The 116,630-nt window shown below is 41.9% G+C and overlaps 4 protein-coding genes and 1 long non-coding RNA gene across 6 annotated transcripts; 3 read left to right on the top strand and 2 right to left on the bottom strand.

The window, feature by feature from the left end:
• The first annotated feature begins 14,336 nt into the window (after nt 1-14,336).
• Nucleotides 14,337-26,353, top strand: slc19a2 (solute carrier family 19 member 2). 2 transcript variants are annotated; one of them, XM_047355722.1, is made up of 6 exons: nt 14,337-14,542; nt 18,979-19,515; nt 19,606-19,852; nt 21,955-22,147; nt 22,501-22,642; nt 22,725-26,353. In XM_047355722.1, exons 1-6 carry the CDS (start codon nt 14,417-14,419, stop codon nt 22,878-22,880), a joined length of 1,401 nt encoding a protein of 466 aa, XP_047211678.1. In that variant the 5' UTR covers nt 14,337-14,416; the 3' UTR covers nt 22,881-26,353. The 2 variants fall into 2 exon arrangements, with proteins under 2 accessions (XP_047211678.1, XP_047211677.1); XM_047355721.1 differs by having other exon boundaries at nt 22,501-26,353.
• On the bottom strand, nt 20,589-22,507 carry LOC124861788. The gene is made up of 2 exons (XR_007036750.1): nt 22,267-22,507; nt 20,589-22,158 (listed from the first exon to the last, which is right to left on the bottom strand). It is a non-coding gene; the product is annotated as an uncharacterized LOC124861788 (long non-coding RNA).
• Nucleotides 26,354-29,605: 3,252 nt separating the features above from the next.
• On the bottom strand, nt 29,606-31,419 carry arl6ip6 (ADP-ribosylation factor-like 6 interacting protein 6). The gene is made up of 4 exons (XM_047355724.1): nt 31,090-31,419; nt 30,940-30,993; nt 29,886-30,018; nt 29,606-29,811 (listed from the first exon to the last, which is right to left on the bottom strand). Exons 1-4 carry the CDS (start codon nt 31,235-31,237, stop codon nt 29,718-29,720), a joined length of 429 nt encoding a protein of 142 aa, XP_047211680.1. The 5' UTR covers nt 31,238-31,419; the 3' UTR covers nt 29,606-29,717.
• A 1,096-nt stretch (nt 31,420-32,515) lies between these two features.
• arhgap1 (Rho GTPase activating protein 1) lies at nt 32,516-58,654 on the top strand. Its single transcript, XM_047355723.1, has 13 exons — nt 32,516-32,635; nt 45,601-45,780; nt 46,825-46,923; nt 47,009-47,096; nt 47,782-47,913; nt 50,984-51,070; nt 53,081-53,179; nt 53,339-53,446; nt 53,531-53,607; nt 53,711-53,788; nt 54,151-54,279; nt 54,635-54,738; nt 54,808-58,654. Exons 2-13 carry the CDS (start codon nt 45,657-45,659, stop codon nt 54,973-54,975), a joined length of 1,293 nt encoding a protein of 430 aa, XP_047211679.1. The 5' UTR covers nt 32,516-32,635; nt 45,601-45,656; the 3' UTR covers nt 54,976-58,654.
• Nucleotides 58,655-79,170: 20,516 nt separating this feature from the next.
• On the top strand, nt 79,171-85,962 carry atp1b1b (ATPase Na+/K+ transporting subunit beta 1b). Its single transcript, XM_047355877.1, has 6 exons — nt 79,171-79,343; nt 81,066-81,194; nt 82,000-82,152; nt 82,272-82,456; nt 84,346-84,429; nt 84,517-85,962. The coding sequence occupies exons 1-6, from the start codon at nt 79,253-79,255 to the stop codon at nt 84,772-84,774; spliced, it is 900 nt and encodes a 299-aa protein (XP_047211833.1). The 5' UTR covers nt 79,171-79,252; the 3' UTR covers nt 84,775-85,962.
• Nucleotides 85,963-116,630: the final 30,668 nt, after the last annotated feature.

Below are 116,630 nucleotides of genomic sequence, written 5' to 3'. Positions count from 1 at the left end.
TATTAAATACAAAAAAAAAAAAAATAAGGATAAAACTACCCTCCTGTGTGTTTTTTCTCATTATTTAACAAGTAATCGGCAGAGTGAGCATAAGGCAGAGATGGCAGGAAGACGGCTGATGAAGAAAGTATATTATAGCCCTTCAAATCCGGGAAGTTTTGGGGGTGTAGATAGGCTGAGGAGGGTTATGCAAGATGAAACGGGAAAGAAGGTTGCGGTTGAAAAAGTTAAAGATTTTTTATCAGGAGAAGATACCTATACTCTACATAAACCTGCAAGAATAAAGTTCCCGAGAAACAGAGTTTTTGTCACCAGACCATTGAGGCAGTTCCAGGCTGATCTCTGTGACATGCAAGCTCTGGCCATGGAAAATGATGGTTATAATTATTTATTAACAGTCATTGACATCTTTTCAAAAAGGGCGTATGTACGAGTTTTGAAGAGGAAAACAGCGGCTGAGGTGGTAAAGGCATTTGAATCAGTTTTTAAAGAAAGTCAGATCCCCAAAAAACTTCAGACTGATGCCGGTAAAGAATTTTTTAACAAGAAATTTAAGGTTTTAATGGAGAAACACGGTATTGAACATTTTGCCACAGCGAGTGAAGCAAAAGCTTCAGTGGTCGAGAGATTTAACCGCACATTAAAAACAAGGATGTGGAGATATTTTACAGCTAACAATACCCGGCGGTACGCCGATGTACTGCAAAACCTAGCTAGAAGCTACAACCATTCCTACCACTCCAGCATTAAAATGAGCCCTATGGAAGTGACCCCAGAAAATGCCTTTCAAGTGTTTCAGAATCTGTATGATGTCAAGTCCAACAGATATTGCAAGGACTCAGTGACAACGTTTAAACAAGGGGATCTTGTCAGAATATCCAAGGTCCGTGGAGTGTTTGACAAAAAATACGAACAGAGTTTTACGGATGAAGTGTTTACAGTGTATGACCGGATACCCCGTTCTCCTCCTGTATACAAACTCAAAGATTTGGATGGAGAACCTATCGAGGGTTCCTTTTACGCTGAGGAACTTCAAAAAGTAAAAATATTTAACGACAAGATGTATCAAGTGGAAAAAATATTAAAATGACGTACAGTCAAGGGAGTCAAACAGGTTTTTGTAAGCTGGAAAAACTGGCCTGAGAAATTCAACAGTTGGATCAAGTTTGATGAACTTCGAAACGTATAAAAAAGGTTTGCACTAAACCTCACAGTTGACACAGCATCATGAACCGTCAGGTAGAGGATGATGGCTTTTACGTTACTCTTCCATCTAATGCTAGCATGGAAGTGTTTAAAAATAATACCAATTCAAGTTTCCGTGTAAATTTTGCTCAACATATTGATTTAGAAGGCCAATGGATGGTTGCATTAGCAGAGATTTCATACCCTCATACATGGCATAATTTACCGGATTATGATGCCTACTTTGAATGGAGGAAGGTTGGTGATGTGGAGATCAATACGCAAAGGATCAGAAGTGGCTACTATAACAGCGTTATTCAACTCGAGACAGAGATGGAACTCTTTTTCAAAAAAATGAACTCGGGTATCCGCATTAAATTCAGCAAAATTCAAAAGAGATTTGCATTTCAAGCAAGCGGTCCGTATGAAATACGCTTCTTCAGCACTCTAGCTTATATGATGGGCGTGAAACCAGGGGAATGGATTCATGTTTCTGAACCAAAACTGGCTCCTTTTCCGGCGGATATAAAGGCTGGTTTCTATCACCTATACTGTTACAGCGACGTGGTCAGCCCTCAAATAGTAGGCGACACTTTTGCACCTTTACTGCGGACCGTCAAAGTACAAGGCACATTCAGTGATATGATTACTCAGACGTTTAATCCCGCCCACTACCTTCCAGTCTCCAGAAGACATATTGAAAATATCAATATAGAAATTAAATCGGACCAAAACGTTCCTGTAAATTTCGTCTATGGAAAGACCGTCATAAGACTACACTTCAGACCGGTGATATCACAACGTAGCCTGAGATAAATTTTATTTGTATAAACTATTCCAGAGATATGTATATAACCTCTAAGATTGATTGGTTATCATTCATATTATGCTGGTCCTTACACACTGCATCAAGCAGGCAAGAGAGAACATGGCACAGCTAAGTCTGAGACGTGATCCAAATCGCTTTGTAAATTACTATGTAAGTCAATCAGGCGGTAATCTGCCAGGGTTTTATGGGGCCCCGGTCATGTACAGACGCGGAATTGGATCATTATTTTCAAAATGATTCCGCTTCGTATCCCCTCTGGTTAAAAAAGGATTTGCAATTGCAAAACCCCATCTTAAAACGGCTGCATCAAATATCGCTTCGGATGTCATAGGTATGGCCGTGAGTAAAATGAGTGGTTCTACACACACCGATGGTCAAGAAGGTTCAGGAATTATGGTTTTATCCAAAAGACCCAGAACAAGACCCCCTGGTGATCGTTTAAGGACGGTTAAAAAACAACGACAAACGCGAAAAAGGAGATCAGTCGCAGCTGACAAACGAAGAGGAAGGAAGTAATCCGCAAGTTTTGATATATTTAAATAATGGCTCTTTTACATAACAAATCATCAGAGTGCACGCTGGCAGAGTTGGACTTATTTTCTGCCCCGATGACGCAGCTATCGATCGAAGATAAAATTTACACCGAGATCCAGCCTTTATCAGCAATCACTGATGGAGGGCCGATCGCGTTTTTCATTCCGGGAGATGGAGAAAATTATCTAGATCTCAACGATACGCTGTTGCATCTCAGAGTGAAAATTACTAACGAGGATGGAACAAACCTGCCGGATGATGCACCTGTAGGGCTCATCAACTACCCGTTAAACACCATCTTCAGTCAGTGTGATGTCACTCTCGGAGATCGAATGATTTCACAATCCAGCGCTACACATCCATATAGAGCCATGATTGAGACATTGTTAAACTTTTCGGAGGATTCTTTAAAAAGCCAGTTTAGCTCTGGTCTTTTTTATAAAGACACTGCAGGTGCTCTGAACTCTATTGTTACAACTAACGGCCCTAACCAAGGTCTTAACAGCAGAGCAGGTTTTACGGCAAATTCCAGGGAGGTACATCTCCTAGGCCCCCTGCATGCAGACATAGTTTTCTGTGAGAGACTTCTTTTAAACTCTGTTGACCTTAAAATTAAACTTACAAGAGCCAACGATGCCTTTTGTCTCATGGCAGCAAGAGACTCCACTTACAAACTCAGGATATTAGGAGCATCTCTTTTCATCAAAAAAGTTACTGTCTCTCCAGCTGTACGACTGGGGCACGCTTCAGCTTTAATGAAGGCAAATGCTCTGTATCCACTTTCACGTGTGAATGTAAAAACATATTCCATCCCTGAAAATTCAAGGGTATGCAACCAAGAGAATCTTTTCTTAGGCGTCTTTCCCAAGTATGTGGTGATTGCATTACTGGATCATGACGCTTTTACAGGAACACGCAATCTCAATCCGTTTAACTTTAATCATTTTGATATGGAATATTTAGCTTTGTGTAAGGATGGCAGACAAATTCCTGCTAAAGCCTTCCAGCCCAATTTTAACCAAGGTCATTCAGTGAGAGAATATTACAACTTGTTTACGGCTACAGGACGACATCTAAAAGATCTTCCACTGAGTATAACACGTCAGGAATTTAATCAAGGATACTCTCTATTCACATTTAATCTTAACCCGGGCGAGGACACAGATGCTCTATCTCCAGTTTCCAGTGGGAATTTAAGATTGGAAATGCGCTTCAGAAACCCGTTGCCTCATACCACCACGCTGATCATCTACGCTTGTTATGACTCTATTTTAGAGATTGATTCAAAGAGGCGTGTGCTGGTGGATTATTATTAATCTAATCAGGCATGAATAATCATGAAATTGAGAGCCTGATGCGTCATCTGCTGGGAGATTTGTTTTGTGGTGTATGGCCGTGCGACCAGCTGCCGCTGCTAGCTGACAAATTCCCAGGGCCAGCCTACTTTATTGTGAACACACATCCTTTACACATGCCGGGAGAACACTGGCTAGCTCTGACATTGGATGAGAATGGTCAATCCAGCTTTTTTGACTCTTATGGATTCTCTCAGGATTTCGAGTTCTACCCATCAAGCATCGTAACATTTTTAGAAGACAGATCCTCAAAAATATTGTATCATAATAATCAGCTTCAAAACACTCTGTCCACTGTGTGCGGTCACCATTGCATTTTTTTTCTATGTCATAGAGCGTGCGGATTATCACTGCAGCAAGTGTTGTCGAAATACACCAGAGATGTGATTAAGAATGATTTAATGGTATCTAACTTTGTGAAAAAATATCAGAAATGTGTCATTAATCAAAGTTGTACATTTTATACTCACGGAACATGCTCTTTGGAGATATTTATGGATTGTTATGGAATTTAAATTGTCTTATTTTTTTTTCATTGTTTTTTTTTTTTCTTCTTATGATTTAATATTTGTGTAATGATATCATATGTTAGTGTGTGAAGTAGAGAATGAAGCTAGACTTGAAAATATAATCAATAAATATTTTATTGAATAAAAGAAATAGACTACATGTTTCATTTTCTTATAACGGTTTATGGTGAAAATGTAATCCATCGGGGTGGTAGTTTCGTCTTACGAAGAGACCTTTTTGATCTCCCATCAGCATTTTTTGGATCTTCCAGCTCAGATCTCGACCAGTAGGGAGAATGAGTTATCTGCCTTCTTCTTCTTTTTCTTCTCTGCTTAACGCTGGGGGGTGTACCCCCATTTTCAATCGATGTACCCTCTGTTTTGAAACGTCTATAATCTTCACGAGCATAAGGGTTAATGACTGAAGATATAGGTATGTTTACTTTTGACATGGAGTGGAGAAAATCAGACCATCCTCGGGTTTGTGATGCTACAGATTTTTTAAACGGAAGCATGAGATTTTTCAACAAATCAATCAGGTGGGACCCCTTTATAACATTTCCTTTAAATACAAATTCACCTCGCGAAGTCCAACTCTCACTTCTTTCAGATAATTTCTTCAAAATGTACTCGGCATTTTTACGATTGTGTTTAGGAAGGCTTTTCAGTACTTCCGTAAGAACCTGATCCTTAGGGGCCTCGTCCTGCCCTGGGCCTTGTTTTTCTTGGGACCGCTCATGTTCAGGAACCTCTGTGTCACGCTGCAGCGTTAAACTGACCCGCTGTTTTTCTTCTTTGACACCTTGCTTAAGTAAAGTCAGATACCTCTGGAGAAGAGCATCGTATCTCTTGATTTTTTCATAAGAAGTCAAACCCGGCTCGTTTAATATCGCTCTCATTTCAGCATCCAAATTCTCCTCCGCCGTCTGTCTGATGGACGTGTCTGACTGGGTCAGACGCTTGAATTGATGAGGGGAAATGAGAAACATCTTCTGCGATGTTCTGAGAGACATTATCTCCTGATGATTCCACCCACTAGATCACCGATCAAGGGTGCAAGAGCCGTTAAGATGGGCAGAATAAAACCACCTCGTTGCTTTTTGAGAGCCAACTGTTTAGTTTTTATCCCGGTTCTTTTATCACCCAACAATCTGATGATATTTCTTTGTTTCTTCAATTGTCGGTGTTGAGAGGGTGATAGTTTAATGTTACCTTTTAGGATATTCAGTGCAATCTCGCACAGAGCCTGAATAAAGTCGGGAGAGCAGTGTGCGAGAATATCTTTACGTTTCTGTGGACAGGCCTGGTACAAAGCTCTGAATAATGGTAAATTCCTTTTTATACGCGCAGACATGATGACTTACTTTGTTCTGGGTACGTACACAGCAGGCCACTGCTGAGGAAGTATCCCCGTTCTCAGTCTGAAATGTTCTGGGCAGGTAGGCGTAAAATCGATGATTAAATATCCATGAGCTTCTCTCGTTGCGTCTTCAAAACTCTCCAAGAAGAGACCCTTTTGAGATGGAAACATTTGGCGGGCTAGTATATTCAGCTGGAGTTTATCTCTCGGGTTCTTAAACAACACCATATAATTACAGTTCAAACTAATAGTGCGACTGAACTTTCCCTGATGAAATACATTCTGAGTCAACATCATAACACTCATATTACGATGGTGACGAAACTGGGTAAAGACCTTCATCACGTTTTCATCATCTGAGGCTTGAGCGATAACATCGTCTAGAATAATCAGATGATTCTGATCAGGAGGAAACAGGTTTTCATCTTCAAAAGAATGAGGCAATCCTTCCACAAAGGTAATATTTTTATTCATCTTCTGCAATTCAGCATAGATGGGTTGAAAAGATGTGTAAATCCATACAATATTTTCTGGAACAATATCCATGACATGATTACAGTTTTGTAAAATACTTTTTACAAAGAAAGTTTTCCCGCAGCCGCTGGGTCCAACTATCATACATGAGAAAGGGGCTCTAAATCTAGGATCAAAATCAATCTCCTGTAAATCCATGTGACTTTTTATTTTATTTCTTCTTCAACTCTAATAACCGAAAGGCAGAGTTGTCCCGTCAGAAAAAAGACGTCTCTTATCATACACCAGTCGAAACTTTTTAAGAAATGTCGCGTTTGTCAAACAGAATCTCTTTTTATCCCTCCTGATCGTGTGCTGAGGGATTTCAATGACACCCTCACTTGACCCCTGTAAGTAGCCCTCGACCAGCCCTTTGATGCTGTCAAAATTGACCCTCTCGCTGCATTCATGCGTCTGAGTGATGCCTTTAGCACGTATCATTACATTTTTACGGTTTTTGGTCTGGTATGCATAACTCTTGGGTCCTGTCGATGCAAACTCCGAAATGCTGTCACCATCTAACTCGTCAGTAAGATCACCCAGATAATTCCCCAATTCCAGAGGAGTTTCACCACTTTTTGTCACATAAATCAAACTGTCCGTGTCAATATAAATCAATCTGTCCTGCAATTGCTCCATGCTGCTGAGAAGTTTTAAACGTGCATAAGCGGTGGTGAATGCTGCTATAAACACATTATTTGTCTTACTTGGTGGATATATGACACGTTTGCTGTAGTTCCACTGCACTACACACATTTCAGGGTTGAAAAAATGAAAATAGTTAACCCTGTATTTACTCGAGAACATGAAGCTGAAAAAGTCTTCAGGGTTAGTGATGACTGTGGTCTGAGACAGATCACTTCTTTGCGCAAATTTCCCCCAAAAACTGTTTAAACACAATTTTGCAACCTGCCTTTTGGCAGGATTCATCTCGATTTTCTCAGGGTCTAATTGGATGCCCTGATGCAGTTTGTAGTCGCTTATATACTTTGACTTACTCTCCTGATCCACTGCTTCAGACGGATAGCCTGAAGCCTCCTGCTTACCATTTAAAAAGCAATGAATGTAACCTTTAAAGATTGTATCACTTCTCTTTTCAAAATGCCACACCTCTGTGATTTTAGCAAGACGATAACTACACTCCAAAGCTTTAGAGAATTCTACACTCGCCCAAACTCCCATCAAAGCTCTTTCTTGATCATTATGCATGCAGGGACCTGACTGGTTATTTAATTCAGCGCATGAGCGGCAGAGAGTGAACACAAGTTTACCTTGGGATGTTCTGTAAGGTAAAACAGGTAACAACAGGTTACGTGGTGGGTAGACCACAGCTTTGATTATACCGAAGTAGCTGCTGGGGTCATCAAAATCTTTGTAAATGATGGTGGGGTGTCCGAGGGGAAAAACGCAGTTGGCGTTTACATAAGGGTACAGAGATGTGTAATCCACATAGTGTACAGTTTCATCCGGTTCCGCTGTGTACCTCAACTTCATAGGACAGGTGCGTCCACCATACAGCGCATCCCGGGGGGATAGCGGTTCGGGTGCATTAACTTTCTCAAGAAAACTGATCACCCCTGGGTCTGATTTTTTCATTTCAATCCACTCATGCTCCCATATGACTTCGAGACGAAGGCCGTACACAGTTTGTAACACCTTGCTTCTCTCAACAGTGGCTGCGTAAAACTGTTCAAATGCGACCCCTCTCAACGGACACTTGTCATGAGGCATGTAACACTTTTTACAGCCGTGGAAAAAACAGCCATAAAATTCAAACGCAACTTTGACACCGTTAATCTCTGCAAACCCATCCACTGAATATGGCCCGATTTTCTTTTCACCCCTATTTAATGCATGCTCGATAAATATGGCTCTGCTGTCTGCAATCCAGCCGAGCCATTGAATGGAGCGCTGGAGAACGTTTTACTGCTACGTCTGTAGTCCAGAGGTGATGGAATGGCTAAGGTTTGAGGAGGAAGGAAATTGGTTACAAAAACCTTCATGCAGGCTGATGCTATTGTGATACTTTTAAACGGATCCACACTTGTCTCCTTAAAGAACTCGTCTCTGAATTTTAAGCATCCTTGAAAAAGAATTTCAACGTCATTTTTACAATAACGAATAGCTTCTTTCTTAAAGTCAAAGACCTCTTTGCTCGCTTCTCTGTACCAGCTGCTAAACACCTGTTGTTCTTGAAGACTCATGCGTTCTACAGCGTAGCAGGATGGAGGAGGAAAAGCCCCTACATACTGGAGATGTTGTTCAGAGGAAAATAGGTGGGGGAAAAAACCCTTGCTTTGATCGGTAAAGCCTAACGCTTTCGGCATGGCACTAAGCTTCATGCACATGAAGGACAGGCTATCAATGTATTTTAACCTGTAATCAGGGTCGGTTAAACAGAGAACTTTACTCCCTACCATGACGATATGTGGTTTAATGCCTAACTGCAGCATTGCTGTGAGAATCAGGTAACCATCGTACCCCCGCGCATTGTGCGCTATTAAGGTGTAACCTTTGTACATTGGCCTCCTGAAATGCAGGAGAAATTTTTGGGTGCAATTCAGTCCATAAGCGTACCATTCATCACCTTTCAACGTTTTAGCACAGACCAGAAAGGGGGTATGCACGCCGCTCTCATTGACGAGGCATTCGAAATCATAAAAAATCAGTTTATCATCAAGCTGATTAATTGCACTGCAAGGCAGAATGTAACACTTATGATCATCGCATGTAACGTCTAGGCTGGGGGGTACATTTTCACCGCAAATACTGCATTTTACATTACACACGTGTGGTTTATTCGGTTTACTGATTGGAATAACGTATATCCGTTTGCATACTTTACACAGTTTTACCAACTCACAGTCACTGATAGGCCTTTCAGCACTATTTCTGATGCGCGGTTCCCTGTGTCTGCTGAAACATGAAGAATTACGACAGATTCTTTGACAGCCTGCACAGCTTACAGGATTGCTAATCTCTAGCATACATTTATATGTTCGACACACTGGACAATAACCTTCACAATGGTGTGTATTGGCATTCTGATAGCTGGCGTAACAGTAATTACAAATATATCTGCACCCCATAAAACCTTTGAGATTTTTTATCCCATAGTAATGACCTTGAAATAACAGCAAAAACAGAGGGTTTGAACGATCGGGGAAACTGGTCTCAAATTTACACAGAGCAGTAGAGCCCGTGGTTCTGTGAAACACTACAATTTTTCTCTTCAGAATGGTTTCAAATTTACCAATATCACTAAAAGTAACTGCTGTTTGCTCGTCAAGGCCTGCCTGATGGTGCCATCTCCTCCCCAGTTCTACAGCACGGTGATCCGTGAGCTCAGGATCAGAGACGTGTGCGAGGCTGATTGCAAAACATAACTGATTACCGGTATTGTTTATAATATACAAATGACGCATTTTCTTATTAAACAGTTCACAGTCTAACGTTCCTGCAGCTTTACGCTTAGAACCTCCTGCTGGGTCATTAACAACCTGAAGAACAAATTCCATGTTATTATCTACAGGTATATTTGCATTCGATTGTACTAAATCGTCGAGGAAGTTTTCGAAAGCAGGCAGGATCATATTTCCATCATCTGTAACAGTAAATGTGATGTGACGATTGAGATTTTCACCCACTAATTCCAGCTGCACAACGTCGTTACGTCTGGTTAACGATCTCGCAGCGTCGGCTAATTCAATTATAATACGCATGATGTCTGTATAGAATGCTGCTAAATCTGGAACGTCACTTGGACAGGGCGGCGGTATGGTAAAAGGTCTCCTTATTTCATGGTTATTAAAATGTTCACGTTCAACCACAGCTGGAGGATCTCGCTCTATTTGATTAGAACTAACCGCTACTCCCGTATTGAAATTACCCCCGTGATGATCTGCGGAGTGTGACGTAGAGGGGTTATGATGAGTGTCAGGTGGATCATTTTCCTCAATGCTGCTGCTGTGTGGAGACGGTTCGCTGTTCAAATCGGAAAGAGCCTGATTGATTACGTTTAAAACGTCACCGTGCCGATCTGCGGCGTGTGCAGGTGAATCATTTTCCTCAATGCTGCTGTGTGGAGACGGTTCGCTGTTCAAATCGGAAAGAGCCTGATTGATTACGTTTAAAACGTCACCGTGCTGATGTTCATTTATTAAATTTTCACTGTTAGCAGGAGATGCATTAACGGGGATTTCGTTAAGTTCATTAACTAAATTTCTTATTTCATCCAGGGCAAGTCTGATTACTTGATCAGAACTAACCGCTACTCCCGTATTGAAATGACCCCCGTGATGATCTGCGGAGTGTGTCGTAGAGGGGTTATGATGAGTGTCAGGTGGATCATTTTGCTCAATGCTGTGTGGAGACGGTGTGCTATTTTCTTCTGCATTAATGGGAATTTCGTTAAGTTCATTAACTAAATTTCTTATTTCATCCAGGGCAAGTCTGATTCGGTTATCCATTTTCTATGAACATAAGAAACGAAAAAAAAAAAAAAACTAACCTACAGAAAAAAAAAAAAAAAAAAAAAAAAAAAAAAACACAGTGATCAGTTCAGTTTAAAATCACCTTGATGTCACCAAAATGCTTCTTTAACAGAATCTGACATGCAGCCAGAAGCGTTAACGATGAGGTCTTATTACGAAGATTCCGTGAGGCTGTAGAGACTGTCTTCCTGCGCTGTCCAGGTCTCGATGAAATCTGCTCCACCATCAACGTTGCCTCTGGAAAGATAAAGAAAAAAAATAAAAATAAAAAGATAATAAATATATATATATATATATATATATATATATATATATATATATTGAAATAATCACATTAAAGCTGAAAAAAAAAAAAAAAAGGGGAATTAAAATTAATTCAGTATGTATGTATGAATTAAAACGTACCGTTCATTAAACCACTCACTAGCGTTGCTCGGGTTTGTAGCGCAAAGAGTCGCTGTCTTTTGGCCGGGGTTAAATATTCTGTAAAAACAGAAGACAATAAAAGTTATCTTACGCTGCGCAGCACAGCGTTCATAAATAAAACGAAAAAATAGTTTTTAAAATACACAAGGTTTTTTTTTAATCTTACTCCGATTCTTTGCGGTAAAACCTCCAGATTTCACTTCTTGTTGGACTGAAACTGTGCCGTTCTGCTGAAAGCTGTCTTGATCTTTGAAAAGCGACCTTCTGGTGGGCGGATTTAATGTGGCATCTTTGGATGTATCTGTAAACAGGTTTATATGACATTTTTATTGAACTATGCTTAAAATACATATATATATATATATATATATTGTTTTTATTTAATTTTTATTTCCTTACCTTGCTCCTGCTCGACAACTATGTCTTCCACAGAGCTCTCAGTCGAATCTGTAAAAAGTTTTATCTGAGGTTTAAAACAAAAGTCTCTAATAACACATAAATAAAATACATTCACTCTCAAAGAAAAACAGTTAGTTCTTAGGACTTACTTTCTGGAGGTGCCGGTAACTTATCCGGTGTGTCTTCAGGGGAAATGATGATAATTGGCGGAGGAGTATTCAAAGAATCTGTCGTAATTTCTGTGTTAGAAGAAAGTTCAGATGTAGTTGGGAGTTTTTCTTGTTTGGAGATAATTCGCCTCCTTAATTTAGAGTGTCTATTCCAGCCGCTAAATCCTCCAACTTGATCATTCGGGTTTACCTCTCTCATCAAATCTATAAATTGAAACATTGTCAAGGGTTAACTATAATATATATATATATATATATATATATTTTATTGCATTTAACATTTACTTACCATAATCTGATTGTGTCAAGATGAAATCATCAAGGTCATCAGCGGTGGGTTCTATGACAAAGAAACAAAAATATATATATATATATATATATATATATATATATATATATATATATAAACAATATATATAAACAAAAATTTGAGAACATTCACATGCATTTAATGATACTTACTTACTTACTTACGTTTTAAGATGTCATTGTGCTTTTGTGAATTATCAGAAGAAGAAGCCACAATTTCCGGGTTTCCTGAAATATTTACCGACATTTTTTCTTGTCAGTACTGGTATTTTTCAATGTAACAAGTGTTATGGTTCAATGACATTCAGCATTTGAAGACCCTGACACTGAGGTTAACCAATGAAACAGAGCCCCAACATTTACACACAGTATTTATACCAGAACATGACAGTGTTATCTCAACTGCAAAGACTATGTTTTTAAGACCAAAACCCTTCTTGAGTTCAAAGGTGATATGTTATCTAAGAAACAGACGTAACTGCCCCTTCCTGACATCGCCCCTAACAGTTGGGATATAGAATAACTGTAACCCTGTAACTCTAAGATGAAAAAGTAAAATGTTTTTAGAAAAGCTACAGGTAACTAAAATTATCATTCCTTTTTCCTAAAATGGAGTCTCTCATGATTCAAAAACAAACACATCATTGCTAGTCAATTTGTAACTTGGAAACAGTATACTGATGTTCTTTTTTTTTCTGTTAATCTGATATTCGTCTTACCTATTTTCAGCTGCTTTTCCAGTATGTTGACGCAGAAGCTGAAGGTTTTTCTCGTTCCATCGATGTAGTGAAGCACAATTTTTTTTTATTTACTTTTTTAGGTCTTTTCTATTTTGAACGGATTTAGACTGGCTCATATATTCAACAAATAGGTCCTGCTGTAAAGCAAAAATTAACTTACAATTCTGTCAGGTTACACAGTTCCTTTATTAGGATTTCATGTGATAGGTCAACATTAAGTTGATTATACCTTTAAAAATATAAAAGGATGCATGTCTTTTTTTTGTTGTTTTGTTTTTTAGATGTATTAACGCCTGAAAAAAACATACAGATTATTAATAACACCCTTAAACACACCCCTGTGTGTTTTAATTGGCTCATTTAAGGCCTTCCCCGTAACACCCTTAAACACACCCCTGTGTTTTAATTGACTCATTTAAGGTATCGCCCCTAATGACGACAACCAATCAACATCCACTGTTACGCCCCTTGGATACCCCCCCCCCCCCCTGCCCACATGGCAACCACATGGCACCCATATGCCCCCCACCGGAAGTCCCGCCCACCTGTCAAAATGTTTGATGGAAGGGTGCACTTAAATTCTCTGATGTATGGTTTAAAATACTTACAATAATAATAATACAGTAAGATGCATAAATTCAGAAAATGCACCAAAATTGAAATGGATAGCATATGATAGCAATTTTAAACCTGCTTTGTATGACCAGAACAGGTATTGGACTTTTAATGGAATGACGGTACAGTACAAGTACAGACATTTCATTTGGGAAAACATGATTTTCACAGCACTGTAAGTTTCCTGTGTTTAGCTTCCTCCTGGACGTTCTGCCAGCCTGCGTAAGAACATTTGAGTACTTGGATAAATGTTCCGTCAGTATTTACTCCAAACTAAATCAAGGGCAAAAACGTTGGCAGTGAAACAAAGCTAGTTTGCCTCCTTTTTTGATTCAGTTTTGTACTTTCTCACAAGATTACTTGAAATATTGCGGCTCAAAGAGTTTTCTCTGCTGTCATGTCAATTCAAGTGGACGTCCATGTCTTGGTAGGTCTGCAATTAGTTCATCCTCTTTCCTTGTTCAGATGATAGATTGAACCTAACCCTGCTTTAAACGTCTCCACAGCCTTCTCCCTAACCTGTCTGCTGGGTTCATTGGTCTTCATGATGCTGTTTGTTATTTAAGGTTCTCTACCAACCTCTGAGACCAAAACCAGAACAGCTGTAGTTATACTGTAATCAAATATACATGTATCAGATGATTGAAGATGAATATATAACCAAGCCACATTTTTGGATTGATTTCTGAAAACATTTTCAATTACATTAAAAATAAATGGACATGTAAAGGTGCTGTTTTTAAATAGGAACCCCTTTGAAACTGATGCATTCATTTTTATTCTTGACTGAAGGCAGAAATCTGAACACACCACTGCTTTTGGACTCGGCTGTTTCTCATATAGCCGGAGCTCCTCCTCTGAAGCTTGTTTTTCCTCCTCAGGCCCGCTGGGGGCGGTAGTGCACCTCAAACTGGATGATATGAAGCGTCCGGTGAAACCATAGAAGCAGAACTCTGTGGAGGTCGCATCAAACTGTTCCATGATGTCTGCAATATATCCCACTGTTTTGCTCTGCGTGTACGGCTTCTTCTCCAGCCTGCGGCCGTCGGAACCTTTCCTCACTCCCTACCTGATGGGACCGGACAAGAACCTTACGGAGACCCAGGTGAGGTACAGTTGCTGTGGGTCACAGTCCTGCTTGCATCACTCTCCACCTTGACTCCCAACACGTGTGTGTAGCTGTCTGTTTCTGGACCATCTGAATAAAAGATGGTCCAGCGTGACCTGCGTGTTCGTGGCTCCCAGCAGCCTCTCTGTGTTCATCGTTATTGTTTTAACAAAAACTTCCAGTTTTTACGTATAAAGACTGAAGTAATTATTGGGATTCATAAATAAAATGGGGAAAATGATGATACATAATAATTCTGTAGAATGTATATTTAATCAATGTCCTTCCATGGATTGAGTGGTGATTTATCACAGTTCATTTATGCTTTATGGGTACATCTCTAGTGTTGCATCACCACATAACCTGGCAAAGAAATACTTTTACATTGGATCTTCAGACATGTTTTACCAGTAGTTTATTAAAAGTTACAAATATGAAGTTACCTCAATGAAAAATCCCCAAATTGACCCAGTTTATTGAAACAGAACTGTCTTTTAGCCCTTCAAGGTTCTGTGTCAGGTCTGTGTTGGACTTTAGTGCATTCGAGGAAATGACCTTCAGATACTGTTGTTTTTTCTGTCTTATTTTGTCCTCCACTTTCCAAGTTTCCTTGAAATATAAGGATACACCTGACACCACCCTGCTGCAGCTTAGAGAAATCTAATGAAATACTAGGCTTCTCCGGACTTTAGAGTTTCATTTCTCTGCACCCGCAAAGAGCTTAAAAAAGACGTATCATTTTTACAGCAGTACTGTAACTCACAATAGTTATATAAATTGTGTTTGTTACATGTGGGCGTTGAATTTCACTGCAGTAACTTAGCAGTTAAAAAGGTTATGCTGGTGCACCTGTCTGTCACACTACGCAGGGCAAATTCACACTGATGGTCCAGTCCAGGGATCGGTAAAGGTGAGAAAAGTTACACCTTAGGTTGGCCCGGTTTGCTTTCACACAGAGATTATTTCGACTGGACCAAACAACATCATGCAGTTGCAATGGATTGTGTCAGGGGCAGTGTCACTACTTTCGTGTTCACGTGTAGTTGTGCACTTGCACCTCTTCACTACTTCATATAGCCCCATGAGACATTTCCAGACTCTTTTGTCTTCGGATTCGCACTCTTACTATGTTTTTCTTCTACTCAAATGAGCTGCTCTTTTGTCACATTATATGATACAATGGAAACAGCATGCATTCACACTATATGGTATATGGTACTACATGGTATCAGTACAACCCCTCCTTCATTTGGCTCAGACACTTGATATGTTGAAAGTAAATGGGGTAGTTTAGATGGTGAACGGGTAAAACAAACGGGTCCATTACGAGTGGGTTCCCTCAGCACTGCTCCATTATAATAGGACTGTTTGCAGCATTAGGCTCAGACACACTCAGATTGGGATAATCTGTCTAAAAATGTCAGCCTCCTGGTTAATCCTTTAAATAATTAGTTCGTAACATGGACCAGGAAAAATCTGTCAACACTCAAAGCAGCTATGAAAGGGGTTCTACATTTGATCACACGCTAAAGTTGTTTACCCCATTCTCTCTGTATCAGGTCAGGCTAAATCACTCTTATAATACAATGCCGGTGAAGTACGGGGGTTGTACAATGAAACTGAAACACCTGGTTTTAGACCACAATAATTTATTAGTATGGTGTAGGGCCTTATTTTGCGGCCAATACAGCGTCAATTCGTCTTGGGAATGACATATACAAGTCCTGCACAGTGGTCAGAGGGATTTTAAGCCATTCTTCTTGCAGGATAGTGGCCAGGTCACTACGTGATACTGGTGGAGGAAAACGTTTCCTGACTCGCTCCTCCAAAACACCCCAAAGTGGCTCAATAATATTTAGATCTGGTGACTGTGCAGGCCATGGGAGATGTTCAACTTCACTTTCATGTTCATCAAACCAATCTTTCACCAGTCTTGCTGTGTGTATTGGTGCATTGTCATCCTGATACACGGCACCACCTTCAGGATACAATGTTTGAACCATTGGATGCACATGGTCCTCAAGAATGGTTTGGTAGTCCTTGGCAGTGATGCGCCCATCTAGCACAAGAATTGGGCCAAGGGAATGCCATGATATGGCAGCCCAAACCATCACTGATCCAACCCCATGCTTCACTCTGGGCATGCAACAGTCTGGTTCGGAGATTGCCGCTGCGACAGGGACCGCAGACCTTACGGGCAGCAGCATCGACAATAGATGTGGAGAACATGGTCCATTCGGACTCTATGTCTCCAACATCCACCTGGATCTGGTCGAAGCTCTCCTGGAGGTGGGAGTTGAATACATCCCTGGCCGAGGGCTCCGCCAGGCGTTCCCAGCAGACCCTCACTATGCGGTTGGGCCTGCCAAGTCTGTCCGGCTTTCTCCTCCAGCGGATCCAACTCACCACCAGGTGGTGATCAGTGGACAGCACAGCCCCTCTCTTCACCCGAGTGTCCAAAACATGCGGCCGAAGGTCTGATGATACGACAACAAAGTCGATAATCGACCTCCTGCCTAGGGTGTCCTGGTGCCAAGTGACTAGCACAGAAGTCCAATAACAAAACACCGCTTGGATTCAGATCAGGAGGCCATTCCTCCCGATCACGCCTCTCCAGGTGTCACTGTCGTTCCCCACGTGGGCGTTGAAGTCCCCCAGCAGAATAATGGAGTCCCCGGGAGGGGCACTATCCAGCACCCCCGACAGGGACGCCAAGAAGGCCGGGTACTCCGCACTACCACTCGGCCCGTAGGCTGAAATGATAGTCAGAGACCTCTCCCCAACCCGAAGGCGCAGGGATACAACCCTCTCATCCAATGGGGTAAACCCCAACACGAGACGGCTGAGCTGGGGGGCAACAAGCAAACCCACACCAGCCCGCCGCCTCTCCCCGCGGGCCACTCCAGAGTAGAAGAGAGTCCAACCCCTCTCAAGGAGATGGATTCCAGAGCCCACACTGTGCGTGGAGGCGAGCCCGACTATTTCTAGTCGATATCTCTCGACCTCCCGCACAAGCTCAGGCTCCTTCCCCACCAGCGAGGTGACATTCCACGTCCCTAGAGCCAGCATAAGCATCCGGGGATCGGGCCGCTGAGGTCTCCACCTTTGTCCGCCACCCAATCCTCTTTGCACCGGTCCCTCACGGTTCACCCTGCAGGTGGTGGGCCCACTGGGGGATGGCCTCGCGTCTCTCGTTCGGGCTTGGCCCGGCCGGTTCCCGCAAGGAGCAACCCGGCCACCAGCCGCTCTCCGACGAGTCCCGACCCCAGGCCTGGCTCCAGGGTGGGACCCCGGCTCTGCCGTACCGGGCGACGTCACGTGCCTCGATATTTTTGTCCTCATGAGGGATTCTTGAACCACTCTTTGTCTGACCCGTCACCTAGAGCCTGTTTGCCATGGGAGACCCTACCAGGGGCATTTAAGCCCCAGACAACATAGCCTCTAGGATCATTCGAGCACTCAAACCCCTCCACCACGTTAAGGTGGCGTTTCAACTCATACTCTCAAAATAAGAACACGGTGACTCTCTGAAAAGAATATGAAGTTCAAGGGAGATAAAACCTGTAATAAATACCTTGACAGACATGTTTGTCATTTTATATTTATATATATATTTATATATAAATTATATTGATTGGCCGATTTCTACGCTGCAGCTGTTGCATGTTATGCCACAGTGAACAAGCTGTGTGCGCTTCTGCTGCAGACGATCAGTTTTTGGCAGACCATCACTTTATGGCACAACGCTGTCATCTCCCAGAGAAGTTTTTCTGGTGTGCCGTCCCAAGTGTGGAATGCTGTGTCACGCAGGATGGGCAAGTATATCCAGTTCCCACGCACTGTGCATGTGGGAAAGATTAATGCAGTTGGACTGCAGACTCGGGCCAATCTGACTCCGAGACGTTTCTCAGAAGTCATTTGAGGTATGCATTCTGTTTAATCTATTTATGCAATTAAACTAAAGCGAAAAACACCATGTATGAACTTAAATATTGTGGCATGTTTTGAACCAAAACTGAACTTTAACTTCAACCAGAAACCAGAAAATCAAAGACAAGAATTCTAAAAAATAATAGTGCGTTTTGGTATTAAAAACTTATTACAAGTTATTATTAACGCTTGGTGGCAGCTGTTGTTCCCAAGGGTGGAACAACCACTTATTAGGTTTAGGGGAAATTACTTTTCCACTCAGGGTCAGGTTGGTTTGGATAACTTTTGCTCTTTTGAAGTCAATGGTTAAGAACTGCTTGTTGGGTTTACTCAAGATTATTCTTATTTGATTAAAAACCTTAGGACAAAAAAGGAACAGCTCTGTTAATCTGGACAGTTTTCTGTTGGTTCTTTTTCCTTTGTGGTTGTTTTGTTTTTAATGGTAAAAGTAACAATTTCATATTCTTGTTTCCCTAAAAATATATTTCTTGTATTATCGGCAGGTTACCAATACAATCTATCCCGTATGGACATATTCCTACCTCGCCCTCCTGTTCCCGGTCTTCCTGGCTACAGACTACCTCTGCTACAAGCCCGTGTTGGTACTGCAGGCCTGCAGCCTGGTGCTGACCTACATCATGCTTTGGAAGTCCCAGGGCATACTGGCTATGCAGCTGCTGGAGTTTTTCTTTGGACTGGCCACGGCGTCGGAAGTGGCCTATTACTCCTACATCTACAGCGTGGTGGAGCCAGAGCTCTACCAGAGAGTCACCAGTTACTGCCGCAGTGTCACTCTGTTTGGCTCAGCTGCCGGGTCACTCATGGGTCAGCTCTTGCTTTCGTTGGCCAAAGTGGAGCTGGTCCACCTTGTCATCATTACGCTGGCATCAGCCGTCGTGTCCTCTGTCGCCCCCTGGTTCCTCCCTATGCCCAAGAGAAGTTTGTTTTTCCACAGGAGTCCAGGAGCAGCAGAGGAACCTAAAGCTACCATCAGTTCCAACACAGAAAATGGGGAGAATTCAGAAAGTAGAGCGTTTATGGTGAGAAAGCAACAGCTTCCTCCAGGTCACATCAACTTGTTAAACATGAGTTTGTGTGTTGTCTAAAGAAGTTCACTCATCGTCTTTCAGATGTCCAGGTCATCTGAAGCAGCAGGTGGCAGCAGTGGTCTTATCCAGGTGTTGCGGATGCTTTTTGATGATTTTGTGCAATGCTACAGGTGTCGCCCTCTGCTGGCGTGGTCAGTGTGGTGGGCCCTGGCCACATGTGGCTACTTCCACATCATCAACTACGCTCAAGTACTGTGGGAGGACATCCATTTATCCAAGGACAATGAAATCTACAACGGTTATGTAGAAACTTTGTCCACGCTGCTCGGTAAGGCTTCTGGTTTTACTCATGAGTTTCTTGACCGCCATTTCTCAAATTCTGGCCTCGACGAGTCAATCCAGACCCAGCTCGCACCTATTTAAGTGGAAAATCTTATTGGAATCTCAGAACTGTCGATTAATAGAAACTGTTACAAGGGCCACTCAATAACACTTTAATGTTGTCATTTTGTGTAGGCAGTAGAAGAAAGGGACAAGATACGATTACTAAACACCGTGACAAGCTAGCAGCTAACCGCTACAACCTCTAATTCATTCAAGCCACGCCTTGATGACTCTGCACTGGACAGAGGTTCTTTGGAACACTTTAAGATTCTTAAAACTTTGTTCTATTTGTGAAAGAACAAAATGGCAACATTTTCAGTGCTTTGCATGTTACAGACAAACGAAATGGTCAGGCATGAACTAAATAGCATGACATTGATTACAGGTCCTTTAAAATATAGTCTGTAATCAAAGAAACGTTTTAATTGTGAAAATAACAAAACTGGACTCTTAGTTTTCCTCAAAAATGGATTACATCTGGTCTCATTGTCATGAACAAAAGGTGACGTCTCACTTGCTCTCATAAGCTGCAAGTATAATCAGCCTTACTAGTTGGATGGAATAAAACAGAAGCTTCGGATAATGCATATAGTATAGGACAGAATTTAGAGCTAGTTCTTGTTATACATGAACTGATACAACACTGCTTAAACAAACATAGTGACATGATTTGTTTGTAATGCTCAGTGGTTTTATTTCACTCGTTTAGAAAAATTTGTCATTAAGACTTCAATGTACATCAATTTATGTCCAGTTTTTTATCCTGAATTACAGTTTTAACTGATTGGTAGCAGTAAAATATTTTTAATGCTTGGGTAAGTAAACCACAAACAATATTCCTCAACTTTTACCTTCAAAGCTATGAATGACAAAGAATAATGTTTCTTTCTTACTTTGCTTCATGCAAACAGAAAACAGAACAACAAAGCAGGAGAATTCTGTGCCAGGTCCAGACCATCTGACTCTGATCTTCTGTCTGTATCTGGCGTTGTCTCAAATGACTAAACATTAATGTCATCTGTGGGTGACGGAAAATCACTGGTTGAATTTAATGTCAGCCTAAATAAACAATCAGAAAGATTGAATATTGTGTCACAGCCTTTTCAGCAGATATGAAATTATTTCATAAAATCCAAACACATGTCAGCAATAAGATGTCATTTAAAAACAGTGGTTGATTAAAAAAAATGTCATCGTCGATAACTGATATTTCCTAATATAATATATATGGCCCTACCTTTTTACTACTGAGATTATCTCCCTGATTCAGTTAAACATCCCACAATCCTGCACTGCATCACTGTCACATGACCAAACAAATACCACATGGCCAGCCCCTCCCCCTCAACTCCAAAACCTTGTTTTTTTTCCAATCCATTTTCTGGTGGACTTCCTGGTGTGCTTCAGATCTTTGTTCTGCTGTGTTGACCAAGTGTGGTCAGTAACTGATGATTGGACATTTTCCTTCTGGCTTTTGACTAAGCAAATGATGATATTTTTCTGAAATGCTGTTAGATTTATCCCAGATGCAACGTGATACCCACAGCTTCCAAAATAGTCCACTTTTGTCTTGTCACTCCATTGAATACGTTACCAAAAGTCTTGGAGATCATAAAGGTGTGTTGGTAAATGTGAAATGGGCCTTTGTGTTTTTTGGGTCAGCAGTGGTTTCTCCCATTGAGGCAATTTTTGCCCCGTTTCTTGCTTATAGTTCAATCATGACCTCTGACCTTAAGTGAGGCAGCAAGACTTGCAGAGCTTTAGCAGCTGATATGGCCTACTTCATGATATCAGAAAGGTTCTATTTAAGTGATTCTTTGCTTCTCCAGGTCTGAGAGCAACCAAGCCAGGATAGCTGATCCCCTTAATGAAATGATCATGTGAAAACAGCTTTTTTGTAGTTGATATGAACATATTTAAGCTAAAAAGAATTTATCCATCCCTAGTTGTTCTGGACCTTTGACTTGGCACCGACATCAGGTTTAGTCCCTTGAACATGAAGAGACTTTCTCCTACTGAAGCTAAACCTGATCTGCTGGTCTGCAGGCGCTCTGGCTGTTCTGCTGGTGGGCTGCCTCCCTGTGTCCTGGGCTCGCTGGGGAGAACTGGTTCTGTGGATCCTGTCCCTGCTCATGGCTGTGTGCGTGTTCATCATGACCCTGCAGAAGAACATCTGGATGTGCTACAGCTCCTACGTCGTCTTCAGAGCCGTTTACATGCTTCTCATCACCGTGGCAACGTGAGTCTCTTCTGTTGTAGAAAGTTGCAGAGACAAGGATACATCAGAATCAGATGTTGAACTATTTCAATTTTCTCTGAGAACTTTGGAAAGAAAAACAGGAAGAGAGAAAGCAGAACCTTAGCTAAGTAGGTCCAGATTACAGCAAGCTGCTGTTGCCCCATCTGAGGCTTCCTGCTCCGTTTCAACATGAAGCACATCCACCTGCAACTTCCTGAGAACATAGATAAGCAGGAGGTTACCAGATGAAGCCTGATCCATCTTCTCACTGGGCCAATGCTGCTTCACATTTCTTTGTTCCTACCAGAGAGGAACATGATGCATAAATGAAAGTGTTGCTTCCTGACCCTCAGGTACCAGATAGCAGCCAACCTCAGCATGCAGAGATATGCTCTGGTGTTTGGAGTCAACACGTTTGGGGCTCTTCTGCTGTGGACTCTGATCACTGTGGTTGTGGTGGACTCATCTGGACTGGGTCTCAACGTTTTCACTCAGGTAAAATGTCATTATGTGGAGAAAGCTTTTCAATATCTGGGTTGTGTGTTTGATGGCGGCCTGCATTGTCTTCCTCCCTTAGTTTCGCATCTATGGATACTACTTCGCAGTCATATCTGTGATCTTCCTCCTGGCTGGGCTCTACAGAGTGTTCTCCAGGCGCACCAATGAGGAAGTTCTGACTCAGGTCCACCGAGAGTCCAGCACTTTTTCAAACGGTGACTGCATAGGAGGGTGATTCATGTTAATGCTTTTATCAGAAGTTGCACTCAGCTATAACTCTCCTAGTTTGCCCGATTGATTCTTCAGAAATGTGACCGGTTAGGATCCCTGATCAAACCGAAATAGCTCTGCGCTACCTTCTGCTGCTAGATATTTATTGTAGGCGTAGAATCACGTTGAAACTGTTCCAGCTCCTGCCTCTCTAGGGAACAGGACAGTTTAGTCAGTGAAATTATCGGTATTCAAACTAGGTACAACAGGGGGAACATAAACGTGCAAACAGAATGCTCCATTTATCCTCTCAGATCTGATGAAATCTGGGCTTAATGCAAATGTTTTACCAGCGTCTTCAAACAGACCATGTCCAGTGACCTGGTGATTTTATTCAAATTAAACCTGCTCAGTGGTAGAACAGGGCCTGTATGAGATTACAATAAATCAATCTATATTTATTGTAATCCATCTTCAATCTCTGTACCTCTTATTTTTATGTATTAATCTGTCTGAATATTTGTATCTTGTTTGTTTTATGGGACTACAGATGCAAATTAGCATCGTGCTAAATCCAGTATATTTACGACAACATTGAATGTTCATTAATATCCATTGTCTGGTAAAGAATTGAATCAAAAATCTATACCACCATGTCAGAGTATTTAAAGACAGATTATAACAAGTATAAGATGAGTAAATGTTCCTTCTTGAAAGAAGAACAATGTACCACCCTTCTTCCAGCCCACTGACAAGCAGTGCACAGTAACAGGAGGGAGAGGCGCAGCGCCGCATAACTTTGACCTTTATACCACCTAACTGGTTCATGCCTCCTGAGGGCATCTGAAAGGGCTTTGAAGGTCCATCATAACAGTGGAGGAGAAACTGATTGAGTTAGTTCAGCTGGATGGTGTATATGATGACATCATGAAAAGCAACCATTGTAACTTGGTGAGCTGCTGCAGCTCTATGCAGTGTTTATGACAACTCTGTGGGCAGAAAACCACTTTAACTTAAAATGAGAATTTTTAATCCTTCACAATGTCATTTCTGTTTGATTCTAGTTATTTAATTATATTTATCTTTTTTTTAATCACATTTAACCTTTTGTCCTGTTGATGACATGCATGGTGGAAGAAGAGAAATGCACTATTTTAGGCGGTATTTGAGATTGGTCCAGTATTTGGAACACATTTTATTTAACTGTTTACATTTTGTCTCCAAGCAGGCAATGTACCCTAGTGTCTGTGTTACTGATTAATGACTAATATTTCATGGGGAGCCCAGGAGATGCCCTCCAGTTCTGATGTTACACAACGCACAGAATCCTGGACGTGCCCCCAAAAAATGACCAGCAAAGAAGAAACTGTTTAACACTAAACAGGCATAAGTTTATTAAGTGAAAGCAGTCAGTTTGACAGTCTATTCCTCAGATAAAGAGTAGGCAACAATTTAAAAATTGTTGCCGTTTCTTTTCAAACAAGAACTGTTAAAATGAGCCGTATTACAGTATGGTGTAGAGACCCATCATCGGAACCTTATTTTATGCATTATGATGCAGTCATTGGGATTTAAGTGTACATAAAATAAACTGAATATATTATAGTTGTGGAAAGATTAGATTTAATATGAACAATAACAACTTTATTAAATCTGCTTACTGCTGATAATGATTGGTACAAATGGACAAAAGTTCTGTTCTACCTGGATCATTTGTCAACAGCCAAAATGACTTAATATATCAGTAACCATCTTTGTTTCTCCTACTGTAAAACTGTTTTGCACTAACAAAGATTTAGATTTGTTGGAAGTATTTGTACTGAGAAGTAAAACTGATGTAATAGTGTGCACCTTTGTATTTAGGCTGCTGATTGGTCCATTTGTGGTGTGTTTAGGTGCCTAAAATAATAACTGGAGCTGCTTTCGGTGCCGGTCTTTTTTTCATTTTACTTGATGAATTGCACAAAAAAAGTGTCAAGCCTTTAAGAATCCTTTCAAAAAGATATAAGAAAAGGCAAAAACTCAAGACAGTCTAATCTGTGCAGAAAGTCAGTATAAAATCTAAAGAAGGAACGTTCTGCAAGAAGCTTTTGTGAAGCACAAGTGTAGAAGGATGGTTTAAAATATATCAAGCCTTAATGAAGATACATGTGCTAATAATATTTAGATTTCTGCTTTGCTGTTTTTGGCAAAGTAACTCAAACATATGTTAACATCACACAGAGATAATCGGAGTAAATCAGCTTTCAAATGATTTCATTTCAGGGAAAAATTTTCCAAACCAACTTGACCTTATGTGAAAAGTAATCAACCCCCTTGTTAAATCATGAATTATTCATGAAGGAAGCAGAGCTAACTTCAGCCAGGCCTGATTAACATGTAGAATCAAGAAAGAACTTATATAGAACCTTTCTGACAGCATGAAGTAGACTAAAAGATCTTTTAAAAGCAACACCCTGATCTAAAGAAAATCAGCAACAGATGAGAAATGTGCAGCAGAACAATGATCTCAAGCACACCACCACATCCTCCTTTAATTGGGTTAAAACTAAAAGTAATGAGGGTTTTGGAGCTAGTCCAAGTCTGGATTTATCTCAGATTAACCTTTCAGACGGTTCATGCTCAAAGGGTCCTAAATGCAACTAAATTAAAGCAGATTGGGCCAAAATTCCTCCAGTGATGTAAAAGACTGATTACCAGTTATACCAAGGGCTTTGTTGCTGCAAACGGTGGAACAACCAGTTCGTAGGATTAGGGATGATAACTTTTTCCCATAGACCCAAGTTGGTTTGACTCATTTTTCCTTTTAATAAATGAAATTGTCATTTAAAAAAGTGCTTTGCTTTTCCTCTGATTATCCTTGGTCTTAAAATTAGTTTTGTCTGAGACATTTAATTCTGACAAAATGGATCAAAAAGGCTTTTTCCAGGTGTGGAACGTCTGACTTTTAGTTTCACTGTTTTTGTTTGTTTCCAGTGCTATAAAACATCCAGATGAGCACATAATGAATTAAAATAATTCATTTTGATATAATCATAAAAGACTGGATTTTTAGTTCATGTAGGCAGCTTAATGCACTTTGTCACATTCTCGTTTCTGTTTGCTCATCTGACTTGGATGAACAAGACCCACATACCCTTCTATCCCTAGTCTCTACACCTTTACACATGTCTAATTGAGCTGTCTTGTGCTCTGTGTATTTCCAAGAAGATCAAATGTGACACTAAGGCTTGACCTTTGATTTCTTTAGAAAAACCTTGTTTATTTTTCTTCTGTGATCTTTGGATTGTTGGAAGGAAATCTTGCAGAATGTGTGTGAATGTGTTCAGTTTGAAGAATTTGCGCTGTTACAACCTGATAGAGTTGTGTTTTCTGTATCCTGTGAGCCATTTTTTTCCATCTATGCAAAAGATGAGAGCTAGCCAAATGTATTTTATACCATGTGGAAATTTTTTTTTAATAATAATAAACCATGTATATGGAATAAATTCTTTTAAATAGGTGGTATTTATTTTTTTTTTCCTTTGTAATCTGAACAGCCATGGAAACATGGTTCTAATAATCGTGTCTAACATTAGTATTCTAATACATGCTAAGCTGTGTTCTATAGTACATATACAGTAAAAACCAGATATTTACATACACTTTGAAAAGTGGCATTAAATCAAACTGTTTCCTTATTCTGGACTGTTAGAATTAGCTAAATTATTTTATTTAGATGCCAGAATAATCAGATTGATTTTGTAGATTTTATAACTTTCTTAAAATTTTGAATTTTAAACACTAAGATTTTTATCCCTTAATAAACAATTTCTAAAAACCTAGATGACATGGGTTTGTACGCTCCTAATTCCCAACATCGGAGTTAACTGGAGACCAACCTGAGGATCTATTTTAAGGCAACACCTCAAACACTCTTGCTTCCTTGTGTGACATCATAGGGAAGTCTAAAGTAAGAACTGTGGACCTCCACGAGTCTGATTCATACTTTAATCCAATCTCCAGATTCCTGAAGGTTCCACATGAATCTGTTCATTTACATGCAAGTATAAACAGCATAGGAATGTCCAGCCATCATACTGTTCAGGAAGGAGACTGGTTCTGGTGGGAAATGTGTGAATCAACCCCAGAACAAAAGCTAAAGGTCTTGTGAAGATGCTGAAGCTGGTAGAAGAGAATCATCCACAGTGAGACCAGTCCTGTAGCAACATGGGCTGAAAGGCCACTCAGGGACGATGAAGCCATTAGTCCAACAGTGACATAAAAACCCAGATTATAGTTTCTAAAAAATATACTCTGGGACAAAGACCTTAAATGTTGGAGACATGTCCTGTGAAAGCAAAACACTAGTGTTTGGACATAAGGACCATTGTTATATTTGGAGAAAAATGGGGAAGTACAGAGGTGGCAGCATCATGTTGTGGGTTTATACGCTGTAGCAGGGACTTGTGTGTTTGGACCTGTGGAAATCCACCACCAGCTCCATAGTACTCCTCCCATTAATCTAGAGGCAGTTCCAGTGGCACCAGTCCACAAAGTCCTTTTGTCTACAGTTTATATTGTGTGTTCAACCTCTAAATGGTGAGGCATTTAGAAATGTTTGGATATGGCCATGTGTGAGGCAGAAGTTCTTCAAACCTGTTAAGGAACTGATTCAGATCAGTCACCCACTTCTGATCTCCTATAGCCTGGGGATGTTGGTTCTTTGTGTCCTGAAAGGGGTTTCAGGCTCTTGGTGCAGCTGATCCTCCATCTTCATTCTGTAGATGTTGTCAGTATCCCTCCACTTTGCTTTGTTCAGCTTACCGTCACCCTCAATCTAGTTGTGTGGGCGAAACATGTCTCCACAGCAAGCATGATCCTGCCAGTTCCACACCTCAACACTGCGATGGGATTAGGTAGGGGGACGAGGAGTTACTGGGTTTCTCTTTGAAGCTAAACATTTCCAGTTTGGTTTCCTCGGACAAGAAAATCGTGTTTTCCACCACACAAGAACATGTGGTGCTCTAGTGGAAACCAGCCTCCTAAAGGAACCTTTGTCCACAGATGCAGAATCTCTCTTGCATTTCTAATAATTATAGAATTAGTGGTCTTGTAGAGATGCTTCACAGTCTTTGCTCCTTTACATTAGTTAAATGATTTAGGGGGAATCCAAGGCTATAGAAGTGTTTAAATCATCTGTGTTGAAGCAATATTTCTGAACCAATCAGAACAGGGAATTCAGTTTTAGAATTTAAAGGACTAAAACACAGACAAAATGAAAACTCAGCTGCAGGTCCCTTGATAAAGATAGTAGCTGAATCAAGGTTGTCCACATTTCTTCTCTTTTAACTATTGATGGCTTTTTATAGAATGACTCAAAGTACAGAGCATATATATTGTCACACATTATCATTAAAAAGATTTCATTAAAGATTAGCTGAGTAAGTCCCTAATGCAGTTTTAACCTGTTAAATCATGTTTTAACTGGGATTAACCACATTGTTTGGTTTTTACTTTCAATAGCCACGCCCACACCTGATTACTGCCTAACCTGTAGAATCAAGAAATGACTAAAATAGAACCTGCCTGACAGATTGAAGTAGGGTAAAGGATCTCAAAAAGCAACTAATTATGCCCTGATCCAAAGAAAATCAACAACAGATGAGAAACCAAGTCATTGACATCTATCAGTCTGGAAAGGGTTACAAAAGCATGTCTAAGGCTTTGGGACTCGAGAAAAGCACATATAGAACCATTATCCACAAATAGAGGAAACGTGGAACAGTAGAGAACCTTCCCAGGATTGGCCGACCTACCAAAGGTCACAGAAGAACATCTGAAGCTCTGCAGGCCTCACTGCCTTAGTTAAGGTCAGATGTCATAATTCAATATTATATTCAACAATAAGAAATAGATACTGGGCAAAAATGGCCTCCATGGAAGAGTTCCAAGATCAGAACCACTGTTGACCAAAAAGAACAAAGCCCATCTCACGTTTACCAAAAAACAGCTTGATGATCTCAAAGGCTTCTGGGAAAATATTCTGTGGACTGAAGAGACTAAAGTGGACCTTTCTGGAAGGTGCGCCTCATGTTACATCTGCTGTAAAACTAACGGCATTTCAGAAAAAGATTATCATACCAGCAGTCAAACATGGTGGTGGTAGTGTGATAATCTGGGACTGCTTTGCTGCTTCAGGACGTGGAAGACTTGATGTAATGGATAGAATCACGAATTCTGTTCTCTGCCGGGATATCCCAAGTTTGCTTGAGTGGGTCACAAACCGATAGGTCATCGGTTTGTGACCCACTCAAGCAAACTTGGGATATGCTGCAGGACAATGATCCAGAGCACACTTGCAAGCCCACTTCTGAATGGCTAAAAACACAAGAATAGAGTGAAGGTTTTGGAGTGGCCTAGCCAAAGTCTGACTGAAATGTGGCATAATGCTTAAACACTCCTTTCATACTCAGAAATCATCAAATGTGACTACATTTCAAAAGTTCCTCCAAAATGATGCAAAAGCCCCCTTTGTATTTACTCAGAATGTGACAATAAAGGAAAAGCAGAAGGAGTCTACAAGGGAACAAATACTTTTTTCTAGCACTCTACTGGCTGTTGGATGATGTGTTTAGGGTGGGAATTCTTAGTTTTGTTGCATTTAATTAATGGGAAAAATAACTATTTACCCACTGATCAGCAACAATATCAACCGCCGAACTTTGAATAATTGATTAGTGAAACTCCAAAACCAAAAGACAAACAAAATGATCTGAACATTTCTTTATACCAGCACAAAGCAATCATTTTCCTTTTTCATCCTAGAGAACTGAATATAAATACAGCAATGAATGGTTAAAAAAGCCTGAGAAGAAAAACCTCAGCAGAGGCTGTAGACGACAGTGAGCATAACCATTATGCCGTTCAGAACTGCAAGCCCATAGCTCATGTTGAATCCATGGCTGGAAGCGTCTCTGCAGAAAAGAAACACAATGCACGTCATCCAATATGCAATGCTAAACCCACTGCCAGCTTTATTCTGCTGTACCTGAAATCAGGCAGCGACAGGAGGCTTGGGAACGCCATGCCATGCTGGTACGAGTCAAGGTAAGTGAGGACCCATGAGAAGATCCAAGAGATGCATCCTGCAAGAACTGAGATCACCAGAATACTCCAGAGACCTGAGAAACACACAGGATTATTGGGTTGTAGTTTGTTTTATTAAGAACTGCATGCTGGGAAGGTTTTGCTTTTAAGGATGTTGTTGTATCCATTTCTGATAAATTGACCAAAAACCTTCTGATGCAACTAAACCTGCAATCTGTTCACTTCTCAGGTAGGAAGTAAACACAGGGATGATTTGGATAATGTTGTGGTCAGAAGTTTACATACACTTATCGAGGTCATGGTATACATTTGTAGCTCAATATATGTGAGTATCATCCAAGGTTAATTTACATCAGTAATTCAATTCAGAAAGAAAACCTCATATAGATTCATTACACTGGCTGATTTATGGCTTTCAGCTAATAAAACCCTGAAGTTAACTTCAGTTTAGAACACGATTAAAGACAAATCGCAAAATACGAAAACTTTATGTTATGGACATTGACATCAATGACCAAGAAGGGTAAGTCATTGCTAAAGAAGGTGGCTGTTCACCTGGAAAATTGGGAGGAAGGAAAAACTGGCAGAAAACTTGCTAGCTGGAGGGAAGATGACAGACTAATGAATTAAGATCTTTTGAATAGATTCTGATGTGAAACATATTTTTTCAGTAACCCTGTGCACAGATGGTTCCTTACTGGAGCTTTGGGAAAAGTTGAAAAAAGTCTTTCAGAGTTTTTATGCTGATTGTTTATGCATGTTGCTAACATCCCATTGGACTATAGGAACAGATGAAAACACCAGGACTCCTACATAGTGGTGAAAAGTCTGGAATTGTTCAGAATCTGGACTGTGTGATATAAAGTTCTCTGATTCTATAATAAACTTTAGTACTTTGTATTTGAATATGAATGTAAAGGACAGAGAACTGGAAGGTTGAGTTTGAATGATCTCTAATATGAAGAATGTGTAGAAAGGAACCCAGGAATACTCACCAAGCATCCTTTTTTCACTCCCATTCTCTCCTGGCAGCCTCTCGGCTCGCAGCTCTGAAACATTCAGCAGAGGTCAGTTTGAGAACATCTCCACACATTGCGGGGAGATCTTTAGAGAAGAGATCAGAGCCATCAGATGGACGTCTCTACCTCTTAGTATGGGGTAGATGATTGCGCAGAAGGAACCCACAGCAGCCACCGCTGCAGCTGAACCCAGAGCCGATAAAATGACTGTGAGCCACAGTGTGAGTCCGCTGCTCCGCGGCCTCCCACTCCCACGGAGCCCGTGTTCAGACATGATCCTTCCCGCCCGAAGAGCCCTGGGTGGATTCTGATCACTTTGAAAATCAGACCGGGCTAAGGAGCGCACCAGTCGGCATGTCAGAGGGCTCCTGGTTCTGGACGGGTTTTCTGTGAATGAACGCTGCACCGCATCACATCCAGGAACTACTGTCTGAGCACTTCCGCCTAGATGATTGTCCTGTAGGAGCTTCCGGAATTGACATATTTCAAAACTTGTACATACTTGTGTGTCATATTTATCGACCAAATCGTCACACAGAGAGCTACTTTAGAGTTTATTGTATATTTTTATGTACTATTGATAACAGTTAGAGTGACGTGGAAAATGTTTCATACCCCAGCTTTACCATATTTGGTCACGCTACAACCACAAACTCCATGGAGTTTATGTCATAAACCGAAACATTAGGAAATAAAAAAACAAAACAAATAGAGATCTGTGCATTTGGGTTTACCACCTTTAACCTGATAGTGGTAGAAGGTAATTTGGTTAGATCAGAACCACATTCAACTTTTTGGGTTATATACAACAATATTGGTGCTGGCAAACTAGCAATGCACATTACCTTCACCCATGGTAATATATAGTGGTGGCATCATGCCATGGGGATGCGGGAACAGAGAAGCGAGCTGGAGTTAGTGGGAAGTTTCATACCAGACAATCCTGGAAGAAACCCTTTCAGCAGGACAGCGTAAACACATAAACGACATAAAAGACCCAGAGATACAATGCCTTTGGGTGACATTATCAAAGCAAAGCTAGGTTTAGATCAAAGTATACCCATGTGTTAGAATAGCCTAGTCAAAGTTCAGAGCTAAATCCAAATGAGAATCTATGGCAAGAGTTGAAAATTGATGTTTACAGCCGCTCTGTATCCAATCTGACTGAGCCTGAGCTCTTTTATAAGGAAGAATTGTCAAAACATTCAGTCTGTAGATGTTCAAGGCTGGTAGAGACATCCCCCAAAACACACAGGGGTGCTGACTAAAAACTTTCTGATTTTTATTAGTAAAAAATGTTAACATACATGTAATTTCCCTTCCACGTCACAGTTCGCTCTACTTTTTTGTTGGTCTGTCTCATACAATCCCAGTAAAACACATTAAAGTTTGTTGTGACGCGACAAACTGTTTACATGTCCAAGGGTTGAGTACATTTGAAGGCTATGATAATTCCACCAACAAACACTAGAGTGCGCACTTATCCTCTGATTTGGAAGGGGATGTTCCCGGTGGTTTTATTTTGACAGGCACTGTCTGCGGGAAAATAGAACGCCCTGCTTTTATTTTGAAACAAACCGGATAAGCAGTCTACGCAGGGTCGTTGCTGTGACAGAAACGACGGCAGGCGGCTCTCACCGTGTCGGCTGAATCCTGAGCGAGTGATAGAACGGTAACTAAACATTTGTTTCTTCTGTGTGGCTAGAAGCTGCTTAAGGAAACTGAATGAATGTAAAGCAGAAATTGACCATCAGTCTGCGCTGCTGCTGCTGCTTCCTGGATCTGTCTGCAGGCTCCCTTTTCTCTCAGTGTTGGTTTGTTGTGATGAGGTTTAGCCAGCCTGGACGTATTTACATGTTTTCTCTTGACTTCAGCCTTGAGACGCTTCCACTGTGTGAAAACAGGCCATGAAAAGCGTCTCTATTCGGGGACTCTTAGCTGGATTCTCCCCAGCAGCTTCGCAGGCGCTTTTAGCTTCGCAGCTAATGTGGCTAACATAGCTTCTCTACATCCCAGCTGCTTCTCAGGCTGGACATGTAGGAACTGACATGTCTGATTGAATGTTCAGCCTCTCTTCATCATGACGTTGTTGGTTAGTTTAAAGTTAGATACAAACAGATTATCATGAGTGTAATGACCTCTGTGAAAGATGGAGTTTTGCTATTTAGGTGCACTAAAACGACAGGAGTGTGCTTGCACAATGCCAGGGTGGAAAGGCATCAGCAATGGCATTTATGAAGTAATCGGTGGTCCTAGAAAGGCACCGAGCAGAGAGACTGATACTGATTGCTGCTTTTCTTTGAGGTCTAACATACCGATTCAGATATTTTTGGCAGTTTTTTCTCTAAGGAATATAACTCAAAAGGAAAAATGTGCTGCAGGTGTTTATTGATAGAGGGGGTAGTTTTTTTTTCAAATTCATCATGAAAAACGTAAAAGCTCATCTCTGTTTGTGAATTAAAACATATATCCATAACTTTTATCATATTTTTAATTAACTCTGCATCAAAAAACTTGCTCTGATGCGTTTGTGGACTATTAGGGGTTGGCACGATGCTAAAATCTGTAACTTGATCCCAAGACAAAGACTCAGTACTAATTCTGATTCTGTGGCAGGGAAATAAAGTCCGAGAGGGTTCTTTTAAGAAACATTAACGCAGCATAATCAAGAACAATGTGACGATATTCTCTAATTAGTGGAAACAGATGAAGTCAGCAGCCATGTAGGTAGAAACACAGACTGACCTACAGGGGTTGGACAATGAAACTGAAACACCTGTCATTTTAGTGTGGGAGGTTTCATGGCTAAATTGGACCAGCCTGGTAGCCAGTCTTCATTGATTGCACATTGCACCAGTAAGAGCAGAGTGTGAAGGTTCAATTAGCAGGGTAAGAGCACAGTTTTGCTCAAAATATTGAAATGCACACAACATTATGGGTGACATACCAGAGTTCAAAAGAGGACAAATTGTTGGTGCACGTCTTGCTGGCGCATCTGTGACCAAGACAGCAAGTCTTTGTGATGTATCAAGAGCCACGGTATCCAGGGTAATGTCAGCATACCACCAAGAAGGACGAACCACATCCAACAGGATTAACTGTGGACGCAAGAGGAAGCTGTCTGAAAGGGATGTTCTGGTGCTAACCCGGATTGTATCCAAAAAACATAAAACCACGGCTGCCCAAATCACGGCAGAATTAAATGTGCACCTCAACTCTCCTGTTTCTACCAGAACTGTCCGTCAGGAGCTCCACAGGGTCAATATACACGGCCGTGCTGCTATAGCCAAACCTTTGGTCACTCATGCCAATGCCAAACGTTGGTTTCAATGGTGCAAGGAGCGCACATCTTGGGCTGTGGACAATGTGAAACATGTATTGTTCTCTGATGAGTCCACCTTTACTGTTTTCCCCACATCCGGGAGAATTACGGTGTGGAGAAGCCCCAAAGAAGCGTACCACCCAGACTGTTGCATGCTCAGAGTGAAGCATGGGGGTGGATCATTGATGGTTTGGGCTGCCATATCATGGCATTCCCTTGGCCCAATACTTGTGCTAGATGGGTACCAAACCATTCTAGAGGACTATGTGCATCCAATGGTTCAAACATTGTATCCTGAAGGCGGTGCCGTGTATCAGGATGACAATGCACCAATACACACAGCAAGACTGGTGAAAGATTGGTTTGATGAACATGAAAGTGAAGTTGAACATCTCCCATGGCCTGCACAGTCACCAGATCTAAATATTATTGAGCCACTTTGGGGTGTTTTGGAGGAGCGAGTCAGGAAACGTTTTCCTCCACCAGTATCACATAGTGACCTGGCCACTATCCTGCAAGAAGAATGGCTTAAAATCCCTCTGACCACTGTGCAGGACTTGTATATGTCATTCCCAAGACGAATTGATGCTGTATTGGCCGCAAAAGGAGACCCTACACCATACTAATAAATTATTGTGGTCTAAAACCAGGTGTTTCAGTTTCATTGTCCTACCCCTGTATATAGGTAAACATGGATCTGGTCCATGTCAACGTATTCATTGTTTCATTGGTAAAGTAGGTTGCCATGGTTTCTGGCTAGCTCTAGCCAACGTTTTTCAGCTGCTGACTGGATCTTCAAGGAACAGTTTGAAGGAAAAAAAAAATTCCAACTTGTTGTGGATTATTCTGTTCTGTGGACAAGTTTGGAGAGGTTTCTGGCCATGGGTCCAAAATGTTATATTTCACATCTTTGAACTGCTTTGTCATGACTTTGCCCTGCTCATGTTGGAAAATGTAGAGATCATCACCAAATTGTTACTGGAGGACATTGCTCTCAGACAACATTTCGATCCAACATTTGATTAATCGCAGTGTTCTTGAACAGAACTAGGGGCAAGGGCTCCCCCTTTGGAGGGGAAGCAACCCCACACATGGATTGGACCAGGATGTTTCACTGTTGCTACCACACAGGACTCATGGTACCTCTCACCTTTTCTTTTTTGGATGTCCAAAACAATCAGAAGCAGGACTCAACAGAGAAAATGATTTAGCACTTCTTCTGCTGTCCATCTTCTTTCTTCCTGCAGACTATCTGTTTGTCCCTGATGTTTTCTGCCCTTCACAATGTGCAGTCAGATGTAATCACATACACCTGCTGCTAATGCTGATCAAGCTCTGCACTGGTGGCAACATAGTTTTGAAGGACTCTCCCATCCTTGGATGCTCATCAGAAAAAAACACCTTAGTCCCAAACGTTTTCTCTTCAATTTTGAGCAGAGATGTGAAAAAAGGCCACATCTATAAATATATGCCGGAGGTAACAATAACAATTAGGGCTGCTAGTAACGATTACTTTGCTAATCAATTATTCTGTCAACTATTTTTTTGATAACCGATTAATAATTGGATAGCAAAGGTGCTTAATAGGAGTTTTTTTTTACAGAATTTGAACAAGATGAAGCTAAAGCTATGCCAATTGAGGAGTTCTGGATAGAGCATATTAACAGACAAAGAAGGTCTTTCATCTTTAATGCAAAATGGAGATATTTTTTTGTACAGTTTTGGTCTAATTACTGCTTTGAGTGGGTCGTTCTTTTAGCTAATGGCATGTTTTAGAGTCTGTATACTCCAGTTAACAATTATTTGATTACTAAATTAGTTGACGATTATTTCAATAATCGATTAATCCGATTATTTGTTTCAGCCTTAATAACAGTAGTGATGATGTCCATATACTGACACGATGTCAGCTCATCATATTATACAAGACAAAAACCTCCAATAAGGAACAGTCATTTAAAAACAATGTCAACTAGCAGCACAAAAACTCTAGCCTCAAAGTAAGATGTATGGCAAGTTTGGAAGGGTTACTCCATATCAGCACTTACCCCAACTGTAAAGGATGGTGGTAGAGGGCTGATGATGTGGGCTTCCTTTGCAACCAAAATGGCCGTGGCACCCTTTTTCATGCCAAAGTATCCTAGAGCTCAAACTGGGTCAACAGCAGGATGGGGATCCAAACACAGCAGCTAATCAACATGGCGGCTGCATTAAGGAAGTTTCAAGGTGTTGCAATGGTCCAGTCAAAGTCCAGATTCTCAGTCAGATTAAGATGCAGTAATAAGGAATCAATGAGAGACACTAATAAAGGCGAATCCACTAGTTGTTGCCTTTATCTAACTTTACTGTGACTGAAAGGCATCTAAACCCAGATGCACACGCTGCTTCTGCATTTTGAAGGAGTTCCTGTAAAATAATGACCTAGTGTTATGTGTCATGTTTTTTATCTACCTTAATGGCGGAATGTAGGCAGTGGTGCAGGTAGGAAGAGGTGTGCTGATCCAGTGCTGGAAGCTCAGGCCATAGAATGCATTCACCTTCATTTAAAGAAACACCAGTAAGAAACAGAGCTGCAGCAGCAGGAACCTGCAGCCTCATGGAGGTGGAGAACAGGTGCAACGAGACTCACTTCATCTTGCTGAGTTTTCTGAAATGGCTACATTAGTACACTTGAGCATGTGTAATCTTTTAATAAATTTGATTAGGCCACTCCGAAACTTTCATTTTGTTTTTTAGCCATTCAGAGGTGGACTTGCTTGTGTTCTTTGGATTATTGTTCTGTTTTATATCCAAAGTGAGTTTGCGGAATGTAGTTAGTCATCCAGGTCCTGAAGCAGCAAAGCAGTCCCAGACCATCACACCACCACCACCATGTTTTACTGTATATTTGCATAGAAATCCATGCACCATGGTCTGGCAATGATAAAGAATGCTTCAAAAAAATCCTTGATCCAGATGGTGCTCTGCATCACCACCAAAATCTGATCATCTGGTTCTACAGGTCCTTCTCAAAATATTAGCATATTGTGATAAAGTTCATTATTTTCCATAATGTCATGATGAAAATGTAACATTCATATATTTTAGATTCATTGCACACTAACTGAAATATTTCAGGTCTTTTATTGTCTTAATACGGATGATTTTGGCATACAGCTCATGAAAACCCAAAATTCCTATCTCACAAAATTAGCATATCATTAAAAGGGTCTCTAAACGAGCTATGAACCTAATCATCTGAATCAACGAGTTAACTCTAAACACCTGCAAAAGATTCCTGAGGCCTTTAAAACTCCCAGCCTGGTTCATCACTCAAAACCCCAATCATGGGTAAGACTGCCGACCTGACTGCTGTCCAGAAGGCCACTATTGACACCCTCAAGCAAGAGGGTAAGACACAGAAAGACATTTCTGAACAAATAGGCTGTTCCCAGAGTGCTGTATCAAGGCACCTCAGTGGGAAGTCTGTGGGAAGGAAAAAGTGTGGCAGAAAACGCTGCACAACGAGAAGAGGTGACCGGACCCTGAGGAAGATTGTGGAGAAGGGCCAATTCCAGACCTTGGGGGACCTGCGGAAGCAGTGGACTGAGTCTGGAGTAGAAACATCCAGAGCCACCGTGCACAGGCGTGTGCAGGAAATGGGCTACAGGTGCCGCATTCCCCAGGTCAAGCCACTTTTGAACCAGAAACAGCAGCAGAAGCACCTGACCTGGGCTACAGAGAAGCAGCACTGGACTGTTGCTCAGTGGTCCAAAGTACTTTTTTCGGATGAAAGCAAATTCTGCATGTCATTCGGAAATCAAGGTGCCAGAGTCTGGAGGAAGACTGGGGAGAAGGAAATGCCAAAATGCCAGAAGTCCAGTGTCAAGTACCCACAGTGAGTGATGGTCTGGGGTGCCGTGTCAGCTGCTGGTGTTGGTCCACTGTGTTTTATCAAGGACAGGGTCAATGCAGCTAGCTATCAGGAGATTTTGGAGCACTTCATGCTTCCATCTGCTGAAAAGCTTTATGGAGATGAAGATTTCATTTTTCAGCATGACCTGGCACCTGCTCACAGTGCCAAAACCACTGGTAAATGGTTTACTGACCATGGTATCACTGTGCTCAATTGGCCTGCCAACTCTCCTGACCTGAACCCCATAGAGAATCTGTGGGATATTGTGAAGAGAATGTTGAGAGACTCAAGACCCAACACTCTGGATGAGCTAAAGGCCGCTATCGAAGCATCCTGGGCCTCCATAAGACCTCAGCAGTGCCACAGGCTGATTGCCTCCATGCCACGCCGCATTGAAGCAGTCATTTCTGCAAAAGGATTCCTGACCAAGTATTGAGTGCATAACTGTACATGATTATTTGAAGGTTGACGTTTTTTGTATTAAAAACCCTTTTCTTTTATTGGTCGGATGAAATATGCTAATTTTGTGAGATAGGAATTTTGGGTTTTCATGAGCTGTATGCCAAAATCATCCGTATTAAGACAATAAAAGACCTGAAATATTTCAGTTAGTGTGCAATGAATCTAAAATATATGAATGTTAAATTTTCATCATGACATTATGGAAAATAATGAACTTTATCACAATATGCTAATATTTTGAGAAGGACCTGTATGTCCACCTTGTCTGAACATTTCTTCCAAATCCACTCATAACCTTTTGAGATATTTTGCAATCAGACGAACGGACAAACCAAAGGCGACAGAAACATAATCTCCACGGCAGAGGTAAAAAACAGACACGTATGTGAAGAGTGACATCAGACAAACGCTGTACCAGGCCTGTTGTAGCTAACGTTAGCTCTGGTGTCTGCACGCAGCAGCATGTTTTTCCTACGAGGTGATTCTATTGGCTGGAAGTTCTGCAGTGCTCAGTGAATCTTCTTCATAGCTGGTGAATCAACTGGAGGGGGCATCGCTGCCACCAGCGTGGTTACAGTGGGTGCATCAGTGTTGCAGGGAACTGAGAAAGACCATTGAATGAGTTATTAAAAAAGTCATAGACCAAGTCCAACTTTTTCCATTAATGGATTAAATCGTCATTTGAAAACAGAGAAAATCTATAGGAGCCAAATATTTTTTGTCATGTGGTAATATTTTCAGAACCTCCATCTCTCTGTGGGTCCTGAAAATATTACTGGAAGGCTGCTGTTACAGATACATGCATAAAATGAGCTACTCGGGTGTAACACAAGGAGCACTTAGAAATGACCAGCTGTTACGACAAAGCCTTTCCATGGGTGTCTTTACTTCTGCAAAGCAGTTTTCATGGGAACCCCCTACCAACCTGGTTGTGGCAGCTGTCAGAGAGGAAGCAGGATGCTGAGACTGCTGCATCCATTTTATCCTGTTCACATGGAGCTCCAGCTGTAGCCAGCAGATGAGCATCAGCTTACTGTTTGCCAAATGATTATGACCGAGGTGTTAGCTGATTTGAAGTTTAGTTTAGGCTGAAGGCCGCATGATATTAGAAAATCAACTGTGAATATCAGTTGCTATAAATCCTGTTTCCTCACTCCTCTCCTATTCAGCTGTGACCTTTAGCATTTTTGGGTGTGGGCATTTACCACAAGGATATTCCATCCATCAGCCTAAATATGTCATTGGTATGTCCAAAGTTCATGAGTATCACATACAGGATCGGGGACAAGGGCACAACCAGGATCATGTTCGACTTTGCCATGAGGACTGCAGACAAAGTTCTGGTTTTGGATATTTAAGGAAGACCAACATGACTGCCTTGCTGTGTGTGTTGGTATGCCTTTTAAACCAATCATAACTCCCAACACCCTAATCAGAAACACTGACCCGTTTTCAACAGCATATCGTACAGAATGTTTTTCCCCTTTTTGCTCTTCTGCTTCTCGTATTGTAACACAAGCTGATATCTGCTGGTTAATTAGTTCCCACACCATGACTGTCTGTAGGAGTCTTCCTTCAGCCAGCTGACTTCCAGTGGTTGAGGTGCGTTTTTCTACGCTATACCCTTTGAAGCTATAACTTTTTGAAACATTGGTCTGCCTTGATGCCATTTATGGGCCACACCTTGTTTTAGTTCTAAAACAGCATTAGCACTGTCTATGGACCAGTTCTGTCTGGTTCCATTGTGATAAGACCTAAGTCTGGTTAAAAAGACGTAGACCAACTCAGCACCCTCTCTTCATTGGGCTGAAGAAAACAGGAAAGTTTGAATAAAATGTTTCATGGGAAGAATGCAAATTTAGTGAAATAACCCTGGAATTTACAGAGCATAAAGTTTGCTTCGTCAAACAACTGGAATGTTCTTCAGACCATTTTAAGCATCGATGTACAGAAAAACATTTTGCAGGAGGCAGAAGAGCCAGCTTCATGTTTCACAAGGTGGCTAGAATCAGGATGAGGTAACTCCCTACATGGTCAATGAAATAATGCTAGCTATAGCATACATTTAATTGACTTATCAGCTAGCTGCCAACTGTATGAAAGTATTTTCATGTGATATTTACAAGTTGTACATTATTAGCATACATCAAATATATATATATTAAAATCTTTCTTCACTGGACGCTGTGTCGGTTTAATACTCTTAGGTTCTGGGCCCCCAGTAGTCCAGGTTACTAGAAATCACCTGCTTATAAACTCTGTGTGACACAGTTATAAACACAGCAGCTGGTGTTTATAAATCCTGCTTCAGAACAGAGAGTGAAACCCCTGGTAGCAGCCCGGTGATGTCATGGCTTTTAGTTTTTGTGTCTCTTTTCTATCTGAAGACACAAATGTTTAGCTTGGAGGAATGGGCAGATCTTTACGTTGGATGTTAAAATGCCTTAAATCAAATGATTGGCAGCGTGTCCCTGTTAACAAGGACTTGGAAATGCAAAGTTTAATGCCAGTGGTAAGGAGTTCATTAAGCAGGTCAACCTTTCCAAATATGACTTCAGAAGAATAAAATAACGAGCAGTATCCTGAAAGCGGTCCCAACGCACCTGCAGCTGGACCTCACCTGTTTCACCTCTGAGCACAAACTGCACATATGAGTCATGTAGAGATGAGCCTGCAGACACCCGGCCCTCTGCTTTGACCTACAGTGGCAGGCTGTGTGAGCGCGTTGGGGTGGATTTGCAGAGCGAAAAGAGGAACCTGCTGCAGCCTGCATCACTCAACATCTTAGCCTTCGTCAGCCTTTATGGTTTCTCCGTTCTTCACGCACACAGTCAGACTGTGTGCTAACAGCTGCATTTTACTGTGAGTGTGGGTGGGTGTGTTTGGTCAGCAGCAATCAGCTGACTGACTCTTGGTTTCTAGCAATGTTTATTTAAAGCAACATGCTGTCAGCCAGCATAACATCACATAGCAGTATGTGTGTTTGTTTGTGTGTGTGTAATAGTGCGGCATGGGGAACAGAGTTAATTTGGGGCAATAAGGCAGGAGATGCAGATCCAGTATGCAGCTGTTTCAGGTTCACTGACTGTTACATTCTGTGGCTGGAGCTGCTCAAGGGTCTTATCTCAGTTCATACTGTAGTCATCAGAGAGGAGGAAGCAGAACAGGGTTCAGATGAGCAAGCACAGTTCAGCCATGTTCCAACTGCAGGTTGTGTGCTCATGGTGGCAGCCTGAACACTCCTGGCCCAGTGGTAGGAACTCTGCCAGTCCTGGTGTTTTCAGGCCTTCACATACAGTGGGGAGAACAAGTATTTCATACACTGTCGATTTTGCTGGTTTTCCCTCTTGCAAAGCATGTAGACGTCTGTAATTTTTATCGTAGGTACTCTTCAACTGTGAGTGACGGAACCTAAAACAAAAATCCAGAAAATCACAATAATAATTTTTTTTTTATTTATAATTAGCATTTTATTGTATAAGTATTTGATTACCTAACAACCAGAGTAAGAATTCTGGCTCTCACAGGCCTGTTACTTCTTTAAAAAGACCTCCTGTTTTCCACTCATTACCTGTATTAACTGCACCTGTTTGAACTCCTTATCTGTATAAAAGACACCTGTCCACACACTCAGTCAAATAAACTCCAACCTCTCCACAAAGGCCAAGACCAGAGAGCTGTAAGGACATCAGGGATAATATAGTAGATCTGCACAAGGCTAGGATGGGCTACGGGGAATAGCCAAGCAGCTCGGTGAGAAATAATAATTGTTGGAGCAATTATAAGAAAATGTAAGAAGTTCAAGATGATGCTCAATCTCCCTCAGTCTGGGGCTCCATGCAAGATCTCACCTGTAGGAGCATCAATGATCACGAGGAAGGTTAGGGATCAGCCCAGAACTGCACGGCAGGACCTAGTCAATGACATGAAGAGAGCTGGGACCACAGTCTCAAAGAAGACCATTAGTAACACACTACGCCGCCATGGATTAAAATCCTGCAGCGCACGCAAGGTCCCTTTGCTCAGCCCAGCGCATGTCCAGTTCCATCTGAAGTTTGCCAATGACCATCTGGATGGGAGAAGGTCAAGTGGTCTGATAAGACAAAAATAGAGCTTTTTGTCTAAACTCCACTCGCTGTGTTTGGAGGAAGAAGAAGGATGAGTAGAACCCCAGGGACACCATCCCTACTGTGTAGCATGGAGGTGGAAGCATCGTTCTTTGGGGATGTTTTTCTGCAAAGGGGACAGGACAATTGCACCGTATTGAAGGGGGGATGGATGGAGCCATGTACCAGGAGATTTAAGCCAACAACCTCCTTCCCTCAGTAAGGGCATTGAAGATGGGTTGTGGCTGGGTCTTCCAGCATGGCAACGACCCAAAGCACACAGCCAGGGCTACTAAGGAGTGGCTCCGTAAGAAGCCTCTCAAGGTTCTGAAGTGGCCTAGCTAGTCTCCAGACCTGAAACCAATCAAAAATCTTTGAAGGAGCTGAAGGTCCGTATTGCCCAGCGACAGCCCTGAAACCTGAAGGATCTGGAGAAGATCTTTATGGAGGAGTGGTCCAAAATCTCAAGAACTACAGGAAAGGTTTCTGTACTAAATATTAAGTTTTGTTTTTCTGATGTATCAAATACTGATGCCATGCAATAAAATGCAACTAATTAATAAAAAATCCCACTGTGAGTTTCTGGATTTTTGTTTTAGATACCGCCACTCACAGTTGAAGAGTACCTATGGTAAAAATGAAAGACTTCTACATGATTTGCAAGTAGGAAGACCTGCATGCTTTTCATGCTTGTCATCATACCAGGCAGTGTATAAAATACTTGTTCTCCCCACTGTACATGTATTGCAACAGAACATCAAGTACATTTTTAATTAAGGGTGCACCGATTCAGATTTTATTTGTCATAACTCGCACTTTCAGGTGTTATACGGACACAATACACTTAGAACTGATTAACCTGAAAAGAACTCTAGAATGAGGTTTTCTAGCAGTATATCTGATGGTTTTAGTTACAAGATCTGAAATTCAAGATTTTAAAGCTTTTGAAACACGAAGTTTCAGTATTTTAGGTCTTTACCGGTCTGTGAAAAGGTATTTACCTCCTTACAAATTTATTGTGTTTTTGCTTTCTTGTCAAACTCCAAAACTTTATTTTTAAGCCATTGGACTTGGACTTGCTGGTGTTCTTTGAATCAATGTTCTGCTTTCTAACCAAAGTGAGCTTGAGCTGCTAGTGAAGCATCCTCGAGCCATCCATGCTGCACAGCTGGTTTAAGGTTCTTTTCCTAGAATGGTTTAGTTGGTTTATGCCAAAAATCCCCTCTGTTCTGGTGTCCAGATAATTCTGTTTTAGTTTTCAGTTTCATCCGTTCAAAGAACATTATTTCAGAAGTTCTGGTCTTTGTCTACCTTCTCTCTGTTAAACTCTGTTTTTCTCCTGCTTCACCTTCCATAAAAATTAAACCTGTTCAGTCTCTTTCTGAATGGACAGGCATGTGTTTTCATATCAGCAGTAGCAAGATCCTGCTTGAGGTCCTTGATGATATTTTAGGGTTTTTTGGAGTCTTCTTTTAGCGTCTTGCGGCCTGTTCTCAGGGTGAACTTGCTTGGACAGCCAGACCCGGACATATTTACAGTCCCTGTTCAACCCTCTAACAATACTTTAAATTCTGGATTTATTCTCTTTTGTTCAAAACTAGTTAATTCACATAAATTGGGAAGTTTCTAACCTTAAAAATTCCTGGAATTTTCCAAAAGGTATCAGCCAAACTATGGGAATGTCTTCCCTTGTGTTGGCTGACCTGAACCCCAGCTCTGAGATGGCAGCTCTGGTGTTTCTGCATTACCTTTTCTGGTGGCTCCGCCGTATCTTCAGCCAGTTCCAACAACTGAAGATGGACTTGCTGCCAGACATGATAAAGTGCCTTAATGACTTAATTCCACACCTAATCTCTGTTTGTATCCAGGCCTGAATGGGTGCCACACCCTGAAGACAGGGGACCATTAGAATGTTAGAACATCCTGCTCAGTCTTTGCAGATCTGCATCTCCATGTTTCATCTTGTTTCTGAGACATTGAACATTGAATCGAGTGCTCAGTTCTTTGGCCACCGTATGTTCTGGAGCCGTTCTCTGTGATTATAAATAATACAGTTGATATGCAATGCTCAGCTGTATCCATCCGCCATTAGCCATTACTCAGTCCCACTCATTCTTTCCAAACTTTCCCTCATGTTGGGGTGAAAAGACCCTTTCTGAAACATAGTAGGGTAAACAGCAGGACTTGCAGCGTTAATGTCGTCCTGTCAGATTGTTTCTCAGTAACTACACTGAAGGAACTCTGTGGACAGAAGATCAGCAGATTTTGTGTAAACGCAGCTGAAACTCACTTCCTTCCCCCCACTGTGGGTTCTCTGCTCAGACTGCGGACTCCTCCTCAAACACACTGTAAAGAATTCATTGCTTTTAGCTTTAATAGCCTAAAAACTTTACAACAAAAACAAATGTTACTTTATTTTCTGCATAAAATGGTCATTTCCTTGAAGCTCTAAACCTTCCACTGCTCTGCAGCTTCTCTGTTGTGACCCAGAAATACTAAGAATTAAAGCTACATGATGTTGTAAGAACATGCCCATACTTTAGACAAATGTTGTGATGATATTGGTTACATTTAACCTACATTTTCCACATTCTTCTCTTTTCTCCCATTTTCAGGATATGGCATCACTTCCAGCGAGCTTTACCATCTGAGTATCTAAAATCTTAAGCTAGAAAATAAATATGTGTTTTTTACAGTGTAAATATCAGCTGTAGGAGCTGTTGATTGGACAGGCTTTCTTCTCAGGTTTAAACATTAGTCTCTGATAGGACATGATGCAGCTGATTCAACAAAACCAGCTATTATGGATGGAGAGCAATGTTGTTGATGTGAGGTATCTCTGTCTCTTCCAGGCTCCAGCTTCGTGTGTGAAGGTTTCCCAGACATCACTGTCTCATTTGTGTGTGGGATGTCTTCTGAGCTGCTGGTAGATCTGGGTGACGACCCTGCAACTGCACAGTTAGGGCAGCTGAAGCTGTCCACCTTAGAAGACCAGCAGTGGCCTCCTGATGAGTCAACACTCAGCAAGTCAGGTGAGACAGATGACCTGTCTTTTCCCCTCAGCACATCCCATTTTATATTTAAAGTGGTGATTATTTTAAGCAGGCAGCTCTGTAGTTATCCCCATAAACTCCTTCTCATTCAGTCATCAATTTCTGTAGAAAGATCAAAAATCAGTCGGGACATCATGCTTCAGTTAGCTGCCAGGGAGCAGTAAGACCACATTTAGAGCTGTGACCACCTTCAATGTATTTTGAAATTCTGCTACAGTTCCGTGCTAGTGGAACCTCTCCAGAAACCCTTCAACTCGAGACGTCCTGATCAAATGCTTCAGCTGCTTCATGTGGAGGAGCAGCAGTTCCTATCGAGCTTCCACCTGTTCCTACTGTCTCAAGCTGTTGAAAACCATGGCCTTTGACCTATTACCCATTTTTCTTTGTTAGCTAGCTCATGCTCAGTCAGATGGGGTCGAGAGCGTCTGGAAACAATTATTTATAAGCTTTACCACAGTTCTGGACTTTGACTACACCATTCTAACATGAGTATACTTCGATCTAAACCATTTTATTATAGCTCTGGTTGTATGTATGTTGTCCTGCTGGAAGATGAACCTCCGCTGCAGTCTCAAGTCTTCTGCAGCTTCTAACTGATTTTCTTCCTGGAATGAAAAGCATCCCCACAGCATGATGCTGCCACCACCACCATGTTTCAACATAGGGATGGTGTCTTGAGGGTGGTGTGCAGTGTTTTGCATGTAAGCCAGAAAGTTCCATTTTGGCCTCATCTGAGCAACGCGCCTTCTTTCACGTGTTTGCTGGGTCTCCTGCGATGCTCCTGACTGCAAACAGGACTTTTTATGGCTTTCTTTTCAAAACTTGCTTTGTTTGTTCAGTTGTTCTGTAAAGGTAAGTTTTATGGAGTGCATAACTTATAGCTGATATCTGGACAAAGTGAGCAGTGGATCTCTGCAGCTCCTCCAGGGTTACCATGACCCTCTTGGCTGCCTCTCGGATGTGGTATTACTGGGTGCTACTTTATCGCTCAGCTGTTTTACCACATTGCTGTGTGTGTTTCAGAAACGGACGTTTCCCAGGGCTTCGATCTTGGATCTCCCCACCTGCCCTGGGACCACCCGTTTTATGACATAGCCAGGCATCAGATCATTGAGGTTGCAGGTGGGCTCTTCAGTATTAAGCCTCTCATTGTTTCTGCTAAAGTAAGGCATGTTTAGTATTAATGATGTTTCATTTGTGTGTGTAGGTGATGATAACTTTGGCAGGAAGGTGATAGTGTTCAGTGCCTGCAGGTTGCCCCCGCAGCATGAGCTCGACCATCAGAAGCTCCTGATGTAAGTAATCCTGCACATCAAGGCTGCTGCGTTCTGTTCCTCTCTGGTTCCAAACGTCCAAGTTTCTAGTTGGGAACTTCACAGAATGGTCCCTAGAAGTTGGAATTCCATATGGGTTAGGGTGAGGTGGCTATTCACCTCAAAATCCAACATGGCTGCCTTTCATATAAACTTAGGTGAGAGTCATAATAAAACACTGTTTATTTATAGAGTAGAGATGCACCAGTCAATCTGCCTATTTGTCCACGCATCCATCCATAGCTGTATGGATTTCCATATTAAAAAATATTTCTTTAAAACGCTGGAATTTTCTCATTCACATGTAGCAATCCTGGATAAAGTTAAGGGACAGATGTTTTGATGCATAAATGGGATCATCTTTTTTTAATTTGCTGTTTGATTCCAAACCAATACGGCTGTAAAATAACCTATTGTGCATTATTTTCTCCTCTCAGTGTGGTGCTTAAAAGAAATAAATCATAATCATTCAATATTGGCACTAGCCTGCGAGTTCTTAAAGAGTTACAATGGCCAGGAAAGGTCTGATTGGCTTTTTTTCTGGATTTCTGAATTTAGAAATATGGCTTATCTGAATCGGAGCCATTAATCACAGGAAGCTTAATAGACTGAACTGGAACTTGTATTATTGCCTTTAAATGATGCTGAAATAACTTTTCTCTTGCAGGTATCTTAAAGCAACTCTGGATCAGTATGTAGAAAGTGACTACACTCTGATCTACTTCCATCATGGGCTGACCAGTGAAAACAAACCTTCACTCAGCTGGCTTCGAGATGCATACAGGGAGTTTGACCGAAAGTAAGTTAACTAACTTAAAGTAATTCCTGGAGAGGTTTCACATAGAGCTCATACACACCATCACATTACTATCATCTAAAGACTTCTAGTCAGGCTTCCTACACAGTCTGGAAAAATCTGGAATTTGATTTTAGTCCAGGTCTTTCTAAGAATGGAAAACTAAAGAAGATGAAAGAATATTTGTATTTCCAGATGTTGTTTCCTATCCCTACTTTTCTTTCTTCCTTGTGCCCTACTTCTTTTTTCCTTTTGTCCTTTTCTATGCTGTTTCCTTGTCTCTTTTCTTCCTTCCTGATTTGACTCCTCTTACCTTCTTGCCATCTGTCCTTCCTTCCTCCTTTCCTAGCTGTCTTCCTTCCTTCCATCCTTTCTACTGCCCTCGTTCGTTCGTCGTCTTCCGCTTATCCAGGACCGGGTCGCGGGGGCAGCAGACTCAGCAGAGACGCCCAGACGTCCCTCTCTCCAGACACCTCCTCCAGTTCTTCCAGGGGGAGCCCAAGGCGTTCCCAGGCCAGCCGAGAGACATAGTCCCTCCAGCGTGTCCTGGGCCGTCCCCTGGGCCTCCTCCCGGTGGGACGTGCCTGGAACACCTCCCGAGGAAGGCATCCAGGAGGCATCCGGTATAGATGCCCGAGCCACCTCAACTGTCTCCTCTCGATGTGGAGGAGCAGCGGCTCTACTCCGAGCTCCTCCCGGATGGCCGAGCTCCTCACCCTATCTCTAAGGGAGTGCCCGGCCACCCTACGGAGGAAGCTCATTTCAGCCGCTTGTATCCGGGATCTCGTTCTTTCGGTCATGACCCAAAGTTCATGGTCATAGGTGAGGGTAGGAACGTAGACTGACCGGTAAATTGAGAGCTTTGCTTTTCGGCTCAGCTCTCTCTTCACCACAATGGACTGGCACAGCGCCCCCATTACTGTGGCAGCCGCACCGATCCGTCTGTCGATCTCCCGCTCCATTCTTCCCTCACTCGTGAACAAGACCCCGAGATACTTAAATTCCTCCACTTGAGGCAGGAACTCCCCTCCAACCTGAAGAGGACAAGCCACCCTTTTCCGGTCGAGTACCATGGCCTCGGACTTGGAGGAGCTGATCCTCATCCCAGCCGCTTCACACTCGGCTGCGAACCGCCACAGCGCATGCTGTAGGTCTTGGCTAGAGGGGGCCAGCAGAACCACGTCATCTGCAAAAAGAAGAGACGAAATCCACTGGTCCCCAAACCAGACCCCCTCCGGCCCTTGGCTGCGTCTAGAAATCCTGTCCATAAAAGTAATGAACAAGACCGGTGACAAAGGGCAGCCCTGCCGGAGTCCAACATGCACCGGGAACAGGTCCGACTTAGTGCCGGCAATGTGGACCAAACTCATGCTCCGCTCGTACAGAGACCGGATGGCCCCTAGTAAAGGGCCCCCGATTCCATACTCCTGGAGCACCCCCCACAGGGCATCACGAGGGACACAGTCGAATGCCTTCTCCAGGTCCACAAAACACATGTGGACCGGTTGGGCAAACTCCCATGAACCCTCGAGTACCCTGTAGAGGGTATAGAGCTGGTCCGGTGTTCCACGGCTGGGACAAAAACCACACTGCTCCTCCTATCGGCCGGACTCTCCTCTCCAATACCCTGGCGTAGGCCTTACCAGGGAGGCTGAGGAGTGTGATCCCCCTGTAGTTGGAACACACCCTCCGGTCCCCCGTCTTATGAAGGGGGACCACCACCCCAGTCTGCCAGTCCAGAGGCACTGTCCTCGACCGCCACGCAATGTTGAAGAGGCGTGTCAACCATGACAGCCCTACAACATCCAGAGACTTGAGGTACTCAGGGCGGATCTCATCCACCCCCGAAGCCCTGCCACCGCGGAGCTTTTTAACCACCTCGGTGACTTCAGCCTGGGTGATGAAAGAGTCCAACCCCGAGTCCCCAGCCTCTGTTTCCACCACGGAATGCGTGATGGCAGGATTGAGGAGATCCTCGAAGTACTCCTTCCACCGCCCGATAATGTCCTCAGTCGAGGTCAGCAGTCTCCCGCCCCCACTATAAACAGTGTTGGCGAAGCACTGCTTCCCCCTCCTGAGGCGCCGGACGGTTTGCCAGAAACGCTTCGAGGCCAACCGGTAGTCCTTCTCCATGGCCTCACCGAACTCTTCCCACCTCCGGGAGAGCTTCGACCAGATCCCGGGGGATGTTGGAGACAGAGTCCGAGTGGACCATGTTCTCCGCATCTATTGTCGATGCTGCTGCCCATAGCTGCGGCCGTAAGGTCTGCGGTGCCTGTCGTGGCGGCAATCCCAGAACCCGGTGGTGGACACTGGCAGTAAGGGATGCTGTTAAGCTGAAGAAGGAGTCCTATCGGCTGTGGTTGGCTTGTGGGACTCCTGAGGCGGCTGATGGGTACCGTGAGGCCAAGCGTGCTGCGGCCCGGGCTGTGGCAGAGGCAAAAACTCGGGCCTGGGAAGAGAGTTCTACTGCCCTTATTCTTTCAATTCAATTAAATTCAGTTTATTTATATAGCGCCAATTCACAACACATGTTGTCTCAAGGCTCTTCACACAAGTCAGCTTCATACATTCCAATTAATCCTAACAATTGAACAGTTCAGTCAGATTCAGTTATTTATTCCTCCCTTTCTTTCTGCCCTTCTTTCCTTCCTTCCTTCTTCTTTCCTTTCGTCCTTTCTATCTGCCCTATCTTCCTTCCTTCCTTCTTTCCTCCCTCCCTATCTGCCAATAATTCATGGTGAACGTAAGTGTTTTCTCTATTAAAATGGATCTAAAGTACTGAGAACTCTGTAAAGTTGAGTCTGGAACCTTAAAAAACCTGAAGGTACCCTCTCTAGCTTGGCTAGCTCTTAAATATACACAATAAAAGCTCAACACAAAGTGAAGAAACCCTTTGGTTTGTCTCGGCTAACCCAGGTGCACATTGTTAAAAATTGAATCATTTTCTGACTGCATGTGTAAGAAAGATGTACCTCAGGTAGAACAAGAAACACTTGGTGATGAATAAAGAGCCACACAGGTACATCTGCCGATCTAGAGGTCAGAGTCTGGAATGACATTCTGTTTTCAGGTATAAGAAGAACATCAAGGCGCTGTACATCGTCCATCCAACCATGTTCATCAAGACTCTGCTGATCCTCTTCAAACCAATTATCAGGTTGGCTTTTTACTTTTAGTTCATATAGTGTACACGCTTAAAAATACATTTCCAACCTTATTTTTTATATAGATTGCAACTAAAGTGGTGAGACAGAACTTTTAGAAAGGTGTAAAATTATATCACCCTCTTTGTCTCTTAGACTTGCTGAGATTAAATGAAAGCAAAACTGAAATATTCATTCATTCATCTGCTATACGGCTTATTCCATAGTGGGTCATGGGGAAGCTGCTGCCTATCTCCAGCAGTCTTCGGGCGAGAGGCGGGGTAGACCCTGGACAGGTCGGCAGACCATCGCAGGGCAACTCAGAGACATACAGGACAAACAACCACGCACACACTCATTCACACCTAAGGGGAATTTAGAATGAACAATTAACCTAACAGTCATGTTTTTGGATTGTGGGAGGAAGCCGGAGTACCTGGTGAGAACCCACGCATACATGTGGAGGACATGCAAAGTCCATGCAGAAAGACCCCATCCGGGAGTCGAACCCAGGACCTTCTTGCTGCACGGCAACAGTAGTTGTTTAAATATAATTTATGCCAGAAGGCATAAATATATAACAAAATAAAATAACTTGAGAAAATTGTATTTAAAAGCATTTCTCTTAAGTTGCTGTTTCATCAACAATAAACAATGTTCTACAGCACATTATACAGCGTTACCCAGTCATTCTCTCTACTCACATACAGACAAACCCCTAAACCACAGTCATTCAACACTGACCAACAGGTTTTCATCATAAACACAGCTATCTGTTCCACTTATGAGAAAAGAAAGATAAAGATAAAAATGAGGCAGCATTTTGGAGAAAGGTTGTTGGTTCTGCGCTCTGCTGGTGAGAACCTTTGTTGCATTCATTGGATGCTTGCTTCACGCCTTTTTTTTCCAGCTTTTGAATTGTGTCCCTTTAGCTGAGATCTAACTGTTAATATTAATACATATTATGAAAAATAGCGTCTGTTTGTGAAATGTTTAAATGTAGATTCAAGATTGGAATACAGTCCTTAAGGCTCAGTCCAGAACTACACCTCTGTTTCTGGTCTGTTCTATACTTTTTAGTGCTGCTGAGTGCTGATCTCAAATCATGTTGTTTGGTGCCAAAAACAATGACTTTAAGCTGCTGGGACCAACAGGAATATTAATATTATGGAAATTCATAGCTTAGGTTTTGCAAAACAACAGGCTACTAGCGTTTTGTCATCAGTGTATTTATGACAAGAGATGTTGTAATACTGAGTAATTAGAGCTCAGGTAGATATTAGCTACATACGTGTGTTTCAAGCATAGAGCCCTGAGGAACCCCACATGTGAACTCTGTTCTCTAAAATTAGAACTGTCAAACATAAAGTAGCTGTGGAATACTCAACAGGGAGATATTAAATGGTTAGCTTTTGAATACAGTGGATATAAAAAGTTTATACATGGCTGGTTTTTATGGTGTAAAGAAGTGGGAACAAGATGAATCTTTTTAAAATGTTTTTCACCTTTTAATATGACACATTTCTTCTCCAATTCAACACACAGTAGACTCCAATGACTGAAAACGTTCGCTTTATTAGATTTTATATTTGCCTCTAATGTCTTATCCAAATTTACAGGATAAATATCACATTAAAACGAGTCTTCCTAAAAACGTGGCACTTTAGCAGGGGTGTGTAGACCCCTCTGTGTTTGCCTACTGCTAGGTGCAAACTTACATTGGGCTTTTCAGATTCTATTGCTATTATTCTAGAATGTGCAGAGGTCCTGATTTTCATTTTAGTTAGGTATGTCTCTGAAGTTTTAAATCATTCCCAACTTCTTTCCCCAGCAAATCTTTAAAAAACATGACTTGCTGTATTTCAGGGGCCCTTTATATAATTCACTTCAATTTATTGACCAATCGGTGACGTCTTTGGTTATTACAAGCCGGAGCAGGCATGAAAACTTGTATAAATTGCGTTAATTGTTCGGCTGACTGCAGCAGAATGCTTTGATGGTGTCTCTGTCTGTCTGGCTCGTAGTTTTAAGTTCGGCAGGAAGATCAACTACGTGAGCTACCTGAGTGAGCTGGAGGACGTGGTCAAGTGTGAGCAGCTGGTCATCCCAACTCGTGTCAGAGAGTAAGAGCTGATTGTTCTCCGAAACATTTTGACAGATGTTTTTGTGTGTTTTCTACTGGTGTCCATTGCTAACACTCTGCAGAGGTTCTCATCTGTTTCTTAATCTCAACCTGAGATTTCTAAATGAACTTCTGTTGTGATCCATCTTTCCTGTATCAGGTATGACAACAAACTGATAGCATCTCTGAAACCCAGCGCCCAGCCCCCCATGTCTCCTCCTCGCAGCCCCCCACTTCCAGAACAGGTGTTTGGGGTGTCCCTCACGGCGTAAGTTCCATATATAGAACCTCCGCTTTTCTGCTTGCAGGTGAAAGCTTTTAGTCACGGCCGCATCTGTGTTCTTTGTTCAAGGCTGAGGCAGAGGGATCCAGATGGTGATCCAGTTCCTGTAGTGATGAGAGACACCGTTGGCTTCCTTTCAGAGCAAGGTAACGCAGACATAAAGGCACAGCTGAGCTGTGTCTACAGAGAACAGCAGCTGTGAAACATGCTGACACTGAGAACCTCTCCTTCATGTTCTCTGCTGTGCAGGTTTGGAGATTGAGGGGATCTTCAGACGGTCCGCAAATGTAACTCTGGTGAAGGAAGTCCAACTCAAGTACAACTCTGGTACGACTGGTGGTCCTGGAGTCCAGCTTTAAGTCTTTCCGTTCCCTTCCTTCAGTCATGTGTCGTTTAACGCTTAGATGCACTGAGAAGTCTGCTGGTGACCGGAATCAGCTGATTTTTCAGATCTCCTCTTTTATCAAGCCAGAATCTAGTCAGAGCCAGTCATCTGCAGCTATGGTTATAATGTGGTAGAACATTTATTGTTAGTGATGCCCAGTGAGGTTTGATCAGAATCTGATTCAACTCAGCTCTTCCTGTTCGTGTTTTATCACCAAACTGCAGCATAAATCATAAGCTTTTCGTTAGTAAATTAAAGGCATTAACAATGAGATTTCATTTGTCTACTTCCATCTGTTATTTAGGCACCGCTGTAAATTTTCGAGACATGGAGGACGTTCATCTGGCTGCCGTCATACTAAAAACCTTTCTTAGAGAGCTTCCTGAGCCTCTGCTGACGTACCAGCTCTACAATGACATCGTCAACTTCACATGTAAGTTCAAGAGCTTCAAGAAGCTTATATTTGCTTTAAAAGACAAAGCTTGTGGTTTTCAGGACAGTAGAACTCTGCTATAGAACATTTGTTCGTGTTTTTGTGGAAACAGCTGAAAATCATGCTTGATGCCTAATAATCTGTTGGTATTTGCTTTATTAAAGCTATGGAAGATATAATTTAGAAAGGATGAAACCTTTTGGGATTGTTCCCTTTATGATCTGAAACATTTAAGTGGGACAAAAGAATCATAAACAGAAGAGGTCTGCATACGTTGATAGTTGTTCATGGTTCTGTAGATGTTGGTGGAATTCTGAACTACATCTAATCTCCTGTGGGGTTTGGCTTTCTTCAGCTGTATCCAGTGACAATCAGGCAGAAGTAATGAAAACATTGGTGGAGTCCCTTCCAGAGGAAAACTATGCCTCACTGCGGTACCTCATCACATTCCTGGCACAGGTACAACCCACAGAGAACATTCCCATCTCACTCAGCCATCTCCTACCAACATGTGTCTGTGTGTTTTAGGTATCTGCCAACAGTGACGTGAATAAGATGACCAACAGTAACCTGGCTGTGGTGTTTGGCCCAAATCTGCTCTGGGGGCGGGACAATGCCATGTCGCTCAGCGCGATTGGGCCAATCAACAACTTCACCAGAACCCTGCTGGACCAGCAGCATCTGGTTTTTACCTAATCATCCCCTCCTCCTCCTCCTCCTCCTCCTCCTCCTCCCCCTCTTCCTCCTCCTCTTCCTGAGGTCTTTTGTGCAGCCTGTGAGACCTGCCTCTTCTGCAGCATTTAAACATGAGCTCGCCTCAGATCACCAACAATTAGGAAGGTACTCCTGTACCGACAGCAGCCTTTCAAGTAGAACACCACAAACTGTGGACCAATCGCATGTTACTTCGTCTGTCGTTAGCATTTTCTTGTTGATTCCTGCCTGTGGGCTGCATTCCTGTGTTCATGTGAGCATGGCATGAATGGAAGAAGAAGGTTGTGAAACTTTGATTAGATTGCAAAGAATTCTTTTGTTAAACAAAGCATGTTTTTTTTTTTTTTTTTGTGAATGGAAACCAGTTCAATATCTATTCAGTAACAGCTGTAGTTTAAAAAGCGTTAATTCCCATCTGTACCTAAGGTGGCTCTGAACTGAAGGTCATAGGACCAATGCCCTTTCCTGATTGGTGCCAAAAAAACCGCCTCACAGACATGACCAAACATCCTCTAGGAGAGGGAATTCTAAGCTGGAGTCGTGAGGGACAAGGAGAGCAGAGGTTGGAGTTTGTCTCTCCGTGACGGACTCAGGTTTACCTAAATAATAGTGAACCTTGGTACTGAAATTGTGTCGACAATCTTTGGAGTGCTGTAGTTAAAAGAAGCCGTTGAGTAGCATCTTTGTGATTCTTTGTGCAGATAGCTAACCCAGCTGTTGTGAGTGAGCACTGGACCTGGTTGTGTTCTGTTCTGGACCAGTTTGTCTGTATCATTCATCCCAGCTACATTTAACCTATACATTGGAATAATACCTGTCTTGGATTTCTGGATCTTCTTGCTGTTCCCACACCATGTTGTATTGTGGTTCATTGATAGTTTCACTCAGCACTATTAGGTGGTGGAGAAGGTGGATGCTGATGATGTTAATGTGTGTTTTTAAAGGATCTTTGGACTAGATCTTTGTTTAGATTACTTCCTTTTTTTCCCAGTTTCTTTGTGTACCATTGCCCTGTAAATGTTGTGTTTCAGTTTCCATGGTGATACACCGATTAGTGAAACATTCCTGACGTATTTCATTAACCATCTGTTATTGCTGACTTTAATGATCCTATTCCTCCTTCCAGGCGTTATTGTTGATCCAATATAGTCTTCCAGTGCTGAGTTGACCAACTTTAAGTTCTATGTGAGTAGCAATGTACTGTTCACCCCACCATTCCTAAAGACCAGAAACTATTGCACAGTGTAAAGCTTTCTTCTGTATTTTACTTTTTCTGGTTCTTGCTAACAGAAGCCAGAAAGCGTAGTTCATTCCAGCTGCCCCAGGATCACCTCTATGAGTACTTTGGTCTTACTGTAAGCAACACTCAGTCATTTGTCTTCATCCTACATGTAGCACATGTTAGAACATCTGATGCTGTTGTTGGTGTTTTTATTTATGTGTCTTTTTTGCCTTACTATTAGTGTCATGCTGTGCCACTAATGGAGCTCGTCCAAGTTGTTCTGTATCAGCTCTATGGCTATATTGTAACTAAGTGCGTATAGCAGGAAACCTCCATGCCTTAGTGGATTGCCCCACTCCTACTGGACTATGGGTCCGTGCCTGCAGTTAAGTCTTATGGTTGTATTTAAAAATCTAGATCCAAATTCTTTGCCAACCATATTTGACCTTTTTAAAGAAGCCATTCTCTCCATAACTTTGATACAGATGCTGAGCCTGTAGGATCTCATGTTGTGGCTACACACAGCAACGTAAGCTAGCAGGAGGTTTTAACCCCACCCGGTGGGCTTAAACACGTGATCTAAAGGCATCTGTCCACAACCAAGTTATTAGCTTTGCAAACTCATGCATCGCGTTGAGACTGATTTGGACTATTGTGGTAAATTCTAAACATGACGTGTGATTTAAATGTTGCGGGACGGATCAGGGCCGTTAAAGACTCGTCCTTTCTTAACACTAAAGCTGCGTGAAGCAGAGGCTTCTGGAAGATCTGCCAACATGTTGCTCTGATTTGTCTTGTAATGTGTCATTATTAGTGATAAGCTGAGAGTTTTTATCGTTTTATAGCTTGTTGGACTTTGAAGCTCTCATCCGTCCTCCTGCAGCTCATCCAGAGTAATGCCCTCGGTGTCAAAGTGACATATTTCTACATTCTAACCAGAAGCGTTTGAGGAGCTGTGATCTGGTATACAGAACTGATAGCACATAGTCACCAAAATATCAGACATTTTTCAATATTTGTGATGTGATGTTACCTAAAATGTCTGAAAACTCCTAAATATGAGAGCTTTTGGCTCCACTTGAGCTAAATGCTAAAACACAAAGCAGCAGTTGTTACACCAGTGCCATGGTGATGTGTGTGTGTGTGTGTGTGTATTTAGATCAGGTTGTGTTTTGTAAAGATGCCGTGGAAGTCATTAAATTCAGTGGATTTGTTAGCTGTGTGTGTTGTAACTCCTGCATGGTGATTTTTAGAACCGTTCTTATTTGATCTAACTGCGATGTGGAACGTCTCTTTAAAGGAGGCCGTTTTGGAAAATGCTGTTTTTAAGGAAAGTCCTCACACCCAGTCTATAACTCCATGTTTTTACAAACATGTTCCAGCTTTTATGCAATTTATTGTGTAGAATTCAGCAGGAAAACAAACCTGTTGGAGAGAAAATAAGTTAAAGGGTTTCCACACTTAGTCATCTTTTTTAGGTTCTGGATTTCCCTCCTGGCAGATTTGTTTATACAGGATTAATATCATTAAAGGTAGAGAAAGTTTGGAGATGATTTATCCTGGTCTCATTTTTTTAAGCCTAGAGTTTAACTGGGGTATGTAGACATTTAAGAACCAGTAAAAATAAATCTTACTACAAAGCAGAAAAGGCAACAAAGTGAAAATCAGTTTGTTTTTTAGAGTTTAATAAGAAAATCTGCCAGATTCTGTGTTTGTTGGTGTGCTTGTGCCTTATTTGTGTTCCCCAAGTGATTTTCTCTCTAGCCGTCTAAGTGCCAGTCTGGCCATAGATTAAAATGACGTGAGCTGTGTTCAACAGAGCCTGTGGTTTCCATGGAGATGTTAGCCAGTTGGAGGAGTGATGAGCAGGAAAAAAAACCCATAAGTCCCGTTTGTTGAACACAGCTTAATGGATGATTGCAGAATTCATTTTTATACGTACAGAAACTGCAGCTACTGAGAAAAAAAAAGCACTACACATTGATGAAACCTGTACCATTTCAAAATTTAACGCTATAATGTTTATGATTTCTATAATAAACATTAAGAGAATAATTTTTTGTTCATCAGCTGTTTGAAATGTCTGAAAACAGGGATAGTTCTGGGAATTTCATGAAAGTAGCTTTTGTGTGCATGGATTCTCTGTACCGCTCTTCCTCCTCCATTCTGTGATCAGTTGTAGACCCAATAATCTATGGATCTTTGTACTGTAATAGTTAAGGTGACAGTAAACGTACAACCATGGGAGGAGATTTAGGTTTTGAACTTTGACCTCCATGCTGTCTTGTTGATACTCAGTGATTTTAATTTCTTAACTGTGGTTTTCCATTCTTAATTTTGATATATCGTACTGTGGATCTTGGCCCTGTACATGTAAAATATGATAGCAAGACGCTGTGTTATCCATATAAACAACCAATAAACAAATGGTGAAATAAACTTTGGATTTTTATTTTGTTCAAGGATTCCTATACTCTGTATAAAGTATGGAATTTTATCAAATATTTGTTCTTCCAGACTTTATGCCCTATCCCAATGTTTAAATTATGTCCTTCATTGTGTAATTCCTTCCTTCTTTCCCTCATGCTTCACTACCTTCCTTCCTGGCTTGTGTCCTATTTGTTTGTGTCCTTGTTTCTTTCTTGCCTCCTTTCTTTCATTCTTCCTTCCTTCTTTCCTTCCTTTGGTACTTTTCCTTCATGAGTCCTTTCATTTATTCAGTTCTTTTGTTCCATGTGTCCTACCGTTCATCCTTGTACTCTAACTCCCTTCTCTCTTTGCTTCCTTCCTTCTTAAATTTAAAGCATACCCATAAAGTCCAAGTGATTTTTTTTCATTTTAGTATTTTAAAGTAGGCTTAAGTGGAATTGACTCAGAGTTGTTTAAGCAGCTCCGAGTCAATTCACCCTCTGTGCTAATTCATACTCACACATTGCTATAACCCAGTCTCTAGATTAGAACCTGTGTGCTGGTTGGTATTTATTATTTTCATTTCACCCAATCTTCTTACAGTAGACTATAAAAACCGCTCTAAGTCATTATTTGGCAAGGTGGTACAAACTTGTTGGGTATGAAAATAAAGGGGACCAAACAGCAGGTGATGCTGAAGAGCTGAGTTTCACAATCTGGGTGACCAGAGGTCACCAACTTTCTGCAGAGACAACAGGTACAGACCTCCAAACTTCACATGGCCTCAGAACAGAGAGCTTCATGGACTGGGTTCCCATGGCTGAGTAGCTGCATCCATGCCTTACGTGACCTAGCACCATGCAGACGGTTGGATGCAGTGGTGTAACACATGCCGCCACTGGACTGTAGAACAGTGGAGATGTGTTTTTACCACGCAAGCCCCTTTGTTGAGCTTGGCCGCTGCTAGGACAACAGCACTATTTAGTCAAGTGTAAAGTTAGGTTGAGGGGGGATCATGCTGTGGGGCTGTTTGTCAGGATTTGAGAGGAAATTCTAATGCTTCAACGTACCAAGAAATAGGCAGTTATATCCTCCCAACTTTATAGAACCAATGTGACGAGCAGTACCTCTGGCCTTGGAACTCTCCCATGGAGGCAATTTTTGTCCAGCCTCTGTTTCTGATGGTTTAATCATGACCTCTGGCCTTAACTGACGCAGTGAGGTCTGCAGAGCTTTAGATGTTGGTCAGGCCACAGATTATACTGGTGGTCATAATGATGTGGCTGGTACCAGCCAGGAAAGATGAAGTGCAGTTTTCAATCACTAGATGGCAGGCTTGCTGTGCTGTGGACTTAATAAAGTGGTCAGCAGAGCGCTGTTTTATGACCCGACTGCATCATCGGTGGTTCTGCAGGGACGTCACTACATTTATATGACAAAGGAAGAAGCACATAAAGCTCCAGACAAACCAGGAGACCATCTTATGTCCCTCACGAATTGGGACATCCAATAAAAAGACCTTTAATGGAAGTTCTTCTTGACTCTGTTAACTTTTACAATGACAAGCAATGACCTTTACCTTCTTAATTCAATCCCAGAATCCCTTTAAATCCCAATCATTGACTTGAAAATGTTAGTTGAATACTCTTTGCATTCTCAGGTTTTCTAGAACTCCTCCCTCGGCCTCCCTTGTACTGCGTGGACTCAAACTATCCTGACGCAAATCAGGTGCTTATGTGCGAGAGACAACGGAGTGCATCCTGAAACATCATCTCTAAATTTAGCGCAGTGAACTCATTCCCTGTTCACACAGCAGCTGCTGAAGGAACACCGCAGTCAGCATTTATTCCTCATCTTTTTTTAAGAACAAAAAGTGAAGCGAGCAGACCGACGACAGGGGGGTTAATCATTGAATCCCTTCTCCTGCAGAACCATGCAAAGCTCTGCTGGGTGTGACGGTACTTTTCCGTCACCGGTGACATCTGGAGGGCACGGAGCATCCACTGCAATTTGATTCTTTGCCTCCCTCTCTTTCTCTTTGCGTGTGTGTAGGTACACAGTGTCTGGTACATGGAAATGTTCTGTTGTTACTAACAACATGGTTTGTGCTGGTAAAGAGACCTTCAGCACATGAGATTTCTGCTAACCCCACTGTTTAATGGTACTGTTAAGGGTTGGTGCCTCTGCAGATAATTCATCTTTTTTATCAAAACAAAACATGATCCCCACATTAATCCATCCGACTGATGCCTTGTGGTTTTGCAAACAACCATTTGTCTGCACGCCTGACAGAGCTCTGGAGTAGAAGGTGAACCATTGAAGGACGCTGCAGTCCTGACTTCCGGGTTCACTGCTCAGGTGATCGGAGGTGGTGGAGGGGGAAACTACAATGGACATTTACTCACTGGGCGTCCACGCGCTAGTGGGGATTTGGTCCAGCTTGGAAATAGCTGAGCAAGGTGTAGCTACCCGTGCAGATCTAAGCAGGAAGTGGGAGTAAAACAGAGGGCTGGACAGGAACAGAAGGAATGTTCTGCAGGGGCAAGGTGACTCTTCTGCAGGATGGGGCTGAACTAAGTCTCCACTCCCTTTACAGAGGGTAGGTTTAGCACAGAACAGCTGATTAAATCAGTTAATGGGTTCCTAGTAACATTAAAATACTCCAAACCTCTTTGTGTTTTTGTCTGTTTGACATTCTTTTAGCCACCGTGCTGAAGACAGGACTCAGTCATCGATAGCAGTCATGGTTGTCTTCTTGACTTTTCTCTCTCATATCTATCAAGTCATACATCGTCAGCAGGGAGGCTGTTTTCAGAAGCGAAGGAGATAAGGTGCTTTATTGGAACATATAAATATTCCTCTGTGCTCTGAATGAGGCTCAGATAAGTCACAGCCTAACCGACAATAAAAACTAAAGATGCATGACTCTGAAGCACAGCAAGACCTTACATGCTCCTTGATGCTGGACAGTATCCCACTGCTGGAAGACATTTTAGGACAGTGTTTTTAATCTATGCAACTTAAATCCTGACCCTGTGTTGAATTCCACAGATCAGGAAAGGTAGCATTTGCCCAGGGGAACTCCTCGTTCTTTTTGGACATTCAGCATGACCTTCAAAGTATTTCTGCAGGAGGTGTGGTTTGTGTGTCCTCTATATTGTGTATAGTGCTGAGAAAGACAGGACTTGACAGCATGTAATCAAGGGTGAGAATGTTGTCAGGTGTTATTGGAGGTGGTTCATCATGAGGTGGGGTTCTTAGGAGTTGATTACACTACTGATCAGGACAGTTGTGGCTCAATAGGACCAGATCAGAATCAGAAAGTTATAGGTTGCCCAGCTTCCTCCACTGACATGCTGATGTGCCCCTAGGCAGGCACCTCAACCCCATGTTGCTAATTGATCTGTGAATCAGGTGAATGAGTGCTCCATCAGGTGTTCATGCTGCTGGATCAGAACCAGGTTATAACTACAGCTTCAAAGACACGAAACGGTACCAAGAGACAATAAAGCCAAGGTGGACATTGATTTATTGATGACGTCCTTTTAGCTCAAACAGCTGATAAAAAGGTTTGAGACCATCGCCATGAAAACACCAAGACCAGAAGACCAGAATAAAAAGGGTATTCAAGGATTCAGTGGGTGGTACCCTCAAATCTTCATTAGGCCTTCTTGTTGTGGGTTTGGCCAGCAGGCCCACATTGCTGTGCAGTCAGTGCAGAGAAGGATCCTGGACCCCTCGTCCCCAGCTACTGAAGCAGTTTCTAATTAAAAGTGAAGTAAAACTTCCCAGCTCGCCCATCCTTAAAACATTCATTGGTCGTGGAGCAGAACCAGATCTAGTGAACGTATGTAGAGAATCTTACTGTGGGTAAGAGTTGGTGCTTAGTGACAGAAGGAAACGCAATTAGTGTAGTTGTAGTGTGGACTGAAGACCACAGTGCAAGAAAAACAGAGCAACATGAAATCATCAGGATCTTCTGACAGCCCATATCTCTATTGTAGCAAATATGTGAAAGTCCTAGAAAGTAGCTTTGGACTACTACTTTGGAAGCTCAATCAAACAAAGCCTTCAAGGTTATTTCATCTCGTCTCTTGGTGCTGTGTGAACTCAAAATATGTGATTGAAAAACCCCAAAAGGCTCATAACTGTACCTTAGCAGCTGCAGCAGGATGCTAGCTAACAGCAGATAAACTGGAGGCTTGGGCTCCATGGTTTTTACATCCCCTCATGGGTAAAAGAGGGCTTAACCCTCAGTGAAACATGTTCTTCATTTGAGTCTTTTTTTCTCAGCACACCTTTAAAAGATCAAACCTTCAGAACTTTAATAAGTCGTACCTTTAACGAAGATGATGGCGATCTGCAGCTCCTTCTATGAGATTCTTGTCTATGAGGCACAAACTGCTCGCTGACCAAGATGAGGGTTAATCCAAGGAGCTTTAAATGGGTCAAACTTTATTTAATACCACTCATGCTATCATAATTGTATCATACAAAAACATTTACAGTTGAAACCAGATATTTACAAAAACACCATCTATCCATCTATTGTCTGTACTCATCCATGAGGCGGGGGGAGCTGGTTCATGTCTCCAGTTCCAGTCATTGGACAAGAGGTGAGGTCCACCCCAGATAGGTCAGCGGTCCATCACACTCAGGACAAACAACCATGCACACACACACTTATACCTAATGGAAATTTAAGACAGACTTAATAACCCAGCAGTCTTGTTTTGGGACTGTGGGAGGGTAAACCTGTACACTCGAAGCAAAAAGAGCTTCTGCCTGGATTCGAACCAGGAACTATCTTGTTTTAAGGTAACGGTGCTAACTTCTTCTCACCGTGCAGTGATTTCTGCTTCCCCTGGGCAAGCTATCCCAAGCTAACAACTGATCTGAGTGTGATTTACTGAATGTGGCTGCAGCGTGAAATGTTGTGAGTGATTCATATGACTAGAAAAATCTCTAAATAAATTCAGCCCATTTTACATAGATTTCCTCCGTATTTGGTGAATTTGCCTTTTAAACTGTATGATTTGAGTCAAACATTTTGGAAATCCTCTCTCAGGCCTCTGCCAAGCTTTAACTTCCTGGTTGATGTCTTGAGGATGTTTCTCTAATAATTTTACATGATGATACCATTTATCTTGTGGCATGAATCCCTGTACTTCACAGTTGGGATGGTCTCCGTTTTGAAAGTTTTAGCCTTTTTCCTTCAAATGACCAAATGCTTCAATTTTAGTTTCATCATGCAGTATCTCCAGAAATTAAGCTCCCTGTCCTTGAGGACATTTGCAAACTGTAATCTGGCTTTTTATGCTGTTTTTGGAGTATTGGCTTGTTCTTCTCTGAGTGGGCTGGCCTCACTGTAGATAAACGATTCTCTCTTAACAGCTTCAAGGTCTTTAGCTTTTTGTTCAGGGGTTGATTCTCAGATTTTACACCAAAACCTGTTCATCTCTAGGACACAGAACCCTTGTAACTATTTGATTATAATGTATTTTCTTAGAAATGATGTAATCAGACACACAAACCATAAAATATTGTGAAAACTATGGTATTATATAATCAAATAAAAGATGTAAAGACAACTACCATTGTTACAAAATAACACATTAAGGAACAAGAAACAAATTAAATTGTGCTTGTTGTGAACTGACTAGAGGTGGGCAGAGTAGTGTCAGTTTAAATAGTACTACTGAAGTACAAGTAAAAAATATGGTGCAGTAAAACTACATTTAGAAGAACTTGTTACACAAATGAATGTCGGTCATTACTACCCACAAGTGGAGAAAATTCATGCGAACATAGGGAGATCTTTCTGACTCTAAAAAGAGAATCTGAAATCAACAAGGTTCTAAGGCGATGCCACCAGAACCTTGGTACTGGCCATTTGAAACCCAAGAATTCAATTTATAGTACATTTCTTTAAAACAAACTGTTTAGATGTTGTTCTGGGCTATTCTGTGACCTCTACAATGAGTCAATGATAAGCTTTTGGAGTAATTTTGGAAGGTCGCTGCTTCATCTATAGGTCTGTTGCTGCTGAAACATACTGTACATAACCTCAGAGTGTCCAAATTGGGATAAAACGTGATTTTAAACTCCTACCCAGACATCTTGGTCATTAATTATTCTGAATCAAAATATTTAAAGAACTTTTTACTGAATGAAAGAATTGTTGGTTCTGGACAGAAAGCTGTAGGTCAGTGCTGTTGGACGTGGAGACCGTAGCAGTAGGACTGCTGTCTGATTTACTGCCTTACATAAGAGTCTGTTAATGTTTGGTGAGTGCAGGTCAGAGTGGCTGGGCTAAGGTGTAGTGTTGCTTTCACCTTGCACTTAGAGGACATCTTGGCTCAACACAGACTCACAGTGTTTCTTTTGTGTCTCAGCCTCGGATCCGTTCCCTGTTTTGCCTTTCAGCAGGCAGTAAGTAATACCAGGCCACACCAATCCTGTACTGGACCTGGTCTGCCTCAGAGCTCTGGGTTCACTCTGCTTTAGCTGTAAGACACAGAGTCCCAGCACGCTCCTAACAATGTGAGAAAGTCAAGGTTGGGGCATCAGCCACCTCAGCCGGAACCAGAAAACTGGTGATTCTTTTTTATTGACAACCTACTGGACCATGCAAAAGTCTACAGATCTAAAGTTACAACCACTAGCTGCAATGTATGTTATTGGGAATTTATGTGACAGAACAACATAAGCTCAGAGGAACACTAGTCTATGCATTTCTTACATCTTGGCAGGATGGCTGTATTTTTTAGTGTGATGATGTTAAGACATTCTTTAAAAAGTCTCCATTTATTCTAAATCCTGCTGCCAGAGTTATGATGAAAATGGAAAGGAGAGATCATCCTCCAGTTTTAGCTTCCCTTGTTAAATTCAAAATCAAATCTAAAATTCATGTTCTTACATACAAAACTCTGAATGACCAAACCTTTCTTTACCCTAAAGAACTAATAACGACTGTTTTTCCACTGAAGGTACACCTGGGCCTATGCTTCTTTATGTATTTATCTCTTCTTTGTCCTCTCAACAACCAAGCAGATTGTGACCCATATTGACTGGTTCTGCTGGAGGTTTGTTCCTGTAAAAACAGTGTGGTTCCACTCAGCTGCTCAGAATGAGGGATTATGCTGTTAGAAGTTACTCAGTCTGACTGCGCTGAGGTGTAAATATGCTGAACCAATTAACCAAACATTCATGTTTTTGACCTGTATGAGGAAGCCAGAGTACCTGGAGAGAACCCATGCATGCATAGGGAGAACATGCAATCTCCATGCAGACCCCTGGCAGGGAGATGAACCCAGGGCCTTCTTGCTGCAGGGCAACGGTGCTACCATCTGCTCAACCATGCAGCCCCTTGCGTGGATTATTTCAAAGCTGGTTTTCTAAATTACTAAGGCTGGATCCCCCATTTTTCAATAAGTTTCACATACAGTATTAACAAAAATTCACACAAACTGATGTTCTGAGTATTACACTTTTTAGTCATAAAAACATTCATATTTTGATGATCATGGGGTGCCATCACCGTAGAGTAAGAGGTTGTAATGACCAGACCTATGGCCTGGCAAGGATGTTTGTAAGAGACTTGATGAAAAGCAGATTTTGTATGCGAAGGGTCAAATGTGAGATGTCGTGAGCACTGCACCTAGATGTTACTGAACAACAGAAGTGTCAGTATTAGTGACAGTGTCACAGTTTGGGTAATATGGCAAATGTTCATTTGCAAAAATCTGAAGGAGCTGAAGGAATCTTTCTCTTTTTAAGCAAACTATGAATGAGCTTTCATAATGTTTAGGTGGGACCATTTAAAAATAAATTATTCTGAGTTCAAGGAGTCTAAATCTGGATGCCAAGTTATCCATCTAGCTCAAATATTAACCGTTGCGTAAATTACTGGGAAAAATATCTGGTAAACTGTGCACTATCGTAAGCAGTAGCAACCTTTGAGTAGGGTGTGGATTAATTTCTAACCAGAGCATAACTTTGCAAGACTGCTCCTTAAAGGACCAGGATACTGAGCAGTCAGGCTGTCAGGTGGTGTCGGTCCAGATCTCTGTGACAGACAACGCCGCAAGGAAAAACAATGAAAGTCTAATAGTGAGAGCATTTGTTACACAGAGGACACAAGCTACTAACAATACTCCATCTGCCCTGCTCCAGTCTAGTTTAAGCTGCCAAAATGTTAGCATGCCATGAAAAGCTTAAAACTACCTGATCAGGCTAAGTGACTTAAAGCTTTTCTATCATTTAATTGACCAGAATTTCTTTATTCCAGTCACCCCACTTCTCTTGCAAATATAACATTAATGGAGTGCAGGAAGTGAAAGGTTAGCCTCCATATCTAGTTCCCAACTTCACTGCATTGTGACATCATGTTCTGCTACACGGGATTGGATATCAGAGTTTTACCAGGTGAAATATTCATGTACCAGCAGCTGAGCGAGAGCAATCCACAAAACCCTCACATTCAATCTGTTTACAAACTTACTTCACAATCTCTTCATTGCTCATAGAGGGCTGGAAAGTTGAGTAGAAGGAAAAAGTGTGGTAGAAAACACTCCACAAGGAACCTGGGCTTCTTAACATTTCAGCAGTGGCCCAGGCTGATAAACTCCATGGCTTGCGACAGACATTAATGCTCTAATTTAAATAATAATAGATAACACCAAATAGAAAATTTGGTCTAATGTAATATTCAAATTTTCTGAGAAACTGAAATTTGGGTTTATATTTATTAGCATTGTGAGAAAATGTAGAACCCTTCGTCTGACAGTCAGCTTTGATTAACAGGAGAAATGGCAGTTTGCTGCTCCGGAGCATTCAGAAGAGTTTTAACACAGTCGAGACATCAGCAATCCCTCAGTAAAGCAGTTGTTGCTTTCAGGATAACCTAGTTTTTGGCACATCCGACCAAATATATACCATATTACAAACATCAGTATTTGGTGAAAACCAAACATAGCATATTAGCAGAAACATTTATACTAATTCTCAAGCATGGTGGTGGAAGGTTCGTGATGTGGGCTTGTTTTGCAGCTGCAAGGCCTAGGGACCTTGTAGTCAAGTCAAGTCAAGTTTATTTATTTAGCGCTTTTCAGCAAGAAGGCATTCAAGGTGCTGTACATAAGGAAAAACATTATAATGATATAGAAAATCAAACAACAGATGTAATTAAAAAAAATAAAGAGAATAGAATGATGGATAAGGAAATGAAAGGAAAATTGAACTGAAAACTTGTCTAAACACCCCTCCTTGAACCGCCACCTTAACATGGTGGAGGGGTTTGAGTGCTCGAATGATCCTAGAGGCTATGTTGTCTGGGGCTTAAATGCCCCTGGTAGGGTCTCCAATAGCAAACAGGCTCTAGGTAACGGGTCAGACAAAGAGCGGGTGACGTCGCCCGGTACGGCGGAGCCGGGGTCCCACCCTGGAGCCAGGCCTGGGGTTGGGACTCGTCGGAGAGCGCCTGGCGGCTGGGTTGCTCCTCGCGGGACCCGGCCGGGCCAAGCCCGAACGAGAGACGCGAGACCATCCCCCAGTGGGCCCACCACCTGCAGGGGGAACCGTGAGGGACCGGTGCAAAGAGGATTGGGCGGCGGACAAAGGTGGAGACCTCGGCGGCCCGATCCCCAGATGCTTAGGCTGGCTCTAGGGACATGGAATTTCAATACAAGCGGCTGAAATGAGCTTCCTCCGTAGGGTGGCCGGGCACTCCCTTAGAGATAGGGTGAGGAGCTCGGCCATCCGGGAGGGGCTCGGAGTAGAGCCGCTGCTCCTCCACATCGAGAGGAGCCAGTTGAGGTGGCTCGGGCATCTATACCGGATGCCTCCTGGACGCCTTCCTCGGGAGGTGTTCCAGGCACGTCCCACCGGGAGGAGGCCCAGGACACGGCCCAGGACACGCTGGAGGGACTAGGTCTCTCGGCTGGCCTGGGAACGCCTTGGGCTCCCCTCGGAGGAGCTGGAGGAGGTGTCTGGGGAGAGGGACGTCTGGGCGTCTCTGCTGAGTCTGCTGCCCCTGCAACCCGGTCCCGGATAAAGCGGAAGATGATGAGTACTTATCTAAACATTATTAGATAACAGTCAAAGGCCACTCTAAACAAATAAGTTTCTAATCTTGATTTAAACCAACTTAGGGTTTGGGCGCTTTTACAGTTTTCTGGGGGTTTATTCTAGATTAGTGGAGCATAAGAACTAAAAGCTGCTTCTCCATATTTGTACTGGTTGTTAGGATTATAATTATTGATTAATTCATATTTATCAAAAATTATAATTTAAAATCATAATTTGAGAAAATTAATGTCTTAAAGAAAAATCCTTATTTATGAATCGAAGCCAGAGATGTCCTCTGGTGTTGTAATTGTATCCTAAAGCCCTTGATAATTACAACCGTTAAATACTCAGTAATAATTGATAACTATTACTAGATGTCAATATTTAATCAACCGTTTCTGCCGAAACGTGGGAACTTTGATCTTATTTTGACTGACAAATCGCTCTTGCACAAAATAAACACAAACGACTTCTCTTTATCTATTTGAATATTTATTAAATCAACAGCCCGATAGACCTCGCTATTCTGATTAAATAATCTTCACCTAATCAAACATGCAAAGTTCTACACAGAAAGGTAAAATATCTAAGTAAACAAAATAAAACAAAACAGCAGTGGGTGTGTATGGAATCAACCAGCAGTTATGGCAAAAGTGATAATCTGACAAAGGAATATGGTGTTGAACGGAGTTTTGGGAGCGTAGCCAGAAGGTGTAGCTTAGTTACAGTGAGTCATAAAACTTCCCCCACCGCTGTGGATGTTCGAGAACACAAAGGGTTGTAAAACTTTTGGCGGCAAGCTAGTAAAGCACGAAGTTTAGGACAAAGAAAATGGTGAATTTCACCATGAGGTTATTAAAGCAGTCAGTCTTACGGTGCACCTACGCTCAGGTGTTCGCATGGTAAAAACACAACTTGAGAAGTGCGGCAGATTCAGAGTCCAACAGCAAGTTTCAAAAACAATGGCATGCACATACAAATCAGAACACATTAGACTCTGAGTGGCGAATCTAATTGTACTAAACCCTACTCTACCCTGCCCAAGCTATTCCTAATAAAGAAATAAAAAATAAAAGGTGGATTTTACTTGTCGTTGTCTCCTCTGAGCAGAGGGAGAGGGGGGGGGGGGGGGAGGAGGGGTGAAGAGTTCCACGCGTCCACGGACACTCAGCAAAGCAGTCCATTTTCTTCCTTGGTGGCCTCTGTGGCAGAGAGGTAGAAAACTTGTGACAGACTGTCACTAGATGACAGGTACAAAACAAGGGGGGAAAATTGCGTCTCCTTGAAAAACTCCGTGGTTTATTCTTCTGTTACGTGTTAAACTCACGTCTTCGATCGGCAAAGTGAAATGTCTGGCCTTCCTATTCCAGAAACGTCAATGGGGCCAATGGGGAGAATAAATGAAAGTCCACTTGGGATTTTCTTCTCCAGAGGGATGCTTCAGTTGCGTGGTAACCGTGTCGAGGTCCCAAGCTGAAAAGCGTCTTCTTAAAGAGGCCACCTTCCTATTTAGTGTCTTTTGACATCAGACTTGTGACGCCCCGTCATATCAGCCACAGTGACTGCTGGGATTCGTAGTAGCGGACTATCCTAGGATACAAAATGGCCGATGACGCCAAAAGGCCTGGTAGCGTCCAGCAACGTGCAAATGGTCCAATATTCAGCACAACATGTGGTCCAACATGGTTCTGGGTATGCAGAGTAGGTTTGAGCCAGAAGAGCTGAAAGGTCTGGGTGGTTGATACACTGACAACAAGTCTGTAATGTATTTTGGTGCTAAGCCATTCAGTGATTTATAGACTAACAGAAGTATTTTAAACTCTATTCTCTGAGCTACAGGGAGCCAGTGTAGGGACTTTAGAACCGGGGTGATGTGCTCCACTTTCATAGTCCTAGTGAGGACGCGGGCAGCAGCGTTGTGGATCAGCTGCAGCTGTCTGGTTGACTTTTGTGGCAGACCTGCGAAGACACCATTGCAGTAATCAATCGTAGTCTTTGAGTGGATGATGAACTCAAACACTAACCTAAAGATGTTGTCTGGGAATATTGTCTCGATAATATCCCCAGATATTTTGCCATTTCTAAAGAACCTGCAACCTCAAGGAAATTGTAGCATCGGTTTAAATGTTGATAAAAGAAAGTTCTCATGCAACATTGTGAATTTTTTCAGGTTGGAGTCAAGACGGTAGGAATTCGCTGTGGTTTGGCCACATTCGGACTTGCCATTATCTCAACTAGGGTATGGTCTGTATTTCTTAGTTCTTATCCAAGCTGAAGTTGTAACTGTTCCTCTGTGTATCTGGGCCTATTGTTAGATGTTTGTACTTTATTTATGAAGTGGTTAGGATTTATACGGGATGAACTTGGGAAATGTAAATACAGATGCTACTGCAAGTTTCACAAAACATTAACTTAGCGTTTTGAGAAATAAGATGTTAACTTTTCATAAAGATTCTTTTAGTGTGCTCTTTGAAATTCTAACATTCTGTGGAACAGTTATACCAGTTGCTACATTAATACTGTTACTCCACGCATGATAAAGACTGTGCTACTTTAATGTGATCAATACACAGCAAATATATGAAAGTACTGTGGTAAGGCTTTAACTTTTTCTTAGCTAATTATATTTAAAAAGAAATCTGGAATAGTAGCACACAAGATAGCAGCAACTGTTACATTCCTTGAGATTTACAGTTGTTAATTTCTTTCTCTTTATTTGATTGACAGTTTTTGACAAGTTTTTCCTTGTTTTTTATGCTGTGCGGCTGGAAGAATTGTTGCTGTTACTTGTTTACTATTGGACTATGTACTTTATAAAGCATAACCATAGCAGTAAGGCTTTATTTTACATTAAGGTGCAGCTGTTTAACATCTCAAAAGCTCAAATAATACCTAAAATTTATAGAGCCGACATCATGGATACAGAGCAGGAGTAAAGAGACAAGAGAGGAAGAGGAAGTCCAAACCATCTCTTCCATTTCTCAGAATGGGAAATGTTAGATCTTTGGCAAAAAAACTGGATGAACTTCAAGTGCTAACAAGAACTCTTTACCTGGAATGCAGTATTGTGAATTTAACTGAGCCCCTGTTTACACCACAATGTTTCTGTTAACACATATACAGTACATGACAACGTTTTAATTACAATCTCCGTTCACTCGGCAACAGTAGAGATGTGAAAATGGTGTAGTTCCCTTACCACGCCACTAGTTCGCGATATGTTTTTTGAAACTCAACATGTGCAAACACTTCCTGCTTAAAAAACGGGAAAAAATTAGAACGTCTTGGAGAAACTTTGTTAGATTTAAAAGAGTCAGCAACTTGAGCACAGGAACATGGAAAGCATGTTCCTGTGCAACATGTGTGCAAGAGCATGCAAAGGTCTTCAACAGAGTAAAACCTCAATTAGGAATAGAGTGGAAAAAAATTCCAATCTCCTGCTTCCTCTGCATCAAAGCATCTAAAATATGTAAATAAATCCCAGTATCCTCTAGGGCGATTTAGAAAACACTGGCAATATAAACAAGTAAAGCTATGAAACTTTATCAGGAGAACCAAGGCAGAGAGATCAGCTGTCAACTCTACTACTCTCCTCTCATATCCTGCGAGAAAAAAATATTATGATATTCATCTGAGTGTTTCATCTGTAAACAGCTGCACAGCACATATTCAGGTTCATCAGTGAACAGTCAAGGTTAGGTGCTTTGACGGGGTTCAGGTACTCATAACCACATAGTCACACTGACCATCTTTCTACAAACTCTGGATTTAGAAACCAATTACTGATTTTTTTCACATCTTGAAATTCTAATGGAAATTAACACCAAATCATGCAGAAAATTGTTCATAGGTTTGTTGCAAATATCCGAAGCTGCGGCTTAGTATTTAGTGTATTTTCTTTATAATCTCAGCCATTCATTCTCGGTCCTGGGCGTTCTACAGCCCATCCCAGCTATCAACATTCATGTGTGGGGAAAACCATGGACAAGCTGTCGCTTCATTAAACTGCTAACACTGAACTGAGTTGGAGTGTGATATCACTAAAGGTAGATATTTCCTGTACAAAAATTTTAAAACCCTGGAATCCTTTTCCTTTCACTGAACAATTTGTAATGGTTTGTCACATCGAGTCCTCATCAAATATATATATGTCTGTGGGACAAAATGTAAAACAGTTCAAGAAGCATGAAGATTTTTCCAAGGTAATGTATAATTTCAAGGCTTACTCATATTCTTACTCGTCATCTCCTTTATCCGGAATCAGGTCGCAGGGGCGGCAGACTTAGTAACGACTCCCAGTCCCTCCAGTGTGTCCTGGGCCATCCTCTGGGCCTCCTCCCGGTGGGACATGCCTAGAATACCTCCTGGGCACCTCACTTGTCTTCTTTCGATGTGGAGGAGCAGCGGCTCTACTCCGAGCCCCTCCTGGATGGCTGAGGTCCTCACTCTATCTCTAAGGGAGTGCCCGGCCACCCTACGAAGGAAGCTCATTTCAGCCGCTTGTTTCCGGGATCTCGTTCTTTCGGTCATGACCCAAAATATATGCCAATGGGTAAGTGTAGTAAAGTAGATAGACCAGTAAATCGAGAGCTTCGCTTTTCGGCTCAGCTCTCTCTTCACCACAACGGACAGGCACAGCGTCCCCATTACTGGGGCAGCCACATTGATCCGTTTGTTGATCTCCCGCTCCTTTCTCCCCTCAAGACCTCGAGATACTTCTCACTCCTGCAGTTGAGGCAAGAGCGCCCCTCTAACCTGAAGAGGACAAGCCACGCTTTTTCGGTTAAGAACCATGGCCTCGGACTTGGAGGATCTGATCCTCATCCCAGCTGCTTCTCACTTGGCTGTGAACCACCCTAGTGCATGCTGTAGGTTTTGGTGAGAGGGGGCCAGCAGGAACACGTCATCTGTAAATAGAAGAGACAAAATCCACTTGTCCCCAAACCATACCCCCTCCGGCCCTTGGCTATGCCTAGTAATCCTGTTCATGAAAATTATGAACAGGACCAGTGACAAAAGGCAGTCCTGCTGAAATCCAACATGCACCAGGAACAGGTCAAACATAGTGCCGGCAATGCGGACCACTCTCCTGTTCTTCTGGTACAGACACCAAATGGCTCCTAATAAAGGGCTCCTGACTCCATACTCCTGAAGTGCCCTACACAGGTTTTGCGGACCTTCTCCAATTCCACAAAACACATGTGGACCTCAGGAGTTCAACAACCCAACAACAGCCAATAGGACTCCTTCTTTAACTTGAAGTTCAACATGCTTGTTGAACATGAACATGTTCATTATGGGCAATCTGTGACCAGCACAGAAGTCCAATAATTAAACACCACTCGGGTTCAGATCAGGGAGACCAATCCTCCGAATCACACCCCTCCAGGTGTAATTGTCCTTTCCCACATGAGCGTTGAATACCCCCAGTAGAATCTCCGACAAGCAAACCTACCCCAGCCCACCACTTATCCCCATAGGATAGCCTATTTCTAGCCGGTATCTCTTTAACCTCCCGCACAAGCTCAGGTTCTTTCCCCCGCAGCAAGGTGACATTTCATGTCCCTACAACCAGTTTGAGCATCCGGAGATTGGGTCGTCGAGGCCTCTACCTACGACCTCTACCTACGTCGTCGAGGCCTCTACGACCGGTGCAATGATCCTCTTTGCACCGGTCCCTCATGCTTCCCCTTGCAGGTGCTGGGCCCACTGAGGGATGGCCTCCACTCTCTCGTCTGGGCATCACCCAGAGCCTGTTTGCCATGGGGACCCTACCAGGGGCATTTAAGCCCCAGGCAACATAGCTTCTAGGATCATTCGAGCACTCAAACCCGTCCACCACCTTAAGGTGGTGGTTCAAGGAGGGAAACTTCAAGGCTTGTTAACGTGAATCTCCTGTTGATATGTAAGCAGCACAGACCCATAACATTCTGCCTAACATTTTAAAATGGCTCCTTGAGGAGGTTTTAGGGTATAATTGAAATTCAACAAATGAAAATATAGTTTATCCCTGCCAAAAGGAAATGTATTCTTCCTAATATTTTGACTGATTTGTTTAGATTCTTTTATAATGTCACACAAGCTAGGTGTTTAAAGTCTTTCCTGAAAATACATCCATGGGGTCTCCTCCATTTATCTAAAATGTTGGGAATTATCAATATCTTATAAAGCCAAGAGATCATCTGGGCTTTCCCTAACATTTGAAGGCATGAAATTCTTACTGTATTTCAACCTTTGAATTTAAAGAAAGTAACAAAATATTTTCCCCTCTTTCTTCTATTTATCAAATAGAAATCATTATGTTGATCCTAACCTAAAACAGGAAAGGTTATGTGTCTTTTTATACTGTAAATGTCTGGTTTCACCCTGTCATGGACTGGCGACCTCACCAAATGACTGCTGGAGGTAGGCACCAGCCCCCGCCCTATCCCCTTTGTAAATACTGTCCTATTTAATCACATTGTATTGTATGAAACTGATTCGACTTCTTATTGGATTGGACTGAACAAAAATTGTGGTACTGAAATGACACTGCACCAAAACAAATCAAGTCCAATAAAATGTGCTGGTGGACAGTTTTCATCAACTTAAATCTGAAATTGTTACCTTTAATTCAAAGTGAGTTCATATAACCAGTTTTAAGTTGCTTCCAGGAAAAGAAAAACACACCAAGTTCAGGCAGGATGTTGAATGGATAAACCGTGTTTCATCAGTGCTACACCTCCACATCAGAAAAACAGGGCTTTTTTGCTAAATGGGACTGGTGCAGGCCCAAAACAGGATGAGTCCCTTTCACCTTGATTCTGCTCCTCCCCTCATTACACACCACACATGTTTCTAGTGTAAACAAGCTGACAAGAATCGGCAGTACTGACTGGGCGTGGTACCTGTCAGACGCCGGGCCATATCATTAAAAGAACCTCACCAGACTGCATGCGTGGTCGCAGCCTGAAAGTAACTGTCATGTGAAAACCTATTATACACACACAGGAAATGAGGATTATACCTGTGCGAATTACGACCCAGTTTGGATCAGGTTGAGTATCCCATAACAGCATGGTTCCCAGCAAGAGCTTGTCTCGTCGTGTCGAGAACGACAACCGCTGGGAGGAAGTAACACTTTAGCCATTAGAAAATAAAAACACTTTAGTTCATTATAGATGTATTTACCTTTGTATTAGGAGCAGTTTAACCTAATTAATAAAACTGGATTGTGTAAATGCAAAATAATTTCCTACATGCTACTCCTGGGAGTCACAACTAATCTGCAAATGCTATAGCAAAAATCAGTTTGGAAAACCAACCCTAACCCAGAAAAACCTTCCATTTATATTGAGCTAAATATCGTTTCATCTTAGTCCATTTTGAATCCAAACCAGACGACTCTAGTACAGCAACATTTAGAAGAAATAACAGAACTTTATAGGAGGACATCTCCAGCAGAGCCAGACTCAGAATGCAGCTATCTGCCTCAACATGTTGGGCAGTGAAACTACACACAAAGAAACTACAACCTCCTGCTGTGGGAAAGAGGAAAGACTAAACACAAAGTTAATGACAGTAATAATGGCCTATTGCTACATAAATATTATAGAGGAAAGATCTTCATCCTATCATGGAAAATCTTCCAAGTACAGTTTAACCAGATATTTCCATACACTATGTAAGTCAGTAGTTCACATACGCCAAGATTCTGGTGGGTTTAAACAACTTGTGAGAGAAATGTCTGGTTCTTACTTGGAATACCTAAGGGTTAAATGTTCATCTGTCACAACAATTATCTGTGAGTATAAACAGCATGGGAATGTCCTACCATTGTTAATGTTTAGGAAGCAGACAGGTTCTATGTTCCAGAGATTGATGGGTTTTGGTGTGAAGTGTGAGAATGTGAGAATCAACACCAGAACAAAAGCTAAAGACCTTGTGAAGATGCTGCTGAAGTTGCAAAGAGAGAGCCGTTATCCAGAATCATTAAAACAGTCCTGTCCCAACATGGGCTGAAAGGCCCCTTTAGGAAGGAAGAAGCCATTACTCCAAAAGCACCAAGAAAACCTAGATAACAGTTTGCAAATTTCCTCAGAGATCTTAATTGTTAGAGACATGTACTGTGGTCTGGTGAAACTAAGTGTATTTGGCCATAATGACCATTGTTACATTTAGAGGATAAAATGGGTAGTTTGGAAGCTTGAGAACACCATCTTAATTGTGAAACATATTGGTGGAAGCATCATGATTTGTGGGTATTTTACTGGCACACTTCATAACTCAGATGGTATCTTGAGTAAAGAACATGTTGAAATATTAAGGATCTTGTGTCATCTTGTGTCATTAGCCAGGAGGTTAAAGCTTGGTCACAAATTAATCTTCCAAATGGACAATGTCCTTCAGCATACACAAAATTAGTTACACAGGAAATCACTAGATGGACAAGCCGAAAAAGGTTTGTATGAGCAAGGAGGCATGCAAACCTGTCCCAATTCCACCGGTTCTGTTAGGCGAAAATCAATGGGCCAAAATTCCAGCAAACTAAACCTGTTAAAGGAAAAAACATCACAGGCCCAAGTCATTCCGATTAGGTTCAGGGGTTTCTACAGTGGATTCAAAATAAAAGCCTTCAAGATTTAACACCTGAAGTTCAGCTTTGAAATAAGTGGGAAATTAAGAGGGAGCTTGTTTCATTAAGTTTTTCTATCTAAGGAAACCCAGCAGATTGCATCCAGTCAGTGACTTGCAGCATTCACTCCTCCTAGATGAGCATGTAGAGACAGTGGACAGTCACTGGGGTTGACTTTGCAGCAATCCCTCATACTGAGCATGCATGTAGCGACAGTGGAGAGGAAAAACTCCCTTTTAACAGGAAGAAACCTCCAGCAGAACCAGAACCAGGATCAGTGTGAGCGGCCATCTGCCATGATTGACTTTTAGGTAATCCTAACTGACCTAAAACAGGAAAAGATTAGCCTGATTTAATGTTTAGACAATAAGTAAAAAAGGTCATGTGTCTTTTTTCTGCAGTGTATGCGCATATGTGCTTTCTACTGGTAACCATACAGAATCACAGAATATGGGTTTGGGTTGACTTCTGGAAGCTTGTCAAAACACCTAGGAAGTGCTGACAGCTGATCAGTCACAGATAAGGACAACTTGAGTGGCCAACCTAACCTCCATGTTTTTTACCTGTATTAGCAAGCTAAAGTACCTGGTGCAGCCTGCTATATATGCAAATGGCTTACAAAGATCTTTGTAGTAAGAACTGATACGGAAATACATATGTGACACTGCTTATCAGTCTCCTCATCAGACTTGAAAAGTGAAGCTGTGGCGGTTGATCTATTAAATAATGAGTCTTCTAACTACAACTAAACCATCTTATAAACATGTTTAAAAAGTCACAATCTTGATTTACTCTCAAGACTTTTTTCAAACTTTCTTTTATAAAGTAATACCTTTTTCGATTGATCAAAAGTTTCTTAAAATACAAATTTAGTAAGTGATTTTCATAACAACAAAATGGAATAAAGTGGGTTAGATCTTGGAAAGCCACAATGTTAGAAAGGACTACATTAGAGATTTGACTTTCCTTGTCCTTGATATTATGTTTAAAGGTAAAACCACCATGTGTGAATTCCATTCACTCTTACACACACATGTTTACATCAAAACAAACGCATACAGCGTAAAACACCCACATGGCCGCTGCTGAGCATTTGCCTGGATAACCCAGGCAATAGTGCTAAACTGACAGATTTACCCAGGCATGTGTCATCTGCATTGTGTGTGTGTTTGTAAATGAGTAGAGGGCACGTGATGGCGGGGTTCCTGAACCATGCTCTCAGATTTAACTCAGAGTGTATGTAGTGCATTTGAAGCGTTGTCTAATGATGACAATACTTTGGAGTTAGAGCAAATTATGCCTGTGGTTAGAAGGCGGTAGAGTGTATCTGATTAGAAGGGGTGCACTGCAGCTTCCCTGCCTACAGGAACGGCTAAGGACACCGACCTTACACAAGCACAAGGTGAAAGAACTGCATTTAGCTTCATTGTTTGCTCAGTAATTATTGTTTTAGAGGAACCACCATCACACACAATTGTAGGTTTGAGGACTGTAATCTGGCTTTGTGTGCCACAACTTGAACCAGATCTTTAGGACCAGAGCATAACTGATAAAAAAGTGGTTTAAAAATGGGAGCTGGCATGGAGGGGCTTTCATTGAACACATTATATATTTATTTATAGTTTAACAAACGAGGCCTCCACTTGGTGCCACCAATGAACTGCGTCTATATTCTTTTTTTGTTTTATTATTAATGTATACTCCTATAAGTTTTTTTCTCCATGCCCCTCACGTCAGAGCTACGCACTGCGTCTCTGCTCCGTAATTGGCCCCCACCACTCGATGAGCACCACTAGGTAAGTTGTTCGGAGTTTTCGGGCGGAGTCAAGAAGCGGCGGGTTATAAATGGAAGCCCCGCGGTACTTTAGTACCTCTCCAAAGATTCTGAGGCTGGGTTTCAGACGGAGGGAGTCCGCCAGAGACAGAAGGGAAGAAAATCAAGAAAAATGTCCTCCAATAAAGATGATGCCGGCTGGAAGAAGTTCGTGTGGAATTCAGAGAAGGGGGAGCTGCTGGGTCGGACCGGGGGAAGTTGGTGTGAGTATATGTGCTGAATGGCCGTTTTTCTTTTTCGTCATCATCAGGCGGAATGTGAGCGCGCGCTGCGGGTTGTGGGAGCGCGCGCCGCCACCTGTTTGAGTTGACAGAACAAACAGCTGATGGGAAGTTGACGACGTTCCTCTGTTCTTTTCTATATGGCCGAGCCCTGAAATTAGCTTTATATCCAACGATTTAGATTTTTATTCTAATTATTTATTGGTTAAAGCGAGCTAGGGCTGTTTGTTCCTCCTTATTGTACATGCAGGGAGCGCTGAGGAACAGAGCACGGTGGTTGTCAGGGAAACGTCAACAACGTGTCTCCTTTTTAACACTCCCTGGAATGACCAATCAAAGGGTTAAAACTGCATCAGAATCCAAGGTTGATCAAGGTGACTGGGTCGGCCCGTAAGCAGAGCGAGAGGCCGGCCTAGGGTTCTGTGTCGGTATCGTTCCCTGATCAGGTGTCACCGGGATACGAAGAACAATACTACTGATTACCTCCCAGTGACCTTTCTGCTCAACTTTCCTGAGCGAGGCCACTGCGCATGCGTGCGAGACGCACCATAATGTCACACCGCGGGTGACTTGCGTCCAAGCGGACGGGGAGACCTGCTTAAATATCTGGGAGAGAGAGGGGTGGGGGTCTTCAGATGCATGGTATCCACGGCCCCTGGGTTCGCATCATTTTCATCCCGCTTCCATCCTCTCAGAGGGGGTCCTGGTCCTTCTGAGGTCACCTGAAAGTACTGATGCAAATGGGAAACCTGACATGCGCAGTGCTGTGCATTGAAGGTTGTCATGGAAAGACATCAAGCTTTTAACTTTTGGCGTCCCTTAATTTTGTGACTCACTAAAAAAGTACACTATAAAGAGAGCAATAGAAATGTCATGTATCAAGAGATTTTTTTCCCCATTTATATCATCAACTCGGTCTTCGCCCTGCACAGCATTTTGTCTGTTATGAAAGAATTGGAAGGAAAAGAAAACAAAGAAAATCCACAATTTCCCCCAAAAAGTACGCAAGAAACAGCCCAAAAATATCAAGGCACCCAGGATTGTTGATCTGTTTGTTGCCCAATTGGTTCTGGTTCATCTGCTGCTTGAAATATGTTGGAGATCAGTAGATGATGAAGATGAGTACAGGTCACTGTAAAAAGTAACGCTGATCTGATCAGACTCATGTGACACTGATGACCTTGTCATGCAGTAAGAAGAGGTGGAGACTGGTGACTGGTCCCCCATTGCTCTGTGATTTCAATAAATGATGGAGGTCGTTGGTGGACTGGCTATCACAGCTTCCCATCTTGTAGGAGTTCTCCTACTGGAAAGTTTGTGCCCTTTTAAAATACTGCAGTGATGACATTCTGCATGCTTTTCTCTCTGCATGATTGTTCCAGCTAGCTTCCACGGGGAGTTTGATCACTTAATGAAAGTTTATCCGAAATCTGTTAACTGTTTCCATGGCGTCGCATGTGCCTTTCTTTTTTTTTTCAGTTCCTTACGTTCTCACGTGCAGTGGCACATTTTACCGCTGATGCATAGAATAAAGGACATTCAAAAGTGCTTAGTCAGATTGCTTTCCTCAGCAGAACAGATCTGTTGGTAAACTTCTTGTTCCTCATAAATACAAGGATCCTAATCTAGGAATCATTAGCTTTTATGTGCTGTTGCTCAGTGAAAGATTAATTCCAAGCATCTTTATTTCTCTCTCTCCTGCAGTCAAAATTACTCTCTTCTACGTCATTTTCTACGGCTGCCTGGCAGGGGTCTTCATTGGCACCATCCAGGCCATGCTGCAGACCCTGAGTCTGTACAAGCCCACCTGGCAGGACAGAGTTGCACCCCCTGGTAAGAGCCACCCACCCACTTCCTGTCTTGTACGTCTGCTGCAGTCTATACATTCTGAGAAAGCAAATAAAGTCTGGAATGTTGCTGAGTAATGTGTCAAATTTTAGCCTTATAGAAGGATCGAATGGCTCCATTTCCGGCTGAGTTCTTGTAATCTTATATGCATGTGGAGCTTACTCAGTTTATTAATGTTGCTGACATAAAAAGCTTTGGGAAAATAATGCATGCAGAAAGTGATCTTTGGAGGAAAATGGCATAATGTACGGAAATAGACTGGGTAACCCAAGAATTGTGATCTTATTGAAGCCCATGTGCAGAGGGGTCGAACAGAACCTGTGTTCTGTATTTTCAGCTGATCAGGTGACATGATGAAGACTACTGGCAGTCAACTAATAGTTGCAGCCACTTCATTTGTTTCGACAGACTGCCACCTACAGACCAGCCAGTGTAAATTCAAAAAGTTCGTATTCATTTTTCTACAGTTATGCAGATTCTCAAGGTCTTCTTCCAGCTGAACATCTTCAGCACCGAACCCTGTTGACAATTCGATCTCGTAGCTCACATTTATGGTGTGTTTTCTAATCTGATAAAGATCAGACTTTTTTTATTTTTTTTTAAGTTTCCAATAGGCTGAAGGTTCAGGTCACCAGCTGGTTTCTTTGTTGTAGGTGTACCTCAGGAAGTCTTTCATTGTGTGTGTGATTCTGCACATTAACTGCAGAATTGTGGCATGTAAACAGGAGATTAGTGTTTGTCAAGTATAGCAGGAATGCTAACAATCCTGCTTTGGCGGTGTTCCCTGCAGGCCTTACACACACCCCACATGACAAAGCTGAGGTGTTCTTCAACATGAAGGAGATGGAGACATACCTCCCTTACGTCAAGGTTCTGAGGGACTTCCTGAGCCAATATGATGATGAGAAACAGATTGACAACATGCAGTTTGAGGATTGTGGAGGTAGGATTCCTTTTATTTTTCTGGCTGCTTCATCAGCTGTCCTTCAGAGAAAAAACCTGCAGCTTCCAGGTCCAACATTCCTTGCCACTCCTGACCTCCCCTTCCGCTCACCCTTTCAGATCAACCTGGAGAGTACAAGAACCGAGGCGACCTGGAGAGTGACATGGGTGTCAGGAAGGCTTGCCGGTTCTCCAAGACCCTGCTGGGTCCCTGCTCCGGCCTTGAAGACCCAGATTACGGCTTCAAGCAGGGCAAGCCATGTCTGATTGTGAAGCTTAACAGGATTGTCAACTTCCGTCCCAAGGTACTTCTGTTCCCACTACAGGGTTCCCACACACACTAAAATCTGGAATTTAATTTCAGTGTTTCCAGATCTGGATAAGTTTATAAAAAGAATTCCCTATCCAGTCTTCTATATACAGGTCCTTCTCAAAATATTAGCATATTGTGATAAAGTTCATTATTTTCCATAATGTTATGATGAAAATTTAACATTCATATATTTTAGATTCATTGCACACTAACTGAAATATTTCAGGTCTTTTATTGTCTTAATACGGATGATTTTGGCATACAGCTCATGAAAACCCAAAATTCCTCTCACAAAATTAGCATATTTCATCCGACCAATTAAAGAAAAGTGTTTTTAACACAAAAAACGTCAACCTTCAAATAATCATGTACAGTTATGCACTCAATACTTGGTCGGGAATCCTTTTGCAGAAATGACTGCTTCAATGCGGCGTGGCATGGAGGCAATCAGCCTGTGGCACTGCTGAGGTCTTATGGAGGCCCAGGATGCTTCGATAGCGGCCTTTAGCTCATCCAGAGTGTTGGGTCTTGAGTCTCTCAACGTTCTCTTCACAATATCCCACAGATTCTCTATGGGGTTCAGGTCAGGAGAGTTGGCAGGCCAATTGAGCACAGTGATACCATGGTCAGTAAACCATTTACCAGTGGTTTTGGCACTGTGAGCAGGTACCAGGTCGTGCTGAAAAATGAAATCTTCATCTCCATAAAGCTTTTCAGCAGATGGAAGCATGAAGTGCTCCAAAATCTCCTGATAGCTAGCTGCATTGACCCTGCCCTTGATAAAACACAGTGGACCAACACCAGCAGCTGACACGGCACCCCAGACCATCACTGACTGTGGGTACTTGACACTGGACTTCTGGCACTTTGGCATTTCCTTCTCCCCAGTCTTCCTCCAGACTCTGGCACCTTGATTTCCGAATGACATGCAGAATTTGCTTTCATCCGAAAAAAGTACTTTGGACCACTGAGCAACAGTCCAGTGCTGCTTCTCTGTAGCCCAGGACTGGGGAATGCGGCACCTGTAGCCCATTTCCTGCACACGCCTGTGCACGGTGGCTCTGGATGTTTCTACTCCAGACTCAGTCCACTGCTTCCGCAGGTCCCCCAAGGTCTGGGATCGGCCCTTCTCCACAATCTTCCTCAGGGTCCGGTCACCTCTTCTCGTTGTGCAGCGTTTTCTGCCACACTTTTTCCTTCCCACAGACTTCCCACTGAGGTGCCTTGATACAGCACTCTGGGAACAGCCTATTCGTTCAGAAATTTCTTTCTGTGTCTTACCCTCTTGCTTGAGGGTGTCAATAGTGGCCTTCTGGACAGCAGTCAGGTCGGCAGTCTTACCCATGATTGGGGTTTTGAGTGATGAACCAGGCTGGGAGTTTTAAAGGCCTCAGGAATCTTTTGCAGGTGTTTAGAGTTAACTCGTTGATTCAGATGATTAGGTTCATAGCTCGTTTAGAGACCCTTTTAATGATATGCTAATTTTGTGAGATAGGAATTTTGGGTTTTCATGAGCTGTATGCCAAAATCATCCGTATTAAGACAATAAAAGACCTGAAATATTTCAGTTAGTGTGCAATGAATCTAAAATATATGAATGTTACATTTTCATCATGACATTATGGAAAATAATGAACTTTATCACAATATGCTAATATTTTGAGAAGGACCTGTATTATGTCCTTCTTCCATATTTCCCTCAACATCCTCCTGTTTTGCTTCTTCATTTGTCCCTTAGAACTTATTCTTCCTCATTTCTTACCTCTTTTCTTTCTTTTATCCTTGTCACCTGTCTTCTGTCCTTCCTTTCATCTTTTTTTGTCCTTTCTTCTGTGCTTGTATCTTCACTATAAGGCATATTTTGATTGGTCTGTTTTTTAGCCTCCTTACTCCAATGACAGCATTCCTGAAGAAGCTCAGCACAAAGTCCAGGCCAATGTAATCCCTCTCTATTGCACTAACAAGGTAAAATTCCTTTTTATTTTCTTAGTTTTTTATAAAAAATGTTTCCTCTTTTTCTCATAGTCAATGTTTTCTTTTTCCACCATCTAGAAAGAGGAAGATGCTGGTAAAATCGGAGAGATCAAGTACTACGGAATAGGCGAGGGGTTCCCTCTGCAGTATTATCCCTACTACGGCAAGCGGCTGCACCCCCACTACCTGCAGCCGCTTGTGGCGCTGCAGTTCACCAACTTGACCATGAACACTGAACTGCGCATCGAGTGCAAGGTGTTTGGAGAAAACATCTACTACAACGAGAAGGACCGCTATCAGGGACGCTTTGATATCAAGATCCAGGTTAACTCGTGACCATCAGGACTATAGCATCCCCCCACCCCCTCCCCCTGCCCCTAAATGGTAACGCACACATGAAGGGATGGGTTGAGACAATCATGACTAGTCTTAAACCAATGAAAGGAAATGCTTGTTGGGGATATTGTGTAATCAGCCTTCATCACCAGCTTCTGCTCCTCTTTCTAGCCTTAGACTTAAATTTAGAGAAAGATTTAGCAATAGGGCCAATAAAGATGCAGTTATTAGAATGTAAATGTGTTTTCCACAAGGCATGGGACTTCACTCATTACTGACTGTAGAGTGTAATTCCATCTGTCTGTCCCCTCCAAATACGATTGCCTTGTGGTGGTTTTGGAGTGAGCAGGACTTGCAGAATCTGGTCCCTCTAAAATGTACCTTCTTCCTCCTTTCTTCCATGCCTCTGCAAGCTTTAGCAGTTCTTGGTGTGTCTGAAACCAAAGCACACTTCCATTAACTCGATGATTGAAATGGTTGGTTCACTCTTCTGATCTATGTAAGGAAAGCTGCACTCCAGGGAGCTTCTTTCTTCTTTGTGTCTTTTACTGCCGATCATGCCATTGTGTTGAATTTCTTAACTTGTGACTGGGTTTTACTGCTGGGTTTCATACCTTTTTACTCTTGTTTTTTTTGCCTTGAATGTAGACTTGTGTACAGCCTGTTAGACACTTTAGCCTGCTGCTGGGGCAATGGTGCTGACTTTGTTTTTAACACTTCCTCTCGTTTGTGTTCTGCTGGTTTTTAACCACAGCATTGTGGTGTAGCTGAATGTGTGAGCTATTTAAACAAGGTGGAAGAATTTTATATTTATTTTGTTTCTTTGCAGAATATTTTAAATGTATAAAGGCAATACAAAGTGAGTTGAAGAAGCAAGGAAGTACTGATTTCTAGAAGGTCATCATGTTAAGTACTAAAGTCCATCTCTTGCCTTGCAGCCTTTTAGTGGTTCACTTCTGATACGTCGAATAGCCATGGATGTAGTTGGAAGTAGACTGAACTAGCTGCAGGCAGGTAGAACTCAATCCGTTTCAGATAAGCTAACTCTGCCTAATGCTGGTACCCTAAATATTCCACAGGATCTCATGTTGATGTAAAAATGCTTAACCTGATGTTTAGCAAGCCATTTATCAGTTCACCCACCTTTATTTCATCAGAGATGAAGACAAATAAAGTATATTGAACCTTCCTCTTGTGTTTTATTTTATATGGTTGTCCAAGTCTTCCATGTGTTAATGGAGCCTTACTGCTCCCTAAACTGAACTGCTGTTAAACAGCTGTTTTCTGAGATATGTGTAGGTGTTGATTGATGTGAGTCACAGTCACTGTACTTGACTCGATTCACTGCCACCTACTGACCAGCCAGTGTAAATTCACAAAATTCAATTCCGTTTTTCTAAACAGGTATAATGCCAATTCACAACAAGGTCTCAAGACACTTTAAAAAACAAATCTTATATACAGAAATGTATAGTCAGTCAATGAAAGTTCTAAAACGATGCTGTTAAATTCCATTTGTTTCCTCTGGTAAAACAACCCAGCCAGTTGCATCAAGACACAGAGTTTGCAGCAATCTTTCTTACTAAGCATAAATGTGGTGACAGTGGAAAACAGTAGTCTTCTTTTATCAGGAAGAAACCGCCAGGAGAACCTGGTTCGGTGTGATCGACTAGGAGGTAGAGAACACAGAGCAGATGCACAAAAAACACAGAAGCACTAATGGAGTACTTTCTATGTTAAAGAAAAATTAAAAAGGTGATAGCAATGGCTTCATCTAGGTAACACAAACAGCTAAACATACAAGCTCTGTGCCTGGAGAACAACCGGAGAACATGTTGGTCACATAGATATAGTAGCTCCTTCAGTTGTGTTGTCTAGGAAAGAGATGGGGCCAAGTGTGTAACTTGCAGATGTGTAACTGGAGAGTAGTAGGAGAATGAAGCAGAGAGGAAAAGTAGTATTAAGCCCATAACATAACTACAGAGATAGCTCAGGATAACCTAAGCCACTCTAACTATAAGCTTTATCAAAAAGGAAAGTTTTAAGCCTAGCCTTAAAAGTAGACAGGGTGTCTGCCTCACGGACTAAAACTGGGAGCTGGTTCCACAGGAGAGGAGCCTGATAACTAAAGGATCTGCCTCCCATTCTACTTCTAGAGACTCTAGGAACCACCAGTAAACCTGCAGTCTGAGAGCAAAGGGTTATTTTGAGAATCCGATCTCTTATGTATGATGGAGCTTCATTATTAAAGGCTATTCTGGATTTAAGAGGGAGCCAATGAGGGGAAGCAAAAATTGGAGAAATATGATCTTAGTTTAATTCCCAAAAATGTATTTTTTTTTCTGGACTTCCTGATAGTAAACAATTATTGTAGTCCACCCGTGAAGTAACAATGCACGGACTAGTTTTACTCTGGGACAGGATATTTCTAATTTTGGTAATGTTCTTAAGGCGAAAGAAGGAAGTCTTAGAAGCCTGTTTAAATCAGATTTAAATGGCTTGTCCTGGTCAAAGATGACACCAAGGTTCTTTACTTTATTACCCAGGAAAAATGAATAATTAGGCAGTTTGTTTTTCAGAAGCTCTGATCTAAAGACAATTACATTAACTATCAACAAGATGAAGCATATATATATATATATATATATATATACACTGGTCAAAAAAATAAAACGAACACTTAAACAACACAATATAACTCCAAGTAAATCAAACTTGTGTGAAATCCAACTGTCCACTTAGGAAACAACACTGATTGACAATTAATTTCACATCATGTTGTTCAAATGGAAAAGACAACAGGAGGAAATCTTTGGCGATTAGCAAGACACTCAATAAAGAAGTGGTTCTGCAGGTGGGGACCACAGACCACTTCTCAGTACCGATGCTTTCTGGCTGATGTTTTGGTCACTTTTGAATGTTGGTGGTGCTTTCACACTCATGGTAGCATGAGACGGACTCTACAACCCACACAAGTGGCTCAGGTAGTGCAGCACATCCAGGATGGCACATCAATGCCAGCTGTGGCAAGAAGGTTTGCTGTGTCTGTCAGCGTAGTGTCCAGAGCCTGGAGGCGCTACCAGGAGACAGGCCAGTACACCAGGAGACGTGGAGGAGGACGTAGGAGGACAACAACCCAGCAGCAGGACCGCTACCTCCACCTTTGTGCAAGGAGGAACAGGAGGAGCACTGCCAGAGCCCTGCAAAATGACCTCCAGCAGGCCACAAATGTACATGTGTCTGCACAAACGGTTAGAAACCGACTCCATGAGGATGGTATGAGGGCCCGACGTCCACAAATGGGGGTTGAGCTCACAGCCCAACACCGTGCAGGACGCTTGGTATTTGCCAGAGAACACCAGGATTGGTAAATTTATCACTGGCGCCCTGTGTTCTTCACAGATGAAAGCAGGTTCACACTGAGAACATGTGACAGACATGATGGAGTCTGGAGACACCGTGGAGAGAGATCTGCTGCCTGCAACATCCTTCAGCATGACTGGTTTGGCAGTGGGTCAGTAATGGTGTGGGGTGGCATTTCTTTGGTGGATGCTTTAGTCCAGGTCTGGGAGGAGATCCTTCAGGAGACCATCCACCGTCTCATCAGGAGCATGTCCAGGCGTTGTAGGGAGGTCATACAGACACGTGGAGGTCACACACAATACTGAGCCTCATTTTGACTTGTTTTAAGGACATTACATCAAAGTTGGATCAGCCTCTAGTGTGTTTTTACACGTTCATTTTGTGTGTGACTCCAAATCCAGGCCTCCATTGGTTAATAAATTTGATTTCCATTGATGATTTTTGTGTGATTTTGTTGTCAGAACATTCAACTTTGTACAGAACAAAGTATTCAATGAGAATATTTCATTCATTCAGACCTAGGATGTTATTTGAGTGTTCCCTTTATTTTTTTGAACAGTGTATATAGATATATCTATAGATATACCTATATATATATATATATATATTATATTTACATTAGAATTGTTCCAAGCACTGAACCCTGTGGTACTCCAAAAGTACTCCTGCAGTGTGAAGATTTATTGCTCCAGCTTCTTTAATGATCATAAATCTTTGTCTGTCGGATTCCAATTTGTTCATGTAAAGAAGCTGAAGCAAGAGACAATAGAGTAGGCAACTCGTAAAAAACATTTAAACTTAAACAGGCTGTTCATCAGCTGGTCAAAACTTTAAAACTATGAGTAGCCAAAACATTCTTGAAAAAAGTTGTGTGAATATTTCCAGTAAGCTGGTGGGAGCGTGGCTCCCTGTAATGGAGGGATTTAGATCAGGGGGACATGCAGGAGGGTTCAAAGCTGAAGTAATGTCCTGTGGAAAGACCCACTCATCACTGCACAGATATGAGCTGTCCTGATTAAACATCTTCCCAGCAGAGAATAAAAGTTTCTTCTATTTTTGTTCCATGCTTGGTGCTCCCTTACAAAGTCAAAACTGGCAAGTCTGTGGCATGAGAGTAGATTTGTCCTTTAAAGACTTATTCGTTCTCACAGCTAAGGATGCTGAAGTTACTGAGGATTTGCCTCTAATTTCAAAATTGTTTACTGCTGGGACTGATTCATTTGTTTTTATTTGAATCTCTCTGAAGGGTTGAGAGCCAAGAGTTCAGTGAGGGATGAATGAGACAGGAGCATGCAGAGGGCAAACCTTTTTATATTACCCTGAACATCATTATTAGCAAAAAAAAAACGATAAAATATGCAGTTACTTTTACAGGAATATAACTGAATGTAGTATAAATGAACACTGAGTATTATAGCAGTAAAAGCTCCATCATGTCTTGCATTTACCCCACAGAGAACGTTTTCCTGGGACAAAGAGTCATTGTTATTGAAAAAGGTTAGGAAGGACTTCCTGTTCTTGGAAAGGCTTAACAAGTTTCTTTTAAAGGAATCAAGCATTTGACCTGTATGCAGGGAGGTTGTGCAGGCTTGTCCGCTATATTGAACAGCACCCAAGGGGATTCTTTTTAAAGGGCCAGCTTTCCAGTTTGCTCAAGTTCTTTTCAATGATGCTGCTGTTCTGTGGCTGCAAAGCTCATTCCAGGAAACTTCAAATTTTAATGAACAGCTACCAAACCTGGAGAAACGTTTTGTTCTGTTTGATCCCGTTTCAAACGGGAGACAAAGCAAGCTTTGAGACACCTGAAGGTCACCTGCAAGGAATCCCTGGGTAATTTACAGTTCAAAACAGATATTTATGTATTTGTTTAGATTTGTTTGACAGTGTTGCGTAATCATTTCACACATCAGGTAAAGTTTAAGATGTGAATATAAAACATGTATCTGACATGTCTTTGGAGTGTTTTCTGCTGCTGTTTGAGGAGTTTTTAAGCAGATGCACAGCTAAAAGCGCCATCTGCAAACTTTCTGCAGCTAAATCATTCACTGATATCAAGTAAATGTACATACTAAAGGGTAAAGGTCCTAAAGGAGAGCCTTGTGAGATTCCTATTTTGGGAGTTTGGATGCATTTCTGAGTACTTTATAAAAAATATATACATTTCTCACAATGCCTGTCATTAAAACAGACTACATCTACCCATGTTTTATGTCAGTTAGGATTACCAAAAGTAACTTCACTGAAATTTTGAAGTTTTGATACATATCCTCAGTATTCCATTCCTTCTCCTTTTACCTTCCCATTTCCTTTTTGAGAATCAAAGGTTTTGGGTTTCCTTCCATAAGTTTCTCATGAAAGTTTGCTGGAATTTTGGCCCATTCCTCCTGACAGTACTGGTAGAAATGTGTCAGGTTTGCACACACACCTCTCCAGCTCCGCCCACTAATGTTCTCTGGGACTTTGTGATGGTCACTCCAAAACATTGACTTTGTTGTCTGTCAGCCACTTTGGAATTAATATTAGAGTAAGGGACATTGTCCATTTGGAAGACCAATTTATGTCCAAACTTTAAATTACATCCACAGTTGAGCCCGAATTTCACTCAGATGTTGTAAATTGACCAATAGAAGCTTACAAACCCATGACAACAGCTTCTTTTCATCCCAAATCGTTTAAAGCTATAACAATGTCAGTGTAATTACACTTTTGAATTTGAATAGGTAAGAAGCAAAGAGAAATAATTTAGGTGCCTCAAAACAGGAAACGTTTGGTCTGATTTAATGACACAGTGGGAGGGAGAAGTTGGGATTTGTTTTCTCCCTCTGCAGAGGTTTTGATCTTTCTCCTCTTGTCCAACCTCAGAGATGAATGAAAGAACTGTATAAGACTGAGAAGGTGGGGGGATAGAGTGACTCAACACTTTCTGTGACTGTGAAGCAGGCACACGTGGGATTGTAACACCAGGGATGTGGTTTCAGGGTTTCACCTTACCCTGAAGCATAAGCCTGAGCAGAGCCAGCAGCTGCTTAATAAATTACATTCTTTAAGGTACCCCCACCAGGCAGCCGTAGGGGTCACCCTCCACTGCTCTTAGGTCAATGGTCTTCCACTGTTAAGACAGACTCCTTGGTCTGCAGCACCACACAAAGAGCTTTCTTCCCTGATAAATCACAAATAAAGGTGCTTACAACAAGGAATTACCTTAGACTTTTGCTTTTGAGCGATTAAAATACGCCTCACAGTGTTAAAGTTGTTATCTGAGACCACAACAGTGTCCTGAGCTGTGGGAGTCAACACACATTTCTAATTTCCATCGCAAACCAAGGTAGCATGGTGATCCTGCAGCAGCAGGAAGCAGACTTCAGCAGAAGCTGCTTTCGGTTTCTTAGTATAAGGAACACACTGCAGCACGGTGGTGTTCTGACCTTCACCGCTGCCTCACAGCACGAAGGTCAAACCAACTGGTTCTTGCTGTACCTGCAGGAATTTCCTGGGATTTCATTATGAGTTCATGCAGAAGTATTAAATGACTAAATGGGCCAAGACAGCTGTACTTCACTAAAATATTCCTGCTCACATTTTTTATGATAAAAACACAGTTTTAACGGCTTTTACTGGGATTTTTTGTAACAGACCAACACAAAGCAGTGCATAACTGTGAATGAAAATTCAAAGTGTTTACAAAATAAAACCATGAAAACTGTCCCATGCATGTATTCAGCCCCCTTAATTCTGATACGCATAAATAAAATTAGAAGAAGAAGAATAGAACAGTAGAACTTTATTAATCATTTACAGGAAATTGCTTTGTTACAGCAGCGCTTATGTAACTCCCGAAAAAGAAAAAAATAAACTTGATCATTATGAAGACTAAGACGGACTTCTTGCTGAACTTAGTCCTGCACTGAGGTGGTATCAGTCTGTGACTGAAGGTGCTCTCTCTAAACACCTCCAAGTCATGCAGTGGGTGTGAGTCATTCCTCAGAATACAGACCAGTTTCCTGAGCATCCTCACCCAATCCACCTGCTGAACTTGGTATGGTGGAACTCGCCCTCTTTATTAGTTTAGTTTGTTCTTGTCCAAATAGTGAGATCTATGGGGTAAGAACGTTGTCAAAAACAATGTGTATGTAAAGACAGAAATGTGTGCATATTAGTCAATAGTTGTGCATAAGTAAAATCCAAAAGAGGTATTGTATATTTTCTCTATTAGAATACAAAATAAAATGTTAAAGCTTCAAGAAATTACAAACACAAAGTTCAAGTTTACAGTTGTGGTTTATTCTTTATGAATACAATATGCTATAACAGTTTGTGAATACGATTTCTTTTCTTTGAGAATATGAATTTACATCAGCGACTTGGTGTCACGTGATCTCAGGCTCATAATATAGTGGGTGGAGTTATACAATGATGTACAGTAGGTGGCAGTATTCACCTCTGAATTTGTTGCGAACCGCCAGCAGAAGAAGAGAAGAAGAAGCAGCAGCACTAGCGCCAATATGACGGACCAAGAACATATATTAACAACATTAAGACTTATATAAACTTTTTAACATTACCTGGCTTTGTACCGTAGTTTCTTGGTCCGTTCTTTTGGCGCTAGTGCTGCTGCTTCTTCTTCTCTTCTTCTGCTGGCGGTTCGCAACAAATTCAGAGGTGCATAGCGCCACCTACTGTACATCATTGTATAACTCCACCCACTATATTATGAGCCTGAGATCACGTGACACCAAGTCACTGATGTAAATTCATATTCTCAAAGAAAAGAAATCGTATTCACAAACTGTTATAGCATATTGTATTCATAAAGAATAAACCACAACTGTAAACTTGAACTTTGTGTTTGTAATTTCTTGAAGCTCTAACATTTTATTTTGTATTCTAATAGAGAAAATATACAATACCTCTTTTGGATTTTACTTATGCACAACTATTGACTAATATGCACACATTTCTGTCTTTACATACACATTGTTTTTGACAGCGTACTTACCCCACAGAGATCCCTCTCCCCAACACACCACACAAAACAGTGCACTGGCCACCATAGTTTGGTAAACGGTGAGCAGAAGGGGTCTACTGATGGATTTATTGATCCATATATTATTGATTCATATTTTTATATATTTTGTTTTGCAGCATTAGTGGCCTTTATTTTTGGGTTTCTGGAGGTAGATAGAAAATGGGGTGGAAAGAGGATGAAGACATGCGGGAAACATCCCCCAGGCCGGGACTTGAACATGGGTCAGCCACGTCAAGGGCTAAGGCCTCCATTTTATCTTCATTCTCTGGACCATGTGCTGGCATATGGCATTGAGTGTAAAGAAATAATATTTCTGTCTGAGCATTTTTTAAATAATTATTATTGAGTTTAATTTAACCGAGTACTCCACACCTCAAAATTTCCTTATAGTAGATCATTATCAGACAATGCTGTGACAATCTGTTCTATTTTTAATTTCTTCATTATCACAGAAAAACACAGTGGAGGGCAATAATTTTATTTCTGCCCCTTCACAAATTGATTCTGTTGTTCATAGTGTTTCTTCATCATTGCGTGATGCATTAGACAATGTACCCCCACTTGAAAAAGAAGGTAATCATTAATAGGAGGCTAGCTCCCTGGTTTAATTCAGAGCTGCGTACTTTAAAGCACAATGTTAGAAAATTGGAGAGAAAATGGCGCGCTACACACCTAGAGGATTCCTACTTAATCTGGAAAAATAGCCTACTGTTGTATAAAAAGACACTTCACCAAGCTAGAACAGCTTATTTCTCATCATTAATAGAAGAGAACAAGAATAATCCTAGGTTTCTCTTTAGTACAGTTGCTAAACTTACACAGAGTCATAGCTCTGTTGAGCCATCCATTCCCTTAGCTCTTACCAGCCATGACTTTATGGGATTCTTCTTAAATAAAATTGATTCTATTAAAAATAAAATCTTTGACATACTCCTGAAGATGATTACTTCATCCTCAGCAAGTGAGACAACATTGGAAATAACTGTAGAACCTGATCTGTGTTTGGACTGTTTTGATCCTGTGGAGCTTCCTGAGTTATCAGAAATATTAGCTTCATCTAAACCTTCAACTTGTATGTTAGACCCAATCCTAACCAAATTATTTAAGAAATGTTCCCTCTGATTACCAGCCCCATTTTAGATATGATTAATCTATCTTTAGTAAATGGATCAGAACCACAGGCTTTTAAGTTAGCTGTAATTAAACCTTTACTTGAGAAATCTTCGCTTGATCAAGATGATTTTAAAAATTACAGACCTATATCCAATCTTCCATTCTTATCTAAAATTCTTGAGAAAATAGTTGCTAATCAAATGTGTGAACATTTATACAGTAATGACCTGTTTGAAGAGTTTCAGTCAGGTTTCAGAGCTCATCATAGCATTGAAACAGCTCTGCTGAAAGTCACTAATTATATTCTTATGGCCTCAGATAATGGACTTGTGTCTGTTCTGGTTCTGTTAGATCTCAGTGCTGCATTTGATCCAGTCGACCATAATATTCTCTTAGAAAGGCTGGAATATGCTGTAGGGATCAGGAGAACAGGGTTAGGTTGGTTTAAATCTTATCTGTCTGACAGATTCCAGTTTGTTCATGTAAATGATAAATCATCTTTAAACTCCAGGGTTAATTGTGGAGTACCACAGGGTTCAGTACTTGGGCCAATTCTCTTTACTATATATATGCTTCCAATAGGTCAAATTATTAGGCAGCATGGGATACATTTTTACTGTTACGCTGATGATACTCAGCTTTAAATCCTGATGAGCCCAACCAGTTAGATAGACTACAAGCATGTCTTGAAGACATTAAACTTGGATGACTTTAGATTTTCTGCTTCTAAATTCAGACAAGACAGAAGTTGTCGTCTTTGGACCAGAATCTTTGAGAGAGAAACTGCTTAGTCAGTTAATTAATGTGGATGGTATTAAATTGACCTCTGGTAATAAAGCAAAAAACCTTAGTGTTAATTTTGACTAGGACATTAAAATCCTATATTAAACAGGTTTCTAGGATTTCCTTCTTTCATCTCTGGAACATTGCCAGAATTAGAAATATCCTGTCCAGGAGTGATGCTGAAAAACTAGTCCATGCATTTGTTACTTCAAGGCTGGACTATTGTAATTTTTTACTATCAGGATGTCCACAAAATGCAGTTAAAAGCCTTCAGCTGATTCAAAATGCTGCAGCAAGAGTTCTGATGAAAATTAAAAAGAGAGATCATATTTCTCCTATTTTAGCTTCCCTTCATTGGCTCCCTGTTAAATCCAGAATAGAATTTAAAATTCTCCTCCTCACATATAAAGCCCTTAATGATCTAGCTCCATCATACATCAGAGATCTGATTGGTCCATATGTTCCTAACAGAGCACTTTGTTCTCAGACTGCAGGTTTACTGGTGGTTCCTAGAGTCTCTAGAAGTAGAATGGGAGGCAGATCCTTTAGTTATCAGGCTCCTCTCCTGTGGAACCAGCTCCCAGTTTTAGTCCGTGAGGCAGACACCCTGTCTACTTTTAAGGCTAGGCTTAAAACTTTCCTTTTTGATAAAGCTTATAGTTAGAGTGGCTTAGGTTATCCTGAGCTATCTCTGTAGCTATGCTGCTATAGGCTTAGGCTGTTGGAGGACATAATGACCACTTTCACCCTCTTCGCTACATTCTCACACTACTCTCCAATTTTGCATTATTTGCTGTTATTTCAGCTTTTAACTTTATGTTCTCTCTCTTTTCTCCTCCTAGAAGCTACACCTGGCCTGACTTTGTGTCTACCTCTGACACCTTTCTGGAGAGGGGAATCGTCCAAGCTTTTGCTGGCAACAACTTAATGCTCACCTTCCATCAAAGATCCACTTGGCCCTGTCTTTCAATGTTTAACCCTATTTCTTCTAGACATAGCTACTGGCTGAGCTTCTACTGTAACTAACTGAATGTGCTCTCTCTGGCTCACACTGATTGATTCAAAGTCAATGCCAACAGCTGTCCACTGTCTCTACATGCTCATCCAGGAGGAGTGAATGCTACAAGTCTCTGACTCGATGCAATCTGCTGGGTTTCCTTAGATAAAAATTTTTTTTTAACCAATTTGAATAATAAACTCAATCCGACTGCACTGTTTGTTAGGATTTATATGTACCTGTATTGAAATCTGTATGATTCCATGGAATTGACTTTGTAAAGTGCCTTGAGATGACATGCGTTGTGAATTGGCGCTATATAAATCAAACTGAATTGAACTGAAACTGAATACATGGTTTGCGTGCTCCACTTGCCGTGCCCCATGTTGAAGAACCTTCTCTAAAGGTACAATCTGCTCTGACCCTTCCTTCATACTATCTTTGTGTCTGGACCTGTCCAGCTTTTCATTCAGCTGCACACCCAAGTACTTGTAGCTGGGCACAACCTCCACCTCCATGCCTTGAATGGAAACTGGAACAGAGTGCACGTCTTCTTCCTGAAATTAATCACTATCTCCCTTGCTTTTACTGATGTTAAGCTGAAGTTGGTTGAGGATTCTGTTGATCTCAGTATACCTCAAGCTGTTCTGTAAAACAGCACCATAAATACCAAGGAACACAGCAGAGAAAACATTAAAAAACAATGAATTATTTAACTTCAGTTATGCTTCTGATCTCAGTCTAGCTTCCACTACGTTTTCCCATAACTTTACTGTATGACTCATCAACTTTATTCCTCTTTTGTTGGCACAACTCTGCACACATTCTTTGTTCTTGAACATTGGCATCAGTACATTCCTCCTCCATTCCTCAGTTTGTCCACAACACAAATAATTTACATACATTATAAATATAAATAAATAATCCTTATGTAATAGTCAATGTAATGTAATATACTGAAAAATGTACTATTCAATATATATTTTAAAAGACAGGAATATCAGTTTTACATATTGACACAAAATAAATATGGAAATATTTTTGTTGCATAAGGAATGGTATAAATGTCAAATATTTTCCTCCCACCATAATGCTAAAATGACTTTATCAAAGCAACATTCTTTTGTGATATACTGTGTATTTTTATTTATAAGATGTGTAACTGCAACAAATACAGTGAACTGACTGCTTATGTTAGCATGGTAAGTGAATTACCGCTTCAGTAAAGCTATTGCAATATATATTTGATCAATATATAGCCATATATGATTCCACTTCCTTCCTTCCTTCCTTCTTTCCTCCCAACGCACAAGCAATTATTCATCTAAGCACTCTTCAAGAGTTTTTAAAGAAAAATACTCATTTTAGCAGCCTTTCCCTGTGCTTTCATAGAACGTCTGGATAGAATGTTAGAATGAGACCGATGGGACAAAGAATAATTTTTTTGTCACTAGGATGAAAATGACATGTTTTTTACTTTTATTTTCTTTTTAATTTTGACTGAATGTTCCATTTAGGGAAATGTTTTAATTATCTTGTATCTATGTAAAAGTAAGATATTTGTCTTGTTTTTTTTGTTGTTTGTTTTTTATAGATACTGATAATTATATAAAATATCATTCATGAAAAGAAGATCATATTTTGTAAATAAGTATTTCTAAAACTTAAAAAGCTAAATTTTTCTAATTTTCATGTAGATTTAGCTGCTTTTGTCAAATTTTCTTTTGTAGGAGAAGAGGTTCAGAACGACCCTTTGGATTATAAATGTTTCTGAGCCCTGATCTGAACCATCCATTGTACCTCTAACTAAATGTTCAGGGTTGTTGTTCAGCTGGAAGGGGAATCTCCTCTAGTTTCAAACCTTCTGCAACCTCTAAGAGGTTTTCATCCAAGAATGAAAAGCATCTCTACAGCATGATGCTGCCACCTCAGGGTGCTGCATTCTGGGTGATTGTTTTCCATCACATATAGCATTTTGTGTGTTGTCCGAAAAGTCCAGTTTCAGTCTCATCTGAACAGAGAACCTTCTGTCCCATGCTTGCTGTGTTCCCTACATGACTTGCGGCAAACTGCAGAGAGGAATGTTTTTGGCTTTTTATTAAATAAACAATCCTATCCCTGTGTCAGATAACTGATATCTGATAAGTTGTTGATAGTTTTATTAAAAGTATGAAGTAACTAACAGGCCAGCTTCATTATGTTAACTTTTTAAAAACTGAACAGGCTTGGATCAGTATAGAGGAAATGGGCTGGTTTTAGTTGGTGCCTGTAGAAGGCTACTGCAAAGCCGGAATCTTGGGGGTTTTAGAGTCACGTGACAGAGAAAGGTCCTGCTTTATAATTGTACTTAATCCAGGTAAGCTCACATAATATTTCTCTATTTTCTGAAACAGCTGTAATCAGTTAATCACCTTTAATGTGTCTTAGCACAGCCTATATGAAGTTGACTCTTTATCATTTTGTAATTACTTTTTTATCTTCCAAACACAAGAGGGCAGCAGTGTTGCACTGATTCCAAACTTTGACCTTATTCAGATGGCAAAAATGTTCAAGTTCCTTTTATTCAAAGCATTTAAAAATTGACAAACATTAACACAAGGTCCCCAACACTGCAGACACAGGCAGGTTTAGACAAGATGGATGGACCAAATAAGTTTAGTAAGGATTAGTTTGCATAAAAGAAACATGTTGCACATAAAATGATTCAACCTCACTGCAAATTCTGTTTATTGGCCAAATGTACAAACTAGTAGCTACAAAAATCCATCAAGAACAAATTTAAATAGCTCCGATAGTTAATATTACATATGATTTTTCCCAAAATGACATAGGAGGAAGGGAACAATAAATGACCAGGGAATGAAGAGACAACCAATAGGATGGTATAGTTCATTATTTATTCAAAAGATAAACAAAGGAACCTTGGGCTTGAGGGAAGGAGAACCTAAAAGGAAAAAGATGGGGAGAGTAATTAAAAATTCAGGGTTTCTAATAAAAGGTGAGCTTCCAGCACCAAGCAAGTGACACTAGACCCCCCACCTCCATAACAAGGCTTCACTTAGCTACCAGATACAGCACAAATCAAAGAACAAACAACTAGTCCTCCACAGCACCAATACTTCACCTCTCAGTCACATGAGAATTCACCCTGCCACAAAGGGACAGATGCACACCAAGAGCTCAGCTTCCTCCAACGCACATGCTGCCTGCCTGCTTATTTTAAAGACTTCTGCAGACTTCAACAAGCATCCTTAGTACTTAGTATTTTCTGCTGTTATGTCCATCTTCACCAGTGATTCATAGCCAGAAATCACCTTCTGCTGGTGTTGCTGAGGAATCTTAGCACGCTCCTCATGATCAAAGGCCTCCAGTTCATCAATATTCTTGACTTTGAGTGCTGCAAACACAGGATTTCAATGGAGTTCAAGTAAGATGATGATGGAGACCTCTCTAGTATCTTCAAAGCTCCAGCTTCATCACAGACACCAGGACATTTTCTCTCAGGATCTTCTGCTACTGGATTGAATCTGTTTCTCCATGTGCTGCAGGGCACCATGGGAAGCAAAACTGCATCAGAGCATCACGGAGCCACTTTCGGGCTTCACTTTTCAGCTTCATTCTTCCACTTCCAGACAAACCACAGATCCATAAGTTTAGAATGTCGCAGTTCTGATCTCACCACAGAACAGAATCTCCTCTTTGGCTTTTCTTATACAGTTCATCGCTAACTGGGTCTGACTTTTCTTCTGCTATTGGGTTAGTAGTTCATGTACATGTTGGAGTTCAGGCACGGAGCTCTTCAGTGATCAGTGTCTCTTTCTGTGGAAACTGAAACCTCATTGGCTGCTGCCACCAAGTCTTGCTGCAGTCAGTCGAGGATTCTTGACCACCTGCTTCCTCAGGAATCTGGTGGCAGCTGCTGGTAGCTTCCACTATCTGCCACCAGGTGGCACCACCACTGTTTCTTCTGACTTCACACTGGAAACTGCTTCCAGCTCCGGGAACATTCAGGGCTTTTGCAATCATTTTGTTTTATTTCAAATCACTGTGGAGAAATTTGTACACCTCTTCTTTGCAGAATTGTTTTAACTAAATCACACTGGAGGGCTTTCCAGTATTACGGGTTTGTTTGAAGTCATCCAAAGCATCTTAATCAGATGTGAGTCCAGACTTTGACTCGGCCGCTCTAAAACATATATATCTATCTTTATATATAGATATATATATATAATATATATAGATATATATATATATCTATATATATATAGATATATATATCTCGTACTCGTACTCGTCGTCTTCCGCTTATCCGGGACCGGGTCGCGGGGGCAGCACACTCAGCAGAGACGCCCAGACGTCCCTCTCTCCAGACACCTCCTCCAGTTCCTCCAGGTGGAGCCCAAGGCGTTCCCAGGCCAGCCAAGAGACATAGTCCCTCCAGCGTGTCCTGGGCCGTCCCCTGGGCCTCCTCCCGGTGGGACGTGCCTGGAACACCTCCCGAGGAAGGTGTCCAGGAGGCATCCGGTATAGATGCCCGAGCCACCTCAACTGGCTCCTCTTGATGTGGAGGAGCAGCGGCTCTACTCCGAGCCCCTCCCGGATGGCCGAGATCCTCACCCTATCTCTAAGGGAGTGCTTGGCCACCCTACGGAGGAAGCTCATTTCAGCCGCTTGTATCCGGGATCTCGTTCTTTCGGTCATGACCCAAAGTTCATGGCCATAGGTGAGGGTAGGAACGTAGACCGACCGGTGAATTGAGAGCTTTGCTTTTCGGCTCAGCTCTCTCTTCACCACAATGGACCGGCACAGCGCCCCCATTACTGTGTCTGTCGATCTCCCGCTCCATTTTTCCCCCACTCGTGAACAAGACCCCGAGATACTTTAACTCCTCCACTTGAGGCAGGAACTCCCCTCCAACCTCAAGAGGACAAGCCACCCTTTTCCGGTCGAGTACCATGGCCTCGGACTTGGAGGAGCTGATCTCCATCCCAGCCGCTTCACACTCGGCTGCGAACCGCCCCCATGCATGCTGTAGGTCTTGGCTAGAGGGGGCCAGCAGGACCACGTCATCTGCAAAAAGAAGAGACAAAATCCACTGGTCCCCAAACCAGACCCCCTCCGGCCCTTGGCTGCGTCTAGAAATCCTGTCCATAAAAGTTATGAACAGGACCGGTGACAAAGGGCAGCCCTGCTGGAGTCCAACATGCACCGGGAACAAGTCCGACTTAGTGCCAGCAATGCGAACCAAACTCCTGCTCCGCTTGTACAGGGACCAGATGGCCCCTAATAAAGGGCCCCCGATTCCATACTCCTGGAGCACCCCCCACAGGGCATCACGAGGGACACAGTCGAAAGCCTTCTTCAGGTCCAAAAAACACATGTGAACCGGTTGGGCAAACTCCCATGACCCTCGAGTACCCTGTAGAGGTTATAGAGCTGGTCCAGTGTTCCACGGCCGGGACAAAACCGCACTGCTCCTCCTGAAGCCGAGGTTCGACTATCGGTCGGACTCTCCTCTCCAATACCCTGGCGTAGGCCTTACCAGGGAGGCTGAGGAGTGTGATCCCCCTGTAGTTGGAACACACCCTCCTTCATAAGAAGGGGGACCACCACCCCAGTCCGCCAGTCCAGAGGCACTGTCCCTGTCCGCCACGCAATGTTGAAGAGGCGTGTCAACCATGACAGCCCAACAACATCCAGAGACTTGAGGTACTCAGGGCGGATCTCAACCACCCCCGAAGCCTTGCCACCGCGGAGCTTTTTAACCACCTCGGCGACTTCAGCCTGGGTGATGAAAGAGTCTAACCCTGAGTCCCCAGCCTCTGTTTCCACCAGGGAATGCGTGATGGCAGGATTAAGGAGATCCTCGAAGTACTCCTTCCACCGCCCGATAATGTCCTCAGTTGAGGTCAGCAGCCTCCCACCCCCACTATAAACAGTGTTGGCGAAGCACTGCTTCCCACTCCTGAGGCGCCGGATGGTTTGCCAGAATCGCTTCGAGGCCAACTGGTAGTCCTTCTCCATGGCCTCACTGAACTCCTCCCAGGCCCGAGTTTTTGCCTCTACCACAGCCCGGGCCACAGCACGCTGGGCCTCACGGTACCCGTCAGCCGCCTCAGGAGTCCCACAAGCCAACCACAGCCGATAGGACTCCTTCAGCTTGACAGCATCCCTTACTGCCGGTGTCCACCACCGGGTTCTGGGATTGCCGCCGCGACAGGCACCGCAGACCTTACCGCCGCAGCTACGGGCAGCAGCATCGACAATAGATGCGGAGAACATGGTCCACTCGGACTCTATGTCTCCAACATCCCCCGGGATCTGGTCAAAGCTCTCCTGGTGGTGGGAGTTGAATACATCCCTGGCCGAGGGCTCCGTCAGGCGTTCCCAGCAGACCCTCACTATGCGCTTGGGCCTGCCAAGTCTGTCCGGCTTTCTCCTCCTCCAGCGGATCCAACTCACCACCAGGTGATGATCAGTGGACAGCTCAGCCCCTCTCTTCACCCGAGTGTCCAAAACATGCGGCCGAAGGGTGTACTGGGTGTACTGGTGCCAAGTGCACTGATGGACACCCTTATGTTTGAACCTGGTGTTCATTATGGACAATCCGTGACTAGCACAGAAGTCCAATAACAAAACACCACTCGGATTCAAATCGGGGAGGCCATTCCTCCCGATCACGCCTCTCCAGGTGTCACTGTCATTTCCCACTTGGGCGTTGAAGTCCCCGAGCAAAATAATGGAGTCCCCGGGAGGGGCACTATCCAGCACCCCCGACAGGGACGCCAAGAAGGCCTGGTACTCCGCACTACCGCTCGGCCCGTAGGCTGAGACAACAGTCAGAGACCTGTCCCCAACCCGAAGGCGCAGGGATACGACCCTCTCATCCACTGGGGTAAACCCCAACACGAGACGGCTGAGCTGGGGGGCAACAAGCAAACCCACACCAGCCCGCCGCCTCTCCCCGTGGACCACTCCAGAGTAGAAGAGAGTCCAACCCCTCTCAAGGAGATGGGTTCCAGAGCCCACGCTGTACATGGAGGCGAGCCCGACTATTTCTAGTCGATATCTCTCGACCTCCCGCACAAGCTCAGGCTCCTCCCCCCCCAGCGAGGTGACATTCCACGTCCCTAGAGCCAGCCTAAGCATCCGGGGATCGGGCCGCTGAGGTCTCCACCTTCGTCAGCAACCAGGGAGGGACCCCGGCTCCGCCGTACCGGGCGACGTCACGTGCCTCGATATTTTTGTCCTCATGAGGGATTCTTGAACCGCTCTTTGTCTGACCCATCACCTAGAGCCTGTTTGCCATGGGAGACCCTACCAGGGGCTTTTAGGCCCCAGACAACATAGCCTCTAGGATCATTTGAGCACTCAAACCCCTCCACCACGTTAAGGTGGCAGTTCAAGGAGGGGTATATACAGGTCCTTCTCAAAAAATTAGCATATTGTGATAAAGTTTATTATTTTCTATAATGTAATGAGGAAAATTTAACATTCATATATTTTAGATTCATTGCACACTAACTGAAATATTTCAGGTCTTTTATTGTCTTAATACGGATGATTTTGGCATACAGCTCATGAAAACCCAAAATTCCTATCTCACAAAATTAGCATATTTCATCCGACCAATAAAAGAAAAGTGTTTTTAATACAAAAAACGTCAACCTTCAAATAATCATGTACAGTTATGCACTCAATACTTGGTTGGGAATCCTTTTGCAGAAATGACTGCTTCAATGCGGCGTGGCATGGAGGCAATCAGCCTGTGGCACTGCTGAGGTCTTATGGAGGCCCAGGATGCTTCGATAGCGGCCTTTAGCTCATCCAGAGTGTTGGGTCTTGAGTCTCTCAACGTTCTCTTCACAATATCCCACAGATTCTCTATGGGGTTCAGGTCAGGAGAGTTGGCAGGCCAATTGAGCACAGTGATACCATGGTCAGTAAACCATTTACCAGTGGTTTTGGCACTGTGAGCAGGTGCCAGGTCGTGCTGAAAAATGAAATCTTCATCTCCATAAAGCTTTTCAGCAGATGGAAGCATGAAGTGCTCCAAAATCTCCTGATAGCTAGCTGCATTGACCCTGCCCTTGATAAAACACAGTGGACCAACACCAGCAGCTGACACGGCACCCCAGACCATCACTGACTGTGGGTACTTGACACTGGACTTCTGGCATTTTGGCATTTCCTTTTCCCCAGTCTTCCTCCAGACTCTGGCACCTTGATTTCCGAATGACATGCAGAATTTGTTTTCATCCAAAAAAAGTACTTTGGACCACTGAGCAACAGTCCAGTGCTGCTTCTCTGTAGCCCAGGACTGGGGAATGCGGCACCTGTAGCCCATTTCCTGCACACGCCTGTGCACGGTGGCTCTGGATGTTTCTACTCCAGACTCAGTCCACTGCTTCCGCAGGTCCCCCAAGGTCTGGAATCGGCCCTTCTCCACAATCTTCCTCAGGGTCCGGTCACCTCTTCTCGTTGTGCAGCGTTTTCTGCCACACTTTTTCCTTCCCACAGACTTCTCACTGAGGTGTCTTGATACAGCACTCTGGGAACAGCCTATTCGTTCAGAAATTTCTTTCTGTGTCTTACCCTCTTGCTTGAGGGTGTCAATAGTGGCCTTCTGGACAGCAGTCAGGTCGGCAGTCTTACCCATGATTGGGGTTTTGAGTGATGAACCAGGCTGGGAGTTTTAAAGGCCCCAGGAATCTTTTGCAAGTGTTTAGAGTTAACCCGTTGATTCAGATGATTAGGTTCATAGCTCGTTTAGAGACCCTTTTAATGATATGCTAATTTTGTGAGATAGGAATTTTGGGTTTTCATGAGCTGTATGCCAAAATCATCCGTATTAAGACAATAAAAGACCTGAAATATTTCAGTTAGTGTGCAATGAATCTAAAATATATGAATGTTAAATTTTCATCATTACATTATGGAAAATAATGAACTTTATCACAATATGCTAATATTTTGAGAAGGACCTGTATATATCTATATATATCTATATTAATATAGATATATATACAGACAGACAGACAGACAGACAGACAGACAGACAGACAGACAGACAGACAGATAGATAGATAGATAGATAGATAGATAGATAGATAGATAGATAGATAGATAGATAGATAGATAGATAGATAGATAGATAGATAGATAGATAGATAGATAGATAGATAGATAGATAGATAGATAGATAGATAGATAGATAGATAGATAGATAGATAGATAGATAGATAGATATTTTGGGTCATTGTCCTTCAGTTTGACTGCTGGTATGAGGTTATATTTCTGAGATGCTGTTAGTTTTACACCAGATGTAATGGGACCCACATCTTTAAAAAAGTTTCTTTTTTATGTCATCAAGATGTTTTTTGGTAAATGCAAGATGGGTCTTTCTGTTCTTTTGGGTCAGTAGTTCTGGCCTTGGTACCATTTTTGCACAGTCTTTCTTTCCTTTTGTTGAATCATGACCTCTGACCTCTGAGGCAGTGAGGTCTGTAGAACTTTAGATGTTTGATAGGTATTTTTTAGTCAACTCAGAGGTAAGGAACGATACAGAGTCAGCTATACTTGCGGCAAGGGTAGGTCACACTCTGCAGTGCAAAACTACAAAGTATTAACACTCCTCCCTCTTTATTTATACATGCTTGGTCACACACAGTAACTCTATGAAATCCATGCGTATCGTGTGAAAGGGATGAATTGCTGCTGGGAACTGGCCTCTTTTGGGTCTCATGTTCCCCTGTGGATTATGTTTGCAGCAAATAATACATGATTTACAAACATTTTTTGCATAGTCAGAAAAATGTATGGTATGGAAATGTAGATTTACTAAGTGCATCAATCCCCCTCTCGACACATGGGAAACCCCGTGGGTCGCATGGGCCGCCGTCTTGTATAAATTCTTTGGTAATATTGGCTTATTTCCCAAATGATAAATGTCATCTTTCTTTATGGCCCCTCTATTCAGCCATGATTTAACTTCTGCAGCTGGTGCAGATTGTTGTGAATCTTTCAGCACATCTGTATCTATAAATAAGAGATCTGACATTTTCAAAGTGAGGGGAAGCCTCGAAGCTATTTTAGCAGAAATATCAGCAAAGGTGTTCCCCTTCGTTTCCATGGTTTCATCAGATTGATGCGCTTTACATTTACAAAGCGCTATCTTTGCAGGTAGCTGGATAGCTAACAGCAGTCGTTTTAACAGATTAAAATGTGTCAATTCTGTTCCAGCTGATGTTTTAAACTCTCTATTTTCCCATATTTTAGCAAAATGGTGAACAGAACTGAATACATATTGGCTGTCTGTATAAATGGTTAGGATTTTTCCTTCATATAATTCACACGCTCTGATAACAGCATACAGCTCTGCAGTCTGTGCTGAGCATGTATGGGGCAGGGCCTGTGATTCTATAATTTTAGTTTCAGTGGTTACTGCATAACCAACTCTGTTTTTTCCATATTCATCTTTTGATGCTGATCCATCTACAAAGATTATTTGTGAGTTTTCCAGAGGTGTCTGAGAGATATCTTGCCTCGGTTTTGTATCTTCCTCTACCTTTGTTTTACAAGAATGTGGTTTCCCATCTTCTGCTGTTGGAATTAATGTGCTAGGGTTCAGTGGACCACATCTTTGCAGAGTTATATTTGGTTGTGAGAGTAACAATGAGGTCAACATAATATGCCTTGCATGAGTCAAGAAAGGAAGTGAAATTTGTAGCAATATAAGTGACACTGAATGAGGAACTTTCAGTGTGAGCGGGTGGCACAACACAATTTCAGCTGTCTGCTTCACAGCTTCTGCCGCAGCTGTGCAGCTCTGCAATCAGATTGGAAATCCAGATGCCACAGAGTCCAGTTTTTTAGAATAAAATGCTAAAGGTCTGTTTTTGGAGCCAAATGGTTGGGTTAATACAGCTTTCATATAACCCTTACATGCATCTACACAAAGTGTGAAAGGCTGGCTATAATCCGGCAGAGCTAAGGTAACTATTGTTTGAAGCAGATATTTTAGCTCTGTAAATGCTGCTTCTCCTTCCTTAGTCCATATGATTTTGTCTTTTAATGTCATGTCTTTGCCGTAGATCATAGATTGCAAGGGTTGTACAATGGCTGCATAGTCTGGTAGCCATTCTCTGCAAAAATTACACAGTCCCAGAAAGGACATCATTTGTTGTTTAGTTCGTGGTTTTGGGGCTTCCTGTATGGCTGTTTTTCTACTACTTAGGAGGGAACGACCATGTTGTGATAACATATGTCCCAAATAAATCACTTTCTCCTTGAAAAACTGCAGTTTATCCCTAGAGGCTTTGTGCCCCGTCTGGTAGAGATGTTTCAAAACTGTTATAGTAGCTTCCTCACAGTGTTGTTGAGTGTCTGAAGCTATAAGAATATCATCTACATACAACAGGACTTGACTATGTTCAGGCACCTCACAGGTGCTCATAGAGTATCTTAAGGCTTGTGTATATACATGTGGGCTTTCGCTGAAGCCTTGTGGTAGTCTTGTGTAGGTGTATTTTTTCCCTTTAAACTGAAAGCCAAATAAATGCTGTGACTCTTCATGCAGTGGTACTGTAAAGAAGGCATTGCTAAGATCTACCACTGAGAAATATTTTTTATCTGGAGTTAATGAATGCAGTAATGTATGTGGATTCGGGACGTCTGGAATCCCATGTCACACTATTTTATTTATCGGTCTAAGATCCTGAACCATCCTCCACTTTCCTGTGCTGGCTTTCTGCACTGGAAAGATAGGTGTGTTGCATGTAGCATCAGGTGCTTCCCTTAATATTCCTGACTTCAACATATCCTGTATTACTGGCTTAATACCCTCTTCAGCTTCTGGTTTCAAGGGATACTGGCGAACTACTGGCCTTTCTTCAGATATTAATTTAACCTTATATGGTGGAAACCCCTTTAAGTCCTACATCAGTCGATGATTGGGACCACAGTTCAGGTGGGACAGCAGCTAAGGCAGGGTGCCTGTTGCTCTCTTTGCTTTCAGCTAGGCCCTGTATTTGTCACTTTGCCTCATCCAAATGTGTCTTTGGATGAACTTTGACTATCCACCCTAGAGTGAGTTTCCAGATTCCTGTGTTAGGATCTACTTTCCAGTCAGAGCTTGTTAATGCCTCATATCTCCCTCTTTCAGCACGCTGTATAAAGTTTTCTAATTCTTTCCACTGACCCCCCACAGGTTTAGTTAATGACAGATGAGGTGTACTGCCTTTAAACTGTTGGAGCTGTTTTCCTGACAGTATGATTGAGGTGGAGGATTTCCCTGTTTTGGGGTCAACATACAGGTGCTGTATGGTAACAGTCTGATTATTTTCTCTGTGAAAAACAGTATCATACTGATAATCTGGCCCTGCAGTATTTTTATATCTCATGGTTACATGGAGCTCAGTATCTGGCATGTACTGTGCCTCCTGGGAAGTTTGTTTTTCTCTGGTTCTCCTCAGCAGTTCTCGAGCTGTTGGTGTGGGGCCTAGATCGAGGGACCAGTAATAATGCGGCTGTGAGAGTCCATTTAGGACTAGGGCATCTTCTTCTACTACAGCTTTCATACCTGTTTCTGTTGATACTATATTTATATGCAACTTTTGCATAAGATCTCTTCCCAACAGGTTTACTGGACATTTTTGACTTATCAGAACGGGGGCCTGACAAGTAAGTTTTGTCTCAGGTTCTGTTATTATTACTGGTGCACTTAGGTAATGTACCTCTGATGTGCCAGCTGCTGATCTAACATGCACTGTGGTGTTAGAATATTTTACTCCGGGTGGAGGTTTAGTTAGCACAGTTCTACATGCCCTTGTATCACACAAACAGCTTTATACTTTGCCATTTATTATGATGTTTTTATATGGCAAATCTTGCGTCCTACTTAGTGCTATAAGTTCTAATGCTGCTTGTATATCAACTTCCTCCATTTCACTATTGTTTTTCTCTGCTAGTGGGGGAGGAGGTGGAGGCTGTGGGTGTAATTGTCAATTCTGGGTAAAGTTGGGGTTATACACCCGCTTTTCATTACATTCTCTTGCAAAATGTCCTGGCTCATTGCAAATCCAGCAGTTTTCATCTCTTGCGCCAGGGTTTTGTAAAATTGTCCTACATTCTCTAGCATAATGCCCTATTTTTCCACACCTCAGACACACATTGCTCTGTGTGTAACTGTGTCGTGGCCCTCCTCCTCCTCCTCCTCTTCCTCTGTGACCTCTAAATCCTCTCCGTCCTCTTTGCCCGCTTACCCCTGAGCGATGCAAAGCCATTAAACTGTCTTGCATTCCAAACGTATCTGTCTTCCTATCTCTGTGTTTTATGAGCGTGCTGCACATACTCTAAAGCTTGTGTAACAGTTCCTGTATTTTGATGAACCCAGTGTTTATCTATATACCGTCTGAGTTCAATTTTAAGGCCTAGCAAAAAGGCTCTCTTCAACTGTTGCTGATAGGCTCCTGCCTCTGCTTCATCATGTGGTATAGCAGAGTTTGCTCTAAAAACACGTCTCATCCTATCCAAGAAATCTTGTGGGTCCTCTTCATCCTTCTGTTTGCATTGTGAGATTTTACCATAATCTGCTGTCTGTATATAAACTCTTCGAATTCTTTCAAAGAGTAAGCGTAAGGCGTCTCTTAAATCTAGTGAATTATGTGCTAGTATGTCACCATTATCATCGCATCCAGTGAAACCTCCTGCTACTCTGCACCAGTGATGACCAAACAGCTGGGTAAAACACTGGAGCATCTCTCTGCCATTAAGATGAAAGCTTCCTCTGAGTTCTGTAATAGTGTCTAGAAATTCTTCCACGCCTTCTTGTATCGATGGGATACCTTTTAAAGCAGCAGTTCTGTCTTCCTGTGTCCATGGTCTATATACTAGAATAGTTGGCGGCTGTCGGTGATTAGCGTCACCTATGTTTGGATTTGCTACCTCAACTAGAGGGAATGTGTCTCCCTCTAAATTTATTTCAGATGGAGGAAATTTCTGTTCGTGAGCCATTAAGGCTTCGCCTGGGTATATACTTGGAATTGTTTTCTTATCTTTACTCCTAGTTCGCACTCCTGTACCTGTGGAGATATATTATGTGTGTGCATTAATTATTATTATGTTCATAAACAGTGTGGGAAATAAAATGTATAATCTGTGTTAGTATAAGACATTGTGGCCTGCAGAAGTGTTGTTGCACAAACTTGGCCTTGAGTGTGATGAAGCAGAAAATACTGAAGAACTGTAGGGGTTGGGAGAGGATGTGAAAAAGATTAACGGGCCAAGCACTCCCTTCTCATATCAGCAGAAAAGCACAGTGCAGGTGCTGGGAGACAGGAACATGTCCTAATATGAGAGGCAGGAAAATGTGTGTACGTAACCATATATGTGTGAAAAAACTGTGAAACAGGGCGCTGCCTATTTTCATGTGTGTTTCAATAAAAGCAATGGCCCCAGTGAGAAGCTCTGAAGTCGTCTCGGTGTGTGGTCAGATCACATGACAGAGAGCTTCCCCTGGCCAGGTACTTGAATAACATACAGCTGTCTCCGTGTGATTTATTCTAATGTCTTGTGAATTCTTTCAGCTTACGGTGAATAAACGAACACGCAGAACACCCCTTGGGGGGGTGCTTCAACATACCCCACCAGGAATTAGAAGACCAGGGCTCACTAGAAGAGCTCTGTTCTTCTGTTTTAGAAGGATTACTTAATTTTTCTTGCTTACTTATAGGAGTTGTAGGAACTGCTCCTTCCATCTCTCCTCCAATTTGTTGTGCTCCAGCCTCCTGCCCTGCAGCTGTCTGCACGGCAGGGGACTGAACACCTCCCTGTCTGGATGCGACCACTGTTTCCTCATGTGGGCGCACCAAGACTGCAGCTGTCAGCTTCTCCTGTCGCTTCTCCTCCTTATCTTGCCTCTGAATGTTTCTTAATTTACTTTGTTCCAGCCATTTGTCTGAGAATTTATACTCAACCTTTCTCTTTTCCTTTTTAGTTGGTTTCTTGGTATTCATTATTTCTAATTTTAAATCCCTTTGTAATTTTAAGATATTGTTAATATTTAGTTTACCCAAGAAACCATGTTTTTTGTTCCATCTATGACAGATCATACCTGCTCCTTCTACATAGTTCTCCATAAACTTTACATCTCCTTCTAAGTTAGTTAGTTTACTTTGTTTCTTCCCCATGATGTTTAATTTTAGTTCACAATACTATAAATGTCCCAGATAGACGTTCACTGGCATGAGATTCAAGGAGAGGACATTAACACGCCCTTCTACTGCGACTAATCCGCAGCGGTGTTAATGTTCTGGGATTAAACCCGACCTTTATCTCCAAAAATCACCAATACGTCTTTCTATTCTGGGCAAAAGAAAACACAAGACCAGCAGAATCCTACTAAGATTCTTCCAAAATGCTTAGTCTTCCAAACACACAAAACAACACTCACACAGTTAGTATTTTAACATATTTATGTCCTTCAGCAATATGTATGGTCGACCTAGCTTAGTTTATGAGCTCCCTTTATTATTTAACACTTAATTTCATTCCCTTCCGGCGGAATGTTACCAACCAAATTATCCAGTTCACTTTACGGCGCCTAGTTGTTTTTAATCTCTTTACGGTGAGATAACGACCTAAATTTATCACTATTTCTTTGCGGCGAAATAAAACCTTTCCAATGCAGTGTCCTTTCGGCGAGACACTACCAAACGACTTTTAAGTACTTTTCTTCTTTCATTTATATAGCGCTTACTCTTATCTCATGTACTGTATTTTAAAACTGTCTCACCTCGGAGTTGACTTCTAGATGACTCTGTCGGACCTCCAGAGTCACCCGGTGCCGAGTAAGACAATAATCCACCGGCCAGATGCGAACGTCACACACCGGGACTTTCAGCCACCAGGCCTAGATGCGGCTGTGCGGCAGAGCTTAACTCAATGTCAGGCTGTTCCCGGAGATCCGCCAGTCACTGCAAAGAAAGATAAAATCAGTTCAGTTCTTATAATATCCGGCTCCGAAGGACCAAATTAATGATAGGTATTTTTTAGTCAACTCAGAGGTAAGGAACGATACAGAGTCAGCTATACTTGCGGCAATGGTAGCTCACACTCTGCAGTGCAAAACTACAAAGTGTTAATGTTGGATGGGTGCAAAAAACTTGTTATCACTCATGTAAAAACTTTGTGTTGCAAGGCACCTGCACTATGCCTTCCTCCCTGTGTGTGTGAGATCATTGTTATCTCTGTGTGAACCAGCCTCCTTTCTGTCTCACACACACACACCCTGTCTGAACTGTCTGTTGAACTGTGCATATAAATAAAGAGATAGGGTGTCAAAAACTTTGTAGTTTCACTGCAAAGTGGGCTACCCTTGCTGCAAGTAACTATGACTGTATCGTTCTTACCTCTGAGTTGACTAAATAATACCTAACATTTATTGGTCCTTCGTAGCCGGATTAATTCAATAACCTTATTTCTCTTTGCTTTAACAGTGACTCTGGGATCCGTGGGGGAAGCCTGACGTCGAGCGAAGCACCGCTGCACAGCCTCCATTAGCCGGAGTGGCTGCAAGTCCCGGTGTGTGTGAATTCACACCTGGCCAGTGGGTTATCGCCTTCCTCGGCGCGGGGTGACTCTCACAGGGTCCTGAGAGTCACCAAGAAGTCAACTCCGAGGTGAGACAGTTTTAAAATACAGTTCATGGGAAAAGTACTTAACAGTCGTTGGTAGTGCGTCGCCGGTAAGGACGCTGCATTGGTATGGTTTTATTCCACCGTGAAAGGAATAGTGACAAATTAAGGTAGGGCCCCGCCAAGAAGGGGGCCAAATAAAACGACTAAGGGTTATTCCCCTGCGAGGGAATAGAATAAGCGCTATAAAAGTAAAAAGAACGGAGTAAATTGAGCTCATAAAATAACACCAAGTTAACTTAGAAAAATTACAAGGTACCTGAAACTAACTGTGTGACTGTGTTGTGTGTGTTTGGAGGACTAAGCATTTTAATAGAATCATAGCAGGATTCTGCTAGTCCTGTGTTTTCTTTTGCCCAGATTAAAACTACGTACTGGTGACTTTGGAGATTCAGGTCGGATTTCATTCCAGAAAATTAACACCGCTGCGAATTAGTCGCAGTAGAAGGGCGTGTTAATGTCCTCTCCATAAGTCTCATGCCAGTGACCTTTTATCTGGGACATTTATACTATAATTAAACTAACATAAAACATAATGGAGAAGAAACAAAGTAAACTAATTGACTTAGAAGGGGAGGTAAAGTTTATGGAGAACTATGTAAAAGGAGCAGGTATGATCTGTCATAGATGGAATAAAAAATAAAAAACATGGGGTTTTGAGTAAATTAGATACAAAGGATGTCTTAAAATTACAAGGGGATCTAAAATTAGAAATAATGAAAACTAAAAAGAGAAAAATAACAAAAAACAATGGGGAAGGGACAGAGAAAAATCTCTGATTTAACAGAAATATGTACACGATGGCATAAAAATACGGATTTTTAGGTAACTTAATTATCACTGAAATCCTAAAACTACACGGGGATCTTAAACTGGAGATTATGCATTCAAAAGATTCAAGAGACAATAAAAAACCTTGCCAGATTATAATTTCAAAGGGGACTTTTCAGTCCCTGAGTGCACACAGTTGATAAACAGATTAAAACAAAAAGTTTAATTAAAAAAACAACAATAAGAGCAGCTTTTAACTGACATAGACATAATACTGAGGCCTTAAGAAAAGCACAGGAAAAAACTTTCAGTTTAACTGAAAACAAATAAAGGGGGGCGGACTGCCACCCATCCCAGGTTAGAATACCAAGGTAGCCCCAAATTATAAAGACTAAGAGGTGGTTTTAGAGGACGTGGTAAAAGAAGTTAAAAGAGGAGGTGACAATGTGGACAACATGGAAACTGTCCAACTGGACAACCCAGTGAACAATGACTAGAGTTGTTAAAGAAGTAATCTGAGAGTAAAAGATTTTGTAGGCAAGTATTAGTGAGAAACAGGTGCTTTAAAAATCATTCTATGGTGTTATACTACCAACAATATCATGATAAAATGCAAAAAATTCATTTTACAGGGAAATAATTCCATATTTGGCTCAGATTGTGTGCATTCTTGATTTTTCCTCTTTGAGAGAAGTTAAATTTCAGCTCTGTGAAACAACCTTGACAAAGAGATGCAGCTGCCTGAAAACAAAGATAAAACTTCTGCAAACAGCAGAAGTCTGTCTCTGCTGAAAGGTCTGAAAAAAATTGTAACTCTACCCTGCATGTGTCAAACTCAAGGTCCGCGGGCCAAAACCAGACCCCAGAAGTTTAGTGATTCTCTAGAAGTAGAACCTTTAATATGGTGATTGTGTGCTTGAATGTTATTTTGTCAATCAATAAGCAGTTTTGTCTACATTCTGCCACAATCTGCCTTTTGAAAATGTTTTGAATCTTGCTCTTTATGTATAAAAGAAAAGAAAAATTGGCTAAAGTCTGCAGACACAAAATGAACCTGGATTGAAGCTCTAACCATGTTTATTTAATCTGAGATCTTCTCCAAATGCAACAGTATATGTCAGTCTACATGAGATACTAACAACTTCACCTACTGGTATAATATAAAGATCTGATTGAATATGTGAAACAAACAATGATGAAAGTTTTTCAACAGGTGATGCTCATCCAGGAGGAAGACAGTGTTCCTAGGAAATGCAGCTCATTCATTAACAATCAATTTTTCTCCTATAGGTGGAAGTTTTGCTGACTAATCATAGGCTGGATCTATGAAACATTATGTGCACAGAACAAATGACCAAGGTTCAGACTGACTTATGAACCTCACTGACCTGACAATGATAACATGACACCCAACAGATAACACCTTTAAGGTGGACCCCACTAAGACCACCTTATTGATTCTTGGTGAATAAAAAAAAGAATTGAAGCGTTCAAAACAGACCTAGTGGAAACAAAAGGGGTTATGAGGAAACAATGTGCATTTTAAGAATAATAGAAGTCAAATTATGTTCAAATTTTTGCAAATAAAAATTACTCTGACAGAGAAATAAGTAAATAGTGTGTGAATGTGTGTGAATGGGAATGACTGATTTCATTGTAATACGTCTTTGAGGGACCTTAAAAGCGCTAATAAAGGTCTGATGTTCTGATGATCTTTGCCAAATTTATATCTTAATAAGGTTTCCAGAATCTTTTTCGAAAAATCATATAAAGATGGCAAAGGTTCTACCTGTATTGAAAATACTGATAACCATAAGAAAGTTCATAGATCCGTCTTCAATTTTTCACAATTCTTTTACAAACAGGTTATTTAAACTTTCATGTGGCCAAATGTCTGTGTTTGACTTTCTGTTTTTGTGAAATAAATGTCTGTTTCATGTTATGTAAAAATTAGAGTCCTCAACATTACCATAATAATATTAGGTCAGTTCTCTATGGTAAAACAAAAAGATTTTAACAGACGTTTAGACTTTTTCCAGTCAGGTTCAAAATGATTGAATTAGATTCAAACTTAACACAAGATGAAATGAACCTTAACAGAATTACTGAACTGGACTGAAAGAGAGAAAACTTTAGTTAATTGAAACAAACTTTAGTTACTTGAACTAAATACAAAGCTGACTGAAACTGTATGTTGTATCTATAAAACTGGGTAAAACAAACTAAGATTATAAGATATAATATGCCCTTCATTTTTTGTGTTCATCAGTGAGTGAGTTTTTATTTTTTATTTTTAATAAGAACTAAACCAAGCATTATTTATAATAATAGCAACTACCACAAATATTGATCTCATTTTTAAATGTAATAAGGACTTACTTTATAAAATATGATAAAAAAGAATAATAAGAATTTGGAAAAACAGAGGCTTTAAACCTCTGCAGGAACAGCACTGACACTGTCAAAGGTAGATCCTAATACAGGAATCTGGAAGCTCATTCTGGCGTGGATAGTCAAAGTCCATCCAAGGACACATTTAGATGAGGCAGAGGGACAAATACAGGGCTTAGCTGAGAGCAAAGAGAGCAACATGCATCCTGTCCTATCTGCTGTCCCACCTGAACTGTGGTCACAATCATCAACTGATGTAGGGCTTATAAAGGGGTTCCCACCATACAAGGTTAAAACTAATATCTGAAAAAAGGCTATTAGTCCGCCAATACCCCTTAAAGCCAGAAGCTGAAGAAGGTATTAAGTCAATAATACAAGATATGTTGAAGTCAGGAATATTAAGAGAAGCACCTGACGCTACATGCAAGACATATCACACTGACATCGCTATTATTATCACAGCCAAACATAACTCTAAAAAGATGTGCCCTTTAAATCCAAGTACTCTAATACCTACTGCAGAAGATGGAAAACCACATTCTTATAAAGCAAAAGTTGAAGAAGACACCAAACCCAGACAAGACATTTCTCAAACCCTTATACCAGATTCATGTGTTGTGTTTGTAGATGGCTCAGCATCTAAAGATGAATATGGAAAGAATAGAGTTGGTTATGCAGTAACAACCATCGATAGGATAATAGAAGCTAAATCTCTACC

This window comes from Girardinichthys multiradiatus, chromosome 24 (genome assembly GCF_021462225.1).
Source record: "Girardinichthys multiradiatus isolate DD_20200921_A chromosome 24, DD_fGirMul_XY1, whole genome shotgun sequence".
Taxonomy (NCBI): Eukaryota; Metazoa; Chordata; class Actinopteri; order Cyprinodontiformes; family Goodeidae; genus Girardinichthys; species Girardinichthys multiradiatus.
Note: the sequence above shows the minus strand (reverse complement) of the source record. Positions and strands in the feature narration are given on the sequence as shown.

Bases quoted from the DNA above. Each gene is read 5' to 3' on its own strand.
- arl6ip6 (XM_047355724.1), bottom strand. From the start codon at position 31,237: ATGTCTGAACACGGGCTCCGTGGGAGTGGGAGGCCGCGGAGCAGCGGA. The intron at 30,994-31,089 runs GTAGAGACGTCC...TGAATGTTTCAG, and splicing joins CATCTACCCCATACTAAGAG to AGCTGCGAGCCGAGAGGCTG. The intron at 30,019-30,939 runs GTGAGTATTCCT...TGTGTTTCTCAG, and splicing joins GAGTGAAAAAAGGATGCTTG to GTCTCTGGAGTATTCTGGTG.
- atp1b1b (XM_047355877.1), top strand. From the start codon at position 79,253: ATGTCCTCCAATAAAGATGATGCCGGCTGGAAGAAGTTCGTGTGGAAT. The intron at 81,195-81,999 runs GTAAGAGCCACC...TGTTCCCTGCAG, and splicing joins GGACAGAGTTGCACCCCCTG to GCCTTACACACACCCCACAT. The intron at 82,457-84,345 runs GTACTTCTGTTC...TCTGTTTTTTAG, and splicing joins TTGTCAACTTCCGTCCCAAG to CCTCCTTACTCCAATGACAG.
- arhgap1 (XM_047355723.1), top strand. From the start codon at position 45,657: ATGTCTTCTGAGCTGCTGGTAGATCTGGGTGACGACCCTGCAACTGCA. The intron at 45,781-46,824 runs GTGAGACAGATG...TGTGTGTTTCAG, and splicing joins GTCAACACTCAGCAAGTCAG to AAACGGACGTTTCCCAGGGC. The intron at 54,739-54,807 runs GTACAACCCACA...TGTGTGTTTTAG, and splicing joins TCATCACATTCCTGGCACAG to GTATCTGCCAACAGTGACGT.
- slc19a2 (XM_047355721.1), top strand. From the start codon at position 14,417: ATGATGTCTGCAATATATCCCACTGTTTTGCTCTGCGTGTACGGCTTC. The intron at 14,543-18,978 runs GTGAGGTACAGT...TATTATCGGCAG, and splicing joins AGAACCTTACGGAGACCCAG to GTTACCAATACAATCTATCC. The intron at 19,853-21,954 runs GTAAGGCTTCTG...GCTGGTCTGCAG, and splicing joins AACTTTGTCCACGCTGCTCG to GCGCTCTGGCTGTTCTGCTG.